Source organism: Pipistrellus kuhlii, unplaced genomic scaffold (genome assembly GCF_014108245.1).
Source record: "Pipistrellus kuhlii isolate mPipKuh1 unplaced genomic scaffold, mPipKuh1.p scaffold_m20_p_9, whole genome shotgun sequence".
Classification (NCBI taxonomy): Eukaryota; Metazoa; Chordata; class Mammalia; order Chiroptera; family Vespertilionidae; genus Pipistrellus; species Pipistrellus kuhlii.
Genome location: NW_023425595.1, coordinates 61,472,243 through 61,616,421, shown reverse-complemented (window position 1 = coordinate 61,616,421; position 144,179 = coordinate 61,472,243). Strand labels below are relative to the sequence as shown.

The window sequence follows — 144,179 nt, the reverse complement described above, 5'->3', positions numbered from 1 at the left end:
CTCACCATTTGTCCACCATCCAGAACTGAAACATCGTTGCTGACACGTACACATAAGAAACTGTTGGACATTGAAAAAAAAGACTCAAAGAACTGTTGGCCCAGAAAGAAACTTACTGCAGACTGATTCCTTTGATACCTGACAGCAATTTCAAGGGACATGATAGAACTCTATACTTTCCATTGAATTTAAAAATCTTTAAGGACCCAAGCTCTATAAATGACATATATTCTTGTTAAATTTATAAAATAAAAAAGGGTGATATGCTGGAGGCTAATTCCAGCATATAAGGGCAAGAAGTTTCATCGAAAGGTTGATAGAACCTTGAGGCTTAAGCAGGGCTGAAGGTACATATTATTGCTTAACTGAAGTAGCTGAAAAGCATTTCCCCAAACCTGAAAAAGATGCCTAAATGATTGCTTGCTGCCAGACAGCTGAGGGCATTTTAATCTACATGTTATTGCCTCCTGCTGGCCAAACACCTGAACAGCCAAAGGCAGTTTCCCCAAACTGACAATTCCTACTGTATTCTAAACTTTAACCTTTGATATGTATATCTGTTTTATTTTAGGACAATTTGTGTTAATAAAGAGCAGGGGTCTAGAGACTCAGAGAATTTGGCTACTGAAGCTAAGGCCTCCTCTGGCTCCCCTATGGTTTACAAATTTATATTATATTTCTAGTCTCTTTATTAATTTACATGTAGCACCTTCTCCAGATTCCTGAATCCTTCTAGATGCTGGAGAAAGACCCTGGCATATTTCATCTCTTGTGTGTGTCACAGTGGAAAAAAATACTAAACAAACAATTCTAGGAATTATGGTCTTAAATGATGAAACAGGTTTACTACATTTTTATATTTTTAAATATGTTTTTATTGATTTTCAGAGAGAGAGAGAGAAACATCAATGAAAAAGAATCATCAATTGGCTGCCTCCTGCATGGCCCCCACTGGGGATTGATCCCAAAACCTGGGTATGTGCCCTAACTGGGAATTGAACTGGCAACCTCTTGGTGCATGGGTTGATGCTCAAGCACTGAGCCATGGCGACCAGGCAGTTTGCTACATTTTTAAACTATACCTAGATAAACTCAATGTCCAATTTGAACATAAACACTTAATAAATGTAAGAGTAGTGAAGTGTGATTGTCAGAGATAGAAATGGAGTTGGATAAGTTTATGCTAGTAAATTTGAGCAAAAGGAATGTATTAATTGAAATATAGGGTAGGTAAGACTGGCTGCATGAAAACCCAGAAGGGAGAAATCTATGTAGATAACCCAGGAATGGCAGAGAAGATGCTGTAGGAGTCACTCAGATTATAACCTTTAAGAATGGGTCTTTTCCATGGTTTAGTGGCATTATTAAAGCAAGTCATTAATACAATTCACCAGCTTCCTTTACTTGTTACTACTCTTCCTTCTTCCTAGCCAGCGGGAGTGCTTTTTTAACTAAAACAGTAATTAATTACCTACCCAGCAGGTGGAGTATGAGAAACAGATCCTACAAACTTTTGAAATATGCAGGCTATTTTACACCAGTCTGAAAGATGAATTGCTCATCTCTTCAACAAGAATTGATTGTCTGCTCTGTGCAAGGTGCTGCCCTGGCTGAAGGAGGGTCAGTGCTGACAGGGCAGACAGGGCCTCTACCCTCAGGGAATTTGCAACCTAATAGTGGCCAGAGTTCAGGGACACTGAAGGGGTTAAAGGGACAGATCACAGAGGCAAGGTGTGTGAAGCAAAACGGGGACTTCAATATTTTAGAGCAATGAATTAGTCCTTCAGACCACGTGGTCGCTGTTTTGGCTTGAAGTGTTTGTAACTCCACAGAATACACTTCCCCGAAGTAGACATAAATGATGTTTTTGTGTCCACTCTGCTCCCCATGCCAGCAGGACAGGCCATGGAGCTGTGGTTACAACCCACTGCATTTGATAGGTGCCTATGATAGTGCTCTGACCCAGACTAGTGAACTTTATCTAGTGTGGGAGGCAAAGTTACAAACTCTTCAGAAATACTATGTACGAGGGATAGTTACAATAATAAGATCATTAAACAGAGAGAGGGAGATTGCTGGTGACTTAGATAATGGCCTTCAGACCTCTAAACGGAAGTTAGGCCACAGAACCTTTCTCTGGATTTGAGCCCAAAAATACTGTCAGGTTCCTAAAACAAAAGGGAAGAATCATCCTCACGACCAGTAGTGACCTTAAGTTGATGCTGCTCTAAAACAAACACAGACAGAACAACGTGCGGTATGGGGCTGGGGACCCAAGGAAGCCGAGACGCTGAGATTCAAATTTCATTTTCAGTTTCCAAAATACTCCCGAGTTTGGATGTCAGGAGAAATAAAAAAGGTCCTGCGAGGCCACATGCAGAGGAAGGGCTGTGGGCGCAGGCTGACTAACATTCGGCTTCCTGCATTTTATTTGATTTGAGTTTGAAAAAAACAGATACAAGAATGGTTGGTGCACAGGCCAGCCTAAGCCAGCCCATGAGGCTTTGAAATCATCTGTCATTTCCATCCTGTTGCGATCACAGGGGCTGCTGTCTAGAGGAAGGAAAATGACCTGGGATGGGCGTCCTAGAGATGGGTGACCCCAGTCCCACAGCGACACTGGGGCCCTGCCCAGGAGAGCTGTCCCTGGCTGGTCTGCTACAACCAATCCACTGCCATGGATGTCCTACTCTGTGCCAGCCCTGGGCAAGCTGCTTTCTCACCGGACAGAGCTGGTGAAAGGCTGAGATAGGGATGCAATAGCAGGCGATGGGGCCGCATGCTCACCCCAGGCCTGGGACCAGCACTTTCACAGGCTCCTGAGTGTTTTCCTCATAGACAACAGGAGATTGTAGCTTCTCCTTTCTTCCCCATTCTGGTCCATTTATGTGTCTCTCCCAGGTCCTAATAACCATATATTTCATTTTCCACCCACCCACACTCCTTGCTCCTCCCCAGCCGGTGGTCTGGAAAGAACTCGTAAATGTCATTGGTCACAAAGCCGCTCTCTATGCTGGCCAGCGTGACAAACCCGCTCTCAGATGGGTTCACAGCCCTGTCCTCAGAGTCGCAGGACAGGGCATCGGGAGTGGCTTCTCCCGAGCAGCCTCGGAAAGAAATGTTCTTCAGGTCTGGCCGGGTCTCGGCTAAGTCAGCTTCGCTTTGTTTCCGGATGACCTTGTAAACCTCCAGGTCTGGGCTGTTGGCGCGGCCAGGTGAGGGCCAGAGGGTGCGTGGCGGCTCCTTCATACTGGGGCCTGGCTGCTCCCGGGTCCTAGGAGAGAGGACAGGTCTGAGTTTCCAGAGGCGGGGACTGCGACATTCCCTGTGCCCGCTGGCCAGGCAGGAGGCCATCCAGGGCAGGCACAGCTGGGCATCTCACCTGCCTGACTCCAGGGGGCGGAGGGGTGGGGAGAGACAGAACAGGGGCGTGTTGCTATGTGCAAAGCCACTGTAAATCTACCAGTCACAGGAGCATGGAACAATGGTGTCTATCCTGGAACCCCAGAGCCCCCAAAGAGTCCATGATACAATAGAACGGGATGGGAAGAAATATCACTTAGAAAACCCTCTTGTCTAAGTGAAAAAGGCAAGGCCTTCCATTCTAAGTGTAGGAAAATAAACAAGAATAGAATTAGTAATATCTCTGACTTGATCAAGAGAAATATATTTGTGATTTCATGGTTTTATAACATCACAGTCATAATAGATGCCTTAAAATAACTTCAAAATTATAATAATTACCCCCACCACTAAATAAGGAAGCATTAATAAAGGAGCATATGTATTTCTGTATCACATTCCTTTGGGGAAATACTTGGATAAACTGTGTATTCGCATAATCGCTTCCCTTGCACTCAATACATTTTATTTTATGCATTCAAAAATATTTTTCCAGGAAGGAATCCTTAGGCTTCACCAGGCCTGGTGAGGTGCTAAATAGGCAGAGAAAGGAAGAGAAATCAAGAACCAATGGCAGAGTCAGCCGTCGTCAAACACATTTGTAATTTTTTTTGGACTGAATTCAATTTTTAGATAAGGAATTAACTAGTAAAAATGATCACAGTAATATATAAAAGCGAACGTTTTTGAGTGCTTACTATCTGCCCATTCAGCCTGAACTAACTGCTTTGATTCTAATAATTCTCTAAGGAAGCCATTATTAAAGGCAGCAAGTTCTAGACTCTTACTCGTTCATATTAAATTTGCCATCAAAGGGCGTCACATCTGAAACTGGATCTTCGTTTTCCTGTTGCAAAGTGGGCACATCAGCCTTCTTCTCTGGGTACCAGGACAATGGGGAGAAAGGTCGCTGAGAAGCTCTGGGCATCTCAAAAGTGTGGCACCTGATCCCTCAGTGGAGTGGCCCTAGGCTATTAGTGTCTATGTTTTGTAGCAATCCACAACCGAGTATTCAGCGGAAAGAAAAACCAATTAAAAATGTTTGGCTATTTCATTTTGAATAAAGTGATTTAGTTTCAGAAGTTTGTCAGAATATTCTGAAAGAGCTGTTTTCCATGTGGCTCACTATTCACTCCTCCACTCATTTTGGAGTGAGAGCATGTGTTTCTGAGAACACTTGGCTGAGTGGATACAGAATAACTAACACAGTTCACCCCTTTAAGCCATTAAAATAAATAAATAAATAAATAAATAAATAAATAAATAAATAAATAAAAGAATGCAAGATCACTCTCAAACACAGCCAAGCACAGATGCGTGGTACTTCAGAATGCCTAGAGCATGGCAGAGAATTTACTCTCAGATCTGCCATGGTGTTTCCCTTGTCACTGCTATGGCTTTTAGTTAAGTCAACAGGGCAACATCCAAACTTGAGAGTTCAGAAGACAAAGGTTTGCATGACCAAGGTTTTACTTGCCTCCTCCTCCAGATCCAAACCCAGCAGATAACTGCGGTGACCAGCAGGAGGAGGAGAAGGGGGATGCCGGGGATGAGGAGGTAGGCAAGGTTCCAGGCAGCTTCTGAAAAGAAAAATGCACATTACCTGCATTAATGATGATGTGTGCTTTGAAACAGGCTTTAAAAGTAATAATCCACCTAATGGACACAGAGTATTCCAAAGAGCATCTCCTTTCAAAAAGTGAGAATTTCCTACCTGTCCAATCATCCTAGGTAACAGAGATATTTAAAGTTTGGGTCTCATATAATATCAGAAGGGCAGTTTGGGTAATTACATTTTTTTCCCCCCAACTGCAAGATATTCTCTCTTCTTGTCCTTCCTCTCCCTTAAGGAAGAAGGGGCTGCTTGGGTAGTGTGGATGTCCCCAAGGTGGGGCGAGGGAGAGGGAGGGAGGAAGGAGAGTCTCCAAGTTATTATCCAGAAAGAGACAGTCACATGAAGCATGCCATTCAGACTGCAGAATCTCCCCAACATTTCTAAGGCTAACTGGATCCAGCTGGGCCGAGGAGCAGTGAGTGACTTCTTCTGTCCTTTAAGCCTTAGAACCAGAGAAGTTTCTTTCAAGGGGCTGGGGAGGACCAAGGATTGGGGACTGACCCCTTTCCTAGTCCGACTGGGCCACCCCTTTTTGCATAGCACTGTGTACTTTTATCAAATGCGTAGAATAACACATTTGATTGGCCTTCGTCCCTGGTTCCTGGGAGGAAGGGCCTCTACATCTTTGGAATTTCTCAGCTAATAAGAGTGACTGTTATTCATGAGCCCCTCAGACCATTTCAGAGTTGATGCTGACAGAGATGTCTCAGAATGGGGCTGGTAGGGAAGCAGTGGGGCCTGGGGATTGAGCTCAATTCCATGGCCAGTGATCAAATCAGTGATGTGAATGTAATGACGCCTCAGTAACGCTCACACCAAAGCTCAGCGGAGCTTCCTGGTCATGTCAGGAGCATGAGAAGGCATCCCGACTCTACAGGGAGAGGGCAGGAGCGCCCCACTTGGGACCTTCCTACACATCACCTTTTGTGTTTTTCGTTTGGCTGGTCCTGATTTGTTTCTTTTATAATAACATGCAGTCATAAGTAGAGCACTTTCCCAAGTTCTATGAGTTGTTCCACCAAATTAATGAACCTGAGGTTGGTGGGCACCCCCTGGGTTTTTAGCCAGTTGGATAGAAGTGCAGGTGGCCGGGGAACCCCAGAACTTGTGGCTGATTGAAGTGAAGGCAGCCTTGTTGGGGGCCTGAGCCCTTCACCTGTAGGGTTGTGCTAACTTGGAGGGCTAGAGTCAGAACTTAATCACCATATCACAATATCCTATTTTATTTTATGGACACAGTTTCTCAGGTAGTGAGAAAAACATTATTGCTTCCATTATGCAAATGATTAAACTGAAACACAGAGAACTTCTGTGTGTTTTTTAAGTTGCGCAGTGACAAAAACCCAGATCTCCCTCCAAAAATTTAAAGTGGAGCCCCTGTCTGGTGGCTCAGTTGATTGGAGCATTGTCACACACACACCAAAAAGGTTGGAGGTTCAATTCCCAGTCAGCGCATATACCTAGGTTTCTGGTCAATCCCCAGTCGGGGCGAGTACATAAGGCAACCAACCAATCAATGTTTCTCTTTCACATCAATGTTTCTCTCTCTCTCTCAAATCCATCAACTAATCCTGGGGTGGGGATAACAAAATAACAACAATTCAAAGTGGAGTCCAGGTTGAAAGTCCATTAGCACTCCAATTCATCACCCCATTTCCTTTTGTCTTCTATGATTTAACTTTTAAAAGGTTTTTGCCCATTTCCTTTATTTGCTTCCCAATTAATATTAACCATGGATATAATGCAGCATGGTCTGCGACTCTCTGATCTACTTCTCTACATCCATTCTCAGTCTCTGCCCATCACCTGCCCTAGGACTTCCGGGTGGTTTCCAAGGCTCCATCTTCATGCAGATTTTTCCTCCCCTGCAGTCTAATTTCCCCTATTGCTTTAGGACAGCTTCATTAGCATAGCTCACTGATGAAAGCTAACATTTGACTCAGTTTTTGCAAATCACAAATGCCCTGTCTAGTTCCATTGTTAAGTAGCTCTGGGATGAAGAAAAGGAGGAAGTGTAACTGTGGGTAATTTGTGATCAAGGGAGTCCCATGATCTATTTTTCCCCGGGAGAGTTCTGTGTATACCTTTGTTTTCTTTAAATGTTTCCTTGACATCTTCTTCCTCTGTGTTTTCTGGAAGTATGGGTGTGGCTGGCTTTGTCCTTTCACCTGGAAACAGATACATGAACTTGAGAACCTGGAGAAAAGCGTCAAAACACAGATATTCTCTGAAATCCTACCAGGTTCAAGGTGGAGAGCCAAAAGGCAGTAACCATTTGGCCATTGACATTTATAGACACAGAGCAAGGGTAGACTTTGCTGGGATGGAGGTGTAATTGCCTTTATCTTTCTGGTGAGACTCTTGCTGCCAAGAATCACAAAGTACTGCAACAATAGGTGGCTGGCATCAAGGCACATACTGTACTGAGGTGCTAAGGAGAAGATTCTATGACTTATTTCTAGGGCCAAAAATGATCAGTTTGGCCCACTTGTTTAAATAGATCTCGAGTTATTCCTTTCATATTGTCAGTAATGACAAATAACATCTCAAACTGAATTTTCCAGCTGTTCCTTTTCAGCTTTGAGAGAAACAATGTTAGAGAGCTAGACTCCCCACGACTCGCCACAGCTGGATATGGCATATACCTGTTTACTGTTCTGGTTAACAATGATCTTTCTGTTGAACAATCTGGTCTAAAGATCATATAGTTCTAAATCTATGAGGAAGGGCTGTGAAATAGCCCAAATTAGCCCAAACCTCAAAAGACAGGCTTACCTCCCAGCCCCAGAGAAGGAACTGTTGGTTCCTCTGTGGCAGAAAGAAACAAAGATGAAAATAATAACTAAATTTTCATGCCATCTTAATGACATTGGCCAGATCATGGCATCCAGATATTTGCTCATTCAGTCACCAATAAACCATCTTCGCTATGAAGTTAGTCAACAGGATCACTTGTGCACAAAGAACCCTCCCTAAGCTTTGCTTGTGCGCTTTTTTCTTTTTAAAAAAGTATTTTGAAATTTTTAAATATGAGGATTTCCAAATACACACAACAATAGAAAGACTGGTATAATGGACCTCTGTGTACCACCATTAGCTGCAATTCTTATCAACAAATGGTTGATCTAGTTTCAGCAATAATCCTTCTCCACTACACTGGTTATTTTAAAGCAATCCAGATGTCTTAACAGTTTCTATTGGGATGTTTTAGAAAGCAACAAACAATGATCTCCAAGCAGAGGAAGTAGTTGGGGGCTAAGGAGACCGCAGGCCAGTCCCTAGGGAGAGACTGGTGGCTGGCTTAGAACTCTCTAGAACTCGGAATCATTTGGCATATTTCAAAGAACCCAGGAAAGTGAGCTTGCACAGACAACTCATAGGAGATGTTTGTACTGTCTTCTGGCAGTCACTCTCTTCCACCCACCAGATGGCTTGTGGCTCATGGGGATGAGGTCCTTAAGGGCAAGATTTTAAAACTCATAGTTGTAAGGCCAGGATGTCAAAGCTATTCAGAGAGAGAGAAAATTAAAAAAAAAAAAACAAAACTTAATCATCTTCTCATCAGTTCAGAAATTGGTAGAAATGATTCAAATCCATTAACTTATTTTTAAAAAGTTGTACAATGCAGGTCATATGACAGAAATATCATCATGTTCTAAGTGTTTTCTAAAACAGTCTATCCTGATAACAGCCTCATGCAGTAGGCGCTCTATTATTACTCTGATTTTGTACATGAGGAAGCCAAGGTACAGGGAGTTTATATAACTTGTCCAAATCCCTCAGCTATTAAGTAATAGCTGAACTGGGATTTGAAACAATAAATTCAAATAAAAATTAAAATAATAAGGAGACAAACTCTGTGCTAGGCAATGACAATAAAATAGCAAACGAGAAATAGTTCCATTCCTCTAAGGCTCTTATACTCTACAATTTAGCCATAAAATGTGGAAATATAGGACAATATTAATAAATAAAAATAAATATAATAAATATTCTAAAAATTTGTGATGTTACATTATAATACACAGTACACTCAATAACATTACATGATCTGTCTTTCTGTGGTTTAATCCACATTTTCCTCTCTTTCTGTGGTTTAATCCACTGTGCGAACCTGCAGCAGCCAGCATACTTACGCAGCTTTTGCTCCAGTCCTGCAGTGCCTCTGCAATGCATCGCCTGTGACGAATTGTCTGATTTTCACTGAACCTGCCTATGCCTTTGGCATACCCGGAAAGAAGTAATCAAGTGTGCAGAACCTGCCAGTATGTCCCCTGCTCTATGTGGTCATGTTGTCAAATGCAGTTTTGGATGTTATTCCATCAGTCCCTTGCCACTTTGGCATAATGAGTGGTGTGCCATCCTGTTTGAACCACACTGGATGAACTTTCCCTCATCCATCAAGTGCAGGGATTGATTGGTTAAATGTGTATGTTTCCAGACCTCATGCCAAAAATGGAGTGAGGGAGCCAAATCTGTAAGTAGGCCGTTAAAGTAATGTGTGTGTGAGGAGCTCTGATCCTCTTGGGAGGATCACCTAACCTAGTTTGAAGGGCCCTGGAAGGTTCCCAGAGGAAATTAGTGTTTTTTTAATTTATTACTTGGATGTAATTTCTGATTTATAAAAATTTGAAATAATAGTACAATTTTCATATATTCTCCACCCAAATGTTATAATTTTATCACATTTCACTTATTCTCTTTAATCTCTATCTCTGTTGCTTTCATTGCTCTGAAAGGTGACCTGCTAAGTCAGCCTCCAACTTTGCAATCACCTGCCTAAGACAACTCTGCATAGGGTTTAGGGAAACAGGTTTCTGGGAAACATAATTCATTGAGAGGGGGGAAAGAAAGAAAATAAACCATTTGGCAGAAAAAGCATAGTCCACTTCAAACAAAAGATGATAGGATTACCTAGTAACTAACTAGAAACAAGTCATTCTCCTATCAGGAAAGGATGCAGAATTGGAGCCAAGCTGTTGGCTTCATGGAGGAGAGAAACTTGAGGGACAGATCAAAACTCACTTCAAGTTTAGATCCAAGCCAGTTATAAAGGAGGAGTGTGGGGAACTCCAGCAGAATGAGACTAGTCTTAGAGCCCAAACCCTTGGCAGACCTAGGAGCAAATGCCCGTTGCATTTGCAAGGTACGTATAGAGGGTGACCTAGGAGGTCGAGCTCATCAACGTGTCTGCTCTTTGCCCCAAACCAGAGAAATTGGTGTATTTTATCACCTACTGCCTCAGGTCAGGTCACAATTCTGTTTCCTTAAAGCCCCAGGAAATGATCTCACATGGCTGTTAGAAGGCTTGTAGGAACAATGGCCAGTATCTTTTCATAGTTCATCTTTATTCCAAGCTCCTACAGCCAACATCACACGTGGAAAACAATAAGAATTTGTAATTGTCCACGTAGAGGATTTTTGTTTCCTGAAGTTCTCATAATTCTTGCTTCATTATTCATAAATTAGACCCTTTCTTTTCTCATCCCTCTCTTAGCATCTGATACCCCTCTCCTTTGCTAGTGCTACTCCTCAAGGAGGAAGGCTCTCTCATTTCCCTTTCCAAGGATTCCCAATGTTTACCATTGTTGGCATTTGCAACACACTTTATCAGAGACCACGTAATAAATTCTTGGAACCAGCAGCTGCTCATGAAATGAAGGAGGAAGTTGAGAGGTTCAGTCTCCTAACTTGGGAGAGGATTATTACCATCGGAGTATTTGCAAATGAAATTGTTCTTCATGTTGCATCGGTCGTCATTCCACTGGAACATATAGCGGCCCCCGATGCCGGTGGGTGCAGATGGCTGGTGGTACATGACTACGCAGACCTCGCTGCCACAGGAAGGCTCATCCACATACCAGTTCCTGTAGGAAAGGGGTCAACAGTGGAGGCAACTGGAGAAGGATACTTCAAAGCCTTTGTCCATCAAATCCCTCTGAGCCACAAACTTAAGACTCTGCTTCAGAATACAATACAGAAAAAGGGAGGAATTGAAGTTCCACCAGTAGGAAGAGTCACAGGCTTTCTAATATGACAGCACAATCAATCATCTGACACTTGCCACAACCAGGAAGGAAGGAATATATTACCATATGATTTCTGCAAAGTAATTATGGGGGAAACACAGCTAGCAGCGCATTCTGGATGATCTTATTTATGGCTTGCTTTTTGATAATTGGGTTTGTTTTTCTTCTTTTATAAATCAGATGCTCTGATAAGAGTCATGACTCATCTCATGTCCTGCTCCCATCTCCTCACACTTTTTAATTGGCCATAACTGACTTTCCCACCCCTGGGAAGACTTTCCAAAATGTAGAGGCCGTCAAAGCAGGTGAGGGGGCGGGGACTAGAGCAGAGGGCCCACATAGTCTTCAGCTGTTTCCTGCTCCTCTGGCTGATGAGCCCCTTGGTCAGCCTTCGCTGCTAGATTTCTTGTCAAGATTTCCCTGGCTCCTGAGTAGGATGCATTAGCAGCCTCACCTTCACTATCCAGTGCTACTTGGAATTAAATGGCACTGCCACCCTGCTGGATATGTGGGTGCCAGGTTTGGGAGTTCACAAAGGGTCGAAGTGCTCTTAGCACCCACCCCATGCACTGGCCAAGGGGCCCTAGTTACCTGATTACCCACCTGAGCCTTCTTGGCAGGCTTCTCAGAAGCCCTGGCCTCAGAGATGGCCGGAGGGGAGTGCTTCCTGAGGGAGGGGACTGTGGGCATGAAAGCATGAATGTGTATTTGCTCTGGTCCCCAAGGGGACACTCAGCTCAGCACCCAGAGGGGCTAGAAAGGTGCATGGGCATCAGGCTATGGTGTCTGTCCTAAAGTACGAACAAGTTTGGGACCAGAGGAGGAGGGATCAGAACGGGCAGAGGCTGGAGGCTGGGAGGCCCAGCAGGAGGCTGTGGCAATGGCACTGACCAGACCCTGAGGAGCTACCCTTGTCAGAGCCCCTCCTTAGGAAACAGCTAAGAGTCAGGTCACCTCATAGTACCCCATTATGGCTCTGCTCAGTGTTGTATTCCATCCACCAAAGGAAGATCCTTTGCTGCACCCTCTGGGTTTTATGTGCCTGGACAACAGCTGACCTTGCAACATGGCTGGATACTATGCCTGGATCCCTTGCTCCTCAGTAGTTACCTCCAGGCCATTTCCCAACTCTGTGGCTGGGCCTCCTACACTGACTTGCCATTGGCCTTATGGCTTTCCACTGGCCTTATGGCTTTATGTTTCTTCATTTTACAGATGATAGACTAGATGGAATGTCCAGAGCTTAGTTGGTAGTTAGTGGAGGTTAGAATAGAGGACTCAGGGGTAGGGCAGAGAGCGTGGCCAGCTGATCAGGGGAAAAGTTTTCTAAAAGAAGAAAGATTAGAAGACTGGGGACAAGGAGCTATTGACTAGAATGTTACGACTAGACTCTATTATAGGTTAAAGCACACCAGAAAGTATCTATCATGGAAGAGACCCTTCACAACGAGAGAGACTAAATGACCTGAGATCAATTGAGATCAGCTAGTCTGTTGTCAGCTGCCCCAGTGCTGGTGCAATAGACACACACTAGAGTAGCCATGGTGGTAGGGATGGAAATTGCATGGGATCAACAGTATCGGTCCCCGCTCTCCAAGGGCCATCTAACCTGCCAGCAATAGAGATCAATGCTAAATCCCTGAAAGAGTACCAACCCTAGGAGACCAGCAAGTTGGCTACAATGGACTCCTTCCAGTGACTCATTTTGACAGTCTGGGTGCGGGTTTGTCTTTCCTGCCCCAGGGCCTTAGTCAGCATCACTATCCAAAGGGTGACACACACAATATTTGATCCACCAGCACAGAACCCCAAGTAACATCTCATCAGACCACAGGATCTACTTTATAGCAAAGGAGTGGGAGTAGGCACCTGGCCATGGGATTTGCTAATCATCTCTTATATTCACTCTCCTGAAGCTGCCAGCTTGACAGAGTTATGGAAGAGCCATTGAACACAGAGCTTGAAGTACTAGCTTGGAGGCAATACTTTTTTAGAACAAGGTATCATCCTCCAAGATGCAGTGTACAGTTTGAATCAATGACCTTTGTATCTCCCTGTGTCCCCAAGAGTAAGACTACATCGATCTGGGAGCCTAGGAATGGAAGCAGAAGACGTCCTGATTACTGTCACTGGTAGTTGGAAAATTTGTACTTCTTGTCTCTGCACTGCTGGGCTTTGTGAGTTTAAAGGTCCTGGTACCCCAAAGGTACCCAGTAGAAGATACAGCAAAAGCCTTATTGAACTATGAGCTTTGGCTGCCACCTGGGCACTCTGGGGTGGGTCCCTGTGTCCAGGGACCAGCAGGTAAGAAGAGGACTATTATCTTGGCAAGGAGGAAGTACTTCTGCTATTTCATATCATGGGCAGAGAGAAATATGTATGGCACCAAGATAGTCTATTTGGATACCTGTCAGTACTCGTATGACTAATTTTGATGAAAAATGGAAAAGTGCAAGGTAACTAGGGCCTCCCAGTCCCTGAGAAGAGCGGGCAGGGAATCTGGACTGGATAGCAGAGGAGGGAGCTGAGTGTCAGTTGTGGTTCTGGGACCAGCTGCAGTGGTGAGAAGTGCAGTTCATCCGATTAACCTTCCCTTTTCAGTTTCTCCCAGGAAGAGAAGCCCATGAGGATCCTGAAGGAGGAACTCCTAGAACTTAGATGAAGATCTGGGTCTGATCAACATAATGGGTAGACTTTGAGTTTAAACTTTTTTTTTAATCATATGATTGTTTACCAGTTAGATTTTGTATTTTTTGTAATGTCTGCTTAGGTCCTTTGCCTCTTTTGGGGTTTTATTAACTTATTAGAGTGCATGAAATTCATGAATGGGTTTGAAGAAGGGGTGTCCCTCAGCCCAGACTGCACCCTCTGGCAATCTGGGACTGCTGGCTCCTAACTGCTTGCCTGCCAGCCTGCCTGATCACCCCTAACTACTCACCTGCCTGCCTGATCGCCTCTAACTGCCTCTGCCTTACCCCACCACTGCGGCTTCTTCTGGAAGGATGTTTAGAATGACATCTGGAAAGTGATTCAGCTGTCCGGTCTAATTAGCATATTACACTTTTATTATTATAGATGTAAACTTTCAGTGTTTTATTGACTTTTATATAAACTCATAAAAATGCAATTTTTGTTAAATTTTCTACAATTTTTTCCAGTTTCATGTCTGCCTTTTAATTAGATATTTTTTTATGCTTGTCCATGTCACTGCATTTCTTGGGGTGGGGGTGGAGGCGATGGCAACACCTTGGTGCCAGGGGGGGGCATGGGTTTAGGAAGGTTCTATAAACTGCAAGCTCCCTTAAGCACTCTCTTGCCCAATCCATAGAATTAGATCTTGGCTCTGATTTCTTGTCCATCATTATGATTCTCTGTGGTCTGGAGATCTTAGCCTCATAGACCTTCAATCTCTCACTGGAGTTCTAATCCAGAAAAACCAGATAGCAGAAAGATTGGAAGCACTGCCTGCCATTGAAACAATGCTTCGGGCCACACCCTCCAGAAGAGAGTTGTTTGGATAAGAGCTGAGTCCGGATCAAGGCTGACTCATCACCTTCACTACACTGCTTTAGTCAGCACTCTTCTGCTGATGTCTCTGCACGGCTGTTCCCTGGGTCAGCTTCCTCCTCCTCCTCACTGACCTGGCACCGTGGGCCTAACCTGCCTCCTTTTGGAATTATGTCAAGTGCGTTAGCCCCCATGGGTTCCACATTTACCTGAATGTTGATAAGCTGCCATCCGTCCAAGTGTAAAGGTCCTGGCAGGCTGTGCCTTTGCTTTGCTTCTCCTCACGCCTCCAGAGCCCAATCCAGAAATCGCCATCAGATGCCATGAGGTTTTCAATGAACTTCTCTATCAGCCTCTGTTCATCTTCAGACTCAATGCTGACTAGCTGGCCCCCGTCTCTCCGGCAGGCTGCTCTGGCTTCCTCAAAGTTCAGTCTTCGAGAAGCATCATGGAAGTAAAGGACTTTGTAACAAGGCCTCTGTGTCCCTCCCCGGCAGACCGGCTGGCCTAGAGAAAAAGCAATTCCAACCATTTCAGTGAACCCAGAGTGTACTGGAGCAGGGATGCTTGGAGGCATGCGAATGAGGCTGTCCCCAGGGCAGGCACTCTGATGACTCCTCAGTGGACTGTTGTCAGATCAGTTAGGGTTCCGAGAAAAACTGATAGCCTGCCAGCACCTAGACTACGTCATGCAGGGACTCCATGTTTTGTTTGTCCCATCGCAGCTTCCTGAACGGCAGACATTTTTGGCTTTCCTCCAAAGGAGAGGTAGATGAAAATGCATGGTGTCACCTTAAGGCACACAAATCACTTTCATGCTATTAGGGAGTCTCATGGGATAATGTGGCATATATATATATATATATATATATATATATATATATATATATATATATATAATTTTTTATTTTATTTTTTTATTTTTTTAAATTTTTTCCTACTTCCTTAGTGTAGCTTTAAGTGAGTTATCTGTTTGGGGCTTCCTTCAGGTAAGAGAGGCATTCTGAAATTGGGAGTGGTTTTCTCTACCCTGAAGCCCTTCTCTGCCCATGTGGCAGGACTCAGAATTCACCCAGTCTGTGCGCTGTTCTGCTAATGAACTTGCCTAAACTCAACTAAGGTTAACTGAACTCTCACTATGTGCCATGAACTAAGCTAAGGGTGTTTTTTTGTTTTGTTTTGTTTTGTTTTTTTTGCTGTGTGTGTGTGTGTGTGTTTTGTTTGTTTGTTTTGGTTTTTACTTTTATATACATTAGTTACCTCATTGAACTCCCATAGTAAGTCCCTGCTGTAGATATTGCTTATGCTCCATCTTACAGATGAGAAAACTGAGGCTTAGAGAAATTAAATGATTTGGCTAAGGTCGCATAGCTATCAGCAGCATTGTCTAAGTCAGAGCTCTAATTATAACATCATGCCAATAACCAGTGAACTGCATTACCCACTCCCCATTCCGCAGTCAGGTCTGTTTCTTCTGTCTGACAGCTGGAGGGGAGGAGACCATCTCAGACAAATAGACGGGGTTCCACTGAGGAGGAAATAGCAAATTGTTCACCAGGTCACACCACTCTAGCTTGGATCCCGGTGCCTGGAGCTTTGCTACACCTGAGACATGAGCCTCATTATTCCTTTGTTTAATCACCGTGTACTGAGTGTACTGGCTGTGCCCAGCACTGTGGTAAATGCTGGGAATATGGAAACAGATGCCAGCTCCCAGCCCACAGGAGCAGACAGTATATGTTTCTGATCAACAGAGTACAACAAGGGGAATCCCTTGGAGCGAAGAGCCAAATCCTAGGCTGTTGGTGTGACTTGCTGCATAAAGCAAGGGATAAAGGATTATGGTTTGCAAGCCTCTTTCCAGCCCTCATGGGATGGTCTCACTTTCCTAACTTGTTCTGCAGCTGTGCAGGGAGCCAGATAGCCTTCGTTCTTCTCAATACTGTCCAGAGACAGTGCAGCTGGGGACAGTGCTGCTGGGGACAGCGCGCATACGGACAGATGCAGAAAGCTGTGATTTCTTCTTTTCTATTTCTTTTTTCATTGCTTTGGCAGAGAAATTCTCAATATGCAACCAGTTATAAAGAGTTTTGTATCTTCTCTCTTGAGGTGTCTTTCTGCTATGGCTAAATAAACCCTAATCGGACGGGTCCTCCAGAGAAATAGGAGGCCTCCAACGTGGTATTTCACCAAAGATGTATTCCGGAGAAACCGGGGACACTGGCCAGGGAGGCTGTGGCTGGGCTGCTGCCTGGGGAAAAGACTGGGCCTGCTCAGCTTCAAGGAGTCCTTAGAGGTGCCCCTACATGAGCAAAAGACCAAGGCCTGAGCCCGAGCCCCGCCCCCGAGCCCCGCCCCCAGTCTCCAGCAGAACAGAAGTTGGAACTGAATTTACTGTTGCATTATCAAGGAAAAACATAATACCCTAAAGCAGTTCCCCGCAAGGTCCAGCCTGGCCACACCTCCCGAGTCAGCAGGTGAGGCGGAGAGAGCCAGAGCTGGCAGGAGGCCCAGGGGCACGTCTGGCTCCCTGGCCTCAGGAAGTGTCAGGCTCTTCTTTTTTGCAGGAAGAGGAAGGGGGGTGGGGGTGGGGGGAGGTGCTTCGGTGACAGAGCCCTAGCAGCCCAATTCAGTTTACCTTCCCCTAGGCTGCTCTGCGCCCCACCCCGCCCGGAAACCAATTTGAGATTTTGTTCGGTCAGCTGTGCAAAAGCAGGAAACTAAGTTCAGATTTTTTTTTTTTTTTTTTTTTTCTGTCAGCTGTGCTGGCAGGATAGAGGAATGCGGGCTCCATTCTCCTTTGGGGCTATGCGATGGCCTATGAGGCAGGCCTTCCACCCCGACAACATGCAGAAGGAATGAAAGAGGCAAGGAACCCAAGCACCGTACCTCCTCTGAGGTCCCCGTCTGAGGCTGCAGGCGCGAGCGGAGGAAGGAAGCAGCAGAGAGTCACTCCTCAGAGTCAGGCGGGACTTGTCCCAGCAACCTGGCTTCTCTCCGATCTGATCTCCAAGCGCTCATTCCAGGCGCTGGATCCAGCCCTCCTGCCCCCTCCCCCAGAAGACCTGGAGCTCACAAGCTAGGAAGTTCCCAGGGCACAGGCGACCCGGAGCTCCTACTGTACCCGCCGTCTCCGCTCAGACCTCCCCAGGGGCAGGACTGGGGAGTCTGTGAGCCCGATCGGCGCGTGGGTCCCGGGTCTGGGCCTGCCTGGCCGACTTGGCCACCCGCCCCGCTAGCCCACGTTCCCCGATTCCTGGAGCCGGGCTGGGAACAGACTTGGGGAGATCCATCCAGGCCATCAGGGAACCCGTACAGGGCTCAACCGCGGGCGATGGCTCCCCCAGAAAGGCTGGGTCCACTGGTTAGATTGGGGGGCCACCGCCCTCACCCCCGCAGCCCTCGCTCTGCAAAGAGCCCCAGAAGAGGCGCGGCAGCCCCGAAGACAGCCGGGGCTGGGTTGCGGAGGGTGCCTCAGCCCAGAGTCCCGGGAACCGGTCCCCGCGCCCCCAGCGCACTCACCGCTCAGCAGGCGCCCCTTCTCGCCCCGGAGCCCCACCAGCAGCGCGGCCAGCAGCACGGCCCGCGGCGCCCCCAGCTGCATGGCCCCGGCCCCGTGCGCCTCGGACCCCGGCGCTACCGCGGAGGAGCGGGTGGACCTCCAGCTGCACGCACCACCGCAACCCGCAGCTGCATATCCGAGGACAGCCCTGGCACCCGGAGAGGTGGGGAGGGCGCGGAGCCAGCCAATCTCCCCTCCGCCCCCGGGACGTCACTGCGGGAGGGCAGCCCAGCCAGCTGGCCCGCCCCCAGGGCCTCAGACACCCGGCCCACTCCGAGCTTCCCAGGAAAATCCCGCATTTGCCTGGAGCTCAGGGCCGCCTGGGAAAACCTGCCTGGCTTCTCTGAAGTCTGATGGCGAGAGCGCTGTGGCTGAAAACGGGACTGCGCCTCGCCCCCGCTCCTGGGGACCCAGCCAGATTGACTTGGGAGAGGCAGGCAGATCTCCTGGGGCTGGGTGGGGTGCAGCACAGGCTTCGGGCTACTCAGAGAAAGGGGTGGTGAATGGAGAAAGGGGTGGTGGATGGAGAAAGGAGTGGTGGATGGAGAAAGGGGTGGTGGATGCGGAGAACAGATGATGAGGTAGGCAATGTGCCACTGGCCTGGCATGTAAGGAGCAGCATGGATAGCATCCCTAGAAGGAGGCTGAGTTGAAGTCCTGGCTGAGAAGAGAGCAGCTCCTCCGAAGGCCAAAGGATAACTGAATTCAACAAGGAAATAACATTGTCCTGCTTTTTGCAGAGCTCATGTTTGTTCAGCCTTGAACTTGTGATAGAAAGGAGATAGCCTACCCCCCACGAAACAGTTCCTCTGGAAACGCTTTCCTCACAACCCAGCCCTCAATGTGTGCGCCTTCTTCTCCGCTCCCACAGCAGTTGTGTTTCACATTTGGTCTTCAAATATATCCAGACAATAATGTGAGCTTCCAGAATCGAAGGCGCTAAGTGGCAGAGGTGCGTCTGGTTTCCCTGCCTTTGCCTCTCTGTGAAGCACAGCAGAAGCTCCATCTGGGCTGACTTCCGGTTCGGGGCCTCAGCTTGAGCCACTGCAATTCTAGACACACAGGCCTGAATACAGACTGTGGGATATGGAGCCTGCTCCAGTACCAGCTGTTAATATGGGGAAGCTCTGCTACTCCAGAAACCAGTAGCAACAGCAGGAACTTATGGCAAGTTCATGTACAACCAACCAGTCTTTATGTCTGAATTAGAATATCTGGTATTCAGCATATATTCTTTCTAGAAATTCCTCATTTCCAGTCCTGTTTTTCTTCACTTAATGTCAGCGTGGCCTTTGAAAAGTTTTATTGTGTGGGTTTTGTTGTTGTTTTGGCCTACGTTTCAATTAAATCTTGGTAACACTAAAAGTTACCTCAACTTTTGTGAAGGGTTGATAAGGGAAACAGATGTTCAAGTGAGTAGGTAGCTGGGCACTTAATGTCAATTGCAAAATATTTATTTCCAATATTACAACACCGTTACAACCTAGAGAGCTGTTACCTTGGTCCAATTAATTAAATTGTGCCCCGAGTTCTCCCTTTGATACACTGGTGCTTGGTCCAGATAGACTTGATGGTAGATTGTAATAACAACCCCAATTCTTCACACCACCCTGTATCCACACCCTTTACTGTGTGTCTTTCCAGTTCCTCTTGCTAAAGGGGCAGAGTATATTTCCCTTCTTCTTGTCTCTGTGTTTGAACTTGTGATTTGTTTGGCCAATAGAATGAACCAGAAGTTTCTGAGCCAAGACTGGAAAAGGCCTCACATGTTTTCATTTGTTCTCTTGCTTCTCTTCTGCTTAGGGGAATATAGCTTGGATATCCTACTGGTCCCTGTGCATCCCCAAGAAAATGTGGGGAGCAGAGCTGCCTCAATCCACAGGCATGCAGGGAAAAAGAGTCCTGCCTAGTGCTGTAGCCTGAAGCACAGCTGTCTGGCCAAGCCTAGATCAGCCGAACCCCCAACTGACCTACAGATGTGTGAGCAAGAATAAACATTTAAGCTCACTTTGACGTGCAGTATTGTTGCAGTAATACCTAACCGTTACACTTGGCAATGCAGGCAGGCGTCACCAGGGTGAGGCTGGATGCCAAGAGAGTTCACCAAGTGGAATTTTTCTTGGAAAAATTATATTGTCTAGGGTCCAATCCTTAAGTTTGACAAGCTCAAACCCAAGGTAAGAGACTCATATATTTATACATTGAGAAATACAATCATCAGGTAAGCCCATGTTTGCACTGGCCTGTTGAGCACAAACTCTCCCTCTGGGCAAAAGATTACCCAGTGAGCATGGGGTCAGAAGAAAGGGAATTGGTGTCATGATTTGGAAGTTTCGGCTTTGATAGCCTGCTATGTCATCACTATAGAGAGCTGTCAGGCAGACAAACACATTACCCTGATAGGGTCCCTTTTATTTTTTCCCCACCTGAGGATATGTTTCCATTGATTTTTGGAGACAGTGGAAGAGAGAAAGACAGAGTGAAATATCAATATCGATGTGAGAGAAACACATCGATAAGTTGACTCCTGCACAAGTCTGACCAGGGCTGAGAAGGAGCCTGCAACCCAGGTACGGGGATCAAACCTGGGATCCTTTGGTCTGCAGGCTGGTGCTCTATCCACTGAGCAAACTGGCTAGGGCCTTTTTATTCTTAATGTTGCTGAGATGAGATTTCCATTTTATAACTTTCTAAACTTCTTTTTTTAAAGCCTACCTTCTGTTCAAAACACTTATTTTTAAATAGTGTTGTGGTGGAAACTGCTAGTTTCCACTAATATCCATTTTCTACTTCTTTTAGTGATAAAGTCCTGAATTTTTAATTGGTTAGATCTCCCCCCTCATTTAAAGCCTATTTTCTGGCCTCCCTTGCAATTTGCTGTGTCCCTGTGATTAAGTTCTGTTGGCACTGCGGAGTAGGAGTTGCATCTGATGGAAGGTATGTCCAGGAGCTACAGGTGGAGGCCAAGTGAAGTGAGTGGTGGTCATAAATAGAGCTGCAAGCACTGGAGCAGAGCATGCAACCCTGAGCAGGAATGCCAGCGGAACAATGCCCAAGGACAAATATTTAACCTTCTCTTTTCCAATATACCCCAAAAGGAATGACCTTTAAAAGTGAGGGAGGTTGGCACTGGAAAGTACATGTGTGTAAGATATAGGAATGCTAAACCAGCTATTCACAGAACTACACTGAGTGGCCAGATTATTATGATCTCTGAATGAATAATAATCTGGCTACTCAGTGTATATCCTATATAATAAAAGGCTAATATGCAAATTGTTCCCTTAACCAGGAGTTCGACCAGCAGTCAGGCCAACCAACTGCCCATGTCCCCTCCTCCTGGCCAGGCTCGCCAGACCCCACCTGGCCTCTAATATATATATGCAGAGTAGCCAGATTATTCTGCGTTCAGAGATCATAATAATCTGGCCACTCAGTGTTTGCCCTTTTATTTTTATTTGCTTATTGTTTTTACTATTGGTCTACTACTTGGGGCACATAAAACTCTGTTGTTTGTTTATTTGATATTCATAATATAGATCAAGTATAACAATTCTGAAGATAACAAATAAAAACAAGAGAAAAAGGAGTTTGAGAATGTATAAGATTATTGTGTAGTGTCAAGTACAGTGGTATTCAATAATTCAACTAGATACAAATATTCAATAACTGGTAAAATTCCTGGAAGCCTGCATACTTAACTTTTATTTCTTAGACTATTTTAACAAATGATCCCAATGATCCTGATGTAGGACTAGGTTGTTTCAGAAGTGAAGAATTAAGTGAGCCATCCTCTATGACGTGTCAATCATTTAGTTCAAGGCTTTGACTTCTTCTTGGTCTTCCTTATTGGACTCTGGAATCACTTTCCTGTTGGCAGGAACATGGATCAGTCCCATGTACAGAACTCTGTAGTTGTGAACACAAAGTAGCATGGAGACAACTTTTGAAAGTTTCCCCAATAAAGATTTTCTGAATTGGATTCTGACAATGCATTAGATTTTGCAACCAAGTGTAAATTCATATGTGGGAGAAGCTGCAATTCTACTGTAAAGTGTGATTTGAAGGGCATGATAGAAGACCTCCTAACCCTAAATATGTTTTGCTTACCCAAGAGTCAAACTTGGGGGATTTAATCATTGCTAATTGATTACAATGGATTGTCTAATGTTCCTTCTAATCAGTCCTCTATAATGCAAATATTCCTGTGGTGTATAATAAACATATTGCTACTAAAATCTTACTCTGTTCACACTTTCTAGTTCTTTCTTTCCTACAGTAGGGAATTTGAATTGTCTTAAGATCTGTTGGATAAATAGCTGCTGATGCTACTCAAATAGCAGTCTTTACTCATTTAAATCAAGCGACTATCGGGTCTAATATTTTCATTAGACTAGTTTTGCTTCCTCCTTAGAAGTTACATCTAATCATCTGGCTAAAATGCAAGAAATTAAGTTGCTGAGCATTGTGTAGACAAGATAGCCAGCTGATGGAATGATTTTTCCATTTTCCCCAGAATTTTTAAAAATTAGTGTAAATTTTTTAATTTTTATTTGATGACATTAAAGGGAATCAGCCTTAATACCAATGGGATAAGAATAAAAGTTTTATTACTTTATAACCATTCTTCCCTGAAGGTATTATGCAAATAAATACTTTAAAAATAAATGTTGAGTTAGCCACATTGGTTTTCAGTCAGAATAAAAATAAACACTGAGAGTTCTTAAATGATTAAGTAGTGGTAGCTGGTTTTCTTTCAATAGTTCTGGTCCCTGTGCCCGGTCCTGCTCTAACATTATTCTAGGGATAAGACTTTTAACACATCCCTGTGAGGATAAAGCCCTTACTACATGAATTTAGATTCAACAGATATGCCATTGATGGTGTCAGCACAGACAATAGAAGACATACAGATTTGCTAAGGATGGTGGGACTAGGTGTGGGTAGGGAAGGGGAGGGGAGTGGAGAGGGCACTAGCAGATGGATACAATAGCTCAGGTTAAGAAAGGAGGGTAAGAGGATGTGAACAGAGATACAAGGTTGATTTACTTTCCTGTTTACACTAACTTACATTTGCATATTCACAGGTATGGAAATGGACACACAGGCTTTAATATAGAGAAGAAGAAAGTTTATTCAAGGTAAGAAATCTCTAAATTAGTGAGTGGGTTTTAGAAGATTTGAGTGTAAGGAGGCAAAGTGAGTAAAATAAAAGTGCTTTTTTTTTTATCAGGTAACTAAAAAAGTAAGAATATTGACAGAATTAAACTTACTTTTCTTTATAGACTTTGCTCTTTGGTTTATAAGGAAGGGAGATCAGTTCTTTCTAAACAAAACAAAAAAATCAAAAAGGAAATGTTTTACTTTGTGCACTGACTGAAATTTAATTGAAAAAAATTGAGGTAAAATTATCACAGAGTTTACACAAACTAGCTTCTTAAATCTGGAGACTGTAGGGTCAGAAATGTTCCAGTTTAGGGAATTTGGGGTTCATTCAGGAGAGTTTATACACTCATAAGTTTACAGGGTATTATTGTTGTTTTTATTAAGTTTGTTTATCATCATTTAGCATTTGTTTTTGCATGACCTAAGTAAGATCAATCATCATAAAACTGATATTAGCACCGAAGTAGCCCATGTTAATACTGTAGCTTTAAACTAGGTGATAATCAGCTCACCGACAATAGCACCTCATTTCTCTGGCAGTAGAGTTGGCACACTGTGGAGATGTCTTTGGTTTACCAAGTATTGCACAATTATCTGTTGTCTATACTCTGCCCCCCCCGCCCCTCTGGTATATAAAAGGCTCAGGACTTGTATATCTAGATTCAGATGGTCAATTTCTGAGAATTTGCCATAGTTCACCACTCCCCACACAGATAGATTTATCCAAATGCCTCACTATCAGTCTCACCGAGATCCTTTCTTCTCTTTGTTTCTTTAAGAGTTGGAGAATCTCATCTCTCTTTTTAGCCTGTGTAAAAGGGGAAAAGAGTGGGTGAATCTTTTGAATAATTAATAAAATTTTTGTGTCCACCAAGAGTAGAATTTTTTTCCATTTTTCTTTTTGTATTTTGGGGCAGAATTTAAAAATATTTTTTCCGTGATAGATTTATATTTTCATTTGTAACACAATGCAGTTTTTATTTCAGAGGATGCTGCTCTGCAAAAACAATTCATTCCCAAATAAAAAGTGTTTTCTTGTGCATCTACCTTATTGGTAATAATTAACATTTATTAATACTTTAATACATGAACTATGCCAAGAACTTTATATAAATTATGTAATTATTTTATTATAATAACTCATAAGTTTGACTACTATTATTCCATGTTATAGATGAGTAAATCTGAAGTTTTAAGGTTAAGTAGCTTACCAAGCTATTAAGTGCAGAACTAGATTTGGTACCAATTGTATTTGACAACAAATCCCAAGCTAATGACCACCATACAAAATTGCCATTAAGTGATAGCAAAATGCAAACTCAGCAAGCTTACACCACATGCCATCACCTAAGAACTATAACGGGGCTCTAATAGCTTGTGCATGAGACAGAGCATTATTCTCTCATCTCTCCTGTCTTAGATATTGGGACATTCTCAAGTTCTCCTAAGTGTAAAAAACTAACTGGATGCAGGCATGAAGATTTATCAAAATATAGACTATATAAAAAGAGGCAAATATAGGTACAATTTTTTTTTCATAGAATCGCTTATATTCAGTTTGAAGATAGCCAGGCATAAAATTGCATCTGGAGTATTGGAGAACAAAAGAAAAACCTGAGAATCTGACAAAACTTGCAACTTCAAATGTCCAAATAAAATGAAAGAAGCTCTGTTTAGATAAAGATTAGAAGCAAGAGGCTTCTAGTCAAGATGGTGGTAAAGATAAATGCTTTCATCCTCCCACAGTCATATAAAAAAATACAATTAAACTACAGGAAAATCATCATTCAGAACCACTTGAAATTTAGTTGAATGAAAGTCATACAACTGAAAAATAAAAAAGAAGCTACACCAAAACTGGTAGAGAACAGAATAGGCTGGTCCCACACTCATGTGTGGTAGACAAAAATCAGGAGGGGTTTTTTGGCTACAAAAGACTCTGAGGTTTGAGGGTTCCCAATCCCACACCAGACACCCAAGTCTAGGGTTCTAGTACCAGGAAGAAAAGTCCCAGTGGGTTTTCCTTACAAATGACCTGTCTTGGCTCATGCTTCTGACTCCCCTAAAATTTCTCAAACAAGCAGCATCTGATCTTGGATTGCCCCAAATCTTTCATTAAGTGGCTCCAGCCTCAGCACTAGTGGCAGCCAGCCTTGGTTAGCAGCTTGACCTCTCCTGGGCACCTCTAGCCATCTGCAGATCATTGTAGATCATTCCTGGTGGCTCCAGGTAGAGTACAGGAGGTGGCTGACCTTGGCCTGAACCTCCTGGGAGGCCCCAGAGCTAGTGCATCTGGTGGACAGCTTGATACCATGCCAGAGCACCACCCAACTACCTCCACAAGAGACAGACTCAGAAAGTGGACTCAGGGCATACCAGAGCTACCCTGAAATTAGTCCTGCTCTGTGAGGTGGGCCCATGCACAGCTGATCCGCCATGGTAGTTGCAGCCAATTGGTCTGGAGGTAAATTTCTCCCATTGATGTTCCATAGCAATCAAGCCTCAACTATACAACAGGACGGTATACACAGTACACAGTGGAGCCAGCTCAGGTGAACAGCTGTGCCATTGGACTTTACAGAACACCTACTACATTAGGCCACTCTACCAAGCCCGGGAGATGTAGCAGCTCTACCTAACACATAGAAACAATCACACGGAGGCTATCAGAATGAGGAGACAGAGAAACATGTCCCAAATGAAAGGACAGAACAAAAGTTCAGAAAAAGAACTAAATAAAATACCAATGTTATTGTTCCACAGTACTGGTGGCTAGAAGTCCCAAATCAAGATATGGGCAGGGCCACGCTCCCTCTGGAACCTATGGGGGAATCCTTCCTCGCCTCTTCGTAGCTGCTGGTGGTTTGCCAGCAATCTGTGGCTTTCCTTGGTTGGCAGCTCTATAACTCCCACCTCTGCCTTCATGGTCACATTGCCTTCTTACTGTATGTTTCTGTCTTCACATGGCTGTATTATAACGACACCAGTCATATAGGATTAGGGGCTAACCCTACTCTAGTATTAACTTCTTAACTAATTCCATCTGCAATGGTTCTATTTCCAAACAAGGCCACTTTTTGAGATACCAGAGATTAGGACTCACCACAGACATTTTTTGGGATACATTTCAGACTTTTTTGGGGTATACTGTGCAAGAGGCTGAACAAAACTCAATCCCTGACTGCAAAGTGATTGCAGATTTGTGGAGAAAAAACAAGTAAATAATTTCAAACATGCGATAGGGTCAGTATATAAAGTGCAATTAGAAAACTGAAGAGGGATCATTAATTCAGACTAGAGTGAGTATTCATCTGTGAGGGGGGCGGGTCAGAGAAGATGTCCCAGAGGATGTAATGTCCAAGCTTGGACCTAAAAGTTGTAGTCACCCAATAACAACAGAGACAGGATGGGAAGAAAGCTTTTGAGAAAACAGGATGTGCAAAGCCCCAGAAGCTGCCGCATTGCTAAGTGATTCCTCAAGGAAATTCCTCAGCCTTTATACCTGCATGAGAAGCCATGGCCCTCAGGCATGCTCTGAGTCACAGGAGAGGAGGAACCCATGCTGGGGAGGAGTAATCAGCAATCAGACCAAGAACAATGCTGCTTTGGTTGGCATCATTCTGCTCAAGTCATGTAAATGTTACCTTTTATGAGTCTACAAACTTTTTATTTTACTTATTTTGGGACAAGATTTCTATCTTTTATTTGAATATTAGGCATCATATTACCATTATTGAAAGAAAATAAATTCAGGGTATTTTAAAAACTAAGCTGAACTTCATAATACCTGTTCACTTGCTTTGAACTGAATAAAATAATGTCTGTAGATAAAGACATGGGATATTTTCAATGTAGGTACTCAATGTAGTTTCATTTCCAACTTTTCCATTGCACATATATTGAATTGGAATCAATTGTTGCAACACAGTGATTACGTAGCACTTTATATCTTTATTGTGGTATTGATCTTCCTTTCCCTGCTTTATCTCATAGCTGCTACCATGTCTCTTTCAGAGTCTTACTCATCTTTTATCCTTCCTTAGAGCTTAGCAGTGCCTTGTATATTATACTCAATGAATTTTTTGTTGAATTGGATTGAAATTGATTGAGTCATGATGAATGAATGAAATCATTCGCTGACGAATACACAATTATTAGCCTAAGCAAAATAATTTTTTTTTTTTTAGAAAGTGAATTTAAACAGGGGTAGGTAAGTTTAATTCTTAAAATCCCTTTGGACAAAATTTTCTGGGTAGTCATAGGCAAATTATATTGTTATAATTCTTCTAATATATAAATAGACAAATATTTAGTTATAAGATTCTAAAATATGAACTAAAAATTCATAATGGTGACGGAAAAATAATAAAGTAAAATAAAGGGAAAATGTTATGTTAACATGAAAAAAATAATTCATTTTCTATTTTTATTTCAGGTCTTTTTTAAATAATGGATTTTAGTACCTAATAAGTTTTATAATATAATATAATATAATATAATATAATATAATATAATATAATATAATACACCAGAAACAAAGCCTTCAAATGTGATTTGACTTCTGCTTCCTGGACATGTTTCCTGGGAATGAATAATAAAACTACTGTAAGCAGCTATATATATCATCAGAACAAGAATATTGCCGAGTCTAAGATACCTCTGCCAGGATAACTAAATAAATTCAGTGGTGAGAGAAAATCTTTACAATTACCTTGCTAGTAGGGATAAATAACTTACTAGTTAATTTCATAACAAAATTCTGATTTTTAATCATAGTGGTTTGATTGTGTTCATTAGTGGAATTTTATGATATCTTAATGTATTAACTTTAAAAATAATACTAAAAGGGGGTCAGGATTTACACTTACAATATTTTTATATTACTTTTTTCTTGGTTCTATTTTCATTGATATTATTTACATTTAGATAATATCATTGAAAAAATAAATTATATAATAACAGTTGATTACAGAGAATTAGAATATGATAATTTACCAATTTAATGCCACAGTGAAGGATATTGAATTTTAGTGTCACTTCTAGCATTTAATTGCTTAGTTCTCTATTTTTGCCTGTTCCAGGTCAAACAACTGGTGTAGAAATATATTTTATTGGAATCAGATACATTTGGGTTTGAATCCCATTTCTGCTGTGTGATTAATGGCAAATAATATCTTCACTATCCCTCCTGGCTCTTCCTTTCTTCCATCAACTGTACTCACTAAAAACACATGCGTCAAACACAAGGCCTGCGGGCCAAATCCGTCCCGCCAGGCCTTGCAATGTGGCCCGCACCGCGCTGTCATCACTGCACTCCGCTGCCTTTCCATCACAATGACAGTTTATGACTGTTCAGTAAACCATTCGGCCCGCGATTTAGGCTGGATTTTAGATTTTGGCCCCTTCTCTGATTGAGTTCGACACCCCTACACTAACTCATGGGCTAGAAGTTTGTGGTCTTGGGTAAATCAAAGAACTATTTCTCTGAATCTTGGATTGCTCATCTATAAGGTGAGTAGTTGTGAAATTTGGAGATAATACAAACATTGCTCAACATAATGTGTGACATGTGGTGATTAGTTAATAAATAGTAGCTATTATATTGTAATGATGTTGATGAGAGAAACTTTTTCCCCCCAATCCTTCAAAAGTGGGAAAAAGGAGAGAAGGTTGGCTTGTCCATCTTCTTTTTACAGGCTTGGAGGATTTCTGATTATTCAACCTCTGATCTAGGGGTGAATTGGTACACAGAGTTATAAGGAAAAAGGAGAAACAAGGAGTATTTTGTCCCAAATTATGTAGTGCAAAATCCTCTGACCACAAATTCTCCTGCTTATTATAAATTTTCTCCTCAGTTAATCTTCAGGTACAATAAAGTTCTTAATACACACAAGACTTTTTTTTAAAAGGTCCTTTCTTCTTAAGACCTGGTTCTTATATTAAAAAAATACATTTCCTCCTTGTATTATGGTTGATATTTTTTGATATTAAACATTCATAAAAAAATAGTATATGATCTTGCATCCATTTGTTATGCTTATATGAATGCATACAAGACACTGGGAGCCAGTGAGGGCATGTGCCGGGAGGTAGGGGAGGCTGGAGGAAGGTCAATTGGAAAAAAAAGGAGACATATATACTACTATTTATAATACTTTAAACAGTAAAAAATAAATAAAATAGTATATGATAGTGTTTATTTCTCTGATAACCTGTCTGCAGTACCAACAGAAATTTTCATTTAACTGCCCTAGTATAAATGCTAATTCACTTAATTTAATCTTAAAATATTTTACAGCAGTATTGAACTGATTCAAAATTATCTCTTTGCTTAGTAACTTGGCAACCATCCCAATACTTAGAGAATCTAGAAACTCTTGAAACCAGTATGATATAGTAGCTCCACTGTCAGATGGACCCAGGTCCAAACTATCTCCACCATATTTTAGATGTGTGACCTTGAAAAAGCCACTTACATGTTTCAGCTTCAGCCTCATCATTAACAGAAGCAATTTAATGCTTCTCACACAGAGTTTTTCTGAGGATTAAATGAGAATGCAAATAAAAAACTTACGTTGTAAATGTTTTAGTTAGTACAAATGGAAAGTTTTAAAAATTCTTTATTTCTTCCATTGAATATAAATGCAATATATGCTCATGGTACAAACATTAGAGAATGTGAGAGAAAACACATAAAGAAAGATATTTACACAAATCCATTCCTGAATCTAAGTATAAGTTTAAAATTTTATAACATGCAAAAATTTTAGAAACTTAAAGAAGTTTCAAAATAAATTATCTATGGATTAAAAATACTGCATCAAAGGGAGAAAGGCAGCTAGAGAAGCAGTGGGCTAATTTAATAATCATAACATAAAAAGCATGCACAGTGATGAAAAGAAGTTATTAGTCCAATTAAAAATAATTGGAGACATGGAGGTGGATATGAGCTTAAAGTTGCTTAAAGATGGTGATAAGTCTAGCTTGATTGGGATAGAAGTACACAGGGTAGGAAAGTTGAATGGCATCATATCTAGGACCTTGGAATAAAGATAGCTCTTAGTTTAGTAGGAGATAGGAACTGTTTTTGATGTCAGCATAATTAAGTTATAAATAAAAAACAGATGATTTAAGAAGACTTCATTAATTGGAAAATTAAAAAGCATACTTAAAATAATTCATGGGGCAAATTATAAATCAAAATATAAATTTAAAAATACTTTAAAAAATAATAATAAAAACAGTATCTAGCTTATGAGATGCAACTAAAATAGTACTTTGAGAGGTTTTAATAATTATAAATTATCATATTACAAAAAAAGATAAAATGGAAAATTAAAAAAACAAGTGAAAAGGGAAGAAAGTTAGAAGGAAAATAGGAATCAACCCAAAATTGAAGACATAAATAATAATATAAAACCAACAATATGAAAGCGGTAATAAAGGACAACTTCTAGCATATCAACATTCACATCATGGGTGTGGTGGAAGGAAAAGAGAGAGAACAAGAAATTGAAAACCTATTTGAAAAAAATGATAGAAAAAGGTTCCCTAAAATGGCAAAGGAAATAGACACACAAGTTCAGGAAGAACAAAGTCCCAAACAAGATAAATCCAAAGAGGGCCACACCAAGAGATATATTTAAAATGCTAAAGGGTAAAGACAAAGAAAGTATCTTAAAAGCAGCAAGAGAAAAGCAGTTAATTACTTACAAAGGAGTGCCCATACAACTAACAGCTGATTTCTCAACAGAAAGTTTGAAGGCCAGAAGGAATTGGCAAGAAATGTTCAAAATGCTGAAAAGCAAGGACCTACAACCAAGATTACTTTGCTCAAAAAGGCTAATTTTAGAATCAATGGACAGATAAAGAGCTACCCAGACAAAATGCTAAAGGAGTTCACCACCACCATCATCACAAGAGATGTTAAAGTGTCTTCCTTAAGAAGAAGAAAAACAAAGATCAAATATATACAATAATAAAATGGCAGGCCTGGCTAATTGGTTCAGTTAGTTGAACTGTTATCCCATACACCAAAAGGTTGCAGGCTCAATCCCCAGTCAGGTGAGTACTGGAGGTGGAAGATTGATGTTTCTCTCTCACATTGATGTCTCTCTTTATCCCTCTCTCTGTCTCTTTAAAATCAATAAACATCCTCATGTGAGGATATAAATAAGTAAATAAATAAACAAACAAATAAATAAAATGGCAATAAGTACATATATATCAAAAACTACTTTAAATGCAAATGGGTTAAGTGCTCCAATCAAAAGACACAGGATGTCTGAATGTATAAGGAAATAAGATATATATTGGGCCGGCAACTAAGTAATTGCGGGTTTCACACATATATGGCTTCAGTTGAATTTTTAGGTTTGCAGACGTAGTACAAATGTAAAACACATTTTGTTATTTGATAGTTGGCTATTCAGCTGTTAATCAGTAAAAAAAGTTTTTTGATCTGTTTTGTAGTTTTTGTTTGGCGTTCGTTGAAAAATGGAAAATCAAAAGGAACATTTTCGTCATATTTTGCTTTTTTATTTCCACAAAGGGAAAAACGCATTGCAAGCTCATAAAAAGTTATGTGCTGTTTATGGTGACGAAGCCTTAAAAGAACGGCAGTGTCAAAATTGGTTTGCCAAATTTCGTTCTGGTGATTTTTCACTCAAAGATGAAAAACGCTCTGGTCGTCCAGTTGAAGTTGATGACGCCCTAATCAAAGCAATAATCAATTCGGACTGTCACAGTACAACACGTGAGATTGCAGAGAAGCTTCATGTATCACATACATGCATTGAAAATCACTTAAAACAACTTGGCTATGTTCAAAAACTCGATACATGGGTTCCTCACGAACTGAAAGAATCACAGTTAACGCAACGCATTAGCAGCTGCGATTTGCTAAAGAAACGTAATGAAAATGATCCATTTTTAAAATGACTGATAACTGGCGATGAAAAATGGGTTGTTTACAACAATATCAAGCGGAAAAGATCGTGGAGCAGGCCAGGTGAACCAACTCAAACAACATCAAAAGCTGATATTCATCAAAAGAAGGTTTTGTTATCAGTTTGGTGGGATTACAAAGGAATTGTCTACTTTGAACTCTTACCACCCAACCGAACGATCAATTCTGATGTCTACATTGAACAACTAACGAAATTAAACAATGCAGTTGAAGAAAAGTGGCCCGAATTGACAAATCGAAAAGGTGTTGTATTCCATCATGACAATGCAAGGCCACACACATCTTTGGTCACTCGGCAAAAATTAATGGAGCTTGGTTGGGATGTTTTGCCACATCCACCATATAGTCCTGACCTTGCACCATCTGATTACTTTTTGTTTCGATCTTTACAAAACTCCTTGAATGGTAAAAATTTCAATAATGATGATGATGTCAAATCGTACCTGATTCAGTTTTTTGCTAATAAAAACCAGAAGTTTTTTGAACGTGGGATTATGATGCTGCCTGAAAGATGGCAAAAGGTCATTGATCAAAATGGGCAATACATTACAGAATAAAGTTATTTAGTTCCATGAAAAAATTGTCTTTGATTTTCTTTTTAAAATACGCAATTACCTAGTTGCCGACCCAATATATATATATACACTAAAAGAAATTCACTTCAATTTGAAAAATGCACACAGATTGAAAGAAAAGGGATGGAAAAAGTTCATGAAAATAAAAATGAATAAAAAATCTGGGGTAGCAATAGTTATACTGGATAAAATAAACTTTAAAACAAAGGCTATAACAAGAAACAAAAAAGGTCCCAGAAATTCTACTTCTGGGCACTTATTTGAAGAAACCTAAAACACTAATTCAAAAAGACATATGCATCTATATGGTCATTGCTGCATTATTTACAATAGTCAGGATATGGAAGAAACCTAAGTGCCATCAATAGCAGAAAAGATAAAGAAGATAAGGTATATATTTGAAATGGAATATTAGCCATAAAAAAAAAAGAAATCTTTCCAATGTAACCACATGGATAGAAGGTGTGGTGCTGAGTGAGTCCATCAGACAGAGAATGACAAATACCGTATGATTTCACTTATCCGTGGAATCTAAGGAACAAAATAAATGAACAAACAAAACAGAAACAGACTCATAGATACAAAGAACCTTTTGATGGTTGCTAGAAGAAGGGGGTTTAGAGTCTGAGTAAAAAAGGTGAAAGGATTGAGAAGCACAAATTGGTATTTACAAAATAGTCATGAGGATGTAAAGTATCTCATAAGTTACATAGTCAATGATGTTGTGATGGCTATCTGTGGTTCCAGATGAGTCATGGATTTATTAAGATGATCGCTTCATAGGTTAAATAGATATCAGGTCACTGGGCTGCATACCCAAACTAATATAGTATTGTATGCCAATTATAATTGAAAAATAAAAAAAAATTTAAAATTAAAAAATAGGACCACACATTTACTCCAACACAAAAACAAAATTAACAAGCAAACCAGACTTATAGTACTTATGGAAATTAGGGCCATATTAATAATTTCAGTTTTAGTCCACATTTGTCTCATCAATTGAGCTTGCTTTGGATGGAATTGGGTCTACTTGCTGTATTTGTAATAATGCTATGGCTTTAGTAAGTTAGCTTCTATACTGGAGTCATTTTCTATGTTTTTAAGAACTGTTGCAAAGGGATGTGTATTTGCAAATATTCTTTTCCTGGTTAACTTTTCATAGTGTTTGGTTGAGGGCCACTGACCCAGACCTTCAGGATCATTATGGCATTCACCTCTTAATCTGAAGAGAGGCATTATGATAAATTCAATTACTTTTATTTACCTGCAAATGTTAAATCAACTTTGCCCACACATTTTTGCTCCATAGTTAAAATATATCTCTAGTGGTAACTTTTCTTTTGTAGTTGATACGTAAAGAGGATTAAGGGGGAATAACGGGAGAGGCCCTTTAACAGTATGAATAAGCCAATCTTGATTGTATCTTTTAATCAGGTGTACACACTTGGCTGACTATGCCACTAGTAATCTACTCATCACCTTTGAAATGTACCACTTTAATCAAAGCATTTCAGTTAATACTAAAGCTTATGTTGTACCTGCTAAAATTTTATTTTTCAATTATGGCTGAAAAAACAAGAGAAAATAGAGAAGATAAAAACAGTTTCATTGAGTAACTTCTGGATATCAAGCCCATGTGAGGAATTACTCATTTAATCCTCCTAACATAGTGAGGTAGATGATGTTATTATCTCCTCTTTATAGGTAAAATGAACCCAACCACATTAAAATTAGCAACTTTCCCCAGTTTCACTTAGCTAAGTAGTAACTTCCCAGTTCTGTTTGACTCCATATTCTATGCTTCTTTTGATGATCTACTTCAAACCCAAAGTAGATATTTTTGTATATTTATAGCTAACGTACTTACAGAATGGTTTCTTTATTCTGAAAAGGAAGAATTAGCGTAAACTATAGTGAAGAAGACAGAGTCTCTGCTTTCACAGAAAATTTTATATTCTAGTAGAAAATATGTGCTATGGGAATACCCAGTAGGAGTAGCTAATCCAGTTTAGGGCCAGCTTTCTTCAAAGCTAATTACTTATTTTATGGTATCATGTAGCTCTTTGAAAAAAAAAAAAAAAAAAAAGCTTTAAGAGTAAAGAATAGTCCTCAACTAAATATTAGCAAACTGAATACATCAATACATTAAAAGATCATACACCCCATGATCAAATGGGATGCAACATTGGTTTAATATTCACAAATCAATTAATGTGACACACCACATAAACAAAATGAAGACTAAAAATCATATGATCATATAAATAGAAACAGAACAAGCATTTGACAAACTCTCTTTGTGATAAAACTCTCAGAAAAGTAGAAATAGATAAAACATACCTCAACACAATACAGGCTGTATATGACAAATCCACAGCTAACATTAAAACTTTTCCTTAAGATCAGGAACAAGGCAAGGATGTCAACTTTACCACTTCTATTCAATATAGTACATATTGGAAGTTCTAGCCACAGAAATCAAACAAGAAAAAGCATAATAAAAGGTATCCAAATTGGAAAGAAAAAAAGTAAAACTGTCATTATTTGCAGATGACATGATACTACATATAGAGAAGACTGCACATAAAAAGTCTATTAGAGCTAATAAGTGAATTTAGTAAATTAGCATTATATAAAATATTCAGATATTAGTTGCAAGACTTGCTCAGTTGGTTGAGTGTTGTTCTGTGCACCAAATGTTGCTGGTTCTATTCTTGGTCAGGGCATGACACATACTTGGGTTTTGGGTTTGATCCCTGGTCAGGCACATACAGAAGGCAACCAATCAGTGTTTATCACCTCTCTCTCTCTCTCTCTCTCTCTCTCTCTCTCTCTCTCTCTCTCTCTCTCCCTCCCTCCCTCCCTCCCTCCCTCCCTCCCTCCTCCCTTCCTCTCTCTTAGCATGTCCTCAGGTGAGGATTTAAAAAATACCTAAAAATAAATTTAACCAAGGAGGTCAAAGACCTGTACTTGGAAAATAATAAGACAATGACAAAGAAATTGAAGAAGACACAAAATAAATGGAAGCATATAGTGTGCTTATGGATAGGAAGAAATAACATTGTTAAAATGTCCATGCTACCTCAAACAATTTATAGATTCACTGTAATCCCTATTAAAATACCAATGTCATTTTTTCACAGAACTAGAATAAGTAATTTTAAAATTTATATGAACCTGCAAAAGATCCTGAATAGCTAAAGCAATCTTCAGGAAAAAGAACAAAGTTGGAGGTATCATTCTATCTGACATAAAACCATTTTCAAGATTGTAGTAAGGACACATATGTAATACCGTAATCAATAAAGAAATAAAAAAAGACTGTAGTAATTAAAACAGCATGGTACTGGCATAAAAGTAGACAATAGATCAATGTTACAGAATATAGAGAGCCCCAAAATAAAACTCTTCCTTATGGTCAATTAATCTATGACAAAGGAGGAAAAAATATACAAGGGTTAAAGACAGTCTATTCAATAAGTGGTTTTGAAAAAATGGATATATATATATATATATATATAGCAAAAAAATGAAACTTGATCACTTTCTTATACTATATAAAAGAATAAACTCAAAATGGGATTAAAGATTTTAAATGTAAGATTTTAACCATAAAACTCCTAGAAGAAAACATAAGCAGTACACTATTGACATCACTCTTAGTAATATTTTTTTAGATATGTCTCCTTAAACAAGGGAAGCAAAAGAAAAAATAAGCAAATGAAACTATATAAAAAGAGTTGTTTTTTTTTGCTCAGTAAAGGAAACCATCAAAAAAAATAAAAAGACAATTTACTTAATAGAAGATATTTGCCAATGACACATTCAATAAGGGAATAATAAAAAAATATATAAAGAACTCACACAACTTGTCCAGCCAGGGTTCCCAGTGGTTGAGCATCAACCCATGTACCAGGAAGTCACATTTGGGTTCTATTCCTAGGCAGGACACATGCCAGGGTTCCAGGCTCAATCCCCAGTAGGGGGCAGGCAGTAGGCAGCCAATCAATTCTCACCATTGATGTTTCTATTATATCTCTCTCCCTCTCTCTTCCTCTCTCTGAAATCAATAAAACCATATTAAAAAAAAAAAATTCACACAACTTAACACCAATAAACAATCATTAAAAACTTCTCTAAAGAGGATATATAGATGGCCAATAGACATATGAAAAGATGTTCAAAGTCACTAATCACTAGAGAAATGCAAATTAAAACCACAGTGATTTATCACCCAACACCTGAACATCTTAATTCTTAGTGGGTTCTATTTCTATTTTATGTTACAAATGAACTCTTAAGGAAGGTGAGACTTTTTCTTGCTTACAGTAAAACTATGTATTAGTAAAAACTCTCATTTTGGGCTCGATTCCAAAAGTCATATGCACCTCTTAGCTTGTTGATTCTGATAACAGAATGCTTTAACTATGAATATATTCTATGAATTTACTACAATTCCCATGTCAATTCCTTGACATCTGATATGTACATTCTATAATTTTCATATAGTAAATTTATATTTATTATAATAAGATAAAGAACTGTTAGACCTCAAATGATCTGCTGTGCACTTTTAAAGATAGTCTGAATAATAAGTAGAAGGCTTTTTCTAGCACTAACCTGATTTTTAGAACGAAGCCCTAACACAGTAATTTATGGGAGTGGATGAAAAATGTTAGAGGAATATTAATCGGAGAGAGGAAGAATGCTGACTTGCAGAAAAAAAAAATGCATATCTAAGCACCTTTCTGTACTTCCTGGAAATTACTTGACCCTGGCTCATTTCCCAGCTCTGACATATATAATTTTCATAGAAAAATGACAGCTTACTAAAATGAGAAAAACATATCAGTCATTACATAAGAGGGAAACCATAACATTTTTCTTAAATGTATGTTTCAACAAAATATGAATTTATCTGTTTTGAAGAAGAAAAATGTGTATTTTTTTGGATCTGTTACATTTTTTTCTTAGTTCTATTACATATATTGGGTCTAGTAATAATTAATGTCGATTTCTAACATTCGTTTAAAATCTTGCTTGGCGTTGGCTTGTATTGACATAACCTTCAAACACATGGTATCTACAGAACGTGTGAAGTGCAATTAACAAGTTTTGCTTGAAAAAGTTTGTGTTTGGTTTGGTTTTTGTTGCAAAACTAGGGCTAAGAAGATGGCGGATGAAGAGCATATTTGGCACTGCATGCTTTACGAGTTCCAATTAGGAAGAAAAGCAAGTGAGGCTGCAAAAAACATCTGTAGTGCTCTTGGTCAAGATGCAGTTAGCGCCAGAAAATGCCAGCGTTGGTTTGAGAAATTTTGCGAGGGAAATTTTTCATTAGATGACAAGAGTGGTCGAGGCCGTGTGTCCAATTTTGATCAAGAAGCTCTTCAAGCTCTTTTGGTGCAAAATCTTCAAATTACCCAACAAGAGCTTGCGACAACTTTAAATTGTTCGCAAAAAACAATTTCCAATCAATTGCCAGCACTTGGCAAAGTCCAAAAGTTTGGAAAATGGGTTCCTCATGAGTTGACCGACAACAACCGTAATCAAAGAGTCACAATTTGCAGTTCGCTCCTCTCTCGTCAAAACCGTTTGCCGTTTTTAGAGCAAATTATTACCGGAGATGAACAATGGGTGCTGAATGTTAATTTGAAAAGGCGGCCTCAATGGTTGGACAAAAATGAGGCTCCGCAGCCCACGCCAAAACCTGACTTGCATGCGAAAAAAGTGATGTTGTGTGTTTGGTGGAATTTTAAAGGAATTCTTCATTATGAACTTTTACCATCTAACCAAACCATTACAAGTGCAGTGTATAGTGCCCAATTGGAAAGGTTAGCCCAAGCTTTAAGAGAAAAAGAACCCGCGCTGATTAATCGGAAGGGCGTAATTCTTCACCATGATAATGCACGACCGCATACTGCAAGAATCACTGCTGAAAAACTGCACCAGTTGGAATGGGAAGTTCTCCCTCAACCTGCATATTCTCCTGATATTGCCCCTTCCGATTACCATTTGTTTCGTTCTTTGCAAAACTTTCTTCTTGGAAAAAAATTTAATAATGAAGAATGCCTCAAAAATGCATTGACCGAATTTTTTGCATCAAAATCACAAGAATTTTACAACAGAGGGATTAAAATGCTTCCTGAGCGTTGGGCACAAGTAGTAGAAAACAACGGCAACTATATTGTTGATTAAATTTTGTTGTATTGTTTAAATAAATTCGATTTAATAAAGTATTAGAAAACGACATTAATTATTACTAGACCTAATATCTTAATGGAAAACCAGTAATAATTACTTCAAGAACATAGTTCCTGTTTTAAAAATTTTACACAAAACAAATGCATAAAGCTGAAAGTGATTTTAAAAACTGCTTTAAAATGCACTTATTTTTTAAAGCAATTAAGTAACATCTGAATTTTAATGTTGAAAAAAACATGAGCATAAAATGAGCATTGAATTTTAAAATTCAATAAACTATAGACAGATATATTAAAGATACATTTATTTATGATTGAATTACATACTATTGATAATTCAGCCTGTAATAATTATCAAGGCAAACAAATAATTAAGGTTTTTATCATGTTGATGTTACGTAGGTATGATAAATGGGCGAATGGGATTAACTTCATGTTTCAGGTATGTCTTTCCCGCCTTGCTGTTAAGTTGTAAGGGGAGGGTGGGGGATTCCCAATCCAGATGACTCTGTCTCATCCCTGGCCCATACTTCTCTAGCCCATATATTCCCAGGCCTGTCTGAAAGCTCAAATTGGCTTATCTCAAAGGTACCTGAAATCCAGTACGTCTAATGGGGTGCATGCCGGAATCAACCAATTGATGTTGCTCTCAATCACTTTGATGTCTTCCCCGCCCCCCCTCCTTGTTATCTCTCAAAAAAATAACTTAAAAAAGTTATTGTATGAATTGCACTTAAAGGGGAATGGTGGTTAATGAGACTGGGAGGTGAGGCAGAAGGCAGATATTAAACTACAGTTCAACCAATTTTAGTATAGTTAATTTTCATTCATAGTAGGTATGGTTTATTAAAGTTGCTGTGAACACTGAATTAGCAAATACTGAACCATTGTTTCTAGCTTCCTGCCTGCCTCTGGTTACATTTCATCAAAGGATCAATATATAACTTTTTTATGTGTGTTTGTCTTTAAAGACACCTTATTTAAAATATACTATTGATTTATCAATATAGAACCCAAAACCAGCATCATTTATTTTTAACTCATGTCTGAACAAAGCTTATGTAATACATGTATTTCCCCCATAAGGCATATGACAACTTCTTGCACTTAGGACAGCATTTCATCACTTGGAGGCTTTTCTTAAACAGTAAAATCATTTTTCAAAAAGCTAAAAACGTGGCACTAAATAAACTGTAGAAAGGAAACCTGTTCATAGTGTAAAAGCTGAAACAGGAAGCAGAGCACCATCACCTTGTTCATCCTCAGCTAGAAACGTGTTTGGGTGACGCAGTGCTCACTGTTCTGTGGGTGTCCACCAATGACCATGGAAGCACCATGAGCATCGAGTTGGAGTTACAGATAAATTGTAGCTAGTAAGTGAATTTGCAAATATTACCAACAGACTGGCTGTAAAATCTCGAGCCAAACAGATGAATGATTATATCACCTCAGGCTCTGAGGTCATTCTTGATTAGATTTAACATGACTAACATGCCTTCTCATAGGAAAAATGGTCAAATGATGAAGTAAATATAGATACATAAATTGTTTAACATTATTAGCTGCTCTAATATAACTTGCCCATGATTTTTCATTTTGTCTTTGATAGAGGCAAAGAATGTTATATTATTGATTTCAGGTATGCCATAATTCTTTTCTGTGTCATCTGATCCACAGAATAATACAGCTCTCTAATAATTCCTGCTGCTTTTGAGGTATCAATTTGAACATTAATGCTTCATGTAACTGAAATCAAATGGATATGTCTTATTAAAAAAAATACATGATCCTTTGCTTCATTCTGCATTTGATAGTTTCATTCAATCATTGCAAACAGATAATTAGTATGGGTCCCTGTCCAATTGTACCATAGGATTTTAATTTTGTTCTTAAGATGAATGTGTATAGAAAATAAAGTATACAGACCTTTGGAAAAAAGAGGAAGAGATGCAGCTGGGGGCACGGCCTCTGAGGCTGGGTTGTCTGGGTGGCAATGAATTCAGCTACTTGATTCCAAATCTCACCCTTTTCCCCAAGCATGTTTCATTGACTGTGTTACTAAATATTAAGGGGGGGGCGGACTTCATCTCTCAACTGAACATGTTCTCCAAGATTAAAAAATGTTTGAAAACAAAGTAGTACTGTAGATGATATAAAAGAGTAATTAGTATTTGTATAATCTTTTAACTATCATTTGCTACCAAAACATTTGCTTGTTATTGTGAATGCACAGTCTGTTTTTATGATTCTTCCACCTGACTTATTTGATAAATTAAGAACAAGAATTTAAGTGATTATATTTTGTTGGTGAAAGAGAAATCTACCATTCCTAGTGGTATTTGTCTTATGGGGAGAAAGGAACTCTGTTAATCTATTGGGGTGGAAAGCAAAACTAAAATAAAGCAGAGAACACTGAGAAAATTTAGCTTTGTCTGGGAAGCCAATCCTGATCAATCTGACACCATTGAGGATTTTCTTTATCTGAAGTCCCTACATCTCTGGTTTGACTCTAGGACACTTACTTTGAAAGTATAGGAAACATGTCAAATTTGCAGCCCGCAGGCCACATGCAGCCCACAATGAATATTTTTGTGGACCAGCCAATATAATGCTATAGTAAAAATTTCATAACTTAACTTTTACAATATTTTATTATACATAATTATTAATAATGAACTACAACATTTACTAATGACTGATTACTATAATCATGTTGTATTCATTTCCTGTATGCATCTTACACACAGGTACACCATTTCTCTCCACTAATACTAGCAGCAAAATTTTAGCTGCCAACTGCCACGTCATTAGTCTTGTACTGACTTGTTTGGTGTGTGCAACAGGAAATATTTTGCTTTCAGAGAACAAGAAAAATAGGTTTATTTGTGTTACAACTGTGTGTTTATTCAGTGTCTGGTAAGTTAATGTTCGAGAAAAATATTAATTTTTATTAAAATGTTCTATTATTTTATGTTAATGATTACTCATTTATTTTAGCCCTTTATATTCAGCATGTCTCTATAGAAATAAACCTACATTTCTATGAAAATTGAAGCTTTTGTTTTTTTGCAGCCCTCGTAAACTTAAACCTTGTTTATTTGGCTCGTGTTAGCCTTTTAGTTTGACATGCTTGGTATAGGACAACAAAGAATAACATTAAATTTTTATTTCCATTTTCATGCTTCAGTGCCTAAGAAAACACCATGTGAAGCGTCAGATTCTTCTTTTTCAAATAATGTGCTTATCATAGTACAATTTGCTTCTTTTTCACAGAAATGATAGATAGCAAACTCACTTTTGGTTTAGGCTTATAGTATTGGTTGCATAGACTGGGTGATAGGACAGGTTAAAACCCCATTCCCAATAAAGGGTTTATCTGAGATGTTGATATGCAGATTAAATAATTTCCTTGTAAAAGGATTTTATATTTATTTACTCATGCTAAAACTTTTATGCCAGTTGGATATTTCCAAATATGTCATCTCTCTCTCTCTCTCTCTCTCTCTCTCTCTCTCTCTCTCTCTCTCAGTATTTTAAGGTACATATAGTAAGCAGTATATATATATACTGCTTACTATATGTACCTTAAAATACTGCTCTGTTATCTTCTTCCTTCTCCAAGCAAATGCATCACTTATACTTCTTTTCATAAAGAGATAGTCATTATAAAGGTGGCAAAACTAGAAAGCAAATGAGTTTTATGATTTCAGAGAATGAGCTGACTATTCATTTACTAGGATGTTTTCAGAGTATTTTAGAACTATCAGAAGTAGAATAATGGTCCATATATTGCTATCGGGTTTCCTTTATGGACAAAGTAAGCCATCTAATCTTGACAGACACAATTGTTTTTGATTTCCTGCCATGGATATCCATCACAGAAATAGAAGTGATTAATAGCATTTTGTTCACTAACCAAAAACATTTATAATGTACACCTGGAAAATATTCCAAGTTTGAGGATAACATTAAAGTTTCAAAAAATTTCAACAACTGAAAAATCAATATCAGTTGAGGAGAGAAAGCCATAAATGTACTTTTAAGAGGGATGGAAAATAAATTTTTAGATTTTCATTAACTTTAAGGAGATAGTGGAAGAAAAAAAAAACCTTTAAGAGAATTGATGGGAAATATTGTTTTCCATTTTAAAATGAATATTATTCCAGGAATTTACTTATCATGTATATGTTCAAAACATGTATAAGATTTTCTCAAATTAAACAGATTATTGTAAATGTTTAAAAGAACTTCTATTCCCATTTACTTTCTGTCATCAAGCTAAAAATTCTAGAATAATGGTGGTAGTAATGCAGGGAGAGTACTATAGACTTAGAAAAACAGTTGTACCCAAAATAGATTTTATGCTTTAGTAATTACAGGAAGTCATCTTTTCTCTCATCATCTATGGACCATACAAGCAAAAGAAAGAAAAGAGGTGAGGTGCTAGAAATGGCCCTAAAGCAGACTTGCAAACAGCTTAGCTTTGGGGAACATTCTTGCAAAAATTATCTGTCTAGAAAATATGCCTGATGAATATATGTTGAAAGGCTAAACAAAATGGAAATATCACTGTAGAGAGCACACTTTCACTCATTTATTACTTCAATTATGTTTTTATTTATTCAATCAAAATATTTGAGTTTTAGTAACTGGAAAGGCATGGGGTTAAGCAAATAAGAAATAAAATCTGTCCCCATAGAGGAGAAGAAAATTAACAATTGTTGAGGGCAAACTATGGCCAGGCTCTATACATCTTATATCAACTCTATGAGGTGGATATTTTTTTTTATCATTTCTCTTTTTATATCTGAGGAAGCTGAGCCTCATGGGTGTTAAATAGATTGTTCTAAGTCACACAAATAGTAAGTGGCAGAGTTCAACTTCCAAAACACTTTGTCTCCAAAGCTCACTACACTATGTCTCTGTCTTTCCCACTAGCTTGTAATCTAGTGGGAAAGACAGAGACATGCAAAAGTAGCTGCAACACAGATAAGAGACTGTGACAAATACCAGGAGAGAGGCACATGACACTTGCTCTAGGAGGAGAGAGAAGGAAGCTCTTCACTGGCTAGCCTCAAGGTCACGCTGGAAAGGCTTCACAGAGAAGGTGGCATTTGAGCTTGGTCTTGAATATATAAATGGGGGAAAGGGGAAGGGGAGAATTACAGGTAGAGACATAAAAGTGCATTGCAGGTTGAAGAAACAACTCATAGTATTGCAGGACTGGGGAAGATATGTCTCACGCTTGTTTTCATACTTGAGTTTGGAATTTTAGAATATTTGGCAGCATGCCTAAACAATGCCATGGCCCACAGTCATTACAACACAATGAGGCACATGAGCTCTGGAGTTAGGATGCAGGCTTTGAACTAGGCTCTGCCACTTTCTAGTTGTGGGACCTTTAGAAAATCATTTAAGTTTTGTTTGGTTAAACAAGTATACGCACCATGAGGTTGTTTTAAGGAGAATATGAGTAGATACATGTAAACTGCTTAGCATTGACTCCCTAAATTGGCTGTTAGGAATACTACATCCCAGTAATACATTCAGTAATTGCAGGATTCTCTTGGACACTTTTTGCACCATGGCATTGTTGGAAGAGAACTGTACTGTACACAGTATTAAGTAAACTCTCCTATATACTCACCAGGCACAGTTTCAGCAACAATCTCTTTTCTGCTGGGTTACTGTTTTGTTAGGCCTCTGCTACTCTCCAAAACATAATCTTCTATACTGCATTGCAAGACCCACTTGACTAAATGTACAATTTGGCAGATATACAGAATAATGTTTAGGTTTAGCAAAAATTACCCACCACTCTGGTAGCACATATGGGGAGTGGTTTACAATGTGGCTTAGCCTGGTGGTTGAGAACCAACTGTAGAGAGTAGGTACATTAGGAGTGGGGGAGGGGTACAAGGTAAGGAAGATAGTGGCAGGAAAAGTCAGTCAACTCATGATCAGATTGGAAAGGAACTGGAATGCCATGTTGAAGGGCTTGGTCTTGACCCAACAGATATGAAGAGCCATGGAAAAGAATGACAGTAGGTGCATGGGCTGAATTGTATTCCTCTCAAGTGCCTATGTTGAGCCCCTCCCCCACCCTCAAAGTGTAACTGTTTGGAGATAAGGCCTTTAGGAAGGTAATAAGGTTAAGTGAAGTTATTAAGGTGGAGCCCTGATGTGATAGGATGTGTCCTTATAAGAAGAGACACCAGAGCTCTCCCTCTGCCATGTGAGGACATAGCAAGAAGGTGGCCATCGATAAGCCAGGCAGAGAGGCTTTAGCAGAAACCCACTCTGATCTCAGACTTCCAGCCTCTGGAACTGAGAAGATGAAGTTCTATTGTTTAAGCCACTCGGTCTGAAGTATTTTGTTAGGGTATCCCCAGCAGACTAACACAGTAGGAAATGAGCATAATTGGATTTGGGATTTAGGTAGATGACTAGTGCAGTGAAGAGAATTGTTTTGCATATTTTTTGTCTGGTCAACTCTATAAATACTTTGAAACCCAACTGCTCTGAGACGAGTTCTTGATTTCTTAAGCTTGATTTTAATGTCCTTCAATATGTTCCCATAGTATTATGTGAATACATCTATCATAATAATGTATCATAATTCTTGGTTATTTCCCCACTACACTAGATTGTAAACTCCTTGAGATCAGGAACCACATTCTATCTTTGTATTCCCAGCATCTAGTACTGTACTTGGCATAGAAGAGTATTTCAATAAATATCTGTGGAATTAATAATTCATAAGTTAATAGAAGAACCTGGGCAAGGAAACCAGTTCTAAGATACTAATATAATAGTCCATTAGCAGAATATCCACATGAAGCTTATACCATATTGTCTTAATTGTTTGACAAAAGATGAAACAACTGATAATAGTGTATCTTTAACATTTTATTTCAAATCCCTTCCAAAATGATATTAAATGAAACTTTATCTACAAAGTGCTGAAAAAATACATTTTTAATGATTTTTGCCTCAATTAAAACGAGTCTCCTTCCCTCACTTTAAGTCCTAATATAAATATACTGTACCTAATATCCTCGAGAGAGAAGAAAATGCTGACTGTGTCTAATTACCTAATTTGTTTGGAGGAATCAGCAGTAGTCCACAAAGAGAATTAATGTGATCAGCAAACTGAAATGCATTGTTTTGTAATTTATGCAGAATTCCCGATAAGTCTTTCAGAGTTTGCCAATATGTGCAATGATTAAAGACATTAGGCCAAAACAAATCCTCTGTCTTTGCCTTTATAGTTCAGAAACAGTTACAGGAATGAAATTTATCCATTAACTAAATAAAGTATTTCTATAAATCACTGCATTAATTGCTGACTTAAGGGCTGTGCCTGCATCATGAAAAGCAAATAAAAGATGTTGCCAAAAAAGAGACTTGTCTAGTTGATTTGACAACATCAATGTGTTTAATTTCAGCCTTTAGTGGAAATGGTGACAGACTCATTCCTTTGTTCATTTAATTTTGATCTATTAAGACAATCAATCACATTCAATTTTTCCTGATTTTATAATAGTTCTGTTCTTAAAAACATTGTATATGGTTTGTGAAAGTACATGGATCCATTTTCCTCCATTTCTCTCTAATTCGGTTGTTCCTATACATCCTTGGGCTTTTGTAGAGACTGAGAATAGGCAGTTTAATAGAATTTTTAAATCTTCAATTAAAATTCTAACAAAGATTTTTTGTTTGCTCAAGCAGACATACCAAATGTAGAAAAATTGTATATGCAGATGTTAAAAAAGAATAATTGGGATTATTTAGGAAGCTTAATGAAAATCAGATGACCTTCTAAAATGTTAACCTACCTTTTCCAGATACTTTTTTTTCTCCTCCATCTTTAGGGTTTCATCAATGGTATCTGTTCCCTCTAAAGAAAATAAAGTCATATTCAATCTGAAATACTTTTATCTTGATTTTACAATAATATTGATATAAAATTGCATAAATATAAAAAAGTAGTACATGGAGTAGGAAGATAAATACAAATATGTACTGTATCTTAAAACTTTATAAACCAGATTCATATATAATTGGAGATGGACTTAATTAGCTATGGCTGCAGAACAACTCTAATTTTTAGAAGAGAAGTAAGCCTGAGTCCAGAGACAAGAAAAGGTCCCCATTCAAGATGTTATAGGAATAGAGGCATTTTTCTTTGAATGAATAGGGTGGTTTCTGAGGCAGGGTATGCCAAAGGGTAAAGTTGTATCTTTGTATTTTGCATTTTCTTAATCTTGGAATCAGAATGTTGAAAGGCATAAAACTTGGTACTTACTTTTTTTCTCAAGGAGAAGAGACTGCAAGTAACTTTTCTCTAAAAATTACAAAGAATATAAATCATTAGAAAACAACAGCTTTAAAGGTATTTAAGCTTTCTATACCTATAAAAACAGTTTCCATGTCTTTGGGCTTGCTAAGGTCTTACAGGCCAGGAACTTGGTTCTTAACGTTAACTTTGCCTTCAACTTTCACTAGGAATTTCATGTTTGAACTCAATTATATGACTATTAAAAAAAAACTTTATTGATTTCAGAGAAGAAAGGAGAGGGAGAGAGGGAGAGAAACATCAGTGATGAGAGAGAATCATCAATCGGCTGCCTCCTGCACACCTCCTACTGAGGATCCAGCCTGCAATCCAGGCATGTGGCCCTGACTGGAATCCAACCTGGGACCCTTCAGTCCAAAGGCCAGTGTTCCATCCACTAAGCCAAACCAGTTAGGGCTAAATGACTATTCTTAATATCCTTTCAGCTAAGATATAATAACATTTCCCTAGATGCTTCTATACTCTTTGGCCAAATATATGATATAGAGGATACTTTAAGATGTAATTTTAGATATAACAAAGACACCCCTGATTCTTTTGGGTAGAAGAATTGATGAGAAGCTTTAAGAACTATTTGTATAGAGTTTTAGAAATGTCAAATGAAAAATTCTTACTTTAGAATTAAATTTGATAGGTAGATGAATAAAATTGTGGTACATATATACAATGGGATATCAGCCATAAATAATGAAATCTTGCCATTTGGGGCAGCATGGATGGACCTTGAAAGTATGATGCTAAGTGAAATAAGTCTGACAGAGAAAGACGAATATGTATGACTTACATATTCACTTACATGTAGAATCTAAAGCACAAAATAAGTGAACAAACAAAAGAGAAACAAACTCATAGATATGGAAAACTGATGATTGCCAAATGGGACGGGTATTAATTAAGGGATGGATGAAAAAGGTGAAGGGATTGGAAAGTACAAATAGCCAGTTATAAAAATAGACACAGGCTGTAAAGCACAGGGAATATAGTGAATAATGTTGTAATGATTATATAGCACGGTACTAGACTTGTGTTGGGGGGATCACTTTGTAAGTCATATAAATGTGCAATCACAACTCTGTACACCTGAAACTAATATGATATTGAATGCCAACCATCATGGAAAAAAGAAAAAGCATTATGTTCAGCAGTTCCTCTGGGGAGGGGCTCTAGTATCTTCCATGTTGGCTGAGGTGGAAGCAGCTACTCACCAGTGGCGCTGCTCTTGGAGGACCTGGCCATCCGCAGGCGCTGACAGCTGCTGCCCGACAGCACCAGCTGGGATTCCTTAGGAGGATACAGGGATGCCGTGACCCAAAACTGCTTGGCCAAGCTGGTGTCCTTTTCTGAGGAGCCAGTGAATACTAATAATCCATGGGGACAAGTGTCACAGGGCTTCTTTCCATGGCTGGGGCCTATACTGCGCCTCGCTTCCATGGCAACTGAGGACGCTTGTCCAAGCTCCCAGGAACCCTCTCCCAGCCCCGCCTCTCAGAGAACCTTCAAGTTGGCAGCCACAGGCCAGGCCGGAAACCCTTCGTTTCCTCCGTAGATGTTGAGGTCCAGCGTACATGCCACGCCTGTAGTGACCACAGGCTTCGGGACCAGTCTGTGATGGAGTCCAGACGGGAGAGTCACAACATCAGCTGGGGGCGTGTCTTGTCCTGTTGGAGTCAGTGGGGAAGCACTTCAGCGCTCATGTGGTAGGTCAGCCTTCTACCTGCCTCCCCTGTTCTTCACCTCCAGGTCCCCCAAAGATGTCCCAATGAAGCTTTCTATTCCTCAGCCACTGCCCCAATTCCCCCTTCCACGCCCATTGTCGCAGCTCAGCCCGGTATAGGCCAGCTTCCGTTGGAGAATTAAATAGGGCAGTTCCCATTCCATTGGGAGCTAGAGGTCTCCACTGGGCCAGTGGGTTCCCATGGATATAATTTTTGTTATAATTCTCTCCTCCTCCCCACCCTCATCCTTTAAGGCAAATTTTAGGAAAGAAGCTGGATTTAGATGAACTGCATGTACTAATGGGTCCCGCTAAAGCCTGCCTAGACTGCCAAAGTGTGAATGACGATTTATTTTTATTTTTATTTTTTATTTTTTTATTTTTTTGTGAATGACGATTTAAAGATGCCTGATGAGTGGATTCAGTCCTTTCATGGAAAATAAATTTGTTAGTGTAGTCCTATGGGAACATTAACAAGTGCTTGTGAATAGCTTTCCTGGGAGATTTTGTTAATCTAGGAACAGTTTAACCATTTCAGAGACAGGAAAATTGTAATTACTGTGGCAGGAACTGATGACCCCCCATAAAGGCAACTTAGGAAAGGAACACATGCTCATGACAATTTATGTCGGCATGGCACTTTATTCTTTCCAAACACGAATACAATCTCATGGAAAAAATATTTCAAAAGTTGATAATCACACATCTACACAGTTACCCAATCTATCCCAAAGCTTTCTGGTTAAGAGCCTGATGAAATACTGAAACATTTTATATGAACACACACGTACATTTCATCACAAACATTATATATTTATCAGCTAACATGTTGAGTTCTCTCTTGGCTGAGAGAACTGGCAACATTGCTGTGTCCCAATCCCAGCTCCTTCCCCCACGTATGTTGATGTGCCCAAGGCGTCTCGCTTGGATGAATTCCCAAATCTTTTTACTTGGCCGTGTAGTTAGTGATTGGGTACTGTTAGCAATCAGCTAACTACACTGCCTAGCAACTAGACTCACAGAAAACAGAGTACTTTCATCACAAACTTGCAGTCTCAAGTTGGCGTCCCATGTTTTGCGACGGGCTAGCCATTGCTTCAGCTTTAGTTGGTGGGTGTGTGAATGTCCTACTAAGTAATGAAAAACCGGCAGGATTAATCAATCACAGCTACACAGCATTAAACCATTAAATGTCGTTACATGGGGCGGAGTCCTCCCAGCAGTTTAAAAGTCTGCACCTTACAATTAAAGCCATCAAAGCCCCCACATTTCGCTTTCCTTACGTGGGATTGCACACTCTTGCTTTACTCTTAGAAAGGGGAGTTGTTTAAGTGTATCTAGAAGCAGTGTCTCTTCCCCCACCCCCCGACCCCCCCGAATTCTCAGGGCTTTGCTGGCACTTGGACCACTCGCTGGCCCCGCAGCGCCAGGCCCATCACACGCTGACGCATCAGATCTCCGAGCGCCTGCAGCTCGCTCCGCTCCAGCTCCGGGGCGGGTCCTCTCCTCCGGCGGCGGCGATGCTGTGCCTTGTTTTGATGGCAGTGGAGTTAGTGATTGCCAGCACACAGCACAATCAGCTAATTACACTGCCTACAAACCGAGCACCGGCGCCCGCAGGCTGCAGCTCCAGACGGTCCGCAGCGCCCACGCGGTGTCCCCCGAGCCGGCAGCCCGCAATCGCCCCCCGCCCGCCTCGACCCCACACTTCACCAGGGAAGGTGCCCGCAGGGCCTGGGCGCGAAGCCCCGGCGGCGAGGCTCGCGGGACGACGCCCCCGGACCCGCCAGGGACCCCCACCCGGGACCCGAGCCCGGCCCGCAGCCTGCGCAGTCCCGCAGGACTTGCCGCGCACACCTAGCGAGGCACGGCCATCGGGCGGCGCTCCGGAGGGCACCCCGCACCCCGCACCTCCTGGGCCGGCACCCCCCTTTCCCCTCCAAACCCTAGGTGGCTCCCGGGAGCGCCCGGGCGGCCGGCTTCACCTCTGCCGCCGCAGAGTCCTGCCTCCGCCGCCCCGCAGCCTCCCGCACCGCCCGGGGTCTCCCCTCCTGTCCCCCGCGCTTCCCCCTGCGGCTCCCACCGCCCTCACTCCCGGGCGGCCCGACGACCTCTCTCCAGTTCCCAGCCCAAACCCTAGAGCCGGCTCTCTACCCCGTGCGCCCCGCAGCTCCAAACGGCCAAGTGACAGTGGCCGTGGCCGTGGCCGTGGCGAGCCAACCGCCCTTGGAACCCCGCGAGGAGGGGGGCGGGGCGGGCACGCGGGGCTGGTGGGGGAGGGGCCGGGGAGAGAGCGAAGGGAGCTGAGAAGGGGCCTGGAGGGAGGGAAGAGGCCAGGAGACCCAGGCACCTTTCCTTAGAAAGTTCCTCTACTACCCCATAGGACTAGAGGGACTAAGAGCTCCTTCTCCCCTGCCCCTCCCCCAAAAGCCCCAAGACCCCGCTTTTCACGCCCATCCCCATTAAGGAAGACAGCTGGCCTGGGACTAAATGGAAGGCTGACTTCTCCCAATGGAGATAGGCCTGGACCCTGAGTTTGAGGGTCTCATCTGCAGTCTGTATTCCCCCTTCAAGGCTGGAGGGCGCTGGGGTGAGGTGGAAGGCTGATCTAGTCAAAAAAAGGCAGCCAGCGAGCTTGTTTCTCAGAGCCAAGGATGGCCCTCAGGAGACCAAGGCCACAGTTTTATCCTCTCAAGACCCACGAGAGGCAAAACCAAAACGAGTCCTACTTCCAGCACCTCTTTATTGAAATACCAGCATGTGTTTAGCCCCTAGTCATTGGTGGCAACAAACAAGTGAACCTCGTTACCTTTGGAGACAGTAGACCATCAATCACTCACTGGGAAGAGACAGAAGGGAGAATTGTGACTGGTCAGGGGAGGTTCATGGAGCAGGTCCTTGAAATAAGACTAAATTTGGACATTCAGGGTGAGGGCTGCGAAGGCCAGAGAAAGAATGTCTTTGACCAGTTCCATTTCCTTTTTCCCACAATTTCACATGTGATGATGTGATGTGTTTATGTGTGGATTTGGGGTAGATGGGGCCAAGAGGACGGACAGAGGGTTCCCGGTAGACCTCCATTATTAACTGTTCCGTTAGTTACTCCTCCTCCCTTTCCCTTCAATAAATGAAGCAGAAGAGGATAAAGAATATTCTCTGATTACTCACTGTGTGGAACTCAATTGGAAGTAGTTTCCCACCCCCCAACATGGTCTTCATGAACCCAGCATAAGGCACTCGTTGTTGATCCTGAAAGCTTAGTTCTAAATTATTTTCCATCAAAGAAAGCTTCCCAGCTACGGACCGATTCCAGAAACCAGCAAATGGTCTCATAGGTGCCATCAATAACATGGAGAGCAGAGAAGGGAATCCTGTGAGATTTATCAACACACACCCCATATCCACACTATTAACACGCCAGAACTCCCCAAGGATAAGTTTAAGTTACAGTATTATTTTTGAGTATGAAAGTATTTTTGCTAAATTCCTTGTTTTTTTCTGTGAACACCGACAGTGAAGAGTAAGAAACCAAAGTGAAGTATACAATGTGCAGTACAGAAAACATGAATGTGAAAATCAACCTGTAAAATTAAAAAGACAAAACACAAGTCATTTACAACTCACTGTAACTTGTGTCCATCTCATTTTGGGGAGAGGCACAATATTCTAGAACACATTACACCATCCCTTATGCTTCTTTACAATGTACAATCAACAAGCCCTCCCAGGCAACACGCTGAAATCAGAGCTCATAACCTCTGAGCTCTCTAGAGATAACTGTAGAGCCACGTTTGTATTTTACAGTTAAATAGACATACATAAATAAAACCAGGAGCTGAATACCCTCTATTCCATTAGCAATATGCTGACTTTTAAGTCTTGATTAGGGCACAGTTACAAAAACAAATCTGTTCTTTCAAATGGTTAGCCATTTTTCCTAATGTAAGATTGTCTGCCTCTTCCTGATTGATGTCTGATGATTATTAGTTGCATCTTGCATGCCTTACCTGAGCTGGATTGCTCTCATCTAAGGCATGGGTTGCAGTAGATGCCTTGAGATTCAGATTTTTAAAACTCCTCTTCAAATATAATAAAAAATAAAGAAAACAGAGATATAAAAGTCATCAAGATGCATTTTCTACTGAAATAAATTTTTAAAATGCCGTTTATCTTGTGGATAGTACAACGAAAGCAGTTCAATAATGAGAAGAAGCTGTGTGGCCTGGCTCTGTGTGTGTCAGTTTTAAAGAATGCTTGTTCTCAGGGTTGTTGTTGATGTGGCCTCAGTTACTAGAGAAACTCCACGGATCTCGTTCCCTTTATAGTTCATGTCTAGGCATGCCTGGAGACCAGGAGACTCATGATTTAATCTAAGTAAGAATGCTGGGGATGGTTAAAATGCCCCAACAGAAGGCTGTGTTTGCTTTAGACAGTACCAGGAAGGCACCTTTCACGGGAATTATTTACTGTTTTATTTAATTTCTGGGCTTTTGATGAATAGAGAGATGGGGAAGGAGCACTAAGAAAAGGAGGTGAGATTAGTGATGAGAAGGAAACGAAGAAGAAGCTAGAAAACAAACACCTTTTCTTTTAGCTTGGGCAAATTTATATTGGCTACATTTACCACTCCTACATAAAAGACAGAGAAGTGATGGGGAGTTGGGTATTAACACATAAACACCATTGAACTTTTTCTATTTATTACAACTTTTGAAGCATGTTAGGAAGGAAGAAGAGAAGAATTAGACTGATTAGAAATGATTGGAGTTTATCAACTTCTTTTTAGATCTGTTTATTTTTTAAATGCCCATTTCCTCTTATGAAATATAAAACTATATTTTGATTTAAATATATATATATCAACAAATGCCAGATTATCTTATTAATATTCATGATACTACATTTAGGAATTGTTTATGTATCAAAGTAAGACAAGATTGAAGTCAACTTAGTGCCTTTGAAGAACTAAACATCAACAAGTATGTTTCTGAGGGATTTTTCTTTCTAACTAAAATGAAATGCCAGCAGTTTTTATAATTTTATACTTCTGATTCCATTTTATTGCACTCTCATTAGTAAGAGTGCACCAGATTCTTAATTAGCTTGTATATATTTATTGATTAATCAATAATACTGCCTGAGATATGAAAATGTTAAATTAATCTTTCAGTAAATCAGAAACAATCTAAAAATAGGCTTTATATTTAAAGTTGTTTGAGCTCTTAGTAGTAGGAGTAAACATGTTGCATATTTATCGTCTTCAGAGAACACAGTCTAGGGATTTATGGTTAGCTGGAGAGAGACACAATTTGTATCTATAATAATAAAAGCATAATATGCAAATTAACTGAACGGCCACCCGGCCGACCTCCCAAAGCCGGGTTGTGAGGGCCAAGGCAGCCAGGGCTGTGAAGGCCTACTCTTGCATGAATTTTGTGTATTGGGCCTCTACTATATAAATAATTGAGATAATTACACAGTCATCTCTCAGGATCCCTGGAGGATTGGTTCCAGGACCCCTTATGGATACCAAAATCTGCAGATGCTAAAGGTCCTTATATAAATGGTGCGGTGTCCTATCTAATAAAGCTGGTATATGCTAATTAACTCTCACACTGTCCCAAAGATGGCGGCACCCACAGTCAATAAGGAGGGAATATGCTAATTGACTGCCTGCCCTCAAATATGGTGGTACCCACAGCCAATGAGGGAATATGTTAATTGACTGCCACATCCTCAAAGATGGCAATGCCCACAGCCATAAGAGGGAGGCGCTCAGTCCCCTCAGCCTTGCTGGGGTGGCAGGCGGGCCTGTCTGCTCTGTGTACCTGCCCCTGGAGTCTCCCAGTACCCTCAGTCCCCCAGCCACCCAGGGCCAGCCCGAGGTGCAGGCAAGCCTTGGATGGCAGCTGTCTAAACACCCAGAGCCCGCCGAAGGCACAGGGAAGCCTTGGATAGTGGCTGCCCTGCCACCCAGCGCCACCCAAGGCTCAGGTAACCTGGGCCAGCTGAGGCTTGCACTGCTGGCAGTGGCAGTAGCAGAGGTTTGATGGATCATCGCTTTCCCCTGATCACCAGGTCACCTCCCACCTGAGGGCTCCCGGACTCTGAGAAGGTGCAGGCTGGGCTAAGGGGGAAACCACGCCCCCCCACCCCTGTGCACGAATCTTGTGCACTGGGCCACTAGTTTGTATATAACCTACATCTTCCTGTGTACTTTAAATTATCTTTAGTTTATTTATAATTCCTAATACAATGTAAATGCTATGTAAATAGTTGTTATACCGTATTGTTTATGGAATGATAAAATAAAAGTCTGTACAGGTTCACTACAGATGCAACCATCCTACATACACGGTATAACATTTAAAAATATATAATTTATTGATTTTTTACAGAGAGGAAGGGGAGAGGAATAGAAACATTGATGAGAGAGAGACATTGATTAGCTGCCTCCTGCACATCCCCTGGGGATGTGCCTGCAACCAAGGTACATGCCCTTGACCAGAATCGAACCCGGGACCTTTCAGTCTGCAGGCTGACTCTCTATCCATTAAGCCAAACCGGTTTGGGCTATGGTATAACATTTTTAAAAAATATTTTTGATCAAAGTTTGGTTGAACCTGAGGATGCATAACCCACGGATTTGGAGGACTGACTGCATTTAATTACATTAATATACTCAATATGATAATTTAGTTATTATTTGTATAATTATACTGCATATAATTATATTAAATGCCAAGATGGAACTTATGTATGCTGTGTTTAGGTTTAGGCATGTTTAGTTTTAGGTGGTGAAAGGACATGGTGGTGGTGGAATTAGATAGATGGAGCTGGAACTCCAAACCTGAACTGCAAAGAGAGATTTCGTAGTTTCCTAAAGCTGTATGAGTTGAAGTTGTGAGAATAAGTGAGATCTCCAAGAGACCTCTGCTGTCTTCTTTTTATTGATCCTCCAGCACTTCCTAACCTGCTATGGTCCACACAGGACAGAAGACCACTAACAGCAACGTGTTATTCTTGCAGAATAGGGGGCAGCATGAGGAAAGCAGAAGGCTCCAGACCAGCTTCGAGAGCATCCATCTGCTATTTAGGGGCTGGCAAGAGGAAGTACATATTGGGAATGGTTAGTCCACAAGGAGAAGCAGAAGAGAGGATTCTCACAGAAGCCAAGCTGTTGTAAATAGGATCCTGTGCATATATGAGTCCAAGGGTAACTGCTGCCTTGGCACCACCAGGCCATAAGGTGTGGTCAGTGGAATTGGCCACAGAGCAGCAGAAGACTGCAGGGCTCGGGCTCTGTCAGAATGTTCTGCCTCAGTGCTGTATCAGCCAATCAGTAAAGGGTCCGTAAACTGCTCTGGTTGCTAGTAAATGGATTATCTTTCCTGGCCACTTCTCACCACTGATTAAACTCTGTCACCTCTAAAAAAAAAGGGGGGGGGGAGGCTAGATTGTCAAGCTTACCTCTTATAAGAGGTAATTTTAGGGTTTTAGTACAACCACCAAGTCATCTAGCTGAATCAGTTAATTCTCTTATGGAGAAAGTATACTCTCCATAAGAAAACTGGCTGATTATCTTGTTAACTAATTAATTTATAAGAATAAAAAATACTTCATGCTATTCTTTTAACAATTACTCTATGTCTACTTATTCTTGTTCTTATTTTCACTCTACCTAACTTGACACAATCCTTTTTTTCTTTGTAGATTTATACTTTTTAGTTTTAAAAAAATTAAATAGTTCTTATTGTTATTATCTCTATATCCACAGACTATCTCTCAAGAATTTCATCAGGATTACATTTACTAAAGTTCACATTGTCCTTCCCCTCTTAGGTCTGTGGTTGGCAAACTGGGGCTTGCGAGACACATGCGGCTCTTTGGCCCCTTGAGTGTGGCTCTTCCATAAAATACCATGTGCGGGCACTCACATACAGTGCAATTGAAACTTCGTGACCCATGTGCAGAAGTCAGTTTTCAACTCTCAAAAGAAATGTCAGTCATTGTACTGTTGATATTTGGCTCTGTTGACTAATAAGTTCACTGACCACTGTGTTAGCTCATCCATTGTTTTTTTATTTTTATTTTTTTAAATATATTTTATTGATTTTTTACAGAGAGAAGGAGAGAGGAATAGAGAGCTAGAAACGTCGATGAGAGAGAAACATCAACCAGCCGCCTCCCGCACACCCCCCTCAGGGGATGTGCCTGCAACCAATGTACATGCCCTTGATCAGAATCAAATGGGGGACCCTTCCCTTCAGTCCGCAGACCGAGCTCTACCACTGAGCCAAACCGGCTTCGGCTCATCCATTGTTTTAATCTCAGGCTCAAACCCTGCTTATTGGGTAACATTTTCTTGGTGCTTTTTAGTTCATCTTGCTCATTCTCTTCTCTAACTCCTTTTGCACTTAGTCTATGTATTCTACAATTTGTATCTTCCACTGGTAAAAGAGCATTCTTTTCCAATATGTAATTGCATTTTGAAAAAAAAATATTTTGTTATAATAGTAGAATATGATGCCATATATAACACTCATTTCTTATATTAGCAAAGAACATTGTATGCACATTTTCATAGTGGGCTAGCTTGGTTTCCAGCTTGATGCAATTTCTCCATTGCACTCTGTAGTAGAACACCACTTAAATCATAGTGCTCAATAATTTACGGTTCCAGTTATAATGAATGTTCCCCCTGAGTTTGTATGTAACTGCATTAAAAAAACAATAGTGTTTTCAATGTTTCACAGCTTTGTTTCCTTTATGGCCTCCTGCAAAGACCCCAGATGAAAATTTGCCAATCTGTCCTGCTTTCTATTTTTATGAAGACAATCAAAGCTGGCCCAAGAAACACAATTTGTGACTTTTAAAATGGCCAATGATGTCTTTAAAATGTGATCTTCCATGACAATTTATAACAAAATGGTCCTATTTTTGTGGGAAGGGACGTAACATAACATGAGGTTATACATCAGTATGTATATATATTTCTATATAGACTTGGGGAATACTGCTAAACTTCTATAACAATGCTATTGTATATCACTGTCTCTGTTTATATATTTCAACTACAATATTACCCAGAGGCACATTAACTGTTGCACTTTTGAATGTCCAAAATTTACATTTTAGAAATAATGAGAAAAATATGTACGTGTTCCCCCTCAAAAATAAAAATAAAAAAAGGAAATAGAAATAAAGTCAGAAAAAATGCTTGTCCTAAATAAAGCACTTGTATGGTAACTTTATGAAAAAGAAGCATGATGTTTAAGGTTCATTAATTTTATCAGTAAATGAATTTCACACAGATTAGAGAGCTCTAAACTTAATTTCTTTTGGGGTTCAAATCAACATTGCATGACTGTACAATTTTACTATGTAACATGTTGGCGAATTTTATTTAATAATTAATGTAACTTCCTTATTATGTGGCTTGAACCTAATGGGACTGAGTTCATACATGTGTTGTATAGATGAACTATTCTAGATATAATATAATATAATATAATATAATATAATATAATATAACACAATATTTTATATTTATAAAAAATGTACTTTCTGTCAAAAGTGGGATTTTTGTTAAAGCATCTATGTTTTTCCCCTCATTAGCAATGACACACATGTGCAAATGGATGGATGATCCTAGGGATGTATTTACAACTTAAGGAAGGGAAGCTAATGAAATCAAACAGGTCTGATTATAAGACTGGCTATGACATCAAAAATCCAGTGAATTTAATGTTCAATTTAGATGATACTTTAAATTGTCTTGCCTATTTTAAACTGTGGTATGCAAAAACATTTTCATCTTATAGCTGAAGTTTAGATAAAATAAAGAAGACAAATGTCAATGTTTACCTTTATTGATGAACTTTGTGGGGCTTGAAGATACTGTAGCAATCCAATTCATGTTAAAATGAAGAAATGCAATTCTAAAAACTGCTACTCATACCAGGTCATTTGGGTCATTTTCATGCTTTATACCATTTGATTTCCTGTTACAAAAGGTAAAATGTCTTTGATGGTCCCCTTCATCCTGTTCTGTGCATCCTCATTCCTAATGGCCGTTTACGGTGATGTCTCCCCCAGATTCCTCTCCTCTTCCCAATGTCTCTGGAAAGAGCATGAGCCTCTTGTTCTACGTTGGGTAACCCATTTGGCACTTTCCAAAGGAAATCCTGGAAAGACAATGTCTTATAACAGGAATTTTAGACATCACACAAAAACAACAGAAGAGCTGTTTTTAGTCTTCACATGTCAGCAGCCATTTTCTATTCCATTTAAGTAGGAGGCTGGCCCCGACAAGACCTTCTGCTAACTTCTTGTATCTGTTCAGTGGACATCACTATCTGGGTGTTTCATTGTCATAAAAAAACCTCAGTATACCTCAACTGGAACCAAGCATCATTCCATTTATACTGGCTCTTCGGCTGAACTTGATTATTTCAATGATGACATTGTTGTCTTGGTTACTAATGCTTGAAACATGGAGTAATTTGGGGTATCCTATTTCTCAAACTCTGTATCCAAATAGCACTTGTGTACATATTTGACTCCCTACTCTAGATTATTAACCTCTGAAAAGGCAGTTGGTTTTCTCCCAACTCCATGGCACTTAGCAGTGTCTAACATCATGACTTCTTTTTCATAAAGTTACCATACAAGTGCTTTATTTATGACAAGCATTTTTCTGAGTTTATTTCTATTTTCTTTTTATTTTTCGAGGGGTAACACTTACAGTATCTATTACAGAGTCATTAAATAGTCACAGAGTGAATATTAATTATAATGTGAAGGTATAGTTGTCATTCATGTGTAGGAGATGATTTAAACAAGGTGTTTAAAATCATCATAAGCAAGTAACTGAAGGAAGTCTTGCGTGATGTTTAGTTTCTCTTTGATTGTTCTTTCCTGAAATCTAAGTACATAGGTATCCTACAGTTCTATTCATACTTCCAAGGCCTGCCTGGGCCTGTTGCAAAAAATTATGCCAGGAGAAGGTTCAAAGCCTTATCAGTTAACATGATTCACTCACTCAAAGTGCAGTAGAACAGTACGCCATCGTGGAAGATGAAATAATCAAAGAATTATTAAATACCTGACAGTATTTTAATATTATAAGTATAAACATTAATCATTTGAAAAGGAAACATTTGAGTATGTGCTAATGCATATGTTGCCTTTAGTTCTGAAGCAAAGTTTCTTTCAGCAATATATGAGCATTGTCCCGATTTTCAACTTTGTTATTTCCAATATAAATTTAAAAAGCAATCTTTTCAAAAGTTATCCCAGCAAAGGCTAGAAAAGAATAAAAAGGTGAAATGCATATTTGTCATAATAATCTTTGTTAAGCTTCAGGCATTAGTAAGCAATCAGAAGTGTAGAATACATTTGCAGTCTCTTGGACAACTAGGAGAGATCTCTCTTAAGGATTTTCCACCTTTACTGCACATTAGCATAACTTGGAGAGCTTTTAAAATCCTGATGCCCATTACTTGGGGAGCTTTTAAAACCCTCCTACCTGACTTAAATCAGAATATCTGATGGTAGGAGTCCTGCAGGCATCAGTATTTTTAAAAGATATTCAGGTGATTCCAAATTGCAGCAATTTGGAAACCCATGCAATTGAGTAAGGGTCAGGAGAAATACATCCCGGAAAGCTGAAATAAACAAGATGCTGTGGATTCAGAAGATCTTAAAGGTCCTAGTCACACCTTGATTTTATTTTTATACGTTCTGGGTATCCAAGATACTTAGGTACTTACTGAATTGAACTAGCCTTATTAAATCATGTCATTATTAGATGACTCTGCCACTCATTTCCACATTCCTTATATTATCATTTTCATTCATCTTAAGCATCCAAGATAAGGAGTTTTAACAGTTACATCACTCCAGTGTGCCAGAAGCCATCCATATCAGGCTTCCTTCTAACATTCCTGGTACACACACACACACACACACACACACACAAAAGAAGAAGAAAAAGAAAAAAAACACATTCCTGGTACAAACTGTAACAGATTGAGTTTCTTGGAAACAGACTGAGATAAGAGCTGCAGCTATTTGGCCCCTTGCGTGTGGCTTTCCACAAAATATCATGGTCTGGGCGAGTCTATTTTGAAGAAGTGGCATTAGAAGAAGTTTAAGTTTAAAAAATTTGTCTCTCAAAAGAAATTTCAATCGTTGTACTGTTGATATTGGGCTCTGTTGACTAATGAGTTTGCCAACCACTGTCCTAGAAGATTGCTGTTTCACAGACCTCCTCTTCTGAAAGTTCAGGAGGTTAGCAAGTTGCTCAGGGTTACAGATAGCGAGTTGTAAAGCTGCCGTTCACACAGAGGTCTGACTTCACCCCCAGGTCTGACACTGAAGCCCAAGCCCGTATTCTTCAACATTGCACTGTGCAAGAAGATAAAGATGTGATGAAACAATAGCATTGGTCAAAAAAGACTACTTGTGCCAAAACCGGTTTGGCTCAGTGGTAGAGCATTGGTCTGCTGACTGGAAAGGTCTCAGGTTCCATTCCAGTCAGGGGCATGTACATTGGTTGCGGGCACGTCCCCAGTAGGGGGTGTGCAAGAGGCAGCTGGTCGATGTTTCTCTCTCATCCACGTTTCTATCTCTCTCCCTCTCTGTAAAAAAATCAATAAAATATATTTTAAAAAAAAGAAAAAGAAAAGGAGTGCGTTGTGCGCTTGGGCTCCACACTCTTACAGCATCACTGACTCACCTGAAACCCAGCCAAACCCAGCCAGTGGGGAGCGCCCAGTGGGGAAGGCTGAGTAACATGTCTCTTGCAAGAACTGTTAAAACGCTGAGAGTAGTAGTCCTCTCGGAGGAGACTCAGTACAGGCTGAATAGCTAGCATTTAAAGTGTGATCACATGGTGGAGGATGAGACGCACTCCAAAGGGAAGAATGAGACTGCTTAGATAGAGAAGCAAAGAGGAGGATTTGGCTCCTCACAGGGAGAGAGGACCGCTTGGTGTTTGGAGCTGTTTGGAAAGGAAATGGGCTTCCTTGTCAGAGAGTGAAATCCATTTTCGCTGATCAGAACCGGAATGAGCACTTATGGGGGGTGTTTCAAGCCCTATATGTCAGGTGTGGTGGTTCTGACATTTTAAACGTATAAGGCCCACCTGGGAGAACTTGTTAACAGTTAACAGTTAACTACATAGTTAACTAGCACTGATTTCCAGGCCTTGTTTTTAGAAGTGTTGACTCAGTAGACCCAGTCCAAGGTCCAAGGTTCTGCCTATATATATATATATATATATATATATATATATATATGCTTTTTATTGTCTGCACATGTGTCAAACACAAGGCCCGCGGGCCAAATCCGTCCCGCCAGGCCTTGCAATGTGGCCCGCACCGCGCTGTCATCACTGCACTCCACTGTCATCATTCGGCCCGCGATTTAGGCTGGATTTTAGATTTTGGCCCCTTCTCTGATTGAGTTCGACACCCCTAGTCTAAAGTATTACATATACTAGTACATATATCTTCTTTTTTTTTTCATTGACCTTTCCCCAGCCTCCCCCAACCCCTGTCACATGCCCTCATTCCAAACCTCCACCCCCTCAGTGTCTTGTGTCTATTGGCCGTGCTTATATGTATGCATACAAGTCCTTTGGTTGATCTCTTTCTCCCACTCCTTCTCCCCAACACTCCCCAGCCTTCCCGCTGTAATTTGACAGTCTGTTCATGCTTTACTGTAGCAGGGTGGACCTAAACCAGATGGGCCCACACTTTGAGAACTAGTGAGGCTGATAAACTCTGAAATCTCTTCCACTTGTTTCTCAAATAAACATTGCAGTAAGTAATGTCTGTAGTCAACATACGACTGTTCAGAGAAAGTTGTAAGTTTTATAAAAGATTCAAGACAAAACTCTTTAATATGGTGACAGTTATAATGAGAGGTGAAATTATTGGAATGTAGGATATTAGCATATGGAAGGAGAAGGCTTGATTCTCAACTTATCAGATGGGACTTAAAAAGTGCAATGGAAGTTACAGATGCAGTTTGAAAATCTTTAAGCAAAGAACCCTATCTACATAGACAAGGAGGGATTTCACGGGGACCTTGAAAAAAGCTGAGCATCCTAAATGACAGCACCTGTGTAAGGCTAAACACCCACCAGGTGTTGGGGCCCAGGCTAATATAAAGTTCCACTTGAGACTAACAGCACAAGTGTGAGTGAGAGTTGGAAACTGAAAGCGGAGTTGGTCTTCTGACTCTGGCCCACTTTTTGTTGGGGCTGAAGATTTCTCGCTGGCAAGTACAATATTTTTTATTAATATTAACTTTTATTTAAAGCATGCAAATGGAGAGTCACGTTTTAAAACGTTTTTGCTCTTTAGAAATATGTTTCTTAAAAGTGGGGCTTGGTGTAATTACTGCCCAATATAAAGACTTTTTCTTTTAAGTTGCATAATGATGCTTTATTTGTTTCTTAAGTGTATTACATAGCTTTAAAAATATATTTTTTCTTTGAAACTTGTTAAAAACTAGCTAGTTGAAGAGGTGGTCTTTTTGCCTGTTTTGATGATTGATGCTACTCATGTACTTATTTATTAAAAACTAGCAAATAATTTCTAATTAAAATTTAAGGCATATCCAATTTCCAAATAGTAATTACATGTTGGTAAGTGAGGCTCTTGGTTCTATTTAATTTATTCTTGCTTCCTTTTAAAGGTTGCAGGCCTCATAGACTTTTTTTCCTGGAATCATGAGAGATGAAATCGCAACAGCAGTTTTCTTTGTCACAAGACTGGTGAAAAAGCATAATAAACTGAGTAAACAGCAAGTAGAAAACTTCGCAGAAAAGCTGATGACTATCTTGTTTAAAACATACAGAAGCCACTGGCATTCTGAGTGTCCTTCTAAAGGGCAAGCCTTCAGGTGAGCGCTTGAGCGTGGAATGGGGAAGGGGAGAAACAAGCACCGGCACTGGTTTTGTTGGCAGTCTATGAGGGATGCCAGTTTTGTGGACGCGGATTTATTCGTTTGAAGATGGCCTTGCTCGAAAAAAAGATACTTAGTGATGGTGCAGTTGAATATTCTAGCACAAACCCCCTTGTGTGAGGTGGATTAAGCAATTTCTAACTTGTATTTACGATGAAAGATACACGTGGACGCTTGGTGAATTAATTGTGTGACAGTGATGCAACTCGCATTCTGAGCTGCTGCGAGAAAAGCTGATGTTTCACTCTTATTTGTAAACTAGAAGGTGGGGAACGGGTGAGAGTGTTACAGAAAACTGAAGAAGAACAAAGCAATACTTAGAAAGCTGGAGTTACATTTATTACATGCCGGTCATTTCCCAGAGGAAAATGTCTCTCAAATTCTGGGCCCCAACATGCAGGAATTCTCCCTATTTATATGATTTTACCTTCTTTGTCTCCCAAAGATGCGGTGTTTCCGGCCCCTCTTGCAAGTTCTTAAAGAGCCCGTATGTGCTGGGCTTTGAGACATCAACCAGAGGCCTAGCCTGGCGCCAGCACTGATAACCTTGTCTAGGGAAGGTTTCATGGCCTAGCTGAAGTGGGAGTAGTCTTAGCAAGCAAGAATTTACAGAAGTCAATTAGCAGGGTTAAAATCTCAAACAGCAGTTTTCATATAAGATGGATGCTTCAAGAGAAATCAGGGGTGAGGTGGGAGCTTTGTGTATTGCAACAGAAGCCAAGAACTGTATTTCTTATAAATCCTAATTAAAAGAGTGTGGTTGCTCTCACAACGCCTAGAAATGGCTGGTAATGGTGACCTCCATGCCTGATAGTTTCTGTGATTCTCCTGCTAAAGCACCTGAGGACACGCCTTTGTTTCCCTTTTCTTGCCTTTTAAGGTGTATCAGGATAAACAATAATCAGAATAAAGATCCCATTCTACAGAGGGCTTGTGCTGAAAGTAATGTGAAATTTTCTCACCTGGGACTTCCAAAGGAGATGACCATATGGATAGATCCCTTTGAAGTTTGCTGTAGGTGAGTAATCTCATTGGAAATAAGAGTCTGTGTTCCCTCTGACAGGTGGAAATCTTAGGCTATTTAGTGAGTTCTGTGCATGTTTGTGAAAGACGGTGCTCCGAAGCCTTGGGCTAACAGCGAGGGAAATGGTTGGTTAAGGTTTAGTTGCAAACTTGATTAGACAACGCATACTTCGAGTAGGAGTGGGAAGCACAATAATTTTGCCTAATAGTTGAAATTTGATTTTAATCCTTGCCAATAGTAGATTATAATGTCTAAATCCTGCAGGCCGTATGAAGGGGGAAGAGGAGTTATCTACCATGGACAATTCAGTCCAACAGTTCAAACAAAAAAAATGAGTCTTTGTCTTTTTCTGAGTAGTTAACCAAGATAGCTCTTATGCTATCAATTACAACAATGCTATCCATCCCATCAATTACAACAGGGCAGTAGCTGAAGGTCGTAATGTCTGTCAACTTGCCTTGCTGTCAAGTCATTTCGATTTGTTTTTCAAAATAACTCTTTTTGTAAGTTAGTTATCTCCAGAAGAAATTAGAGATAAGCTGTGAGACATTGAATCCCAAATAAATAACTTTATTTTCTTTTCCTACTTAGGTATGGTGAGAAAAATCACCCATTTACAGTTGCTTCTTTCAAAGGCAGATGGAAGGAATGGGAGCTTTCCCAAAAAGTCCTGGATGCTGTCAGTAAAGCCTCACTAGACTACTCCTCAGGCACTTCCTCCGATGAAGAAAGTTGTAACAAAGAGCCCCGGCTAATTCCTAAAGTCAGCAATCCGAAGAGTATTTATCAGGTAAAGTGTGTTCCAAGTCTTCTGTCTACTTTAATGCCTATTCTGATTTAAAAAATATATATATTTTATTGATTTTTTTACAGAGAGGAAGGGAGAGAGATAGAGAGAAACATCGATGAGAGAGAGGCATCGATCAGCTGCCTCTTGCACACCCCCTACTGGGGATATTCCCGCAACCAAGGTACATGCCCTTGACCAGAATCGAACCTGGGACCCTTCAGTCCCCAAGCCGACACTCATTGAGCCAAACCGGTTTCGGCCTTATTCTGATTTTAAAAGAATTTGCTGATTGTAAAAGCAAAGAAACAATAATTGAAAAACATGGAAAAATAAAACATGGAAAAACAAAACTACAAAGTTTAAAATCACAATATTAATATTCTGGCAAAGTGTTTTTTTATTTTTTATTTTTTGTTTTTTATATGTAGTTCATCTACTTGTCTGAATGATTAGGATCTATACTATTGTTTGCAGTCCCATTTTTCCATATAGTATTAGGAAATAAATTTCCTTTCACCTAAATTTCTTCAGAATTAAATATTAAAATTAGTGGGCTTTCTTTTTCTTTTTAACCACAACCTATAGAAGACATGCATCGCTATATGTTAGAACGTTTTATGAAACACTACTTACCTTTAGTAGGAACAATGTTCCCAACACTTTGAATTAAATTAAATTAAATTAAATTGATTTCAACCACCTGAATGGATCTCATGATTCACTAATCCACAGTTTGAAAAACACTGATCTAGGGAGATCTGTGTTGACACTTTGTAGGTGTATACTTGAATGTTTTCTTAAAATAATCACTTATGTATTCACATGTTAAAGAATTTAAAGACTTAAATTTTTAATATTCATTTGCTTTCCTAGTAATTTACTCAATTTATTATTGGCAAATATCTAGATTAACTATTTCCACATTGTTATATTAAAAAAAACTGATAACTCATACAGAAATGTCTGAATTTTAAATTATTTCTGGAGATTTGATTCTCAGACATAAGATTGCTGGGTCATTAAAGTGTATGGACATTTTACTTATTCTCAATGTACAGCCAAAGTACCTGTTAGAAAATTATATTTGTAGTCTAACCAGCTTTAAGTGAAAATGTTTACCATTTTTCCTAAAATTAAGTATTTTCACTTAAAAATAGTTTTGATAACAATACTATTACCGATATTATTAAATGTTAAAAATTAAGAATCTCCATGTCTCCAAATGTTTTAGGTATTTACTGTCTTAATGAAGTTCCTCTTTTTTATCTACTTATCATTTAAGTAGATTAAATATATGTATATAGGAAATGAATGTATTAGTATAGACTCTTCAAAATTGAAGAATATTTTAACTTGTCATTTTACTGAAAAATATTTCTCTAGCTTGTTTAGTTTTCTAAACTATATATATAGTTTGTACATTGTTCTATATGTATAAAAGTTTAAAACTATATAGTGAAATATTTGCCCTTAATTCTATTTTTAATTGATTTCTTATTTAAATTATTGTCTAAAGTTTTATACATGATATGTCTCCCTTTTCCCTGCTTGTCCCCCTGCTCCCCCCTAGCCATTCCCACCCCACGAAAGCCCACATTGCCCCAGTGTCTGTGTCCATTGGTTACACTAATATGCATGCATACAAGTCCTTTGGTTGCTCTCTAACCCCTGCCCCCCATTCCCTGCCATTTGTCTCTGGATCTATTCTTGTTCATCAAATTATGTTGATCATTATATCCCACATATGAGTGAGATCATGTGATATTTATCTTCTGACTAGCTTATTTTGCTTAGCATAATATTCTCCAGTTCCATTTATGCTGTTGCAAATGGTAAAACTTCCTTCTATTTTATAGTGGCATAGTATTCCATTGTGTAGATGTCATTTTTCATTTCTTCTTGGTTCTTTTTTGTTTTTTACATAAATTCTTTTGTGTGTGTGTGTGTGTGTGTGTGTGTGTGTGTTTTACATATTTTATTGATTTTTTATTTTTTGCCCCCTTCCCTCCCTCCCACACATCCCCTCCCTCCCTAGCATTTTATGTCCATTGGTTGTACTTATATGCATGTATACAAGTCCTTCAGTTGATCTATTATCTCCCCCAGATCCTCCTTCCCTCCCTGCTGTAATTTGACAATCTGCTTGTTGCTTTACTGTCTCTATATCTATCTTTTGGTTCTTCATTTCCTCTTGGTTCTTACATATATTGTTGACTTTGTCTTCCATCCTTTTCAGAGTCCTTATGTCCATTGCTCTGAATTCTTTCTCTGTCATATTGCTTGCATCAATTTCATTTACTTCCTCTTCCAGTGATTCCTCCTCTTTTTTTTTTTTTTTTTTTTTTTTTTGTATGGACGCTGGTTTTTTGTTCACTCCTCTCCTGGTGTCTGGTTATGTAGCTCACTCTCTTCTGCATTGACTTAAAGGCTCCTCTCATGGTGTCTGGTTATGTAGCACACTCTCTTCTGCATTGACTTAAAGGCAAAAAATACAGCATGACAAGACACAATACACAGGGCACCAAACACAAATGTATTCATAATACCAATAACCTGAAATAAAGGTGACTACCAGAGAATTAGGGAAGAAAAAATAATGCAAAAATGATATTGAGAAAAGAAAAAATGTAAGAGAGAAAAGAGAAGAAAAAAGAAGGGGAAAATATATGTATATAGGGAGAAAACTCCAAAAACCAAGAATGAATCCAAAAAAATGCAAACAATAAACATCCAGCTGAGTCTTAGGAGGCAGAGCTATTTCCAGGCTATATCTAACCTTTCTTTCTATGGATTGCCTCATCAGCTATATTTTTATTTATTTATTTATTTATTTATTTATTTATTTATTTATTTATTTTTACAGAAAGGAAGGGAGAGGGATAGAGAGTTAGAAACATTGATCAGCCACCTCCTTCACACTCCCACTGGGATGTGCCCGCAACCAAGGTACATGCCCCTGACCAGAATTGAACTTGTGACCCTTCAGTCCGCAGGCCAACGTCTATCCACTGAGCCAAATCAGCCAGGGCCATCAGCTATGTTTAATTCACCAATTCCAGGTAGATGTTGTTCAATTCAGCTGTTCTTCTATCTGCTCTGTCAGAAGGTGCAGGGTCCATCTGCATATTTAGTGCCACTTTGTCTCCCCTGGACAAACTTTTTAGGCTCCTGCGGCTGGGGAGGCTGGAGTCTTGGTGTTCACGGGTTCATGGTTGATGTGGTTGTAGGGTCCTAGGAGGTATCCGAGGTCTCCCCAGTTGAAGGTAAGGCTGGGCTTTTGATAACAGCTGCTCTCCCCTTCAAGATGGCATGGTCTTTGTGGCAGTGTCAGCTGCTCAGAAGAGATTTCAGCAATAGTAGAGGCTGCCCAGCCAGACAAGTCTGGTTCACCAGAACCCAACAGTCCCATGGAATATAGCTGTCCCTCACATACAGACACTCCATGCACATCCATGCTCTCTCCTTTAGCTCTCTCACTCACATACTATTTTGCAGCAACAGGATGGCTGATATTTCCCCCCTCCCGAGAGCTAATTCTATTTTTATGCTTAGAAATTTATGCTTCCATTTAGAGAGCAATATCCTTTCAGAGTATATTCTACAAAATATCTGTATTGGTCACTTGATATGTTTAAAATTGATATTTCTAGCCGAAACCGGTTTGGCTCAGCGGTAGAGCGTCAGTCTGCGGACTGAAGGGTCCCAGGTTCGATTCCGGTCAAGGGCATGTACGTTGGTTGTGGGCACATCCCTGGTAGGGGGTGTGCAAGAGGCAGCTGGTCGATGTTTCTCTCTCATTGATGTTTCTAGCTCTCTATCTCTCTCCCTTCCTCTCTGTAAAAAATAAATAAAATATCAAAAAAAAAATTAATTTAAAATTGATATTTCTAGACCTCCACCCAGAGATCATGACTAGACTGTTTGGGTTCCACCAGTGAGGTGGTGTGAGATAGGGGAGAACATACAAATATCTAGACATTTGCATAAATGTGTTTTTAAAAATTTTATTTGAATTAAAAAATACTTTTACTTAAAGGTATGAAATTGACTTGCTTTGTATCCTCGAAAATGCTAGCCAATTTTCCAAATATGATTATCCACTTCTCTTCATTTGTACTTCCTATGCTTTTGAAACATTTAATTTCTGAGTTATAAATTTTATTTAAACCTTAGAGCTAGCTTGTTAGTTTAAAAATATCTTTATGCCATTGTTTTATCTTTTTCTTCTTTTTTCTAGGTTGAAAACTTGAAACAGCCCTTTCATACTTGGTTCCAAATCCCCCCCAAAAAGAACAGAGTGGATGGCCGTCTGGGACACCTGAAAAATGCTTATCACATGCTGCACAAGAACCCCAAGGGTCATAAGCCTGGGGCTGTTTGCCAGGTAGACAGGTACCACTGGGTCAACACCAATTGTAAGGCAGTGGCTGCATGTTCAGTGCCATAGCGCTCAGAGGAGCCACTTTATTGTCTCTAAAACAAAACTAGTCTGAGGTTGAAAGGCTCATGAAATAGAAAAAGTAACAGAGACCAGGATGCATGATGGTGAATCCTCTCACTTTTAATTCTTATTTAATTTTATATGAAGTTTTATATAACACTAATGAATGTACCCTGAAGGTAATAGAATGAAGATATTAATCTGTGATACGATTTAATGAATTATGAAAAGTAACGGTTTAAATAAATGTGTTGTTTTTAATATATTTCTCGTTCAGTTTGTTGCAAGAAAATTTTAAAAGTTTATTAGCCATAAAAAAAAACACAAAAAACTTCATTTAGGGAAGAGTGAGCCTCGTAATATAGTTTTCTGGTTCTACTCTATTATCTGCTGTCACTCATTTCATAAGGCCAGTGAGAGCTTCTTTGAAAATTGCTCTTTAAAATAGATAATTCCCTTTTTTTTAAAAAAATTGTTTTTATTTCTAAACCTCTTAATAGACTTAATAATTATGACTTATTTTGTAAGAGTAATACATACTCATCATAAAAATTCAAGCTAAGTAGAAAATTAAAAGTGATTATGTCCAGCCAGAAATTACCATTATTCACTTGAAATGGTGTCCATCATTCCAGTCATCCTCTTCTATAGACAGAAGTAAGAATCTAAACACACAACATAACAAGAAAACCATACTACAGAAGCCACTTATAAATATTTGGATTTAATTTTATTTGATCTTAGCAAAACAAATTAAAGTGAATCAGAATTGTTGAAATATTCATCAGCTTTTCTATCACAAGTATCTTGTTTCCTGAAAGATTTCTTTATATATATATATATATATATATATATATATATATATATATATATGTATGTATATTTAAAGGAAAACACCAAGAGGCTGGAATAATCTTTAAAACTTAAAAAACTTATACAGTATTGGTTATTTGTTGCTATGTAAGCTGTAGAAATTAGCACTCTTATTTTTTCTTTGTCCCTTATTTTCCATTTCATTTTTTTTTAAACTGAGGTGTAATTGACAGATAGCAATATATTATTTTCAGGTGTACAACATGATTTGGATATTTGCATACCCTGTGAAATCATTACCACAATAAGTCTAGTTAACATGCACCATCATACATAGTTACAAAATTTTTCATGTGATGACAACTTTTAAGATTTACTTTCTTGGCAACTTTCAAACATGTGACCTTTTTAATGTCAGTTTAACATTTATGTTCTGTCCTAAAACAATTATTCCTATAGTTTTTTCCTTAGTTCTAATATTAAAACTGATTCAATGTTCATCAATAAACTTTCCTATACTGTGAAATCTATTTTGGTGAACTGGATTTTGTTTAGCAGCTTTCCTTTTTTAAAAATTAAATTTTTTGAGATAATTGTAAATTTACTTACAGTTAAGAAAGAGAAGATACTGCACACCCTTTACCCAGTTTTCACCAGTGCTAACATTTTGTGAAACTATAATATCACAACCAGATATAGAGCATTTGCATCGCCAGCCAGCATCCCTCTTGTTGCCTTTAATAGTCATACCCACTTCCCTCCCACTCTCATCCCTTCCTTAACCCCTCTGACAACTACTAACCTGTTCCTCATTTCTATAATTTTGTCACCTCAAGAATATTATAAATGGAATTATATGTAGGTAACCTTTTCGGACTGACTTTTTTTCACTAAGCGAAGTTCTCTGGAGATTCACCCAGGTAGTTGCATGTATCAGTAGTTTGTTCCTTATTATATATCACTAGTGACCCAGTGCATGAAATTCGTGCACAATAAAAGGGGACTAATTAGAGGAAATAATTTAATATTGCTATTTGCCCTTTATAATAGAAATGTCAGAGATGAAAGAAAATTAGTAAAATGTATATGAAAATCTTCTGTCAGCGTCTGGGGCAAACTATGGAACCTAGACCCAAGCAGGCCCTCCCCACCCCGTTGGGTTAGATCCAGATTCTTGTCAAGCCCTAATGGGCAGGAGGTGTAGCCTAAGGTCCCCTGGCCCGGTGCCAGGATGGGGTGTGTGGCCTAAGGTCCCCCAGCCCAGACTGGAGCAGGGGGCATGCCTTGAGGTCCTCCATCAAGGCCCACCAGGTGGGGGACTGAAACCTCAGGCCCCTTAGCCAGCACCGGGATGTGGGTGCAGCCTCAGGTACCTTGTCAAGCCCCAGTGGGCAGGGGCACAGCCTGAGTTTCTCCAACTCAGCACTGGGGGTGCACCTTGAGGTCCCCCATCAAGCCCTGATGGGTGGGGGGCACAGCCGGAGGTCCCCTGTCAAGCCCAGCCAGGCATGGGGGCACAGCTTCAGGTCCCCTGGCTCGGTGCTAGGGCAGGGAGCACAGACGACGTACCCTGTCAAGCCCTGCCGGATGGGGGTTGTGGCCTGAGGTCCCCTGGCCTGGCACTGGGGTGGGGGGTACAGTCTGAGGTACCCAGCCTGACGCCAGGGGCAAGGGGGCATGCCAAGAGGGCGCACAGCTTGAGGTCCCGTCAAGCCCTTCAGGGTGGGGGCTGTGGCCTGAGGTTCCCTGTCAAGCCCTGCCAGGTGGGGGGCAGGGCCTGAGATTCCCCTGTCAAGCCCCAAGGGGGTGGGGGAGGGTGAGAGCGAGGGCTAGCCTCAGGTGCCTGCTGCTCTTTAAGGCTCCTTATGGGAACTCGGTCTCAGCTGTGGGTGCAGCCATCTTTGTGATGGAGTGATGGTCAATTAGCATATTCTCTCTTTATTAGATAGGATGGTATAGATATATCAAGATTTGTTTAACCATTTGCTTGTCAAAGGATGACAACTGAGTTGTTTCTAGTTTGGGGGATTATGGATAAAGCTACTATGAACATTCATGCACATAGAAAGGGAACTTAATCCCCCCCCCCACCACCACCACCCATAAGTGCCTAAGAGTGCAAATAACTGGTCACATGGTTGTTGTATGTTTGGATTTGTAAGAAGCTATCATACTGTTTTATAGAGTGGCTATACCATTACTTCCACCAGCAATATATGCAGGATGTAGTTTCTCCATTCCTGCGCCTGCCTTCGTTCTTTATCTTTTCACACTTACCAGAATGGCTTAAATTAAAAAACAAAAATAGTGTTACATCATTGTTGTTTTAATTTACATATCCTCGACGGTTAGTGATGTCGAACATCTTTTCATGTACTTATTTACCATCTATATATCCTCTTTGGTGAAGAATCTGTGCATGTCTTCTGGCCATCTCAGGAAAGGATTCCTCATAGACTTTGGACTGGTATGGAAGTCCCAGCTCCTCATGTTGTTTCTACTAATAACTTTGGTGAGGGTGGTCCTATTACCAGCAGGGAACAGTGCAAGTTCTAACTCTTTACTTGGCCTCTGCTGATGCCACTCAAGTGGGAGGTGGTGGTGAGGGGACTTATTGCTGCCATATTATTAGTAGATGTCTAGATTTGCCCCATGGTCTCCACTGACATCACGGGGTTGGGGGAGGAGGGGTTGTAACTGCCCTGTGGGAATGAAAGATGAAAATCCCCCCTTGCTACTTGGTCTTTTCTGGCAGCACCACAGGAGGAGGTTGGGGTGCCTCGTTACAGGTTGGTAAGTGGCGGGGGGCGGGGGGGGGGGTGAGTGAGGGGGGGCGGTCTAGACTCCCCAATCAACAACTTCTTGGTGTGGTTGGAGGCAGGGTTTTGTGTCTGTATTTTGGGTTGTGATTTTGCCTGGAGTAAAGCAGTCATGTCTAAAGGTTTCCTGTCTTGGCAGGCTGCTCCTTTCTCTGTCCTCTGTCTGAAGAGAGCAGGCATTTGTGGTGCGCTTTTGGTCTGTGCTCACGAGTGTTTGTGGGTTGCTGGGATTCATTGCTAGTTTGGAATACATGGAAAACAAAGAGGCTCTGTAGAGTTTACCATTATATGCTGCCTTGGATTCGGAGGTCCCTGGCTGTTCTGTTTTCTTCTCTACACCTTTTAAAACAATAAAGTATTATATTTTTGGGAAAGGGTTCTTTTTGTTAACAGTAAAATATAGCTTCTGGATCTATTAAGGTTTTCTTATCCTTTTTCTGCTCAGTGGCCTATCGTGTGTGTATGCGTAGGCACAAAAGCTAATTTCTCAAAGATAACTCAAATGTCAAAACTTAATCTCACATGTATTGATTTAATTCAGCAATAAATACACAGAATACAGCAGGAAAGAGAACATGGTCCCTGCCTTGTAATCTGTGGCATTTTCATTAAAAAGTGCATGCTTACTAAACACTTCCAGCTGTTAATGCAATCAGGTGGAGGGTCCTGGCTGTTCCGTTTGGCCCAAGAAATCAGGAAGTTGGAACATGTTTGAGTAGGTCATTGCTCAGCCAAAACTGAGAATATAAAAGAGAGAGCTTCACTTTCTGCACAGCATTTTCTTTTCCACCTCTCTTAGAGGCCCTGGACTTTTGCCTAACTATCTTAAATAGTCTTTCATGGCTGGCATAATTAATCTTCACTTTACTCGCTGGGAAATTCATTTAATAATTTATGTAAATAGTTCAATAAAGTTCTTAAGGGTATACTCCAATATTTATCATATCATCTCAAAGTACTGGAGAAGTCTTTAATCTTGTAATGTTATGCATTAATTGTGGGGGGGGGGTATGTAAGAATCTAATAATTTAATCTGAATGGTTATTTAAAATAACTAAGTGAGCAAACTCCAGCAGTAAAGAAATGAGAACTGAAGTTCAGTGTGAGATGGTTGAAATGGAGAAGTTAGAAGTAGTAAGCTGATTCTGAGCAGATAACTCTTTAAGACTTGCTTTAAAACTTTTTGATACCTTAATTGTAAATCTCCTTGTCATGTTGTCTCACAGTGTTTTTTATCTTATTTCCCCTAAAGTAATTTACCATTAATATTTTGGTTGGAGTTAGAGTTAAATCTCAGCCATGTGAATGAATTTAATTATGACAAAAGACCTGCTGGGCTAAAAAACATTGAATATGAATTGGATACTGCATTCACTAATTAGTTATTATTCATTATCTACCCACATAGTGTTCCTTTACTAACTTGTCTTCCTTGCATTGTTCAAGAGATTCAGTAACAAGTGTTATATTAGTTTAAAAAAGTCCTTTTTAAAGTAATATAAAACCCTGAATGAGAATCATCTTGGAGCACAATAAAGAGAATTATCCTTGTGAGAAGCAGTTTAAATGGCTGGCATTGGATTTGTAATTTGAGCAGGTATTTGGCTTGAGTTTTGTATTTGAAAAAAAAATTTTTTTTTGGAGGGGGGCTTCTATTGGTTCATGTGATGGTTGTGTCTCTGCGGAATAGAGAATTTTAAAAATATTGTCAGATGGTTTGAGAGGCAGGCAGAGTGGCATGGCAGTGTACCACCTAGGGTGGTCAGAAATAAGTGTTTGACAAGATCATGCAATAAAGCATTTATTTTGTGATGAAGTCCACTTTAATCAAGGCCATGTACTACGTAAGTTAGTTAGGTACCTCTTCTGATGCCTCTGGCTCCAAGTGAGACTCCTTCCTTTCGAGGAGTTTAGAGAGAATATCTCCTCCTTTTTCGGAGATGGGCTGCTCTCCCAGCAGGATAGCACTTATACTTTGGTCCAGCAGGAAGCTGCTGTTTTCAGTGTGATAGAGAATGCTTCCCTGAAATAGTAATATAAAATAGGCCTTTAACCCCAGGCCAAGGAAATGGTGAGGGGTAGTTCAATGCCACTTTTAGGCAATTGCCATTAAAGCTTTAAAATAATATTTGAAAGAAAAACGGGATTTGAAATGCATCATCTTTATTTGCCCTCACCATGGGTTACCACTGTCATTTGCAATTATGGAGAGGCTTATGTGCTGACAATGAAATAACCATGGGGAGCAGTTCTCATAGGAAGACCACTTCTCTGCAGAATTCCTACAGAGTGGTGCATGCATTTTGTTAGACGCTGCCACAGGAAATCTTCTTTCTGGCCTGGCAATAGGAACCATAGGCTACCAAGGAGACTTCAGTCAATTTGAAATGTTGCAAAGTTTATATCATTCATGAGCCCGGGAGATAGAGTGTGCATCACAGAGAAAGAGAAGCAAACAGCCCTGGGTGTGTTGTAAACACCTTATAAAATGACCTCAGGAAGGCGGGATTGGAGTTCTGGTGGAAGTCCTCAGCAGTGATGTGGGCCAGGCAGTGAATCAACAGCAGGATAGAGCTTCTCACAGATGCCAAACACTCTGTCCCAATAAACAGTGTGTTTTTGGCACTCTGAATGGAGAAAATACCCAAACATGGAGATGTCCACTTGAGGCAGCCATTCCACTGACTCATATTCCCTACTTTTATAGAATCTGAAATAACTTTGAATAACTCCCTGGGCTAATGGAAGTTACTGAAGTGAAGATTCAGAAGATGAGCTAAAACAATCATTTGTCCTTTAACTCTCTGAATAAATTATTTTCTCCACTGTCTCCAGATTTTCTGCTACCCAACCCCATCTTACAGAAAACAAACCATTGGAAATTCAGAGCAAATTACTCAAGTATCTGTTCTTTTACCAATGTCCTCTAGTCACAGTCTCCTTATGCAACATTTCTCAAACTCGATTCTGTTCTTGGGACTCTAGGTGGGGCCTCGGCATTTCATTTTCACCAACCTCCCTCGCTGTTGATGCAGGAGGCCCAAGGACCACACAATGGGAACCATTGTCTTAGAGGGCTCTCAGGCTCTCTTTGTCTTTCATGCCTTTATTGAAATCAGGCTCTCAGATCTGTGTCTTGCCTAATTGATTTGAAACAACTCCCTCATTTATCCTCTTAAGAGGCTATAGGTTAGCCTGGAAAACCCTTAGATAATTTGGAATCAGACAGCTGAGAACTGTTCCTGGAATTGGCTATGGTGGCAGCACAGACTAGTGGTTAAAAAAATGAGTGTGGGTCAAATACGCCTCAACTTACGTTAAACTCTTGCTGACAATGTAATCTTGGACAAGTTCTGGGCCTCAGTTTCCTAATTCATAAAATGAGTACCTAACAAGAGTGTCTACCCCCTGGGGTATTTCATGTAGGCACATGGCCAAGTGCATAGCACATAGCACTAAATGAATCCCTTTAGTAAAATGGGATTAATTTTACTTCATAGATTGCATGAAGATCATTTGCAATAGTGCCTGGAGAGGACCACATATGAGTAACTTTTGGATTTACTAAATCTCCTAACAAGCTACTTAGTGGAGTATAAGCCATGTCCTAGTCGTTTAACATTGATTAGCAGTTCCTCCTCTCACAATCCTTGTTTACCAATGTACTATCACCAATGTTTCAGCTCTACATATACCAGCTTAGAGTTTCCTCCAAGGCACCACCAATCTACACATTTGAGGAACTACCAGGACAGGAACAATTTAGATCCCTTTCTGTAAAAAGATGCTGATTGTGTAGGATTTCCTGAAGCTGGAACCAGAACTCTTAGGAGAAAAATGAATCTGGAACCCTGCCTTGAACAATGACAGAGATTCATTAACGGGCCCAAAGCCATTATGATTCACTGGGTGCAAGCCAGGATGTATTCAATTTACTGATTGGAGAAAGCTCTTAACATGCTGACATTTATTGTGCCTTAGCTAAATAACTTAGAAAGTTCCCTGCTCTAAGAAGGAATGTAATAATGTCAGTATTTGAGAGAGAAACATGTTTTATAACTTTTTTTTTCTTCTGTCTTTACTATACACCGGAGAACCCCAGAACCCTACACCTGGGGCTCAATTTTCAGCACCTGATAGAATAAGGAACCTAGGAAGGCATTGTCTGAGGCTTCCTGGCAGGAAGATGGGAAGTTTCTGGAGACTGGGAAGAATAAGAGACAAAAGACACAAAAACAAAACCCATCCTTTTGCTAAAAATTCTCATGTAGCTCAGTTACATAGCACCACCAAACCAATGGGAAGTAAATGCATGGGAATGCCAATTTAAATTGTAATAAGATAAGTCAATTCAATATACTCTATAGGGAAGTGGAAAGAATATTTAGTTACGTGTTTGACATTTATGCTAACTTCAAGAATTAACTTACTCCTTTCCTAAATAGAAATAGGCTAGAGTGGCATCAGGGCTCCCAAGCCATGATGCCTGGATTCTAACCTGGCTCTAAACTTTTAGTTGAATGGTCTTGGGTAGGTTTACTCAACCACTCTGTATTCCCCATCAATTTTAAAATGAGAAAAAAATAACAGTATCTATATCAAAGTTTTTATGAAAATTAAAAGAGTTAATTCATGCAAATTATTAGAACATTTCCTGGCATGTACAAAGTGCTTAGTTCACTGTATTTATTGTGAATATCATTTGAGAGGTGAGACTTTAGACTGGTAAAATGACTCCTGTCAGTCCCCTTGAAGGAGAGACTATAAAGTTCCCTGCTCTAGGTGCGTTATCCAAAGTAAAAGCTACCACCTCGAAGCTTCCTTCCTAGTCACCTGATCTTCTTGGCTCTAAGATGACAACTCTGTAGAGAGGCCAGAAACCATACTTAACATGAAGCCGAGGGATGAGGAGGTGCAGGATGGATAGGCCATTCTGGTAAACCACAAACTTCCAGGCAGAAAGGTCTGTGGGTTGCACAGTTATCAGCTCTTCTTTCTGCATTTTCTGAGGTTTTGGGAAATCCTTCAAAGGATCTTTTTGGGGCTACAGAGATCAAGAGAAACCAGTAATGATTTCACTAACTTTTCATGTGCAGTGGTGATATATTAACAACAGCAACAATACAATTCAGCTTGGGAAAAGGTTTACATCCATCTATCCATCCATCCATTCATATATCCTCTTACCCACTCATCCATCATCCTGGGCTACATATGCATTGTGCCTTAGGCTTTCCTGCCCATCTTCATGGAAAGGAATTAAGTCGCAGTCAATTGGAACAGAGGAGCCAGAATGACAGAATGAGAGTCCCCAAAAGATGGCAACAGTGTTTCTTCTATTTCATAAGGTTGTTTGGGACATTAAATGTATTATATTCAGAACAATGTCTGGTATACAGAATGCACTCAGTAAATGTTAGCTGTATTAAGTGTCTTCCCCACACAATTGTCTCTAATGGGACTTAGCTCTTTAAACATTTTCTAATTTTATTTTGTTCTTGAGAAGCACAATGACAGAAGGCTTGGGGCATGGCAAGAATGACCAGAGTTCTGGTCCAGGTTCTGTAAGACCCTGGGAAAGCCACTTAACTGCATTGAACATCAGTTTTATCATCTATATAAAAATATGTAACAATCTTACAAGGTTTCTGAGTGTAAACAAGACAGTGTATTTAAAGTTGCTTTCAACATTATAAAGTCAATGTCATTGTAAGACAAAGAAGGTTGAAGTAGTGGGGGAAGCTCTCAAAGGACGGTCTACCTCTCTGCCCATCATCTGCTTAGTCAAGTTCTGGGATCAGCAAACATTTTCTGTAAAGGGCCAGAGAGTAAATGTATTAAGTTGTGCCAGCCAAGAGTCAAAAACAGAGTTTAGCTCTATTATTCCCCATCATCATGTGAACTCATCTTCCTACAAAATCACCCCTTGCTTCTCTGATACACAGTGACCTGCCTTCCTGAGAACTCACCAGCAGATGGTGTCTGCATCTCCCTGTTGGCACTGCCTTCATAGCATTGGATAATTTTTCATCTGGGGAAGCACATTGAGAGCACAGGCTCTGGGGTAAAAATCCCTGGGATTGAATTCCAGCTGAACTCCTAATTAGCAATATAATTTTGTCTACTTACTTCTATTTAGAAGCTTCATTTTCCTGAGTTATAAAATGAGTAATAGACTAGATCACTGGGTTGTTGTAAAGATTAAATGTACTAATCCAAAGATTTAGACCTGCATATGGTATATTATACAGCACTCCATGGTAATGTTATTCTTCTTTTGACATTTTTTTGTGTTATTTACAAATGTAAAGCCATTTTTATCTTGTAGGCCATACAAAATCAGACAGAAGTCTGGAGTTGGTCTGTGAGTCAAAAATTTGCTGACCTCTGGTCAAGTTCAAAGATGTTCATGGAACTGTGCTTACCAGTGACCTGGATCATAGTAAACTGAAAAGAATGCATTAATTTTCTATTAGTCCTCTTGCACTTGGGAGATGGGTAAGTTGAAATAGACCTGACTTTTCAGGGAAGGCCAGCCACATTCTGGTTTAACTCACAGTTCCTCGGGGTGCTATTGGTAATATGATGTACTTGTCCTTGCAGTTCAGCTCCCTCTTTGTGGGCTTGGGGCCAGATGCCTAGTTTCTTCAAGATGGAAAAGAGTGGTAAGGTCCACATGATGTCAACTTTACTTGTATCTGAACAGAAGGGAAGAAAATAATTGCAGAAGTAAGGCATAGAGTTGTTGCCAAAGTTTAAAAGAGCCAGGTGGAGCATGGGTGTTACAGCCTCAAAGACAGCCTTCATGATGCCCCCATGTGCATCATGCCCCTGTGTAATACCCGCCCCCCCCAACCCTCGAATGTGGGTTAGATGTAGTGGTTCACTTCTCATGAATAGAATAAGGCAAAGGTGAAAAGATCAATATATTACAAGACTGTGGCTTCCATTGGTTTCTTCTGCCCTTTTCCACTTGCTTGCTCTGAAGGTAGTCAGCTACCATGTTGTGAGCTGCCCTATGAAGTCCATGTGGCAAGGAATCAGTGGTTCTGGCCAACAGCCAGTGAGGATTTGATGTCTGCCAATAGCCACAAGAGTGAACTTGGACTCCCCAGGTAAATCTGGAGATGACTGCAGCCCCGGCCGACAATTGGATGTAGCCTGTGTGAGACCCCGAGCCAGGGTCCTCACTAAGTTGCACCCAGCTTCTTGACCCACCAAAACTATGAGGTAGTAAATGTTTGCTGTCTTAAGCCACAGGATTTTGGATTAGTTTGTTATGCAGCAATGTATAACTAATACATTGGGTTTCTCCGTGTTTCTTTTAAAGAACCTATCGTGGCCACACTCCCGCGGTGCCTTAAGCCCTAATTGTAGTATTAGAACTTTATCAAAACATGATCCAGATTGGCAGCAGAAGGGAGTGTGGGACCAGTGAGCTGCCTTACCTGTTCCTGGCCCCTAATTCTCCAATCCTAGGCCTTGGTCTTGAGCTTCCACTAGTGCTGCAGTGAGGCTCTTCTGGAATAGGATCAATGGTGGGCAGGCGGCAGCCTGGTCCCTGAGTGAATTGGTGGTGACTGTTCCATAAAATCTGTTTCCAGGGTAATTCTCCAAACACATGGGGGCTCCAGAGGCAACAGTCCAGGATGAAACAGAATCTTAGTTCCATGCTTGGTTTGCAACTGTCCCACATGGCTTCTTTGGGAGCTTCTCTCTGATGCCCCCATCAGAGATGGGTGCACAGATCTCCTCATGCCCAGTGCCACCTGTGCTGTGTCCAAGTACCTGGATATGCAAGAGTTGGAGACAGCTCAGTTCCTGTTGGTACTGCAATTGATCGAGAGCCCTATCCAGAAAGCTCTCTCTCCCTCACCACCGCCTGAAACTCATCAGAGAGATGCTGAACCACCTAGAACTCAGGAAATGTAATGTCCAAATTAAAATGGAACTTCTTTCTCTTTTCTCCTGCACCCCTTCCAGACTATCCACTGCTCCTGGGCCCACCTATCCCTGAGTATTACACTGCCTTGAAAAGCCACATTGATGATGTGGGAGGATGTGCCCTTCCCACATGGCTTCTCTTAGCCTCAGAGCCTCACCTGCCTGGGACCATTCCAGATCTGTGGGCTCTCCTTCTCCTGGCCCTGCAGCCGTTCAGCTAATTGTCTAAGCTTTTCTGCTGCTTGTCCTAAACTCTGCAGGACTTTCACATGACCAGTGCCACCTGTGCCTCCCGTTTCCACCACTCTCTGTCTGCTTGCAGGGACAAAAAGAAAAAGGGGGGGTGCTGCATGGCAGTGGCCACCTCTGGGGGTAGGGAGGAGAAGAAATGACAGTTTATTGGGACAAGGGAAGCTGCCGAGTCAGAGCCAGGGCCTGGCTGGGAGCCAGGGAGAGGAACCATTCAGAGGGCTGGAGGAGTCCTCACTGGGAAGCTGAGGATGACAGCACCACTCCCAGAAGATTTCTGCATTAGGGATCTGGGCCCAGGGATGCTTTGGCCATTCTGTGGGCTCAGGGTTCCGACTCTCCTCTCTGTCTCTGGCAGGCAGCAGGACTCCAAGACTACACAGGTGTCCTCAGCAGCTCTCAGCTACACAGGTCAGGAAGCACAAAGAAATGGGCCACAGAGAAGACAGGAATCCTGGGTTGGCTGGGTCATCTCATGTTGGCCCCTCCTGACTTCTCCATCCTGCTGAGACACTTAGGTGTGACTGAAATCTAAAACCTGGTGCTGGGGAGCTTTGGGCCTTGTCTGTCCTTAGATGGGTTCCATTCCTGAGGTCAGGGAGAGACAAGGGCTCCACACTTCAAGTGAAATGTGTGCCATCTGGGCTGACAGGTGTGGAGGGATGTGAGGAGGTGCTTCTGGGTCTTATCTGCTGCCTGACGTCTTTGCCTGGAGTGGAGAGGAGCTCCTGGCTCTGATCCCCCAGGTGTTATGCCAGTTACACCTCTTTCTGTTCCTGGTGGCGCCAGTACAGCTCTGGGGCTCTCAGCTCCCGCTCCAGGTGTCCAGCTAGCACATGCAGCTCATTTAGTGCTCCTAAGCTCTTCTCCTCACAGCCCTAGGTGGTCTGGTTGAAGATGCCAAAGCTGCTCAAGACATGGGTCTTCCTTACCCCTGGGCATCCATGACTAAGCTGAGGCAGTTGACTTGTTTGTAAATGGAAAAATAATAACCATGAATCTTCAAGCTTCTAGTCCTTCCCTCTCCCCTCATCCCCTTTAACACCTCGACTCACCTGTCCTCTGCTCTCTTCCCACCTTCTTCTTGGGAGGCACTGGCAAGGGGAATTATTCCCACCTCCTGGTGTCAGCCCTTCATGTTCATCTGTGAAACTGAGTTGGGGCTAGAATGTATTTATGTAATTTTATACTTTTTATTGATTTCAGAGAGAAAGATGGAAACATCAATGATGAGAGAGAATCACTGATTGGCTGCCTCTCGCACAGCCCATACTGGGGATTGAGCCTAAAACCCAAGGATGTGCCCTTCACCAGAATCGAACCAGGGACCCTTCAGTCTGCAGAGTGATAACTCTATCCACTGAGCCAAACCGGCTAGGACAGGGGCTAGAATGTAAATTTCTTGGCTTCAAACAAAATCTTCTACAACATATCCATCTTTGTTTCCGAAGCTGTACCAGACTGAGAATGTATGGGAGGACCCTCAATTATTTTCATTCCCTGGAGGTCTGCCAAGGACTGAATTACTGCAGTAACCTCCTGATGGGGCTTCCTCCTCCAGTCTGGCCCTGCTCCCATGCATCCTCTGCACTGCTGCCAGAGGGAACTTTCTGGAATGCTGATTACTTACACACATGCATAAGCATAAAACTGTCTGAGAGGAAGTGTGCCAATCTGTTACTAGAGACTGCGTTTGGTGGGAGAGAACCGAGGAGAGTGAGTGGCGTCCTGATGTGGGGTGCTGATGGCAGAGGGAGTGAGGAATGGGGAGGAGGGAGCTTTTGCTTCTTCATTTACATACTTTAAAATGTGGTAGGATTATGAGTAACTTATGTTCTTTTCCATTGTTCCATATTTTCCAAATGTAAAGGTCTTGAAAATATTCATATTTTATCATGCCCCATGTCTACTTAGAATTTTTCAATAGCTCCCCAGGGCTTTCATGATAAAGGTCATATTTCTTGGCTTTACCCAAGCCCACAGGCTGTTTCTAATTTGTTTCCTGCCTTCCTCATTGGCCTCACCTGCTGCTTGGCCCCTACAACTTCCTCCATTCTCCTGGATCCCCAGTAGGGAGCGTGCAAGAGGCAGCTGATCAATGATTCTCTGTCATCATAGATGCTTCTGTCTTCCCCTCCCCCTCCCTTCCTCTCTAAAATCAATTCAAAATATATATTTTTTAAAAGATGGTAAAACAGAGGCAGAATGAGGCTTAGTAACTTGCCTAGGGTAAAAGATGGTGAGGCAGGTCTTCAAACTCAAGTCAGTTCTGACCCAAAACCTAGGTCTTTTTTGCCATACCTTGTCAAAAGGAAAGAGCTTCTAGAAAGAGGGAGGGAAGATGCCATTTCGTATTTCTTCCACCTGGCCTTCCTCATCTTAGTGCTGCGGGAGAGCTGGAGGAGTTGGGTGGGCTCTTTCCTGAATTTGTTGATGGGAAGTTGAAGGTGTTATAGGCATCAAAGTGAGAAGAGAGTTGAGGATTCAGGAGATTCAGGCTTTAGGCTGTGCTGTCAACTAGACATGGGACTGTGGCTGGGCAGCTCACATGAACTCCCTAACCTTCAGGTTCCCCAGTAAAATGGGCATCACAGCGCCTGTTACGGTGTTTGGGGAGCCTATGAAATAAGAAAATATACACTTCATAAACAAAGTGTAAGACCCAGTGGTATTGGAAAGAGATTAAGTGGCAGGGATAGCGCCAAGTGTTCATGGGCTCAGGGCACGAAGTCACTGGATTCCTTCTCTCCTCCCTTGTGTGGGTCTCAGTGTGCAGGGCAGCAATACCGGCCCCGAGCTTACCAGGGCTGAGGGTCACTGGAGCACCAGGGCATTCTGGGCCCGGGATTTCAAGCCCTGATAGCATCCAGGGCATGAGAGGTCAGCATGTACCTATTTTGCCGCCACTGCCTCCAGCTGTCTGTCCAGTGTCTGAGCCTGTCACAGGACCTGGTGCAGACTCAAGGGCAGTGCCTGTCTCATGTCCTTGATGGCAGCCTCCAGAAGCACCTGTAACTTTGATACTGGCCTCTGCTAGCACAGTCATAGCACTGCAATCACTTGCCTTTGGGCCACCAGCACATTGGCATCCAGCAGGGCCAATGACCATCTCCCGTGGGGCACGATCCCGCCTTCCTGTGGGGTAGCCTCCTGGAGCCAGGACTGTTTTCCTGCTCAGTGGCTCCACAAAGCTGCCACCAGTGCCAGCACCTCACCTGAAAGTGGGAACCCAAGAGGTTGAGGTGGGAAGGGGATGCAACAGAGATGCCCGCAGATGAGGCAGGAGGGAGAACCAGGGCCTGAGGGCAGAGTGAGCAGCAGAGGTGGGGGAGAGTAAGGGTGAGAGAGAGAGCAGAGAAACAGCGCAAGGTGGTGGCAGGAGAGGGAATGATGCCCCTTCTTGGTTAAAAGCATCCGTTAACTTTGCAAAACCAGCTCAGCTCTCTTTTTCCTTCCCGGAGCACTGTGCCTTAGATGGGGAAGTGCTGAGGGGAGCCTGCAAGGAGAGGAAAGGTGGGGTGGCGGGTGGAAATGTGGGGCCCTGGGTAGAGTTTGCACCCTGACCAGAATACAAGGCCTAGGGGGTTATGAGGGGGGATTGGGAAGCCAGGCTAGGCAGGGGTAGGAGGGGGAGTGAATGTTTGTGTGTGTGTGGGGGGGATGGGAGGACAGTACCTAGGGCTGCCAGACCTGTTTTCTTCCAGCCTGACTCCCAGGATCAGTGAGCTGCCTCCTGTGACTGGATCCTCCATGGGGCCCCCCAACTCTAGAGGGGCTAAGGTCTTGGTGAAGGGATTGCAGTGTCCCCCCAAGAGTGAGCCACTGCCTTGTTTGGGGGTGCAGAGTCACAGCCAGCACAGGCACCTTCATGCCTGTAACGGGGTCTGTCATGAGGGCTCCAGCTGTGAGGTCCTCCATAGCTGTAGGACTGGCCGCAGGAGGTTGGAAGGGAGCCGGTGGCAGGACAGGTTGGCTAGGGTGCATAGGGGAGAAGGGGAGTGTCCGATGTGCAGATGCCACCTGGACAGGAAGATAGGGAGGCCTTGCGACCCTAGACATTCCAGCCTTCCACTCCCTCCCCGTGCCTGCACAGCAGGGGCAGAGGGTGGCTCAGGGCATCTGCTTTCTTTGACCCAGCAGCTCCCTCCCTGACAGGGCGCCCTCTGCAGCAAGCATGTTGCAGTGAAGAAGCTGGAGAGCCTTTGCTGCTCTGTTGGTCACGGAGCCCCACTGCACGAGGAGAGCCCTGCTCCCTGTTGTGCCCCAGGGACTCATTCCTGAGGGCCAGGTGAGCCCAGGCTGCCAGGGTCTCACCGGGACAGAAGTCAGTGGTGGGGACCAGGGCAGCTGCCTGCAGATCATGTCCAGACTTCCAGCCTGCGGCAGCACCCGCCCAGGGTCGGGTGGACAAAGTCATCCGGGGGTATGGTCCTGCGTGGCTGCTGGCTGGAAGCATTGCGCAGTTGGGACCAGGGACCATCAACTTGGTGCCGGATTCACACAGATGTCATCAGCGCCCCCTTCAGGGCCTGAGGAAACTACAGGAAAGCAAAGGTCTGCTCAGCCCCGGGCTGAGGCCGGTGGCAGGTGACTGGGAGGAGTTGGCAAGAAGCCCGTCACAACCCCTGGCGGGTGCTTCCGAGGGCAGGGGATCTCTCATCTTATGCTGAGTCCAGGGTGGGACTCCACATTCAAAACATGACACTGTGACATCACACTGCAGGCTGGCAGCAGCTGGCAAAGCCCTGGAAGGTGGTGTTGACATAGGGTTGGGGCACTCTCTGAGCTCAGCATGTCCACGAGGTTCCCATGGGACCCTTCTCCCGCTCTTCCTCTCCAGGCTCGTCCAGCATTTTGCAGGCATGGCCTTTGCATCCACCCTCAGGCTTTTGCTCTCAGGAAGTGTTACCTTATTCACAGCGCTGCTTTGTGGTGGTTTTGTTTCCTTCTCTGTTCTTCCCATTTCTGTGACATGGGACTCGCCCAGAGCTCTCCACAGGAAGCCCCTCCCAACCTGGGGTTTTCCTCCCCTCCTCTCCCTTCCCCTTCTCCCATTTTCTCCTTCTTTCCTCCTCTCTTCCCCTCCTCTCCTCCCCTCTTTTCTCCTCTCCTCCACCTCTGCAGAGTGTCTTGGGTGTGGAACTGAGTTTGCAAGGCTTAGCGCCCTGGAGGCAGGGCCAGGCTTCTTGGGCCCTGGTTGAAGCTGAGCAGGCTCACCTGGCAGAGCAGCTCTGTCCTCGGGCCTGTGCCCAGGACACCACAGGCCTTCAGGCAGCAGGGCCCAGGACAAGGGGCCCAGCACAGCTTCCAACTGGAGGATTTCCTTGCAGTGACATGGGAGAGCCATCAGGGGAAGCTGCAGTTCAGGTGGGAAAGGTACAGGCTGGGGTGGTCAGCTCCAGGACCTGTGAAACCACCTTTCCTCCCCTGGCGCGGGCCTCACTGAGTCTGGCTCAGATTCGCCAGCTACACAACCTTGTGGGTCCTGCCCAGTCTGGGAGGACCTCACGGGCCGGGGGGAGCAGCCCCCGAGCTGAGCAGCAGGAGGCCCACTGCTCCTGCCTGGCGTGCAGGTCTTGGCGCCAGAGCTTCAGTTGGTGACTAAGGCTTGCTGGGTACACGCCTGCCAGGTGCCCCCTTGGCCTGGCCTCCTCTTCCGCAGTCCTGGAAGCTGCTTCGGCAGCCTAGGGTCAGAGGTCAGAGACAACCCTGCAGGCTTATCTGCGGGGGCTATAGCCACCAGGACAAGCAGCCTCGGGCACTGGACATCCAGCTTCTCCTGGGAACTCTGTGCGTTCTGGGCTGGCATGGCTGGCATGGTGGCAGTGGAAAGGAGGTGGGAAAGTCCCAGGGGGTGGGAGTGGGGCTAAAAACCAGGGCCTGGGAGCCGGAATTGGTGGGAGAAGTACTCAGGGCAAACCCTGGGCCTCAGTGAGGGGAGTGGGGGGTCACATTTGCGCAGAAGAACCAGCCCAACCTGTTGCTATTCCCTCTTGGGGCTCCCCAGAAGCTGGTTGGTGAAGACTGGAATGCCTCACCCAGCACCCCAGAGCTGTAGGTTTCACTCACAAGATGGAGGCAGAGGAGTTTGAGCTGTGAGAGAGGGTAGAGTAGCCTGTGAACAGGAGCCCCCAGCCTCCGTGGCTGCTGTGACCGCACCGCCCTCTGCTGCCAGTTGGTGGAGTGACTCCAGAGGACAAAACGCATAAGGATCTGCCCCAGACCAGCTGAAGCAGGTCCTGGCACGTTCCAGCTCGCAAACTCTGTCTGGGGAACCCCTGTCCCAGTTTCCATGCTTGAGCTTGTAGTGTGTTCTTTTGCTCCTAACTGTAGTAGTCTGCATCTACTGTTTGAATTTGGTCATCCAGTTGGACTATTGAGGACCAGGAATGGGGATCAGAGGAGAGACTCCAGAGGTGGTGCTGATCTGAGGCCCAGGTCTCATCAGCTCTGTCTTACATTTAATCTGAACTCTTCTATCTCTCTTCTCCTTTCCTCTGAGTCCTTACTGGTGACTGAGGGTTTCTTTAGGCTCTGTGTTCCAGGAGCAATTCTCCCAGAGGAGAATCTGTTTCCCATCCCATTTGCTTGTCCAGCTTCTCCCCTTACCTCTTCCTTGGTCTGGCTGAGTTTGGTCGGCAGTGACAGAGATTGCCTGAGCAGGATCCCAAAGAAGGTTTCCGTGTCAAACCCTCCAGGGCTGGGAAGCAGGATTATCCTCCTGACGTGCAAACATGAACTTCCCTGCAGATCCTCAATGGTCTAGACACAGTCTTGCTGCTAAAGGTGTGGCCCTTGGGTGAGCAGCCATTGCCTTTGCTGAGAAACTCATTGGAAATGCAGAATTCCAAGCCCCATCCCACACTTAATTGGAGCAGAAGAGCCCCAGGCGACTGGTAATCACTCTTAAGTGTGAGACAGACAGATGAATTCCAGGGCTGCTATCGGAGGATCATACTCTGAGTAGCAAGGTTAGCAGGGGAAGCACCTCAGCATGACAGACATGTAATGCCTTCTGCAATTTGTTCCTTTAGGACTCAGTGGTCGGCAAACTGCGGCTCACAAGCCGCTTCGGTTTGTGGCTCTGTTGACTAATGAGTTTGCTGACCACTGCTTTAGGTAGTTCTGGCCATTTCATAACTTGGTTACTTCATACATGGTTACAGTACTTTTGTGTGTTAAAGTTTGTATTTAGCTGTCTCTATCCCCTTCTAAACTGTGCCCTCCTAGAATCTGGCAGCGTCTGGCACTCAGTAAATGTTTGTTGAGCAAATGGATGAATGGACAGAAATGGAACAATAAGTAATCTAGGAAGATGACCAAAGGAAGCAGGATCTGGCTTTGGATTTGGGGGTCCCTCTGGGATTCTAGGCCATGCCTATCACTCACTGTGACCTTCCTCAACCGTGGGGGAATCAGTCTTGGGGTGATTGGCCTCTCCATCCCAGTTCTTGGAGAAGTGTACGCATTCAGGTGAGGTGGGGAGCAGCTTTTCGCGCCCAGTGCAGGGTATGACACTGAGTCTACAGGGAACATAATGGAGCGATGTGAAGGAAAGGGGGGTGGGGGAGAAGCATCCTTTTTGAAGATGTTGAGAGGAGGAAGATCCCCGCTCAGCTGTGGTTAGGGAGTTCCTGGACCATTCTAACAGCCTATATATCTCTTTGTGGCTTTCTCCTCTCTAATTCATCTCAGTTTTCCACCTTATTGCTAGAGTAAAAATAAGTCTTACAATGTTTTTTCCCTTTCTCAGAATTCTTAATGGATGCCCAATGCCAGAGGATCAACTCCAAATGTCTTAGCAGGACCCACGTGACCATCCACAATTTGATCTCCCTCCCAATCTCAACCTTATTTCTGTCCTTGCCCCCTAAGCTGCAGTCTCCAGGGACCACGTTTGGTTCCCTGAGCAGGTGAATGCTGCGTCATACTTCCCTGCCTTTGCTCATATTACTCTTCTCCTCTCCCCTCCCCTCCCCTCCCCTCCTGTCTCCTTTTCTCCTCTCTCCTTCTTCCCAGTGCACTACCCTCCACCCTCCCACTCACCAATGGCTTTGTTAGTACAGAGGCTGCGTTCCTGACCCCCCAGGGAGAACAGCCAACTCCCTCCTTTGTGCAGTCAGGTCCCTTTGGACACACTCTCTCCATCACTCCCCAACCCTTGATGAGATTTGTTTTTCTTGTCTATATTCTCCCCACCAAGCTTTGCCCTCTGCAGTCTATACCCTCATCCCTTCAGCATCTGAGCAACTATTCTAGTGCCTGATATAGCATATCTATATGCTGTATAAGGGGACCGGGAAAGCCGTGTGCTCGGGGTCGGTGTGCTGGTGATCATGTCCCTTGTCCAGCTTTACTCAGCGACAGAAGTAAGCAGAGCGCCAGCAGGGCAATCTCTCCCAGGATTCCCGACCAGTCAGACCTCTTTAGGGGCTCGGGGATCCTGGTGATGCCAGTTGGGTGAGATACCTGGGGGATGGGGGGCAGGGGGCCCTTCCCCAAAGCACTGGCCCCCTGGTGAGAGGGTTTGGATGTACTGTATGGAAAGAAATCTATTCAGCCTCTGTCCTGCTGCCTGCCAGAGGCTGGCCAGGGAGCAGACTGGGCACTCAGGCCTGTCAACACTAACTGACTAGTCCAGGTCTTTGTGCAAACCCGGGAGCAGAAGCTGGCTTTCCCTGGAAACAATTCAAGTCAGATAACTGCTGGGTGAGTGGTCTGCATGCCCTGGGCTGGGTCCCTACAGCCTCTTAGAAATGGCTCACAGGCTGAGACACTGAATCTGGCGTGTGACCAGGACAGAGCACCTGGGCCAGCAGTGCATCATGAGCAGGTCACAGGGGTGAAAGCCCGTGTGGATGGGCCTGGGATGGAAGGGGTGGGACTGGGTGAAGGCTGTGAGAGAGGAACATTTCAATGTCCTCACATGCACATTCTGTTTTTATCCCCACTCTCTTCTCTCCTCACACACCACAGATTGGGCTACTGTGGCGTGACCCATTGGCATCCCCAGAGCTATCTGTTAGGACTGCAACTTGGGTGGAGGCATGTCCTGGCCTGAGAGCTGCCTGGAATGGATATGAGGTATAATTTTTAAAGAGAGGAGATGCAGGGGTAATGTCTTAAATGAAGCAAACCATCCCAGACAAATAATCTTCCGATGCCAGTGGCTGCTCTGATGAAGGACATAAACCCCGGGCTGCTGGAACTGCTGAAGAAAGAGGAAGGGGCTCTGGTCACCCCTCCTCTGCCAGGGCCCAGAAGCATCCCCAGTCAAACTCCCCCAGAGTGTTATAGAAGTGGCTCCTGCGGACAGAGAAAAGAGGAGTGTTGTTTCTGGAGGTGGCTGGCTGCAGGCGCGGGAGCATTCCCTCGAAGGCCTCGGTGGTGGCGTGGTCGGTCCTCTGGACACTCACAGATCACACTCGGGGCTCCAGGAAGCCAGTGTATCTTTGAGTTGGAGGCACACTGTGGGGTTTTGGATGCCCAGCTCTGGGGTGACAGATCCTCAAGGCATGTGGATTTGAGGTTTGGTAACCAAGGAGGGCTCAGGTGTCCTTCCCTTGACTTTCCTGGTGAGATTCAGAACATGAGGAAGAGCTGCTGCTCTTCAGATGGAGTCACGCCAGGACCTGGGAGGGTGGGGGAAGGAGTGGGAGGCAGCAGGTGTCATGGGGAGGCTGGGAGCCTGGGCTCCCGGAGGGACAGGCCGAGGGCAAGCAGCAGTTTACAGCCTGGTCTGGTCAGGCTTGAGAAACCGGTCCCTAGAGCGAGACAGGGCTCTCCTGAACCTGCCGGGTCCTGGAAGAGAGCTCTCCTGTCCCATGGACACAACTGACCCTGTCCATCCCTGATCTTCATGTGGAAGGAAGGAATCAGCTGTCTAAAGTACCCTGGGGCAGGTCCATGAGTGCATCCTGGGAGCCCTCCTGGGGGAGGTGTTGCCCATCACCCCCAGCCTCTGCTTGCAGGGGCAGCACTTACACGGGGCACAGGCACACTTGCCCATCTTGTTCCTAAGTTGTGGGCCTCCCTGTGTCCATTTCTCTTACCATCCATCTTGACCAGGTACAGAGGCACAGGTTTCTGCCTTTGGTCCAAGTTTGCAGGGATGGCCCACTGCACCTGGTGACGAGGGGCTGTCCAGAAGGTAAAACTCCTGGGAGCAGGAGGTCCAGCATCAGCTCTTCCCATAGGACACTGGTGTCACACATTGCTCTAGGTAAGGTGAGCACAGGTTTCTCTGTGTCCTGTCCATGTCCCGTAGGAGGGAGGGCTGGGGGAATAGGTCTAAGAGCTCCATGCTCAGGGGCAACCTGCGGTCACGACTCAGTGACGTCTCAAGCTCATGTGGGAAGATTTCCATGATGGTGCCCCCTCTTTAATGAATGTAATGGCTTCTTCAAGGGGTTCTACAGGATGAAATTAAATCAATGATGGGGCCGTTTCTCTGGTACCAGAGGTTGTGCCAATGCTGTGGGTCAATGAATAGGACCTGTTCCCATGCACACACATCTCACACATGCTCCCCTTGGGGTTCTGCACTCTTAGCAGTGGCCCCGTAAGCATGGGGCTGGACCTAGCCCCCCAGGTCCTCCATGGTGGAGGTCTGTGGGATGCCCTCCGAGCAGCTGAGCCGTAAGATATGTCTCTGTTCCCCTGGGCACACGGAGCCACCCATTTCACTTGAGTGTTGTTCCCAGCACGGATAGAGCCCAGGATTGGGTCATAGCCCTGGGCGTCTCCCGGTGTGGCACACACCTGCACAAAGGCTCTTGTTTCTTGGGGATGCCTCCCTGGGAGAGGTCCCCCCCAGTTCTTCCCAGTTCCAGAGTGTAGAGCACAGATCTCTGCATTTCCAGAGAGGGGTTCGTGGACCGAGCCCAGCAGCTAGGAGGTTGGGCAGCAAGCAGTTGGGTGGAGGGCCCAGAGTGCAAGGGGTGCAACACACTGGCAGCTCCTACCTCATGGGCGAAGTGGTCATTCCATTGATCCTTGGTCAGGCATAACCCCTCCTGGTTCCATGTGGCTCCATCCTGGCAGCTCTTGTGTTCTCACTGGACATGACCCTCGGCTCTCCAGCATCTTGGTAGCCCGGGAGGCAGGGACAGGGCCCATCGCTGGGCTGGTGTTGGGAAGAGAGGCCACAGTGGCCCTGCCTGGGATGGGCCAGAAGAGGAGAGCAGGGGAGGGGGAGCGAGGATCAACAGGGCCAGACAGGAGTCAGCTAGAGGGGGAGGTTCCTAGCACATGTTGGCTGGGGTCCATTTCAGTCTAGCAGACTTGGGAGTTACAGAAAAGGAGGAATTCACAGGCATCTTAGCTGGCTTACAGTCAAAGTTCAAGTTGGAAGGCGTTGGGCCAGCCGTGTGTTTTGGGAGTGATCATAGAGGAGAAAAATGAAAACCTGCCAGAGTTAGCAAGCAGAAACACAGGGTCCCCAGTTACACTGAATTTCAGGTCAATAATGAATAAGTTCTTAGTATAAATGTGTCCCATTCAATATTTGAGTCATAATTATAGTAACAACTTAATTTACCTGAAATTTGAGGGTATACTGGGCACACCCATTTTGTATGACAACCCTACCCCCAAATCACTTGGAAACCTGCTAATCCTGATCAAGTTCAACCTGAGCTGAACTTGAGTAGAGACTGAAACAGTCTAGGAACTGCAGCCTGTGCGTGGGTGCCATTGCCAGAGGACGCAGCTGGAACACTCGGCCAGGCCTTGATCAGATAGATGCACAGGTCTGACCCTCTCCGGCTGCGTGGCCTCGGAGCCACAGGGAAGGCCGGCCTGTGAAGACTCTCAGGGCACAGGGAGCAGGCAGTGGGCCAGGACAGAGCCTACCTGTGGAGTGACAGAGCTCAGAAAGCTGTGGGTTCCCCAGTCATTTCCCCAGTGGCCCTATGTAGGTCCCTGACTGCTGTCTTCCCCATGAGGGGCCTTCTGACCAGCCGGTGTCTCCTCAGCATCTCCTCTTGTTACAGAGTTCCCGAACAATGAAACAATGCAGGAGGAGAGTTTGGAGAGACTCACTTTATTCATCGTGTGATGGGCTTAGAGAAAATGAATTCAAATTCTAAGCAAGGTTACAAGCAGAATTTCTCTTTTTATTAAAGAGCCTGCTCTTGTGCACATAGTGGTTATCTCGATTCTGGCCTTGAAAACAATACAGTTCTATCCAATTAAAAAAATGCACCTAGCATGGCATTGAGATTATGGGCATATCTAGTTTCTGGCCTACAAGGTCATACAGCTAAATTTATCTTCATCATTCTTCAAACAGGCTAAAGCAGACTAGAAAGCAAACATTTGTAGAATAAGAGGCCATTTAAGAAAAGGAGCAGAAAATTCCACACAGCAGTTTTTTACAAAATAGGGGTTTTCCTTCTCACTCTTACAGCGGTTTCTCTTTCCCCACTCCTCAACTTTGCCCCCAACTCCTTTGGAGCAAATTCAACCCCAGCCTGACCGGGTTCTGGGCATTCCAGCTCTTCTCCTGTACAGGGCACCTCATCACCACAGTCCTGAGGACCCTCCATGGTCAGGCATGGGGAGCTCTGGAGGGCAACGCAGAAGATGGCTCCCTAGGCCCACGTCCCAAAGGGGAAAACCCTCACCTTCAGGGCAGACATGGAAGGGAAGGAGGCAGACATGATGGTCACCGAGAAAGACCTCCAGTACCTCTGGGGTCCAGATGGAGAGACAGGATCAGGAGGCAGAGACACAGTGATAGAACAAGAGCAGGAGAGGACAAGATCAGGATGGGAGCAGCACAGTGAGGTCTGGGCCCGGATCTGCAGCAGAGAGAAATGCCCAGGAAGGCCGGCCTCTGCCACTCACGGGAACTGCAAGAAGCACTCAAATGACTACCTCATGAAGATGAAAGCTGAGATATGATCCTCTGTGCAGCTTTGGCTCACACAACTTAAATAGACTCCCCTCTTTCCTCTCTCCACATACTTATTCCTTTTTTTTTGAGTAGCAAGTTTTGCTCGCTCTCTCTCTCTTTCTCTCTCTCTTTCTCTCTTTCTCTCTCTCTCTCTCTCTTTCTCTCTCTCTCTCTGTGTGTGTGTGTGTGTGTGCGCGCGCGCACGCGTGCAGAACTGGACTCTGGTGGGAAGGGACATTCCAGTTCCCTCCTTTTATAAGGCAAAGTCAGTCAACCTCTCTTAAGCATTCCACCTTTGCAAAAGCCTGCAAGACAGGCGCAAAGAGAATGAAATATAAAGCTTCTGGCTTTGGTGCACATTCAGCCAAGGTTTTCACATCCTTCTGATTTTGGCATTAGGAAATCATTTAGTTCTACCTTCCCAATTTGCAGACAAGGAAACAGAGGTCAGAATGATGGGAAGTTTTATAAATTCACACAACCAGTCAAATGCTCTAAAAAATATGCACGAACCCTGGTCAGTTGGTTGGAGCACCATCCTGTACACCAAAAGGTTTCCAGTTCCATTCCCAATTAGGGCACATATCCAGGTTGCAAGTTCAGTCCCCGGTCAAGGTCAGGGCATATATGGAGGCAACGGATTGATGTTTCTCTCTCACATCAATGTTTTCTGTCTCTCTCTAAAATCATAAAAACATATCCTCTGGCGAGGATAATTTTTTTTTTTTTTAAAGAATATGCATACCTGGAAACTGCAACAGCCAGTGATGCAATAGATAAAGCATGCAGCCAGCAAAGAGAAAAGGGTGTGCTCCTGTCCTTGTTGATTTATTGTCTTTGGAAACTGGTTAATCGGTTGGCTTATCGCTTGTAAACTAAGTGATAATAAATAATACTACTTGTCTTTCTTCACAGCAGCTGTGAAAATCAATCAAGTACGGGGTGAGATGGCACTTGGAAAGCCATGAAGTGCTAACAGAAGTCAGTGCTAATGGGTGAGGTGTGGCTGCGAGGAAACTGTGGCTTCCAATGAAAGGATCAGAGGCACTGGGCCCTGCAGGCCCACAGCCTGTAAGCACAACTAAGAGCTTGTAAATGAGGACTCCAAGTGTGAATAGTACTGGGCTGGGAGAGTCTTCAGAGAACTTGTTGTATAACTGTACTCAGGCGTTGGTTTTGACAATAATAAATGGTGTATCTAAATTGGTTTGTTCCAGGGCATTCTCCAAATTTTCTTCCTCCGGATGGCTTGGACTTGGTTGCTTTGAAAAAGAGACCCACCCATTCAGGATAAGGTGTCCCTCTACTTCAGGGCATTTCAGGATAAGGTGTCTCTCTACTTTAGGGCATTTCATCCATCCATCCATCCATCCATCCATTAATTCATTCTACAGATGTTTATTGTGCACTGACTCTCTTCTGGGGCTGGTGAGACCTATAAGAATGTGCCAGAAATGCTGCAGGATTGTTGGAAGCTGTTTGTGAAGCTGACACTGGAAAGAGAATAATTGGGGTGAGGAAATAAAGGCTCCCTGTAGAGACATTTTGGAGGGGGAAGAAATTAAGATCCCTGGGAACCTCTCCTCTGAAAAAAATGTAGCTTGCATCAGTGCTGTCCAGTAGGAATACAATATGAGTCACATGTGTAATTTAAAATTTTCTAGTAGTTACTTTTAAAAGCAAAAATAAACAAGTGGAATTAATTTTACTAGTGTTGGATTTAACCCAATGTATCTAAAATATTACTTCAACATGTTATCAATATAAATATGAATAATATGACATTTGACATTCTTTTTTTAATACCAAGTCTTTGAACCCCATTTTATACTTACAGCTCACCTCAGTTTGGACTAGCACATTTCCAGTGCCCAGTAGCCCAATGTGGCTAGTGCTCACCATGTCCTACAGCACAGCCACTCCATGCAAGCTCCTCTAGGCCTGCAGGTGTCCCCTGCTCCCCAGCAAATCCTCTGCAGGCTGCTTTGTGGAGTGGCTCAGTCGTCCTGCCCTTGTCTTTCCAGAAGGTGGCACTGTGACCTTGCAGGAAATGGTGCTGCTGGTGGCGGGGCTGAAATGAAGGGGGAAGAGGAAATGTAGTTGCAAGAGAAGAGAGAGAGAGAGAGAGAGAGAGAGAGAGAGAGAGAGAGAGAGAGAGAGAGAGAGAGAGAGTGTGTGTGTGTGTGTGTGTGTGTGTGTGCGCGCGCGCGCGCGCGCGTATGTGAATTAGTATCATTACCTTAATTATTTTGGTGGAAATTAAGATTAACATCTGTGTATGTTTTATAACAATTCTGCTAAAACTGTATTGCTATACTGTGCTGTCCCTGGCAATCACCTGGGATCTTTTATTTTTTATTTTAATTTTATGTTTTCTCTTTTATTTATGTTTTTAAAGATAAAATTATATACATTTAAATTGTACAGCATGATGATTTGATATGCAGTGAAATGATTACTTTGATCAAGCTAATTAACATATTTCTGCATAGGATATATATGTATATGTATATACACATATGTATACATATTGTATATATTCTTTATTTATTCATCTCTTGGGGGACACTCAGGTTGTTTTTATAACTTGGCTAATGTGACTGATGCTGCAATGAACATGGGAAGGTAGGTGTTGCTTCAACATTTTGATTCCATTTCCTTTTGATAAACACCAAGAATAGTTCTATTTTTAATTTTCTGAGGAACTCCCAAACTGTTTTCCATAATTCCTGTGCCGATTTACATTCCCACCAACAGTGCACAAGGGTTCTTTTTTTCTCCACATCCTTGCCAATACTTGTTATCTTTTGTCCTTTTAATGATACCCATTCTAACAGGTGTGAGATGATAGCTCATTGTGGTTTTGATTTGCATCTCCCTGATGATTAATGATGTTTAGCATCTTTTCATGTATCTATTGTCAATTGGTGAGTCTCCTTTTGAGAGTTGTCTATTCAAGCCCTTTGCCTATCTTAAAATTGGGTTATTTGTTTTTTGTTTTTTTTGCTATTAATTGTTTGAATTCCTAAAAGGGAGATTCTGATTCAGAACTAAAGGTGAACTAGGGTGGGCCCAAGATTTTATCTTTCCCACAAGCTCTCAGATAAAGCTGTAGTCACCATACGTCGCAAAGTTTTATGGTAGTCACCATATTTTTGTCACCATATGTCACAAAGTTTTATAAGGAATTTTGATGTGCACCATCCTTTTTGACACAATGATCTTGTGTGACAGACATTGCAGTGAACCCCATCTAATCAGGTAAGACATAGGGGCTCAATGAGGCTGAGTTACTTGTTTAAGATCATACTGTTAATAGGAAGTGAGGTCAAGGGTAGAATCCTGGTATTCTGGCTCCCAAAGATGTCCTTTCCACATCAATTACATACATTTTTTCCCAGGGGGCAGAATGTGGGTTCATTTCATCATCCTTCCTTCCTCTGTGAGGAGATGGGTAAACTCCTTTACCCCTCCTCCGCCCCCTTAATCCTCACCTGAGGATATGTTTTTATTGTTTTGTTTGTTTGTTTTTTTGAGAGAGAGGAAGGGGGGGGGGGGGAGAGAGAGAGAGAGAGAGAGAGAGAGAGAGAGAGAGAGATCAATTGGTTTTCTCTTGTACATGCCCCAACCAGGGATCAAACCAGGGATCAAACCCACAACCCAGGTTCACATTTTGGGGAATAGAATGAATGACACTCCAACCAACTGAGCAACCTCGCTGGGGCTATAGGTACATTTCTTGCTCTGAGATCTAAAGGGAAGTTCTATTGCCTTTCAGACTCTTCTTCTTGTGCTTATTGCAGTTATGGCCAGTAACTCTCCTCATTCCTCTTCCTGCTGTGAAATCAATCTCAACCATCATTTCTACCTACTGACTGCCACTGAAAGGTTGTATTGGCTGGAAGAGAGTCCTGGGGACCTAAATAGAAGCAGATTCCTCCAAGGGTTGGAGGACATTCCAGTTGAAAGGGACCCTGGGGTTAAGTCCTCCAACCTCCTTATTTTGCAGATGAAGAAACTGAGGTCCTGGAGAAGGGAAGTGCCTTGTCTTGGGTCAACACAAGACAAGATGGAAAATTTCCCTCAGGTCCAGTTACTGACCAGACTTCTAGAAATAATAAATCAGAGAAGAGAAAATACAGTTCAGATTGCTCCTTAGATCAAAGTTTGAGTTAAAAAAAAAAAAAAAAAAAAAGTCTAATCCTAATTGTTGTTTTACCGGGATGGCTGGCCTTAGCGTCTTTAGTCATTGGGATATTTTAGACCTAGAATGTGGAAAAATATTGAATGAGCTCGGTTTTTTGCCCAAGTGCTGCGGGAATATAGACAAAGCACAAGATGTGAAAGGGCACTGTCCCCATAGGCCTTTTATATGGCAAATGAGGGCACAATGAAGGATGGTGCGACAGAGTGTGAAGGACTTTACCGGAGGAAAGGACACACAGACAGGCCTCCCCTGGACTTTGTTGGTATAATAAGCAACAGGAGCAGAAGTGTAGATGACAAAGACCATGGTGTGGCACCAACTACCATCAGGTCATGCTGCTCTCTTCCTTCCCGAGATAACTCACAAATTGCATTATTTGGTGGAATCAAAGAAGGGGGCATAGGCATTGGTTCCAATCCCTCAGAGCAGTTAAGGGATTTTCACAAGGTCACACACATAACTGGGAGGTGGCAGAATGAGGCACCCAGGTTCTCACCAGTGATTTTTCACAATACTATGGTTAGAACCTTAGTTTTCCTTTGAGCTCATAGTCTCTCCTCTTTTCCCCAGCACCAATGTTTATTTTTTTCCTGTTCCTTTAAGCAAATGTCAGAATGTCCTACTTGGCAGGTAAGGTTGTGGCTTTCAAACACATTCTTCCTAGGGTGACAGTTCACTTTGATATGTGCCCCCTCTCCATCCCTCCCACAAAGAACTCCCCACTAGGCTTTCCATGCTCTGCTCTTCTGGCTTTTCCCTCTAGCATCCCAGACCTCTCCTTTCCCACTATTTCCTTCTCTCTTCCCTTTCCTTTAGTTTTGAAGAAATCTGATTCTATTACTTCTTGGAAACATGGCTCTTCTGATTTCCCCCTTCCTTTACCTCCCTTCCCTTCCCCTCCCCTCCCTTCTCTCTTCCTCTCTCTTCCCTCCTCTCCTCTCCTCTCCTCTCCTCTCCTCTCTCTCCTCTCCTCCTCTCCTCCTCTCCTCTCCTCCCTCCCCTCCCCTCCCCTCCCCTCCCCTCCCTCCCCTCCCCTCCCCTCCCTCCTCTTCTCTTCTCTTCTCTTCTCTTCTCTTCTCTTCTCTTCTCTTCTCTTCTCTTCTCTTCTCTTCTCTTTCTTCTCTTCTCTTCTTTTCTCTTCTCTATTCTTTTCTTCTATTCCCACTTCCCTTTCCCCTTCCCTTCACCCCCTCCTTTTTTTCCCTCCTCCTCCTCCTCCTCCTCCTCCTCCTCCTCCTCCTCCTCCTCCTTCTCCTCCCCCCCTCCATCCATTTATTTTTTCCATTTTTTAGGTCTCCTTTCTATATCCCCATAGATAATCAATCTAATACACTTAACACATGTCCATAAGTGCTGTTGCAAAATGAACAGTTTATGCACATGCACTTGAAAAATGTATGTAAAGGTTGTGCAGTCTCATCTTGTTTTTTACATTTCCCCTCAGCAGTCTGAAAGACTCACCTGGGCAGTTCAGCGCGTATCTACTTTGAGGCTTCTCACTGAGGCTTGCTGCCTCATTCCATCTTTGCATCTTTCCCTAAAGACCACACTTTCTCAGAGTCTGTCTACCTTTGCTGCCTCCAGGTCCTTGCATTATCTCCCTAGCTTTCTGCCTTCCACACTCACCATCTCCCAGTGCTGCCCTCTCCAGGCCGGCAGTGCCTGCTGGCTGCTCAGATCCTTCTGTTCTGATGTGAACTGGGCTGGCAGGCTGCAGTCTTCTTACTTCCATGACCCTGAAGTCCCCACAGTCTATGACTTTCTCTCTGCTTTTAGTCCTACTGAAGTTTTTCCTAGAATATGCTGATATTTATTTTTATTTATTTTTAATATTTTTTTTGATTTTTTACAGAGAGGAAAGGAGAGGGACAGAGAGTTAGAAACATCGATGAGAGAGAAACATTGATCAGCTGCCTCCTGCACACTCCCCACTGGGGATGTACTTGCAACCAAGGTACATGCCCTTGACTGGAATCAATCCTGGGACCCTTCAGTCCGCAGGCGGATGCTCTATCCACTGAGCCAAACCGGTTAGGGCTGATAGTTATTTTGATAAACCTTTTCAAGTAATAGTTTTAGATTTAGAAAAAAATTGCAAAGGTAGTACAAAGCTCTTATATACTTCACACCAGGCTTCCCCTATAATTAACATATTATATTAATGCTAGAGGCCTGGTGCATGAAATTCATGCATGGGGAGAAGGGGTCCCTCAGCCCGGCCTGCATCCTCTCACAATCTGGTATCCCTCTGGGGATGTCCGAATGCTGGTTTAGCGATTAGAAAAAAACCTTGTGAGAAAAAACAAAACAAAACAAAACAAAACAGGAACCACTCCAGCGAGGGTGGGTTCTGAGGAGCTAGGGTTAACTTTCTGCGTGGAGATTCATTAGGCCAGGGAAGAGCAGGGGGAGGAGTGGTGTGTGTGTGTGTGTGTGTGTGTGTGTGTGTGTGTGTGTGAGAGAGAGAGAGAGAGATCACTCTCCCTCCCCCTGCCACCAAAGACTCAGATTCTTTTGTTTTAAAGCACAAAACTTTGCTTTTCCCATGTTTTATCACACATCTAAACTCAAATTATCATTTACTTCAAGCGACATGTATTAGGGAAGAAGACTGCATCCTTGAAGCAAAGGGTCGGGGTGTCAGCAGTGAGTAACTCCTCTGGTCCCCCCAGCTGAAACTCCTCGAGGACCTGCCTCTTTTCAAATCTACATTTATCTCTTGGCCTGTGGGAGGTTAGGGAGCACAGCATTATCCTGGGAGGTACTCGCCCCAATTTTCATTTCCTCACCCTTCCAGGTCGCTTTCTACCCACCACTGATCCAGTTAATGGGGTCAGGGGACTGCAGCTGGACACCACCAGGCAGAGAGTGCACTGGGGACCGGGTGGTCCAGCTCCAAGGCCCCTGAATCTATGCCCCACCTCCACCAGCTTCGGCTCGGGGTATTCCACCCTACCTCATGCCAGACTCAATCCAACTATGTGCAGAAAGAGATTGGGTGGATCTGCAGCTAGTGTCTTGAGGTGCACACTGATGGGGGGAAAAGAAAAGTCTCCCCAGAAAGTGGTTTTTTGAAAGCCTTTAGAAACTGGGAGGTTGGCCAGCTGGAGCCTTCCTTCCCCCACCACTGCCAGTAGCCAGCCTCACCCCCCCCCCCCCCCCCCCCCCCCGCCCACACCCGCCTTGGCCTGGTGCCACTGAAGTCTGCCGCCACCCATCCCCAGTCCCCCATTTCCCATCAGGTGATTGGTGCCTGCTGGCCGGGGAGAGGGATGAGGAGGTTGGCTAACAGGCCCCAATCAGGCAATTGGGTTGGTCAGTGCACATCATAGCAACTGGTCTTTCTGGTCATTTGATTGATCTGCTGTAACAGTAGCTTAGGCTTTTATATATATAGACTTGAAGCCTGGTGCATGAAATACATGCATGGGGGGTAAGGGAGCATCCCTTAGCCCGGCCTGCACCCTCTCCAATCTGGGACTCCTTGGGGGATGTCCTCCCCTGCCAGCCTGGTTACCCCTAACTGCCCTCCCCCGTGGGCCTAAACTGACAGTTGGACATCCCTCTCACAATCTGGATTGGCTGGCTCCTAACCTCTCTGCCTGCCTGCCTGATCTCCCCTAACTGGCCTCCCCTACTGGCCTGATCACCCCTAACTGCCCTCCCCTGACAACCTGATCACCTCTAACTGCATCTGCCTAGTTCCTCACCAATGTGTCTTTGTCCAGAGGACATCTGGATGGATGTCCAGTATAATTAGCATAGATAGTATTAGTATAGATAGTACCTTTGTTATAATTAATGAATCAATACATTAATATTAGCTAAAGTCCATACTTTGTTCAGATTGCCTTTGTTTTTACCTAATGTCCTTTTCTGTGCCAAGATCTCATGTTACATACAGTTGTCATGTCTCCTTTGGCTCCTCTTGGTTGTGACATTTTCTCAGGTGCCCCTTGTTTTTGATGACCCTGACTGTCTTGAGGAGTACTGGCGAGATATATGGTAGGATGTCCCTCCATTGGCTGATGCTTTTCTGATGATGAGACTAGCACTGGGGGCTTTGGGGAAGAAGACCACAGAGAAAGTGCTGTTTTCATCACTTGGCATGGAGGGGACCTGCTGTCACCATGAGACATCCCTGCTGATGCCGGACCTTGATCACCTGGCTGAGAGAGTGCTTGTCAGGTGTTCTCTACTGAGACATTATTATTTTAATTTTTTCTCCCTTTTGTACTGTATTCCTTGGAAGGAATTTGCTATGTACTAAGAACCCACACCTAAGAAGGAGAAAGCTATGCCCCACCTCCTTGCAGGTTGAGGACTTACATAACGCCTATGAAATTCTTCTGCATGAGAAACGTGTCTCTTCTCCCTATTTATTCAGGTATATATTTATGTAATTTATAGGTTTTTATTGATTTTAGAGGGAGAGAGAGGAATGGAGAGGAAGAGAGAAACATTAACCAGTTGCCTTGCTGGGGTGACTGAATCTGCAACCTGGGTATGTTCCCTGATGGGGAATTGAATGGATGATGCTTCACAGCATGGAAACACTGAACCAATGGAGCCACAGCAGCCAGGGCCAGTTACTTATTTGTATAGGATGAACTGATAGATACTGATTTCATACTTTAGATTGCTCCTTCCTTCCTTCCTTCCTTCCTTCCTTCCTTCCTTCCTTCCTTTTTTTTGTGTTTTGTTTTTTTGTTTGTTGGTTTGTTTGTTTGCTTTTCCTCTCAAAATGATTCAGCATTGATCACTGGGAGCTTTCTCCGTTGGTTCCTGGGTCCTTTGACATAACCTATCATTTTTTTTAAAAATGTTTTTTAACATTTCTGGCACTAGAAGATATCCTACACTCATTTTGTATATTTCCTTCCCCAGCCTTGGAATGCACCATTTCTCCCAGGAGGCCTGGTTCCTCTCATGAGAGAATGGTATTAGAAACCAAGTTCTGGGGGCCAACTGTGTTCTGGTCCTTTATTCTTCAGCCCACCGGTTCTTTCTCTGTATGTTAAGTTTTGTGTTCTTTACCCATTGATGGTAGGGTTTCCCAAGAATTGATCACATTTAAGTCAGCAACAGAGTCCTGACTCTTTATGAGAACTTTTTCAGAGATCAAGAATGAATAATGCGCCATCATGAAGATTCCAGCCCAGTGTGGGAGATAGATGGACATGGAAACATAAGAGTCAATCTCTGAGGAGTCCCTAAGGAACTAGCGAATAATTCAGACTGTGGGATCTGGGGAGTGTGAGCTGGGGTTTTAAAAGAAGACATGTTCCCAGACTCTTATAATGGGCCTTTTCTGGATGGAGCAGCGACTGCTGATGCTGAGGTTAGCTTCTCTCTTCCCCATCAACGCTTCTCCCCTTTCCTGGGTGGAAATGAGCAGACCCCTCCCTCCCCTTCTCTTCAGAGCCCTGTAAAGACATGTGGCACAGGGACCTTCAGCAGTGTTGGGAACAGTTTACTTCTTAAGTGACGGGGTGGGTGCATGGATGTTTATTTTTGCAACCATCGTTCCTTTTCTCATGGCTTGAATGTGTCATAATAAAACTTGAGACATATTAATACAGAAAATAAAAAAAAACAACCCTGTATTTTGACCTGACTTACCTGACCCCACACTCTGGCTCCTGGAGCAAAAATAGCTTGTTGCTCCCAGTCTGGAGCCAGAAAAAATGCAGCTGGTTTCAGCCAGATGGGTCTGCCGGAGCCTGTCTGACCAGCACTGCTTGGTGTGACTGTTACTCAATACCTAAGTGGTGTGGCAGATAGGTACCTCCCCCATCCTCCTTTCCCCCATCCTCAAGGCACGTTCTGACTCCCAAAGGGCCTCAGAGCATGACATAGGGAAAACCTTTCCCCTCAGCAGGGACATGTTGCTGGAGCTATTCTGCAAGGGCAGGGATGGGGTTTGAAGTCTGGAGCACTAACTCCCCTATCTCGTGGAGGCATCGTTGCCTCTGCAAAAATGGACTCAGCCTTCCTTATCTCTCCCATCTAAAGTTATCTGTGAGCGAAAACTTTGAAAAGGACAGTTCTAGCTCTGGCAGTAGATGAAAAAAACAAAATTCTGCCCAGAGGCAAAGCAGTGGGTCCATTTGGAATGCTGCCTTGGGGCCGGGGAGAGTGTTTGAGGCTGGGGGACAGCGTGGGAGTGATGCTAACTGTGAGGTTCTGCTTGCAGGACTGGGCCATTCAGTTTTGGGGCCCAGGACTTTGCTCCTGCACTAGTTACAGGGTCTGGGGGCTCCTGAGAAGACCACGTTAGCTGGTGTGTTAGGTAAATACGGTATTTTTCGGACCATAAGACGCACCAGTTTTTAGAGAAGGGAAATGAAGAAAAAAAGATTCTGAAACAAATAGTGTCCTAAAATATTTTATGTGCATTAAAACCCAACATCACAGTCATAAACACATGTAATCAACCCTGTAAAGTAAACAGCAGCATTTAGAACCATTTTAGAGCTGGGCAAGCACACAGAGACCACACAGAGCCGGGCAAGTAAAAATACTTCTTTTGTAAAGTATATGTGTAGGTTATATTTGGACCATAAGACGCAGAAACTTTCCCCCCCCACTTCTGGGGGGAAAAAAGTGCGTCTTATGGTCCGAAAAATATGGTACATATGCAAATTCCTTCCTCTGGAACCTGCAGAAGTGGGATTCTGGGATGTGTGAGCCCAGGTCACAAGAAGCCTTGCAACTTCTGTCCAGTTCTTTGGGAATTCTATCTGGCAGCCATGATCCTTTATGGAAGGAATCTCATTATCCTGTGACTGCTGAGCTGATGTAACTGCCTGTAGGCCCTTTGGTCAACAGTCCCAGCCAAGCCAAGCAGCCTTCCAGCCATATCTACAGAGACATCAGACCTGAAAGTGATCCCGGATCAACCCATTTGCCAGCTGACTACCATGTTGATGAGCAGAGCCCATGGATGTCACTCAGAGAAGAACCGCTGGAAACAAGTCTCTGAGCAATAACATTGAGATATAGTGAAATGATTGTCATTCTATGCTTCTAGGTTTGGGGTGATTACACAATGATAGATAACTGTCTGATTATCAACTTCCATATTCTCTCATGATGTAAGAGACAAGGGATCATGGTTCACTCTCCAGATGGCCTGGCAGAGGGTTGGAGACAAAACTAAAACATGAATTCGAATGTCCTGGAGGCTTCTGTTCGGCAAACCCTGTGAGTGCTGCGGGGAGTGCTGGAGTGAAGAGAAAGCTGACGGGGGAGGGGGCAGCTGAGAGGGCCTGGGAGGGGAAGCAGGGGGGATGAGCATTGTCTGGAAGAGGAAGAAGATCAACTTGGAAGACTAGTAAAGGAGTGGACTTTGGGAGGAGGGTATGGGTTGAGTGAAGTGGGATGGTGGGTGGTAGGAGGGAGAACAGGAGGGTGTGGGAGTGTGGGAAGCCTGGAGTTGGTGTCCTGCCTACGTTCAAGCAGCCCCTGGGCTGGTGCCTTCTCCCCTGCTGCAGTGCTTGGCTCCCTTTAAAGAGCTACGTGGGTGCCCCGTGATGTCACACCACCAGTGCGGGAGCAGGTGCAGGCCGGGCCCATAAACCACAACAGCCCGGGCCTGTGCGGCCACAATGCATGGGGCAGAGAACCTGGAGGGGATAAAGGGCGGTTATTTGTTTAGCATCATGAGCAAGAGTCCCAGAAGCCTTCCAAAGCAAAGCAGAAACTTTTGTGCTAAGGAGATTAAGCCTTCAACTCAGCTGGGAAGGCTCTGCTGTGTGGAGCGGCTTTGTTGTGCCCAGCATTGTATGTGATTATATGCAAATCACTGGGAGGCCTCCTTGGGGTCCTGACCACAGAGGCTTAGCTGCCTGCCTGGCTGGGTGCACAGGAGAGGGGGTAGCCTCAGGCGCTGGCCAGGCAGCAGCCAGCACCCAAGCAAGGGGAGCCTGTGTTTTCTCAAGTTCAGGCAATGGGGGTCAAGGGCTGACTATGTTAGCCAGAGGTTTCTGTAGGGACAGAAGTGCCACAGGGTGTGTGTGTGTGTGTGTGTGTGAGAAACCAGAAATTCAGGACAAGGTCCAGTAAGGGTGGGGAAGGTTCTTACATCTCCGACCATATCACCCAAGACATTCTCTAGCATTCTCTCTTGGAATTTTGAGTAATATGTTTGGTTGCCAAAGAAATAGAGACACGTTTTGGTTTTCTTATGTCTCTCCCCTCCTCCCCCCACCTCCTTCTCCAATCCATTAGCCACGGTCCCTAGTGGCCAAAGGCCTGGGGGAATTATCCTGGTTTATGGATGCAGAAAATGCTTACTGTCTGGTCTGTGGAAGGCACAGTGTTAGGTACTGGGTGGTGGGGGAGCAGTGGGAGGCTAGTGAGAAGAGAGATGAGTAAGTTAGTTCTGTTGGTGTTGGGTCTGTAGAGGAGATGTGCATCCAGATAACTGAAATGCCTGGTGGAATTTGTTCAGCGCAGGAAGAAAGGCCCAGAAGAAAGAGCCTGCCTTCAAATAGGAAGGAACCAGGCCTCAAAGGTCTGGAGGCCAGAACAGGTGAGGGGGTGGGGCTGCAAGGCGAGGGGTGCAGGCTGGCCATGTGCCCTGGGTCACACTGGAGCACACTGGGTCACACTGGGGCACACTGGGTCTCTGGGGATTGGAAACAGCAGCTTCTGAGGACCAGGGCCCACGTTCTCATTCTGTGCTAGAATCTGGCCTGCACACACTGGAGTGAGCAGTTGAGCCCGCGAACTAGGGAATCCGGGTGAGACCCTGTGTCGGCATGTGCAGAACTGCCAGGGTGGCCCCTGAGACTTAGCGTCCCGCCTGCTGATGGCCCTGTGGGTCCCTGGCATGCCTCTGTCCTTTCCCCTGAGCAGGAGCTTCCATTGCTTCTGATGACAGGGTCAACTTGGACATAGCCAAGGCCCTACTTCCAGGAAGGCCTACATTATTGTGCAGCAGGGCTCCCGAGGGACAGTCACCAGTTCCCCTCCTGGGAGGCTGTGGGCCTCCTGGGGCAAATCGGAGCTGAGCATGAGGATGGAATGAGGTGGGCCTTTGGCCTATAAGAGGTGCGCTGATGGAGGTCACCCAAGATCTACCAAGCCATCCATCTGAGAAACCGGGCGGAGTGGTAGAAGCAGGTAAGAGAAAGCAGGTAGAAGCAGGGGTGGAAACTGGGCTGTCTACCCTTGTTTCCTGACCACCAGACAGTGGTGGGAGCAGGGGCTGGGTTGCAGGCATTGGCTAGTCAGCCTCCTGCTCAGGCATGGGCACAGCCTGGCAGCTGGGGCTCTGGGGTGGGCCCCGCGAATTTCAAGAAGGGGAGGCACCAGTCCTCACCGTGAGCCCAGTTCTTGGGGCCAGGTGGGAGCACTGAGATTGGCGAATGAAAAACATTTGCTTTAACAACAGAGAAACTCCATCACGCCTCCTGTCTCGTTCCATGAGGAGCACTGGCCCCATCGAGGACCTTTCTGGGGCGGAAAGAAGGGGAGGGGGTCAGTGTGGGCTCTGGGCCTGAGGATGAGGATTATTGTCTACCTTCCACCCATCAGCACCTGCCTCTGCTCTTGTGGGAAGTTCCAGGGAACACGGGGTCTCTGAGTTCCGAGGGGCCTGCAAGGGATGGAAAAAAAAAAAAAAAAGTGAAAGAAAAGCAGAACAAAACCAAACATCCCTCCCCCAAATAAACCGCATTGCTCTTTGGGACGGTGTGTCATTTGCCCCATGCAGGAGCAGCTGTTTCTGTGAGGGCTGGGGGGGGTCGGGGGGGGGGCATGTTGGGAGGACCCAGCTGGGGGAGCCAGGCAGGAAGGGCCCCAGAGGATGGGAGAGTTAAAAGGAATTTTGTAAAGATATTGTCTGGGCTCAGGTGGGATAAGAGCCGCCGCCTGCAGGCAGGGAGCCGTTCACCTGCGGAGGCTTTTGTTCTGCCCCGGAGGCTGCTCTCCTCACAGCCCGAGGCGGAGGGCTGGCGGGCAGGGCGGCTGGCTGCCATCTGCAGGAGAAACACAACCAACAGCCACGCGCGAGCCAACGGAAACTCTCAGCAAAACAAACAGCGCGGAGGGCGCAGGTCGGGGTGAGGCAGGGCTGCTGAGGGAGGGGCGAGGGCGTCCACAGGGGCGGGGACTGGGCGGGGTGCTCCCGGCCTGGGCTGGCTGCCTGGGGTGCAGGGGTCAGCGAGGTCTGGACCCCCCTCGCTCTGCTCGCCCCCTCAGGCTGCCAGGTTTGGAAAGCCAGAGTTCTGACCCATTCCGCTCCTGCTCATCCCCATCCCGTGATCAGGCTGCCGCTGGGTTTGTGGCCACCATGGGATCCGCGGTGAGATGCACAGTGAGGTAGCTTGGCATCAAGACCTGACTTGGCGCCTCCAGTGCGTGGCTCTTCAAGCCTCTTGCTTTCTTTCGTATCTGTCAAATGGGGAGCTGTTAAGGCCTAATCCAGAAGGCTGTTAGAAGGACGAAAATACCATCTGTAAAAAGCACTTTGTAAACTGCAGAATACTGCAGCAATGCCGCTTTTGTTAGCATTTTACTTCTGTGGGCGCCGACCGTTTGGGTGACAGGTGCTTGTTCCCGGCCTGAGATCTGCACAACCCATAGGTACACATCAGTGGGGGACGCCCACCTCCTGCGGCTGTAGGGGGTTTTGGGGGAAGAAATCCTGGACTTATAGCTGGAACCTGGGTTCGGGGTCAGTGAGGAAAGTGGGAACTGAGGTGGCATGGGATGTGGGTGGGGCACAGAGCCATATCCGATGGCATTAAGTGCTGGGCCCTGGCCTTACTCTGGGGATTGAGGCTGGACTAGAGGTCTTCGCAGATCCTCACTCTGCTCTCCGGGGACTGGCTTCCTGCCCCTTTCCCCACGCCCACACCTCCGCAGTGAGCGGCAGTGGGTGGCCGGTGTCCACAAACCTGCTGGGACAGGGCAGCTTGTTTGCTCTTCCCAGGGCCAAGCTTGGTGGGCAGGCCCCAGAAGTATTGTGTTACTCAGCCAAAACACTCCTTTCTTCGCCTGCCTCTGTTTACGAAGAGGAAATCAAACCCTGGGATACATGCTCTCCTGGCCTCAAGCCAGGGCCTCAAGTGTCATTTCTGGGGAGATGCTCTCCCTAGGACAGGGTGAAGCCTCCAGGGAAACAGAATCCTTCTCCTTCTCCCACTGCTCACCTGTGGTGGTGGGCTTCCTCCAGTCTCCCCCTTCTCCCCCCCACCCCCTTCCCCCCAGGAGGCCCTGTGAGACCAGAGCTGGGTTGCTGGGTTTCTGTCCCAGCCCTGGGTGGTGCTGGTGCTGGTGCTGGTGCTGGTGCATTCCAGCCAAGAGAACCACCAAAGAGGCCTTTTGCCATTGCCTGTGGCCTGCTGCGCTCGCCTCTGCTTGCTTTGGGAACCTGAGACGGGTTCTCATACCCGCCAGGGTATGTACTGCGACACTTCAGAGTTCTGGTCAGAACTGGGCAGCCCCGGGGAAGCCTGCACCAGCCTTTCTCAGTTGCTTCTCACAGGAGAAGCCCAGGACCAGGTGAGGTCTGAACTTGAGACACCTGCTGGGTGAGGTCTCTTGTTCTGCAGCCAGAATTGGAATGGCTGGTGGAATAAGAGTGAGGCGGGAAGAACAACAGGTGAGGGGGTGGGGGCGGGGGTCAACAAAGATATTGTCCAGGACTTGGGCGGGGAGGACCTCAAATATTCCTTGCCTCCCTAACCCCTCCTGGATAGATGGTCCTTTTTCTATCTGGAGGAAGAGGGATTGATAGGAAACTTGGGTTTGAGTCTGCTGATGCTGCTAATGAGCCATGGCAAAAGCATTTGACATCCCATACCCAGCTTTCTTCGTGTATAAAATAAGGAAATCAGACTGGTGTGCGTGTAATGACCATTTTACATCCCTGACCCAGTACAAGCGATACATGCTGGTTTGTGAACACATGCTGGACATCATCTCCTTCTTGCCTCACCTTCTGGGAAGTCTGCCTGGCTTGGCCCAGCTGAGATGATGGGCCTAGGAGGAACAGATCTATTACTCGAGAAGTAGCGGTAATAAGATTAGGTTTCTCAGGAATATGAACGTTTAATTTTTATTTATTTATTTATTTATTTATTTTTACCAGTAAACAGCGTAAAGCAATCTATACTTCACTTTGGCTAGCACTTTTTGCTGCCTTCATACTTGTTCATATCTACTCTACCTAGCAGGACAAAACTTTATTTTCTCCTGTCTGTTCTTTCCTTTGCCTCTTACTTAAATATTGGATTGCAATTTGGCTTGCCACGTGTTTGTTTAGTACCCACAGCCCAGCGCTGAGTGACTTGGGTGTAGCAGTCATGATCTACATTCTTTTATGTCACCCACAGCATTCCCCAAGAGTGTCGTTCCCTTCGTGCTCAGAACACTCTCTCTCTAGCTCCAGAAAGAGAGCCTGGCACAGAGCAATACTCAATGGATATTTGTTGAATGGCTAGAATGACAAAGGCATGAAGAGAGAGCATTCCTAAGTGCTCACTGATTCGGTGCTGCCTGTGACAGAGCCTCCCTGGCTCCCCTCTCAGTGTCCTCGATGAGCAGCTCTCTGGTTCTGCTCCGGTCTCTCTGTGTCCTCCATTGGGAACCCCAGCCATGCTTGTGACAGCATCTACTGCTTTCATGCTGATGGCTCTAAGCATGTGACCTCAGCTCTAAACTTCTCTAGAATCCACTTTTGTTGGTTTGTTTTTGTTAATCCTTGCCAGAGGATATTTTTCCATTGATTTTTAAGGAGAGTGGAAAAGAGAGGGAAAGATGGAGAGAAACATTGATGTGAGAGAAACATACAGATTGGTAGCTTCCTGCATGAGCCCTGACCAGGGTTTGGGCCCAGGAGGAGCCTGCAACTAAGGTACACGCCCTTGACTGGAATCATACCCAGGAACCTTTGGTCCGCAGGCCCATGCTCTCTATTCACTGATCCAAATTGGCTAGGGCTAGAACCCACTTTTTATATCTCTTGTTGACGGTGGGGCTATCAACAGAATGTCAGTGTTGGAAGCACACTTTGAAGTGATTTAATTAGACCCCTTCCCTAAACTTCCCTGGCTTTTACTTTATTTCTTCAGTCCTGTCACAAAACAGCCCACTGTGCGCTGTCTTCCCGCTGGTTGTCATGCCTCCTGCTTTTCCCCTTCCTCTGACCTTTGGCCTAAATTGTAATCCTCTTTTTTAAAAATATATTTTATTGATTTTTTTTTTACAGAGAGGAAGAGAGAGGTTTAGAAAGCTAGAAACACCAATGAGAGAGAAACACCGACCAGCTGCCTCCTGCACACCCCCTACCGGGGATATGCCCGCAACCAATGTACATGCCCTTGACCAGAATCGAACCTGGGACCTTTCAGTCCGCAGACCGACACTCTACCCACTGAGCCAAACCAGTTTTGGCCTAAATTGTAAGCCTCTTGATAGCAGTGACCATATAATAAATGAGTCAATTGGCATCTGTTTATAAGTAGTAAATGTTTGGTAATACGAAGAAATTAAATAATTAAACGTAGCTGTTCCCTAAGTAGGTTTCAGGGCTCTTTCCCTTCTCTTTCATTTTGGAATCAGAAGGCCCTACATTCAAACTCTAACACTGCTCCTTCTCTGAGTCTTGACTTCCTCATCCATAAAAGCTGATAATAGCAGTACCTCCCTTTTAGGTTTCGTGCGTAGGCTCATGAAATGTATAAATTTAGTGCCTAGCACAGCCTGACACAAACCAGGGGCTCGAAAAAAGGGAGTCGCTGTTACTCAGCTGAGTTTAATTCTGGACCTAGGCCAGCCCCAAAGCAGTGGGCAGCTCTTGCCCTGCACTTCCCCACTCCCCCGTACATTACTGAAGTGATGGTCCTGGATCGAGGAACAAGGATCAGTTCTCCCTTCAGATAAGCCCATGAATTTCCTCTTCTGAATATGAAACTCTTTCTTCACTGACATAGACCCTCTGAGGGCACGGAGAGGAGAAGGAAACACATCTGGATCGATGAGGCCCTGGGCTGCTGTTACATCATGGCTCCTGTCCTTGAAGTGCTTGTAGAGTGATGGGAAGGAAAGGCCAGGAGGTGTGACATAATTAGCTCCCGATGTGGCCGGGCTATCCTGTGATGGCCAGAGATTCGGTTCTGGAATCACAAATACCAGATTCTATTCTGCCACCAATGCTTGCGGATTTTGAGTAAAGTTTTCAACCTCTCCAGGTCTCATCTGGGTTCCTTTGTGAGGGTCACGCACTGAAAAGTGTTTAGCGCAGTGCGCGACACATAGCAAGGGCTCCCTGGGTGTTAACCACTGTCGTTATGATGTGTTTTCTGCATTCCGTAAAGAGCACTGAGACCTGTGCTAATCAGAGAGGGTAGGATTTAGGGGAACGAAAAGAGAGGAGAATGCACTGTCCATGGTAAACAAAACAATACAACAACAGCACCGAGCCAGGAAAGAAATGTTTAGTGGCACGAGGCTGTCTGTTGGGACCTGAAGAGAGAACATGATCTGGAAGACGTGAGAAACTCAGCGGGAGCAGCTGAAGGAGAAGTGGCATTGGGGAGCTGCTTCTTTGTATTCTCCCTGTGCCTCACAAGGCACTTCCCTCAGCAAATGCCATTATTTGTTACAGAAATTCTTGACCTTATTAGGTGGGCTTGTGTTCTTTAAATAATTACTTTCGCAGATTTGCTAATCTTCTTGAGCGCTTCCATTTCATTTCCTACAACTGTCTGGTTCAAAGCTCCATATAGGCTGTTGCTCCTAATATCTTCAGATTTGGTCAGAAAATCTGTGGAAACCTTATCTGTATTGAGTATTAATGAGGAGACAGAAAGCATCTTTCTTCCTAGCCTTTATCTTCCAGATGGAAGTACCTGCTCCTTTCTGGAGTCAGACAGCCTGGTCTCATCAGTTAGCGTGTGACTCAGAGCAAGCTACCTAATCTCCCACACTCTACTTCCTTGTGTGCAAAATTAGAGTAACACTCCAGTTACCCATTTATTGCTCCAAGTGCACCTTCCAGTCAGTACTCGCTCTGAAACACTGGCTGGTCTCTCCAGGGAGCGTAATGTTAAGCTTTGTCACTAGGAGGTGCTACCTCAGAAGTAGGTTCTTGCAGCTGCTTAAAGGCATGGGTTTGTTTTGGAGGCTCACAAAAATATTCTGGAATTAAATAGGATGATGGTGGCACAACTTTATGAATGTACTGGAGGTTACAAAACTGTACACTTACGGCTAAAATGGTGATTTGTAATTGTTAAAATGACCATACAAATAGATTCAATGCAATTCTTATCAAAATACCAATGGCATTCTTCTCAGAACTAGAACAAATGATTCCAAAATTCGTATAGAACCACAAAAAGACCTCAGATAGCCAAATCCATCATGAGAAAGAAAATGAAAGTTGGGGTTATCATGCTCTCTGATTTCAAACTATACTATAAGGCTATAGTAATCAAAACAGCATGGTACCAGCATAAAAAAAGACATAGAGTCCAGAAATAAACCCAGGCTTATATGATCAACTAATCTATGAAAAGGAGGCAAGGATATACATTTTTTTTTAAATATATGGTGTTGAGAAAACTGGACAGACATGCCAAATAAGTAAATAAATAAATAAAATGAAACTAGGCCACTCTCTTACACCATATACAAAAATAAACTCAAAATGGATTATAGACTTAATGTAAGGCTTGAAATAAAACTCATAGAAGAAAAACAGTAAGCTATCTGACATCAGTCTGACTTGTGTGTGTGTGAGTAAAAAAAATATATAATATTTTTTTTATAAGTTCCCTGGAGCAAGGCAAATAAAAGCAAAAATAAACAAACGAGCTTCATCAAATTAAAAAGCTTCTGCACAGGGAGGGAAATCTTTAAGAAAAAAAGAAACCCAAAAGATAACATATTGATTGGGTTATGTTCACAAAGGATATATTTGATAAGGGGTTAATATTCAAAAAATATAAGAAACCCACACAACTCAATGACAAAATGAATTTAATAAAAAAAATAAGCAGAGAACATGAAAAGACATGCCTTCACAGAATGCATCCAGAGGGCCAACAGACATGAAAAGATGCTCAACATCACTGATCATCAGGGAGATGCGATCAACACCATCTCACATGTTATACTGGTGCTAAGTAGTTATTTAGTGTCTATCACAGGAACTGCTCTTCCGTGAGCTACCAAGGTCCCGGTGCTGTCTTCCTGGTTGTTAGAGCTGGGATGCCCTGGAGCTCTTCCTGTCTCTCCGCTGGGCCTCTCCTGCTGGGCCTCTCTTACTAGTATCTCTCCTCAGGGAGAGAATGAATGCCTGTACCCTGCTTCTCCTGAACTGCCTGGACACCCCATGGCCAGGGGTTATGAGTAACTGCCTGGGAGAGGATGGCCAGATAGCAGAGGGGAGTAAAAAAACAAACAAAACACAAAGGATTTCACGTTGGGCTTGGGCCCCAGGACTCTGGGCCTCGGGGCCAATGATTGGCTGGATAATGAGTGACTGTGGATGCCTGACTGTTCTCCCCTGATCTCTCCACTGCTGCCCCCATATGCTTCTCAGAGCCCCAGCCAGCAGTTTCCAGTTCCTTGTGGGAGAGCAGGAGGATCTCCAGTTGGAAGCTCTGTAGGTCAGCGGGGTCCACAAAGCACCCAGGACAGGGCTGCCCAGAGAAGTAGAGGAGCCTGGGGTAGGCTTTGAAGAAATCCTGGGGCTGCTTTCGGGGATCTTTCTTTAGAATATAAACATAGATGATGGTGGAGGGAGGGAAGCTAAATATAAACAAGAAACTCAGTTCCTTCCCCCACCTTCTTCTTTCATGGATGTAATAGTCCTTGTCACATCATAAGTGAAGTCCAGAATTTCCATTCTACACCCCGTCATCCATACAGAACCCAGAGTTTGCAGGACAGCCCTAACTCAGGAGGTTTCTGTCCTGGTACCTCCCTTTCACCCATGCACTTGCTGGGCCACCTAGGGTTATTTCTGGTCATTAGTCAGCTCCCTCTCCCTATGGGGGAGGGGGGGTGGGAGGAAGGGAGCATGCTGCCTCCCCCAGAGCCGTGTGTGCCCTCAGCCTGATGCCGGGGGTGGGGGAACACCGAAAGCAGGTACCGTTTGTGAAGTGACACCTTGTCATTTTGTTGCCATTTTCCACTGAGCCAGCTCAGGAAGGCTCAGGGAGCAAATGACTGTGCAGAAATGTAAGAGCAACCAGCTAGCTACCTGCCTTCAGCGCCCTCACATCCGACCCCCACCTGGCGGGGTAGCCACCGCTTCTGGGTGGCATTGGTTTTGGGGTCCCTGAGCTGTCAGGGTATCCCTCTGAGGACTCCCTTCGGACTTCCCCACAGACACAGTTACCAAACATGTTTTTCATCTTTCCTAATCTGCTCTTCTCACGTTTCTCAGGTCACAGCTGCGCTGTTATCTGATGGGCCCGCCGCCAGCCCCATGAAGCCTGAAAGTTACAAAGGATGGATTAGCTGCAAAAGGATATTTATTAGAAAAAAAAAAAATCCTTTTTTTTTTTTATTCTTCTGTCCTTTCATGTGGAGGTAGCCATATATCGCCTGGGTGAGGTAAGGGCCCTTGGTGAGCAGTGGGCAGAGTCGGATGTCTGGGCCCCAGGCTACGTGGGGCCTGGTGACCTCCTCTCTCCCGGCCTCTCCTGGAGGCTCCTGCTCAGTTTTGCAGCTCAGGATCCTCTTAGTTTTGTGGCTGCCTTTTTCTGGAAAAAGAAGAACCTTTCTGTGACTGGATCTCACTTTTCTTCTAATCTCAGGGCTGTGGAGAACTCATCATTTAATCATGACTTTTACTTTTCAGCTCCAGTGTGCTAGGGTTTGCTGAACGGCACTGTGAGAGAAAAGACACGTTCCAACAGACAAATGGAGGTGGCGGTGACTTTTCTGACCCATCTGTGACGAAAACCTGCCACTGAGGGGATGCTAGGTCTCCAAGGAAATCAACTCCTTCGTGAGAAATCGATTTTTCATTTTGTTTTGAGACTTTGGTGGTGGGATAGCAAGTCGAAGGTGTTTGCCTTTGGCCGCTGCAAGCCTGAGATACGTTCTGGTTGTGCCACCCAGAGTCCCGTGAGGTCCCAGAGCACATGCTCTGCGAGGGCACAGGCGCTCTGAGTAAACTCAGAGGATGGAGGACGTGACTCTTTCTCGGCCCAGCCTGGGAGCCACTGTGCAGACAGACCTGCCTGGGCCTGCCTGGGCCTGCCTGCTCTGATGTAGTGGGAGATGGGGCAGAGAGGAAGTAAAAGGCTCACCTTTCTGATCTGTCTTTCTGACGCCAGTGATGGTCATCATCTGGAAGCGGGCCAGCCTGGGCTCAGGCAGTAATGGGAAAATGGACAAGTTGGGATCTCTGGGCCAAGAGTCAGGGTCCCTGGAGCATGGAGAGAGAATCACGGTCAGAACAGAAACCAAGAGAAAGTATCAGAGCTACAGGACCATTGGAGATGAAAACCTCGGGTCCACTCACCACCACTAGACTCCAAATCCCCTCTACATCCCCACCACATTCTACCGTATTTCTACTGTAGATTGTCTGCTGCCTGGTCTCCTGGGCTCTGCGGTGGTGTTTAGAAGCGGAAGTGTCTTTTTAAAGAGCTTTGGATCCGTGGAGAGAGAGCAGTAGGTGCTAGGGCCTTGAGGAAATGTAACTGCTCACTATCTAGCCCTCCTTGACCATTTTTCCCCCACTTATTTGCCCTTCCCACTGGCCCTGTCTTCATGGTTTCTTGGCTATTTTCATCTCTCTAAATAGAATACTCCTCGCCTCCTTGGTGGGCAAGATGCTGGGCATCCCCTACCTTAACTCATCATCTTCATTCCCACCCCAGTGTGCTCCTCTGGACTCCTTGGTTTGGATAATGGCAGCAACATGCCGTAAGTCACAGAGGCCCCAGAGCCCAGATCAGCCTGACGCTTTCCTTGCCCTGCCTTCTGTATCCAGCTAGTTCCCAATTGTGTATGGTTTACCTGGGTAGTCTCCCTTCCATTCATGCCTTTATTTTCCTTCCCACCTGTGGATGAGTTACTGCAATAGCTTCCTTACTGACTCTCAATTTCCCCCCTTTCTTCTTAAATTTGTCTTATACTCTGGGGCCAGATTAAACTTCCAAAAGGCTTTGATCATAATCTTTCAGTATTAAAACGGTCACTAACTCCAGTGCCAACTTGAAAATCCCCAAACTTCTTAGAAGGGCAGAACTGGGGGTGCTCCAGTCTTTCTCTTCAGCCTTATCCTTAGAGGGACTGTGGGGTCCACAATTTCAGGGACTTCCTGTGTTTTCTTTACTGGGATATCCCCATAATCAGCATAGAATCTGAATCTAACATATACAGCAATGCTACCACTCCCTACACACAAATGCTGCTACGTCCTTCCAGGAACCCTCACAGCGTCCCAAAACTACCCTTCATTTTCCCCGCTTTCACCACTGTACATGTTCTCCCTGGAATGCATACCTCATCATCTCTGTCTCTTTTACTTCCACCCAAGGTCCAGCTCAAAGTTCACCTCCTTCAAGAAGCCCTCCGTGATTGCTCAAAGGAACACGATCATCCCCTCTCCAACAGCTTGTAACTCCCATGGCACTTGGCACAGTTTGCCTTTATTTGAGGCCTTCTGATATCTGGATCTACTAAGGGGGTCTTTTTTATTCAGCTTTTCAAGCACACAGTACAGTGTCTTCTTCTGGAAGATACTAGGTAAAAAATCTATTCAATTACTAAGCGAATGCCTGCATGACTGGTAAATCTTTTACTCTTATCTGCAAGCCAGGTTGATTAGTAACCACACACCTTACAGCTTTAATGATGATGAATGACTCTCAGGCCAATTAGCATTCATGTATGCTGCTGCTGTTGCTGCTGCTATGCTTGTTGGGCTGATTAATCAACTTTAATATACGTGAACAAATTGGCACTTGTCTTAGAGCCAAAACTACCTGAAGGTGAATTCCATGCCAAGTGGTGAAGACCTGGGTGGTAAAGACTTGGGCTGTGATGGGAGATGCCCTGAGTTTGAACCCACAAAGCCCTCCAGCATCCCACCCCCCCCCAATGACCCCTCTCCTGGCTCCCGCAGAAGATGCGATTTCATAGCGATGGGCAGGATGGGAGAGGCCCATCAGGTCCGTGAGACTGTGCCAGTTCCCTGATATTCTGTTTATGCAGTAAGCCTTTGATCCACCGGAGCTGGTGGCTCTAAGGCTGTGCAGATCTGGGGAGGGTCCCTATGGTGAACTCAGTGCCAAGGGGGAGGAGAGAAGGTTCTTTTCTTCAGGCACGACCTCCAGCCTCAGGTTTCCTGGTTCCCAGTGTCTGTCCGGCAGGTTGCCTCATCCCTCGATGCCTCACTTTCCTCATCTGATGGCGACATTTGCTTTATGAGAGGTTGTAGTTGAGGATTCAATGCCATGTATTTTGAGAACCAAGTATATTCTATTATTGGCTATAATTTCATATGAGGGAAGTGGACAGGTTCCTCAGAAGCTGTGGGCTGTGCTTGGTGAGAGGTGGGTAAAGTGTCCAAGAATTCCTTTGGGGAGGGGTAGGCCAGTCAGCGGGGGCATTTATTTGAACTGCCCGGCACACCTGATTGTTTGAGCGTGGTGCGGCAAGGACCCTGGAACACATCCCATCAGTCTGTCCCAGCAATGGACCCGGGCTGGGTGTCATTTTGGTCTGAAGTCCTGTGTTTTCTGGGAAGCCCTGGCACTGATATAAAGGGAAAAATTTCTCAAGATGTCCCTGATAACGCTGTCCTTATTGGGGAGGGGACTGAGGGGAGTTAGAAGGTGTTCTAGGAACCTAAATTCATAGACCTGTGACTAGGAGAACTGCTCAACCACAATCTTGCTGGGCCTGCCACCACAGCGAGCTGTCAGCAGGGGGAGCTCTGTCCCTGTGGTGCCTGCTCTTGTGGCACTAGGGTGAAGGTCTGGGGATCTGGGGAAGGATTTGAGAAGTGGCCAAAGGAGGCTCTCGTCTGTAAATGTTGGAGAGCAACCAGCTCATGTCAAGGACTGCTGAAGTCTCAGATGGAAAAAGCAGTGGAAATCCACTGTTGGAAGGGTGATCAGTTAAGCACACAAAGAAAATGCACGAATGTCCTGATGTAAGGTGTCTTGGTGAGAGGGAAAGGGATGAAGGGGTGTGGTCGCACAGCATCTACCTCCTAGAATTGCCGTTACCCCTCACACTGGGCTCCTCTTGGGGACTGGCTGTTAGGAGGGCCTCACATGAAACCTGGAGTTCCTGAGTGTGCTTTGTGCTTGTGCCTCCTGTCCATGCTCACTGAACAGCCCTTGGGGAGGGGTCAGTCCTGGTCTCAGCCAGTCTACTGCAGCTAAAGGCCAAAAGGTTCAAAATGAGAGTGTTTCCAAATGTTAGCAGCTTCTCTGGACTCAGGCGATCATCTTCTCATGCCCCTGACCCCAAGCCTCAGGCTGGGAAGAGCCGAGGATAAGATAAAGGGAGACATCCTTCCACTGCAGAGCCGTGGTGGCCATGTGAGCATTTAGGGAGACACGTGTGTGTGTGTGTGTGTGTGTGTGTATTCCCAGGACTCTCAGTGTGGGGGCGTGGGGTGAGCAGCATGAATATCCATCACCTGCAGATGGTCTTGGGCTCAGACGGACTTGTGTTTTCTTTCTCTCATGAGGCTACGGGACCCCCTCTCCTCAATGTTTATGCTGGAAGAGGCCCTAGGCAGCCCGAGGGCAGAATATTGAGATAGCTGCCAGTCCTACATATGTGTGAGATGAGACTGTGCAGTATTTGTCCAGGCTTTGGAGGAGGAGAAGCCGGGAGATGTGAGAGGCTGAGGCTGGAAGCCATTGCTCATGGGCAGGTGAGGAAGAAGCCAGGCAGAAGTGGGGCTGGGTTGTCTTATCCAGAGCACTCTACTCCTTTTATATATATATATATATATATATATATATATATATATATATATATGAGAGAAATTAAACATCAATGATGAGAGAGAACCGTTGATCGGCTGCCTCCTACACACCCCACACCAGGGATCAAGCCTACAACTTGGGCATGTGCCCTGACTGGGAATCAAACTGTGACCTCCTGGTTCATAGGTGGACACTCAACCATTGAGCCACGCTGGCCAGCCAGAAGCACTCTACTCTTACTGCTGGCCTCTGAGATAAATGTTTGTGCCTTAGACATTAAAACTGAGATTGAGATTAGGGTCCCGGGAGGATGGTTTTCTCGGAGGTTTGTAGTATGCAAAGTCATTTCTGATTTGCTGGAGCTCTTTTTTGAAGGTCTCTGGGACCAAGAGGACCCTCTCTGCCTCCTTCCTCTTTGGGCCAGAGAAGAGATCATCAGTTTGGAGCAGTTTGGGAGAATCCTGCCAGATTGTAGATTCTCTTTTGGTGACTGGAGAAGGGACCACCTCCCTTCTTTTGTGATGACATTTTCAGAGTTGGGGGGAGCCTGCCTCTCCCTCAGTAACTTTTGTGCTCTGTATGTCCCATGAGCTTAATCTCAAAGTCACCAAGAAAAATCACTGTAACCTCCTCACCTTCTGTAGGCCTATGTGTAGTACTGCTTGCATAGCCAGCCTCACTCTCTCTCTCCTGCAACCTGGGTGACCTGTATGGGCCCTTTGCTGTGCAGACATCATTGAATGTGTGGCTCAGTGGGAGTCCACCCAATCTGCCCTTATGCATACACAAGTACAAAGCCGAATTTTATCGTTGCAAATCCCTTGGCTAGCTCTGCTCACTAGAAACAAAATAATCCTTGAGTATTCCAGTTTAGAGTTTTCAGATCATGATGTACCCAAACATAAGGTCAAATCTCCCCATCTGCATCAAGATAACATTAGGTAAGAGGGGAAGCTGGAGTGTTCAGGTCAACATACCTAATGTGCTATTTCTTCCTTCTCTGAACCCTTCTATGATTGCTTGTGATGGATGGTTTGGGACGAAGTTTTAACATCTGCTGAAGAAGTGAGCATCTGGTTTCTGCAAGTCCTCCAGGACTTTATACCTTGAGACCTGGCTCAGGGGCAGCGGAGATGCCTGCCTGTGAGCCTCCCTTCCTCTACAGACCTGGATTGCAGCTTGTAGCTGAGCTCTGTTAATCTCTAGGCCCCTCCAGTTGTTTGTAGTGAGCATGCTCTACTCCTAGTCCCTCCCTCGTCTGCCTGTCCTTGGGCTCCTCTCGCTGAGTCAGCAACGCTCCCCCCTCCCCCCGTTGCTGTCTAAGCACTGAGCAGCCAAGCTAAGCCAAGTCTGTTGCAAGGAGTCGGTTGATTTGGAAGCTCACATCCTGTACGCTTTTCCAATATGACATTTAGCCAACTGGCACCCACTGATGAAGAACAACCCTGGGAATTGAGGTTGCTGAGGACTTAAGACCCTGCAGAAGCCAACGGCAGGGGCCATGCTGAGGGGAAGGCTGTCCTGCTGCCAGGCCTCTCTCCCTGCTCTATCTTGGTTCCTGTCTAGCAGCCCAGGGATCTGGCTGGCAGTCAGCAACCCGCTGCTGGCACTTGTTGGTGGCTTGGCTCTCCTCCATCTAGCCAGGGCTTTTGGACCTTTTTCCCATGTTCTGCTTATGAGCTTGGGAAGCAAGCCAGTAATTCTCCTTGGAAACTGCCCCCATCGATGTTATTTACCATCCTACTGCCAAGGGAGACATGTTTCTTTACTTTTTCCACATTGATACCTTCTCTTGCTCTGGCTCAATGACAGAAACCTCAGATAGCACCAATGCTGTGGGGCAGGGAAGGGCCGAGGAGGCCCATGAAGGAAATGCAGATGACAAAACATGTTTACGGTTGGTCACCAGGCCTGGATGAAGCTTTCAGTCTCCAGAGCTGAGCATCAGCTAAGAAGGGAGATAGTCACAGGCCTGTCTCTCCCCTTGGATCCTGGATTGATTGGCTGTGGCTTTCATCGGGAGTCCTCTGGTGCCTCTGTGAGCACCAGTGCTGATGACCTCTATTATGGGCAGAAGGGTCTTCTTCCCCGCCCCCCTCACTCCTCCTCTCATCTTTAATTCATATGTTGAAGTTCCTCAGAATATGACCGTATTTAGAGAAAGAGTCTTTAAAATGATAATTATGATAAAATATGGTTGTGCAGGTGGGCCCTAATCCAATATGACTGGTGTTCCTATAAGAAGAGATTTGAAGAAAGACCATGAGAAGACATAAGGAGAAGGCAGTCATCTGCAAGCCAATGAGAACGGTCCTCAGAAGAAGCCAATCCTACCAACCTCTAGATCTTAGACTTCCGACCTCCAGAATTGTGAGAAAATAAATATCTCTGGTTTAAACCACCCGGTCTTTATTATGGCCATTCCAGCAAAGGAATACAACCTTCTCCAGACAGAGCAGAGGCTTGTGGAAGGGTCAAGAAAGCAGTAGCTGAGATAATATCATTTTGACTGACTTCATGGAGTCTCAAGATCAGTGGTATTTCTCTGGCTTCCCCAGTTTTCTCCTCTTCCAGCAGCCATCAACCTCATCTTGTTTGTATTTTTATCCATATATCTACCTTTATTGGTGGCTAATAAATAAAGCATTTCTCCTCTTATCTTATTTCCCTTTTATAGGTGGTCCTGCCCTCTGGAGGTTCACATTCTATGAGGAAGAAATACATAAAGCTCATTTCACTGCAGCCTGTAGGTGCCATGGTCAGCGAAAGGATATAGGAGCAAAAAGGAAGACACCTGAGGCTGTCTGAGGAGGTCATGGAGGGCTTCATGGAGGTGATGGCAGAGCTAGAAGCCTGTTGCTTCTACAAAGGCAGAGACTTGGTCATGTTCACTTTCCTCCACCCATGGAATCTGGCACAGTAGTTTGCACAGAGTAAGTGCTCATCTAGTTTGTTGGGTGATGACTTTCTTGAAGTTTCCATGGTTCTGGAAACTGTAAGATTCCATGGTTCTGTGACCTCGAAGGCCCACAGCTGATGGAAGGTGCTACTGGCAGACAGCATACAGATGAGCAGATGTGAGGCTTGTAGTATGCAAAGTCATTTCTGAGCAATTGAACTGGAAGTGGGGGAGGGGAGCAGAACGAGCTTCCCTTCTCAGGGTTCCTGGGAGAATCCTCAGGCATCACAGCAGGATCTCAGCCAGTGCACCTGCCCCACGTGTATGATCAGAGGCAACATCTCACTCTCCACAAAGCAAAGGTCGGTCAAGCTCCCCACAGCTGTTTCCCGTAAGAGGAAAGCCCCTAAGTTCCCAGGCAGTGTAAACTGACCGTGTGTTTATAAAATACGCTTCATGGCCCAAGAACACGAAAAAAGCCTCAGATGCACAAACTGGCAGCTGGTTCAGCAGGGATTCAAGACGCTTGGGAGTAAGGAGGAGCGTGGGAGTGGGGATGGTTGAATGCCAAGTGAGCGTGGCTTTCCTCTGGAGAACACCCAAATGGATCTAAAACTGAAGTTCAAACAAATAACAAACATGCAAGCCTTTTGAAAACAGGTTGTACCAGACACCTGTTAAAGCTGAACGACTGACCCCCAGACAGTGCGATGAGGGAGTGGGCGCCGACCACCCAGCTCCCATAGAGTTAGAGGCCGCTGGTGCTCCCTGTTGGGGGACTGCAGGAGTTTAGATACCCTGTTTCCCCGAAAATAAGATGGTGTCTTATATTAATTTTTGCTCCCAAAGATGCGCTAGGTCTTATTTTCAGGGGATATCTTATTTTTCCATGAAGAAGAATATAGTACACATTTATTGTTAAATGAAAATAAAGGAAATTTATTACCTGTATATGGTACGGTAGTACGGTAGTTGTCAACACAAACCAGACAAACTGTGAATCCTACAATATCAAGAGTTTACTCATTTATTCAATGACAATCATGTCATCATCTTCTGGAACATCATCATAACAATCAAATTCCTGAATTTCCTGGTGAATTTTTTGTGACTCCATTTCTTTCAGAATCAGTGGACCAAATCTCTCATGTTTAGCCTAGGGGGGCCTTATTTTCAGGGGGATGCCTTATATTTCACTCAGAAGGAAACCTGTAAGTAGGTCTTATTTTCAGAGGATGTCTTATTTTTGAGGAAACATGGTAAAAACCCTTTCTGCCTGGCTGTTGTGAGATGGAACCGAAAGAGACACTTGTGAGCGGATAGGAGACCGAGGAGGGCCGGCTCCCCCTCTGCAGATGCGTGGGGCCTTCGGATGAGCTGTTTGTTTCACGCTGAGCTGAGCTCACCTGGGCGATGACCATGTGACAAGAATACCATGCTGAGTCCAGATCAGCAAAGAGAGTACAGGAAGAGGAAGAGGAAGAGAAGCTGAGGCAGCCAGGCGAAGCAGTGACTGGCAGAAACCTAGTCAGGAACCTAGCTGCTTAATATGATATGCAGTTCTTCAATCAGAGTTGATAAAACTTCGACAAAGGCAAGTTCTTATAGTTAATGTCTCAGTCTATGAAAAAGCTGGATTCAGTCCTAGAGTCTAAGGGAGAGTTGTTGGAGTTAGCAAACTCTGTCCAAAATGTAGGCTCACTGCCCGGGGCCTGAGCCCCTCAGATGACATCCTCAAGAGCTTGGGACTTGGGGAAGGGGGGACTGGCTTCCTCACTGCTCTAAAATAATTCATTGCAGGCCCAGTGAGATTACTGATCTGGGACGGGCGGGGGGCAGGGGGGTGAAGGGGCAATGATAATAGAAATACAGAAATCAGGGGGATTATTAGTTATTGAGCACTTAAACTGCTCAGGCACTGTGCCAGGCATACATAGCATCTCATCGAGTCCTATCAAGGACCACGATTACTCCTTTCTTACATGTGAGAAAATGAGGTGGAGAGAAGTCAAATGGCTTTGCCAAGGTCACAAAGTATGTGGTGATGCCAGGATACAAATTCAAGGGCTCTGATCCCCAAACCTGTACTTTTAATAGAGTGTCCTGCCTTAGCATATACCTTTTGTGCCTTTTGGGAGGTCCAGGATGTGCTGGGATATTGAACTAGAACCAAGGTGTGCTCTGCATCCACCAGAATTACCCCTAATTATTTCTTTCCATTGGCGTGATAATGGTTTCTCAAATCTGTTCTTCTGACCTAATCTCAGAAAGCCAGAGCCCCCCAGATCTGGGAGACCTCAAGTGGGAGGCACACCTTACCTAGGGTTAAATGTAATAGTATAACGAGGTCAGAGAGAGTCAGAGAGGAACTCAGTTCTTTAAAAAAAAATTTTTTTTTGAATCCTTACTCAAGGATATTGTCCATTGATTTTTAGGAAGAGTAGAAAAGAGAGAAAAAGATGGAGAGAAACATAGATGTGAGAGAAATACATCAATTGGTTGCTTTCTGCATGAGCTCTGACCAGAACCCAGGTAGGGAAGGAATCTGAAACCAAGTTACATGCCCTTGACAGAATTGAACCCAGGCTGATGTTCTATATACTGAGCCAAACTGGTGAGTGCGGAACTCAGTACTTTTGAACTAGGATCCCAGAAAGGAACCAACAGAGTCCCTTAGACTCAGTCTATATAACCTCATTTTCCCAACCAGAATATACCACCAGTAACACCCAAATCTTTCTTCCCCACATTCTTTAAGCTCTTGTGTATTAATATCTAGATATCCTTGATTTCCCAGAATGGAAAATATCCTGAAACTTAACAACAAAGGAGCTGCTGTATTCCATTGTATTTCTAACCTCTGGGCCTTTGGCTTCTCTATATCCCCTCCCCCTCAGGACTGCACATCCATTCTGAAGGCCAGATTCTCTTACTTGTTTCATGTGGATGTGTCTTAGGAAGCTGATGGGCTGGCCACTTGGATGGCCATCATTTTGTCACATAGAACCACAAGCATACCTGCTTCCTTGTCCCAGCACTATTTCACACCAGGAAATGATGCATAAAGAATCCCAATCTCTCTTTCTCCCTACCCCTGAGCCTGGCCTCTGGGACCTAAGGTCAGGAGGGTGTGATTCTTTCCTTTGGGTGTTCAGGTCATTGTTCCAACCAATTGAGCCACTCCAGCCAGGGCAGGACATGATTCTCTTTAAGTAAAAGGGAAAAATATCTAATTCTTCTACCTCTGCCCTTTCAAGCTCTCTACAGGCTGCTAGCTTTTATGCTCACTCTCTCTGACTTCTTGGAAACATTAGCATTAAGATGATTGGTTTTACCAGAGTATAACATGAGGGAGCCTAGCAAGGAATGAAGGAGAAGAAGAAGGCATGGATGAGTAAGGAGTGATGGAAGTTGAGCGGGGCTAATTCTGCACTCTGCACTGAAGGTGAGGCAGATGGTCCTCACTTCCGCTTCCACCTGAGTTCCAGAGCCATTAGTCCATATTCAGGGCACCTGGATTTCAGAGCCGGGTAGGAAGCCGGGTTTGTGTGCACAGCCATTTATGCTTTGTAGCAATTTCTCCCTCTCAGAGGATATAAGACTTTGTATTCTTTTGTCTTCCCAGAGCAGTCTGCCCCTCTCCTCTCCCCCAATGACCCCCACAGTTAGTTCTCTTTTAAGTACTCACCTACCACCCCCTAGGGCTGGGGAAGGTGGCAGCATCCCTAGCAACCTCAGGCTTGAGTCTCCCACTGTGAGGTAGCGAATTGCCTGGCAGCCCATGCAAATCAGTTTTGCCTGGAGATCTTCTGAGAAGAAAGGGAAGCTGAGGCGTTGATCTCTCTGTGTTCTGGGAAGTTGCCTTTTTCTTTACTGCTGCTTTCAAGTGACCCAGGTCTCATTATAGATAGTGAAAGGGGGTGAGAAATGGGAACTTGGTTGCTTGTTGCCTGTGAGGGCTGGTGGAAGAGAACCACAAGCCTGTCCAGATCTTATCTCCTCAGGAAGAGGCAGGAAAACAACACAGCAAAACGGCTGCCTGGGCGAGAACCCCACCTCATGTCTTCACACCACACACCCACGTGTGGTGATGTTGCCGTTTCCCACGAAGATGAAAGTGGAGGGGAAGACACACCAGGGATTCCCGGAGCCTCCGATGGGGACGTCCCATGGGTGGGGAGGTCAATTGGGACTGTCTGGCAGCCCTGGGGATGGGCCCCCTTAGCCATCAGAACTAGGCACCTCCACCCTGCCTCCTCTCCCTAAGGCAGCCTGAGGGGCCTGGGAAAGGCTGGGCTGTCTTCCACTCTGGAAGGGGGAATCCATCACAAAAACCTCCTTAAATACACACTATGTGTCTGCTCTGTGCTCTGGGGAATCCAGTTAAATGCAAGATAGTCTCAGCTCACATGGAATTTAATAAAAATCATGTGGGGAGATCAATCTCAAAAAAAGAAAAAAGTAAAATAGCATGCAACACACACACACACACACACACACACAAGAACTGTTACAAGTGGTGCATGACTAATTGGCACATGAAAGAAGCGTTCACTCTCTGTTTGCTCCCACACTGACATTTTGGAACGGAAAGGAAGGACAGCACACCCCTGTCACTAGCTGAGCCTGGGGAGGGCAGGGGACAGGGACAGGTGCTGGGAGGAGGGCAGCATGTCCTGGCAGGAGCTTCGTCCCCTGTCCCAGCATCAGAAGGACTTGTTTCTGAAATGAATTCAGGGCCAATGTTGTAATGCTCTCAGAAGGCCCTGGTTGTATCTTTCCACAACACTTAAGTTATACCTGCTCACACCTTTCCTCTTTCTTCTCATGAACTGCAGGAACCTTCCTCTGTTGTTCACTGTGACACCCTTTGACACATGCCCCCAGCAGCTTCTCTGACAATGTCCTGGCCAGGCCACTCCTTTCTCAGACCCTTAGGATGGACTTCCACTGAAACATCAATAAACGTTATATTTGAAGCAAATTGATTTGGGAATACACCCCAGCTCTGCCACTCATGAGTTGTGCGACTATGACAGGGGGCCTCGATTTCCTCAGCTGCAATGTGGGTACAAAAAATATCTTTATTGCATGATTCTTCTGAGGATCGCAAGGGATTGTGGATGTGGCCTGCCTGGTGTGTGTCTGGAGTCCATTGCTGTGTGGAAATTCACCAAAATCTATGTTACAGCAATGCTTCTCAAACCTGCATGCACATTCAATCCCCCTGAGGCTCTTGTTTGAAAAAAAAAAATGCAGATTCAAATTGAGTGGAACTGGGTGGACCTGAAATTCTCTATTTCTGGCGAGTTCCCAAGTAGTGCAGATATTACTTGTCTAAAGACCACACTTTGGGCAGCAAGGCACTGAAAGACCTGATTATCAGAATCCTGCATTTTCTGATTTTCTCTGGTGCCACCCCTACTGTGTATCTACTGCTTATTCTGACTCCTGCCTTCTCTGTGTTTGGAACCTCTGGCCTCCCCTTTCTAGTCTCTACCTCACCCACCTCTGTTGTTGACCTTTTTTCTATCTCAGTCTACTTTCCCCTCCTGCCTCTTCCTCTGCTCTTCTCTCTGTTTGACTCTGCTCTCTGGAGTAGCATCATTGCTTACATTGATTACTCTCCTTTAATGTTTCACTTCAACTTCATGGAATATTGTCTCACAAGGCTTTCTCATTGTTTGCCAGAGGGTAAGCCTTTTCACATTGTCCTTTTCTCCTGGGTTGCTAGGAAGCTCATAGCTTAGTTTTGTGGTGAGTTTTAGCAGTATTCTCTCTCCAAGTTTTCTGATCAAATTAGTTTCTATGCACCCTCCTTTCCTCCTTTTATGACTTTGTTCTTAAAAAATGTGTTGCTTGTTTTATAGTATATATTGCCACTTGCTGGCTGAGTAAACATGGACTTAACCTCCCTGGAATTAAATTTTATCCCCCATGAAGAGGAGATGATAATGGCAGCTATCTCATAAGATTGTGGGAAGGATTAAATAAGTTAATATCTGTGAAGTCCCTGGAGCAGTGGTTAGCACATGGTAAGCTAAACACTTAGCTTACCATGTGTTAAATATTATTTATTGTTGTTGTTGCTATTTTATAAAATCCTTCTGAAAGTTGAAATGGGCATAATCATCATCATCAGAAAAACCACATTGATGTTAATGTGGTAGACAATATACCATGAAATTATCATATTATACTGGAATAGTTGAATTATGGAATACCTTTTAAGCTAGAAGTAAATGAATGTAGATAAAAATAAATCCAATGCAGTAGATAGAAAACATTAGATATTCTAAAATTAGGAAGTTCCAAGATGGGTTGAAATGAATGTCATTTGTTTTTCCCAACTCTGTGTCTTGTGACCTCCACACCATATGTGGGCTTTGAACATTTCAGTCACTACTAAAGCAATTTTCTTGAAACTTTTCACTTCTCTTTTGCCTTTGCTTCAGCTTTCCAGTCCATCACATTTCTTAGATCCTGGACCTCACCTCTCAGAGCTAGCCCAACTTATTTTTTAAATCATGACTAGATTTAGCTGAACTGATGTAACCCTGCTGCCTTCTGTGGCTTGTTGCCTCTCTGTCTGCTTCAGGAAATCATCCCATTGGATTTCACTTCAACTTCTAGGACTTTTAGTAGATGGCTTTCTGGGTTTGTACCATTCCTGCTCCATACACTCAGAATTCCTCATTCATTCACTGAATGAAATTTATTTTACATCCATTTTGTGCCCATCAGTGATATAAGTGCTAGGGAATATAAACAGACAAAGTTCTGGCCCTCACGGAGCTTACATTTTAGTTGGGAGAGACAGACAATGAACAAAGTAACGCATGCCATGTACTCTGCATTCTCGCTACTCAAAATGTAGTCCATGGTCCACTAGCTTACTAGGAAATAAAGTCAATTTATTGAGGAGGCAATTGCTTATTTCTATGAGGTAGGGATTATTAGAAACATTCAATGGACTTTAATGATCATCTATTCCAACCACCTCAGCTTGCAGATGAACAAACTGAGTCTGTGTGAGACAAAGAGGCCTTGACCAAGAGCACACAATTTGTTGGTTGCTGAGCAAATTTTTGGTCTTTTCTACTCATTACACATCATCCTTTCTTGCATGTACTCTAGGTCAATACTTATTAAGGTAAATGTGTTTATTTAGGAGAATTTTCAAACCTTATATGGGTATTGAAATGCAGGAAAAGCCATCTAAAATATTTCCCATTAAAGCTTCATATCTGGGTTAAAAGGTTTGTGGGATGGTTCCCAAGTGGCAATTCTTAAATCTTTGATCAAGGAACACTTAAGGGTGAGGGATATTGTTGGTGCAAGTTCCCTTCTAAGACACTACAAATTGAGAGGAAGAGTTTCAGAAAGGTTCATTGATTCACTCACCAATGAGGAAATTAAGGCTTTGTCAATGTAAGTGACTAATCCAAGATCCTACTGCAAGTTAGCAGCAGGCTTGACATCAGAGCAATCTCCTGACTTAAGACTTAGAGTTGGGATATGCCATGTTCAACTCCCGTTGTTTTCACTGGCCAATCCCGTGACCTTCTTTAGGTCTCCATTTCTGGGGCATGTGACACTGGGTCACTTACCCTTATATAAGTTCTTCATTTATAAAACAGGTTGAGCAAATGAAATAATTTACATCAAATTGTTTATAAAACTGCTTTTCACACAGCACTTCTTCTGTAGCCACCCCAAAGAGAGGACATTATCCGAATCCAACTGAGACCCCATTAGGAAGAGGACTCTGACATGGGGGAGCCAGGTGTGCCCCATGGATGTATCTAGTCATCCTTTTCTGGCTCCCTTCATCTGCAAAAACCTTTCTTCCACCACCTCTTCCACAACTGTTAGAGGAGATATTATCTGTTGAATGGGAATACCTTCATTTTCTTTAACTACAATATAACTGATAAAGATTTGGTAAACCTTCCTCCTGAAACGTGTTATCTTTCCTCTTCCCTCAGGTAACTCTAATCCCCACTTACTTTTCACAACTCAACTCAGAGGTCACTGCACCCGCCCCTATCCACCCTCCCTTGGCTATTGGGTGCCCCTCTTGTTTTCTCACATAGCTTCCATTTTCCCTCCATCAAGCATGCAGCCCATTGTCTTCCACATTTATTTACTCGAAACCCCTCTCATTAGGGTGTAGGGGTTATATTCACCTCTATACATCGCTATAGTCACTTAGTGCCTGGCACATAGTGTTCTCAATAAATGCTTTTTGACAATGAATGCATGCATGATGATGTCATTAAGGTTTTCTCATTTCTCATAGGGTACAATTTCCTGGTGAGGGAAGAGTCTCCAAGTTGTCCAGGCTCTCTTTGCACTTCCCAGCCTCAGGCATAAATGAATGAAAGCAAAGCTGCTCTTTTTTTTTTTTAATGTATTTTTTTTTAATTTTTATTTTGTACAGAGAGGAAGGGAGAGAGATAGTGAATTAGAAGCATCGACGAGAGAGAGTCATCAATCAGCTGCCTCTTGCACACCCCCTACTGGAGATGTGCCCGCAACCAAGGTACATGCCCTTGACCGGAATTGAACCCGGGACCCTTCAGTCCCCAAGCCGACGCTCTATCCATTGAGCCAAACCGGTTTCGGCAAAGCTGCTCTTTTTTGACTAAGCCCAGCTATGTACCTATCCTTGTCTGAAATCCTTTCTCAGTGGGTGGAGGTGAGGATGTTGAAGACCCACCTGGAGTGTGCAGGCCTGGCCTGGCCAGTCACCAGAAGTGCCTGACTCTGCCAGCAGAGAGCCTGCTTCTCCACTCACTGTGCTGGGAGCCTTCCCTGAGGTGCTCCCCGCCCAGCCCCTGTCCTCAGAGTCTTTCCCAGGGCCAGTGAATCAGGCGGATGGGACTCTGGTCAGGCCACGGGAATTTTTATCTCAATAACCAACATGCAAACAGAAGTGGGAGCAGAAAGAGACAGAGATAAGAAGGGGATGATTTCTTGCCTCTGCCACCCCATTAATCAGGTGTGGTCCCAGGTGACGTGCACAGCCATTTGCATTTGTCATCCGGGATACCCATCTGGTGTAAACATGAGCTCAAAGGCTCCAGACAGGACGGCTAAGTATTATGTGAGCCCCGCACCGATCCGGGTGGAAGGGCTTTAGCATTCGTTCACTTACCATGACAGAGCCTCTTGGCCACAGCAGTCTCCTGGTTGTTGAGGCCTCCATGTCCCTCCCTGTCCTAATTCCCACACACACTTTCCCTGCCCTTCTGGTCTGCATCAAAAGCCCTTTGTCCTGAAGAATAAGGCATGGTGGTTAAGAATTTATACTCTGGAGGCAATCTGATCCGGATGCAGATTCTGGTGCCACCATGGACTGCTGTATAGACTGCTGTGCAAGTTACTTATCCTCTCTGAGGATTAGTTTTCTCACCCAAAGTGTGGTAAATATTATCCACTCATGGGCTCCATGAAGATTACATTAGATAATGTATAATGATTATAAAGGAGTTAGCATATTTTAGCTTTCAACAAAAGTGACTCTTTCATTGTCTTATAACTATATCTTTCTTGAACCCACCTTGCCAGACATAATCACTTTTTCCTCGGTGTTACTATAGACTACTTTAATATATTTATTTTAATAATACTGCATATAATAATATGCTATATAATAGCAATATGCTGTATATTATATGTATAGTTTATACTTATATGATATAACTATATAAATGTATGTATGGTATCCTGTGTGTATACTGATACTATATGTTTAATAATATATAAAGTACATAATATGATAATAATTACTTTTATTAAATTCTTATCATGTACAGACATTGTTCTATGAGTTTCATATGTATTAATTCACTGAATCCCAACAAGGTAGGTACAATTGTTATCCAAATTTTATGGATGAGAAACTGAGGCACAGAGAAGTTAAGCAACTTGCTTAAAGATGTGAAGTCAGTGTCCATCCAAGTCCCCAATATCTGATCCTGACTACACTTGAGGCACATCAATAAATCAGACTACAGCCAAAACCGGTTTGGCTCAGTGGTAGAGTGTCGATCTTTGAACTGAAAGGTCCCGGGTTCAATTCCGGTCAAGGGCATGTACTTTGGTTGCGGGCACATCCCCAGTAGGCAACTGGTCAATGTTTCTCTCTCATCGTCGTTTCTAGCTCTCTCTCTCCCTTCCTCTCTGTAAAAAATCAATACAATATATTTCAAATAAATAAATAAATAAATAAATAAATAAATCAGACTACAAATATGTATTAGGCACTTACAACATGGCCAGCATTGTGCAGGGACATGGTGACATGATGCATTTGAAAATGGGATTACGGTCTCTGTCTACAAAAAGTTAGCAGTCTAGTTGGAAAGATCAAATGAATGAAACAATAAATTAAAATACCAAGGTAATACCATGAGATAATAACACATGAAATGATGGCAAAACATGTGGATTGTTCAGTGTTGACAATGAGATTGTGGGAGGTGAATAGAGCATATCATTAACTGTGTCTTAGTCATCTCCTGGTCTTTTTCTCAAATTTCTAATTTTCTTGAGGACACTGGACCCAGCATGGCTAAGCTATCCTCCCTTCCCAAAGAAGAAAAGAAAATTCCATGGAAAAGGGCATTCTTCACCCAGCAGCTTTAGCCATGTTCACGAAGATGTGTCTTTGTCCTTTCCTTTGTATTTCTTTATCAGATGTGGGAGAGAAGTCAATTTGGGGTCTGCTACTGTCATAGTGACATGAACAGAGAGGAATTGAGGCCAAGTGGTTAAATCAGAAGATGCCTTGTTTTCTCCTCCTTTCATGGTGTGCTTCTACCTTAGCAAGGACCTTGGAGCTGCTTCCGAACTCTAGAAATAAACAGGATGTTCAGCGAGGGCACCATTCTAAATCTTTGGTGGGTGAGTTTAGGCAAATTCTTAATCTCATCTTTAGTTTTTCTCATCTACAATAAAAGACATATGAAAGTTAATGTGACAAAAGACAAATAATTAATGAAGAGTGCTTATCATGGTGACATAAATGCATTCTTCTGAAATGTATAATTCTATCATTATTAGCTTTACTGCCAATTCTCTTCCATCACTATTGCCACCATCAATACCATCATCATTACCATAATCAGTAACAATATCATCACTGTCATCACCACCATTATCAACACCATCATCACTATTATTAGCATCATCACCACCATCACTGTCATCAAAATCTAACCATGATCCTTGGCTGGTTTGACTCAGTGGATAGAGCATCAGCCTGCTGACTGAAGGGTCCTGGGTTTGATTTCAGTCAAGGGCTCATGCCCAGGTTGCTGGCTCAATCCCCAGTGGAGGGTGTGCAGGAGGCAGCCAATCAATGATTCTCATAATATTTCTATATCTCCCTATCCTTCTCACTTCCTTTCTGAAATCAATAATAATAATTAAAAAAATCTAACCAATGCATCATTCCATATCCAATTCCCTTCAGGATCTTTTTAAATGACTGGCTGGCTAATTTGACAACCAACTCTCCTTGTCATCACTACTCAGATAATATCTTTATTCAAGTTTTCAGAAACAAGGAAGTGACTTGCTAAAAATGAATATTGGCAATTGTAATATCTGTGGTGAGAGAAAAAGAAAGTTAGTTTTGGCTGGGTGGACTGTTGGGTGTTTCTCACATTGCCTTCTCTGTAGCTGTTGGGTCTATCCCAGAGATAAATTCTTCCACCAAGTTCTTTCCCATGAGTAACCAAAGTAACAAGGTAGATAAAGGAGACCTTAGCCCACTAAAACCACTTCCCCCTTCCCCATTAAGTATAGTGGCAATGTGAAGAGAAGACACTTCATTTTCATTTTAGTCTGTAATAATGGGAGTGCCTGGAAGAGAACAACAGAAATGTTTGAGGTTGCGATTCTAAGGCATAAAAAGCACAGTTAATTGCCTTTGGCTTCCCAGACAGATTTCTATGTACACAATTGTGTTTCATCTTTGTAACTGCAGGCTATACTTTGAGGGTGTCTGAAGTAGAGAAATTATCCATGCTGTGTTAAGAGCCATGCTTCAATTAAAAGCTCATAGGCAGATGGTCAGAAATACCATGTGCACCCCCCCCCCCCCCCCCCACACACACACACACAAGAGAAGTCCTTCTCTGGAGAGGAGTTTATTTGGAAATTCAGAAGGGTAAAAGGGACTCATTTTAAAATTTTTGCTTGGGGGCTCTCAGATACAGTTCCACTCTGCAAAGTTCCGTTGAATTTCTTCACCAAGTCAATACAAATTGCCATGTGGAAATGAGTGTGTGGAGACATTTCCGGAGTGGTATTTCTTTTATTGCCTTTGGATAAAAACACAGTCAGACCTTTGTGCACAAGGTGGATTCTGAAAGGCCGTGGAAGGCAAAGTGGGAGGATCTCGAAGGCATCTCAGGGGAACATTTAGTACAAACACTGCACATGCCAACTTGCCTTGAGGCTGGGAGACTGAGCGCTTCTCTGCAGCAACACTGCTCTTCCGACACACTCACCTGAAAGGAACTGTGAGGCATCGCCTCCTTGGCTTGTACGTGAGCCTGACCCATTTATCCACTGAACAAATATTTGTTGAGTGTCAGCTAATGCCAAGCCTGTTCTAGGGGCTAAGGATACGGCAGTGAACAAAAATAGGCCAAAATCCCAACGGACAAAATTCTCTTTTCCTCAGATTGATTTAATATTGTTATTATGCTTTATCTAGTTAAATGTGTGCATGTTTTATATACATATTCATATACTTTATATGTAAATCTTAGATTTCTCAGGTTTATTTATAAATAATACATAAGTTATAAATGTTTTATATAAAATACTTATATATGTATATATATCTTATTAGATTGTAAAATCCAATAATTCAAAGATTGAGTTTATCTAATTATCTGTGAACAAAGCCCAAAACAGCATCATTCATTCATTTTTTTACTCAACAAATACCCTGAGTTAGGCAATAGGGATACAGTTATGAACAAGACAGACAATCTCTCATATAGATTATAGCATAAATTCTAGACAAAGATAGTGATGCCATTTTTAAAATTTTTAATTCAGGTTTAATGATGTACAAATTTTTAATCTTACATTTGAAGAGGTATATCTTACATCCAAAGAGCAATGCCATATCAGCACTAGTTTGGCACATTTTCAGCATTGATGACTTTGTCCACCCCACTTGCAGTTTTTGTATTTTTTTTTTAGCTTTTTATTTTGAACCAATTTTAGATTTACAGAAATATTGCAAAAATAAAGTACACAGAATTTCTGGATAACCTTCACCCAGCTTCCCCTTCTGTTAAAATCTTGTGTAACTATGATATATTTACCAAAACTAAGAAATGAACATTGGTACAGTATTATTAGCTAGGTTATAGACTTTATTGGATGTCATGAGTTTTCCCATTGGCCTCTTGTTTCTGTTCCAATCTGTGGCAGTTTCTCAGTCTTTCCTTGCTAATATAACTTTGACAGTTTGGAAGATTACTGGTTAAGAATTTTGCAGAATGTGTAACTGAACTTGGGTTTGATGGCTTTATCTCATTATTACACGGGGCTTGTAATGTTTGGGGAGGAATGTCACAGAGGTGAGGTGCCCTTCTCACTGTCATATCAGGGATGCAGGACATTAACATGACTTCTCACTGGTCATGTTGACCTTGGCTTGTTAGTTACAGAGTCTGCTAGGTTTCTCTACCATAGTCGTCCCCCCCATCCCCCTTTATATGCTCTGTGTGATAGAAGTTAGTCACTATGTTCACACTCAAGGGGAGGGGGTAGTCCACTCTACCTCCTGGAAGAAGGCTTCCTTTTTTCTTAATTTTTTTCTCACTTATATGTTCTACCGTTGGGATTAAGGGCTTTAGGAATGATAGATTATTTTCCCTTTAAGTGATGTTAGTGAAGTTCATAAATTTAATCTGTTTGTATATCACCTTGTTTAGACAATCCATCATTTAATATGAACTCTTATCAGGGAGAGAAAGAGAGAGGAGAGGGAGAGAGAGAGAGAGAGAGAGAGAGAGAGAGAGAGAGAGAGAGAGAGAGAGAGAGAGAGAGGTTTCTTTAGAGGAATCTAACATTCTTCTTGTGGGGGCCTGATCTGGCAGGATCTCCCTTTTCTGAGTCCCGCACGGTAAGAAAGATGAACGAACTGGTTCTAAGTGGAGGTGCCCAGGGATTGAGAAATATTAGAAATAAAGAGAGAAGACACAGAGATAGATTTTAAGCTGGGAGCTGGAAGGGCCGCAGACCTCATCTGCCGGAGAGACTGACTGACGACCTCCTAAACCAAGCAGCACATCTATTTATACTCCAATCCACCAAGGGGTTTCACAGGAAAACAAGGAGCCTGGGAGGGCCCAGGTTCCACCCACTCCTTCCTCCTGGACAAACAAGCCAGGAACTAAGAACATCTCCGCACTCCCAGGGTGGGAATGCAACTGACATGATTTTGCCAATATCCCGGGCCCAGTCAACAACAATGTAAAGAATGTCCAGGTGTCTACCCGTTTGGCCCTCTATATCTTGTTACTTGAAAAATAAATCTAGTACTACAGATGAAATTATTTTTAAGTTTAATACAGCTGTAACAACTGCTTATTGTGATGATTGTAAAGTAGATGACTCAATTCAGTTCACATAACTGGGGAATCACAGGAAAAACACAACAATTATTTGGTCCAGCCTCCTCAGTTTTTACATGAGGAAACTGAGGCCCAGAGAGGAGGCACCAGTTTTCTGAGCTTGCTCAGCCAGTTAGAGGGAGCAGAGGTTGCCTGCTTCTCAGGGTTCTTTCCTATAAATACCTCTGTCTCATCTCCCCAACAACGGAGGGAGTCATACTATCTCTCCCAACCCCACCCCAGCTCTCTCCACAGTGCAGGTCAGGAATAAGGCCTGATTCAGGCCATGCCCAGGACACCACAGGATTAAGGAAAACACATTTTGCAAAAGCTCTCATGCCTACTCCCATCCAACTCCGATCTGCAACTGGGAGCAAGAGGACCTGGTATTCTCCAGCTTTTTTCCTCACCTGAGTGCTAGGAGCCTTTACTCCCAGGCTAGCCAGGCACTGCTTCAGACTGGGATGCTACAGTTTGAAAGTGGAAACTATGAAATTTGGAGTTCATTCTTAGAAACTGCTGTTCTGGGAACAACAAGAATAATTCCCTTTCAAGACTGGGTCAGCTTACAGCCAGGAAAGAACTAAGCTAATAGACCTTGTTACCATTGTAACGAGCTAGTTATTAATATTAATATTAGGAAGGGTAGGCCATACTTTAAAAGCATGGTCATCTGGGCAGCTTCACCAGGAAGCCGCATTTTTACACTTCCCACTGCATTTTCACGGAACCACTCGTCCATTCCCTATAGATCCCTGGGGAAAGGGCCAGACAAGGGAGGAAATGGATGAACATGCAGTGAAGGGGTGACATCGGGAAGGTGTTTGCCTGTCAGCCTAACCTGGAACAAAGATAATTGGCCAGGGGGTGGAGCCATTGTAAATACAAGGAATCTTGGAAGAGTAAAATTCCTCAGACGAAAAGAAAATTTTTTTTCTTGTTCCCCTTGCTGTTTGTGCTCCTATTTCTCACTTATTCCATGCCACATGTGTCTCCCTATCCATGTGGCCCTGGATGCCCCATGGCCGATGGCCACATGAACTCTACACACAATGGACTACAGTTAGTCTGGCTTATAGCCAGGAAAGCTAAGCTACTGGACTGGACTGTACTTATTATGGAGCAAAAACCCTGGACACTGGCTTTAATCCTAGGCCCACTGAAGAAAAAATGGGACTTTTCCCATGGTGGGATGGAGGGAGATGGAACTTGAAGGGAACTGCCTTAATGTTACCTTATCATTAACACACTTCCTAATACTTCTTTCTCTCATGAGGGCCTCAGGAAATTCTTTTCCCTGGGACACCCCAAGAGGCCCACTTCCTCTGGCAACAGGTGGGGACACAGAGAGCATCCCACTAATAATAGTCTTACTTTCTCAAGAGGCAGTGAGAACTAAATGCTGGGATTTGGGAGAAGAAACTAGAAAAGCATTGTCAGGCATCCCCCAATCCCAACCACTACCCATCACTTCAATGGGGTTAAAAAGCAGTGAGATAGGCCTAAAAGGTTTGGCTCAGTGGATAGATCATTAGCCTGCGGACTGACCCAGGTTCGATTCTGGCATGTACCTTGGTTACGGGCACATCCCCAGTAGGGGGTGTGCAGAAAGCAGCTGATCGATGTTTCTCTCTCACTGATGTTTCTAACTCTCTATCCCTCTCTCTTCCTCTCTGTAAAAAAAAAGAAAAGAAAAGAAAAATAAAAATGTCATTTTTCCCAGTAAAAGAAATGGAGCTCCAAGTCCCACTCAAGACCCATGCACAAGGGGCGTGCCAATGACCAACTCCATATGGAAGTGCTCTCTAGGATGTCCCTGGACAATGCGGTACATGAGAGGTCAGGGCATGCTGTCCCCTGAGTGGAAACTAAGTAAATCCAGGTCTTCAGTCAGAATATCTGGCCAACTGTGTTTTCTTGTTGCCAATTTTCACGGTATTGGCCACTGTCAGTGGGACTTAGAAACAAAGAGAGTGAGAGTCCAAGTTTGTAGCATCAACAGCTCCTCCTGCAAAGGCTTTCATACCCTTGTTGGTAAAGTGAATAAAGGTACTTTTTGGCTGCTTCAATTTCCCTCCCCCTGTGCCTCATCCATATATATCCCTCTGTCTAGAGTCTTCAATACTTATCCCTTTTCCTTCACTAAAATCTTTCGAAAAGATGGGGAACCCATTCACACTGGCATGTAAATCACTGATTCCACTTTAAAGTGTTTGCCCTTTCAAAGGGCCATTGCTTTAAACAGGCCTAAACACCTACACATGGTTCTCAGCCTTGGTGTGCGTCACTGATAAACATGGAAGTTCAGGCCCGCTCAAACTCTGTACTGTTGAAAAACTCCACAGGCAATTCTCATGCACAAGTAGGGCCGAAAACCATTCCTAGTTTAAGTGAGAGGTTCTCAGTGTGTGGTCTCTGGACCAGCAGCATCGGTATTGCCTGGGAACTCAGGAATGCAAATCTAGGGGCCTGAATCAGAACTCCTGAGTCAGAGTCTCTGAGGGTGGGGCCAAGCGATCTGTTTTATTAAGTTTTCCAGGTGATTCTATTGCACACTGAAGTTTAAGCTTTAAGCAAAAGGAGCACGGTCTAACTGGGACATTTTGGTCAGGAGGTGTATAAACGTGGATGGAGGACAGGGAAGCCCTCTGAAACCTAACTCCCTAAAAGGCTGGTTAGTCTGCATAATAAAGCCATCTCTGCTAACTTGTGGGTCAGCTGAAGCTGTCTCAGACTCACAGACCATCAGTAGTGTTAGAACCTTCTGTCCTAGTATGAAGGACAGATTTACTTGAGGTGGCCACAACATACATATGGTTGATGGTATTGATTGGTGGTGGTTTTGCTGGTGGCCATAACTCCCCTCTTCCTTCCTTTTCTGCCCCCAAGCCACAGACCACAATGAGGCTGGTGGACAGGGCAGAGGCAGAGAATAAGGGTGCTGTAGGGGAAGCAATTTGATTTTTTAAGCTAAATTGGACTAAATTAGAGGTGATGGAACTCTTCTGCGAAGTTTTTATTTTTATAAATTAAATTTATTTGGGCAACATTTTTTTTAATAACAATATGTAAGTTTTAGTGCATTTATAATAATAAAAGTGTATATGCTAATCAGGTTGTCACCTGACAACCTTCTGGGTGAAGCTGGGGCTGCGAGGGAAGCCCAGGTCCCCGGAGCCAGAGGGAAGCCATGCCAAGGGAAGCCATGCTGGCATCCAGGGGAAGGAAGGCCTATCTTGCATGAATTTTGTGCATTGGGCCTCCAATATCTTTGCAACACAACATCTATGTATGCTATTGTGCTCTTTAATTGTAAATTTTATCTCAAAACAATAGACATAAAACACTCACTTGAAGGATAGTGTATTCATTTCTGAAGCATCCTATGTGGGGCATATGTCCTGAAAATTGGCTGAAATGAGAGGATATTTCCGTTTTACTCAACTAGCACTATACTTGCTACTGGGGATGCATCAATGAACAAGAGGGACACTGTCCATAACCTCAGGATCTCAGAAAGAAAACAAGCAGGCGAGAATGCTGCTAATGAAGAGGAGACTCAGAAAGGGTGTTGTGTCAGCTCCTGGCAGTTTCTATGATCTTAGTTCTGGGTCTCAGGTAAATCATTTCTGGATGAATGATGTTTAATCTGAAAATTGAAGGTTGAAATGGAATAAGTCAAGTGAAGGGATGCAGGGGAAGGAAGAAAAGAATGGAAGGAACATTGTAGATAGACACAAAGAGAGAGAGTTCATGTGAGCCCTTGAGTTGAGAGAGAGCCTAAAATAGACATTTTAAGAAGTTCAAACTGAATATGTGGGACCCCCAGATAGCCCAGACAAAGTCAATACAAGATGAATTAGAGAGGTAACAAGCCAAGGTCCCTGAGTGCCCAGGAAGTCAGATAAAGAATTTGGACTATGGCTTATGGGCAATTGGAAGCCTGTGAAGGGTTTTAAGCAGTGGAAGAAAATGACAGATGTGCATTAAAAATAAATTTCTTGGCTGCATTTTGGAAAATGGATTGGAAGGGGAATGAGTGGGTGTTGGGAGAGAGAATATGTGTGTTTATACAGACTGAATTTATCAACATTTGCTAAGAAAAATATTAAATGAACTAAGAAATTATGACATAAAAATGTGTGTTCCTCATGTTCTTTTCAGCCCTAGTTTTGTTTCTTTGATTAAAATAGATCTGAGGCAATGATCTTCAAAATTGTATGTATTTGACACATGGAGTATGTGGCCAATGGAATGAGTAAGTCAACTAATGCTAATCGAACACCCACCATTTGCACATCATAACATAAAACACAGAGCTGGACATCATGGGAGGATTCTAGGAAGGCTTGGTCCTTGCCCACAAGAAACAGACAATGGCGTATGGAAATAAATAAAAACACTGGAAATTCAAGCAGTATGTGGTTAATTATCAAAAAGTGAGGCTACAATCATCAACACTCTAAAAGGAGTTGTAGAAATAGCTTCATGGACCATGTCTGTCTTGGGCACGACTTTGAAGGATCCTGGGAGCAAACATGGGGAGTCCAGTATGGGTGGCAGTGGTGTAAGCAGTAGGCCTTATGGTGGGATACAGATTTGTGGTTTCAATTTGTCTTGTGCCATGGCAGTTTTGGGAAATTACATATATGGAAGGAGGCAAATCTAAAGTCACACCCACCAGAAGCCCCAACACCTTGCCCCTTGACACTGAGACAATCTTCTAATGCAAGAGTTTAACTGTTTTGAAGGGTACAGTTGGCTCTGAATTGCCCTCAAGTCCCAGGTACAAGTTTTCACTTGATGGCTACCTGCTACCACCCTGAGCTGCAGGTGGGGAGGAGGGTGAAGGGCAGAGTGACTGAGACTAGACCTGCAAAGGCAGCAGCATGTTTGGGCCAGCCTGAGAGAAGACATTAGTCTGGAAGATGAATTGGAGAGGGATGTCACAGACTGAGCATTTCTAACCCTGAAGATGTTTGTGGGGCTGCCTGGACTAAGGGCCAGAGACCCAAAGAGAGCCTATGGGTCCTCTTCTGTTTTATATTTTGGAGGTTCTGCCTAATAATTCATTTAAGAAAAGGATTCTGATGACAGAAATGAGTTAAAAATCCTTGTCAATAGGAATACCTTTTCACAACATGCTGTGTTGGTCCCTGCTTGAAGGAGTGTCCCCACCAGAGGGAAGGGACTTGTTGAGCACCCCAATGTGACACCCACTGGAGTGGCAGCAGTGAGCAGTGAGTCCAGGACCTACTCAGCATGTACAAAGCTGCTGAGGCTCTGCAGGGGTCGTTGAGGGCCAGGATGGGGAGCTGGGCTCCAGAGCTGCCAGGAAGGAAGAACAATGGGATAGTGTGAGTGCTGCCTGAGGGGCCCAGCAGAGGTGACAGTCCACCAGGGCTGCAGGGCGTGTTTGTCCAGGCAGGAAGC

At 43.4% G+C, this 144,179-nt stretch overlaps 3 protein-coding genes across 10 annotated transcripts; 1 reads left to right on the top strand and 2 right to left on the bottom strand.

The window, feature by feature from the left end:
- Positions 1 to 2,406: 2,406 nt before the first annotated feature.
- Positions 2,407 to 18,317, bottom strand: LAYN (layilin). Of its 8 annotated transcripts, XM_036427419.2 has the most exons (9): positions 18,076 to 18,317; positions 17,443 to 17,466; positions 14,763 to 15,060; positions 10,727 to 10,884; positions 7,793 to 7,825; positions 7,102 to 7,185; positions 5,196 to 5,262; positions 4,880 to 4,982; positions 3,000 to 3,274 (listed from the first exon to the last, which is right to left on the bottom strand). In XM_036427419.2, the coding sequence occupies exons 1-9, from the start codon at positions 18,155 to 18,157 to the stop codon at positions 3,152 to 3,154; spliced, it is 972 nt and encodes a 323-aa protein (XP_036283312.1). In that variant the 5' UTR covers positions 18,158 to 18,317; the 3' UTR covers positions 3,000 to 3,151. The 8 variants fall into 8 exon arrangements, with proteins under 8 accessions (XP_036283307.1, XP_036283308.1, XP_036283309.1 ...); XM_036427414.2 differs by lacking the exon at positions 5,196 to 5,262 and having other exon boundaries at positions 2,407 to 3,274; positions 18,076 to 18,316; XM_036427420.2 differs by lacking the exon at positions 7,793 to 7,825 and having other exon boundaries at positions 18,076 to 18,315.
- A 3,538-nt stretch (positions 18,318 to 21,855) lies between these two features.
- HOATZ (HOATZ cilia and flagella associated protein) lies at positions 21,856 to 53,329 on the bottom strand. Its single transcript, XM_036427136.2, has 7 exons — positions 53,111 to 53,329; positions 48,595 to 49,047; positions 47,339 to 47,377; positions 46,869 to 46,930; positions 24,030 to 24,089; positions 23,389 to 23,441; positions 21,856 to 21,985 (listed from the first exon to the last, which is right to left on the bottom strand). Exons 2-7 carry the CDS (start codon positions 48,818 to 48,820, stop codon positions 21,928 to 21,930), a joined length of 498 nt encoding a protein of 165 aa, XP_036283029.1. The 5' UTR covers positions 48,821 to 49,047; positions 53,111 to 53,329; the 3' UTR covers positions 21,856 to 21,927.
- A 10,517-nt stretch (positions 53,330 to 63,846) lies between these two features.
- BTG4 (BTG anti-proliferation factor 4) lies at positions 63,847 to 117,772 on the top strand. The gene is made up of 5 exons (XM_036428671.2): positions 63,847 to 64,019; positions 64,963 to 65,100; positions 65,698 to 65,896; positions 70,134 to 70,311; positions 117,576 to 117,772. Exons 1-5 carry the CDS (start codon positions 63,847 to 63,849, stop codon positions 117,770 to 117,772), a joined length of 885 nt encoding a protein of 294 aa, XP_036284564.1.
- The last annotated feature ends 26,407 nt before the right edge of the window (positions 117,773 to 144,179 follow it).

Bases quoted from the DNA above. Each gene is read 5' to 3' on its own strand.
- LAYN (XM_036427414.2), bottom strand. From the start codon at position 18,157: ATGCAGCTGGGGGCGCCGCGGGCCGTGCTGCTGGCCGCGCTGCTGGTG. The intron at 10,885-14,762 runs GTAAATGTGGAA...CCTTTCCTACAG, and splicing joins GGCAGCTTATCAACATTCAG to GAACTGGTATGTGGATGAGC. The intron at 7,826-10,726 runs GTAATAATCCTC...TTTCTGCCACAG, and splicing joins CATTTGCAAATACTCCGATG to AGGAACCAACAGTTCCTTCT.
- HOATZ (XM_036427136.2), bottom strand. From the start codon at position 48,820: ATGGAAGCGAGGCGCAGTATAGGCCCCAGCCATGGAAAGAAGCCCTGT. The intron at 23,442-24,029 runs GTGAGACTGATA...TGTTTTGTTTAG, and splicing joins AAAGAGAAGAAAGGATCTCG to AAAGAACTGATCTCCCTTCC. The intron at 21,986-23,388 runs GTAAGTTTAATT...TCCTGCCAACAG, and splicing joins AGCAAAGTCTATAAAGAAAA to GAAAGTGATTCCAGAGTCCA.
- BTG4 (XM_036428671.2), top strand. From the start codon at position 63,847: ATGAGAGATGAAATCGCAACAGCAGTTTTCTTTGTCACAAGACTGGTG. The intron at 64,020-64,962 runs GTGAGCGCTTGA...TTGCCTTTTAAG, and splicing joins TCTAAAGGGCAAGCCTTCAG to GTGTATCAGGATAAACAATA. The intron at 70,312-117,575 runs GTAAGGCAGTGG...TTCTGACGCCAG, and splicing joins CCACTGGGTCAACACCAATT to TGATGGTCATCATCTGGAAG.